The sequence below is a fragment of the Melospiza georgiana genome, chromosome 4 (assembly GCF_028018845.1).
Source record: "Melospiza georgiana isolate bMelGeo1 chromosome 4, bMelGeo1.pri, whole genome shotgun sequence".
In the NCBI taxonomy this organism is placed as follows: domain Eukaryota; kingdom Metazoa; phylum Chordata; class Aves; order Passeriformes; family Passerellidae; genus Melospiza; species Melospiza georgiana.
In genome coordinates this window covers 22,820,326-22,963,649 of record NC_080433.1, presented here as the reverse complement: position 1 = coordinate 22,963,649, position 143,324 = coordinate 22,820,326, and the positions used below count along the sequence as shown (strand labels likewise).

General features: G+C 43.3%; 7 protein-coding genes across 7 annotated transcripts; all 7 read right to left on the bottom strand.

The window, feature by feature from the left end:
* Nucleotides 1-1,687: 1,687 nt before the first annotated feature.
* Nucleotides 1,688-3,331, bottom strand: LOC131082992 (inositol 1,4,5-trisphosphate receptor-interacting protein-like 1). Its single transcript, XM_058023270.1, has one exon. It carries the CDS (start codon nt 3,263-3,265, stop codon nt 1,688-1,690), a length of 1,578 nt encoding a protein of 525 aa, XP_057879253.1. The 5' UTR covers nt 3,266-3,331.
* Nucleotides 3,332-6,922: 3,591 nt separating this feature from the next.
* On the bottom strand, nt 6,923-8,566 carry LOC131082990 (inositol 1,4,5-trisphosphate receptor-interacting protein-like 1). Its single transcript, XM_058023269.1, has one exon. It carries the CDS (start codon nt 8,498-8,500, stop codon nt 6,923-6,925), a length of 1,578 nt encoding a protein of 525 aa, XP_057879252.1. The 5' UTR covers nt 8,501-8,566.
* A 3,604-nt stretch (nt 8,567-12,170) lies between these two features.
* Nucleotides 12,171-13,814, bottom strand: LOC131082989 (inositol 1,4,5-trisphosphate receptor-interacting protein-like 1). The gene has a single exon (XM_058023268.1). It carries the CDS (start codon nt 13,746-13,748, stop codon nt 12,171-12,173), a length of 1,578 nt encoding a protein of 525 aa, XP_057879251.1. The 5' UTR covers nt 13,749-13,814.
* Nucleotides 13,815-28,390: 14,576 nt separating this feature from the next.
* PARVG (parvin gamma) lies at nt 28,391-49,646 on the bottom strand. The gene is made up of 13 exons (XM_058022852.1): nt 49,529-49,646; nt 44,630-44,731; nt 44,067-44,131; nt 41,179-41,281; nt 40,105-40,245; nt 39,595-39,710; nt 38,655-38,710; nt 37,754-37,776; nt 35,735-35,796; nt 35,555-35,623; nt 34,614-34,715; nt 31,072-31,144; nt 28,391-29,103 (listed from the first exon to the last, which is right to left on the bottom strand). Exons 2-13 carry the CDS (start codon nt 44,706-44,708, stop codon nt 29,024-29,026), a joined length of 969 nt encoding a protein of 322 aa, XP_057878835.1. The 5' UTR covers nt 44,709-44,731; nt 49,529-49,646; the 3' UTR covers nt 28,391-29,023.
* Nucleotides 49,647-50,880: 1,234 nt separating this feature from the next.
* Nucleotides 50,881-103,268, bottom strand: PARVB (parvin beta). Its single transcript, XM_058022915.1, has 13 exons — nt 103,133-103,268; nt 83,890-83,979; nt 81,927-81,997; nt 75,289-75,391; nt 71,885-72,025; nt 71,414-71,529; nt 66,180-66,238; nt 64,562-64,581; nt 63,303-63,364; nt 62,039-62,107; nt 61,041-61,142; nt 59,405-59,477; nt 50,881-53,934 (listed from the first exon to the last, which is right to left on the bottom strand). The coding sequence occupies exons 1-13, from the start codon at nt 103,245-103,247 to the stop codon at nt 53,858-53,860; spliced, it is 1,098 nt and encodes a 365-aa protein (XP_057878898.1). The 5' UTR covers nt 103,248-103,268; the 3' UTR covers nt 50,881-53,857.
* A 6,635-nt stretch (nt 103,269-109,903) lies between these two features.
* SAMM50 (SAMM50 sorting and assembly machinery component) lies at nt 109,904-124,762 on the bottom strand. The gene is made up of 15 exons (XM_058022448.1): nt 124,674-124,762; nt 122,863-122,973; nt 121,744-121,845; nt 121,206-121,293; nt 120,549-120,655; nt 118,506-118,636; nt 118,211-118,298; nt 117,593-117,721; nt 116,860-116,931; nt 115,696-115,782; nt 114,208-114,278; nt 113,731-113,798; nt 112,735-112,881; nt 111,500-111,641; nt 109,904-110,112 (listed from the first exon to the last, which is right to left on the bottom strand). The coding sequence occupies exons 1-15, from the start codon at nt 124,692-124,694 to the stop codon at nt 110,067-110,069; spliced, it is 1,410 nt and encodes a 469-aa protein (XP_057878431.1). The 5' UTR covers nt 124,695-124,762; the 3' UTR covers nt 109,904-110,066.
* A 1,215-nt stretch (nt 124,763-125,977) lies between these two features.
* Nucleotides 125,978-142,893, bottom strand: LOC131083137 (patatin-like phospholipase domain-containing protein 2). Its single transcript, XM_058023508.1, has 9 exons — nt 142,667-142,893; nt 137,737-137,969; nt 137,312-137,377; nt 134,429-134,638; nt 133,289-133,349; nt 130,988-131,206; nt 130,536-130,668; nt 129,246-129,362; nt 125,978-128,164 (listed from the first exon to the last, which is right to left on the bottom strand). Exons 1-9 carry the CDS (start codon nt 142,851-142,853, stop codon nt 127,873-127,875), a joined length of 1,518 nt encoding a protein of 505 aa, XP_057879491.1. The 5' UTR covers nt 142,854-142,893; the 3' UTR covers nt 125,978-127,872.
* Nucleotides 142,894-143,324: the final 431 nt, after the last annotated feature.

Here is a 143,324-nt window from a genome sequence, read left to right as displayed (position 1 = left end):
TCCCGCCCTGACAGCCACACCAGGCCCTGCTTGCTGTCCTCATGGTGGCACTCCTGGCCCCAGTGTTCTCCAAGGCCTTCTCCGGGGCCACCTTCCTGCGGCCTTTCACTCTCTGCACCAGGCCCAGCTGAGACCTGAGAGCGGCAGTGGACAAGGGCCTGCAGGGACAGCACCAGGCCCAGTGGCTTCCCGCTGACAGCGGGCCGGCTTGGGCTGGAGATGCACAAGAAATTCTTGCCTCTCAGGCTGCTCAGGCCCTGGCCTACACACACTGCCCACAGCAGCTGTGGCTGTCCCATCCCTGGCAGCGTTCCAGGCCAGGCTGGACAGGGCCTGAAACTACCGGGCCCAGGAGAAGGTGTCCCTGCCCTTGGCAGCAGGGTTGCAACAAGAGCATTTTCAAGCATCCTTCCAAGGGAGGCCCTTCTGGCCTTCTGTGGTCGCAGGGGCCGGGGTCAACTGGACTTAATTTCTGATTAGAACCAATTCACCACTGCAAGTTTGGCCAATTTCAAGGAGACTCTTCACAAGCTCAGATTCACAACTTGTCGCTTTTACCTGCACTACAGGTCGGGTTGAGTTCAATAAAGTCCAGCACGATCCAGGTTCTGGAATCTTGTCCTTTATTGAATCAAGAGCCACAAAATTTCCAGGTTGCTACTCATAAAAGCACTAACTATAGAACATAATTGTGTGTCCCCAGCAGACAGAGACACAATATATGTCTTTACTACTGCATAAAAAAAATTCTTGTATGCAATATATAAGATATAATTGGTATGTATGCTAAAAATGTATCAATTTCATGAAAACCTTATAATAATATGCTATATTATATATAAGATATAAGTGCCCTATGAGCATTAATATGTATCACAACTAAGAGTGACGCTAAATATTGGCTATATTGCATTCTTTAAACAAGATTACATATTTGACCCTTTAGAATAATTTCTTCTCATTATATAATAATTACATAATTCATGTAGTTGACAATATTATATTATTCTACTGGCTTTTATGATATTTTACTATTATATATGATAATTGATAAGCTTTCTAGCATATAATATGTGCACAGGGGATATATATACAGAAATTAAGAACTTAGATGTTTACGTATACAAAATATCAGGCCAGCTCCAACACAGTTGGTCCAATGCTGACCTGAAGGATTTCCATGCGGGAAGAAGGAGAAACACCGTCCATTCACCAATCCCAAACATTGCCCAGGTATTGTGGAGAGTTAAGAACCTCTATCCAAACACAATCCTTTGTAGTGTGGAGCAGGAAGAGCTGCCTGGAGCACCCCTGAACCAAATGATGCCACCAGGGGTCCTTTCAAACATTCCCTCATCTGAGATTCTGAGATTCGTGCCTCTGCACAAGATGAAGCCCTCAGAGGGAAAATGGACTCAAAGAAAGAGGTTGGGGAATAACAGCATTTCCTTGTGCACGTTCCTTGATCTTTGGAGCCAACCTGGTCATCACTGGATGCAGTGCTGGGGAGGCTCTTGAGACCACACTGCTGCTGCTGCTGCTGCTGATGGCATAGTGCTGCTACGCAGCATTTTCCCTTCCCTCTCTGAAACCCACCTTCTCCCTTCTCTTCCCGTCTCTCCTGAGAACTGCTCTCTGCCACCCGGTGTGAGCCTCACAAGCACAGCTCTGTGCAGGAGAACCTCTTTCACCGTTCATTTCTAAGGATCCGTTTCAACCAATGCTGCAGATCCATGTACTGATTCATTGCCTGAGAGTGGGCAACGGGATCCATCACCAGGTCATGGAAGAGATTGCGTGACCTGGCCATTAGGACCTCTGGGGGCAAGCGGATGCCCTCAGGAAGCCTCCGGTTGCCCACAATGAAGTGATTGAGGCGTCTGCTTTCCACACACGTGCGCAGGCTCTCGCTGATATCCATCAGCCGGCTCACAAAATGTCTCCTGCGCCACTGTGACGCAGGCAAGATGCTCAGGAGGTGCATGACAATGGTCTTGATGGTATAGGTGGAAAAGCCTAAGCCCAGCTGAAGACGAGTGAAGAACTGCAGGCATTTCAGGTGCAAGCTGTCAGGGGGAGCCCACCTGGCAATGTACCTGAAGAACTTCATCTCAGCCACAGCGTAGCTCTCTGGCCAGATTGTGCTGGAGGTGTGGGCTTGCCTAGGCTGGCTGCTCACAAAGACGTCTGAGTTGCCTTGCCGCACCCCAAAGAGTATCTCGATCCGGTAGCTTTCTCTGCCATTGGTCACCTTGAACTGGCAGGAGCGTCTGGGGGGCAGCAGCACTAAATGCCAACGGTGTGACTCAGGCAAAGCCGGCCAGATTGCTCTCACCAGCTGGTAGAACCAGCGGGCAGTTTTCTCCACGTCCAGGTAGGAGCCTGTGCACAGGGTATGAAGGAGGCTGGGATCCTGATGCCTCCTCAGCTCCTCCTCAGAGTGGTGCAGGAAGCACAGCATGTTCTCAGCCTGCTGCTCACTCGTGCAGGTGCACTCCTGCTGCACGCGGATGTGGAAGTTCCTCAAGCGCCTCTGCCGTGCAGTGTCCAGCTCTAGGTGGAAGCTGTGCCCTCGGGGAGGTGTCATGGGTATGAGCACCTGGTACACAACATCCTGCTCCCGGGGACTCCAACCTTCGAATGCACTGCCCACCCCAATGGCTCCTTGCAGCACCGGATAGAAACTGTTGGACAAGACCCGTCGAAAATAAATTGCAAAATGCTCCATCAGGGTTCTTGTCCACATGCATCCTCCCTGCAGGTCCTGCACAGGCCACTGTATGCGCTCCATTAATATTCTTCCAAAGTTGTCGGCACGATCACGGAATTCTTGCACTTGATTTCCAACGTCATTGACGTTCGCTGCATTGGCAGCCTCATTGCCAGCTTCATTCGCAGCAGCATTGTCGACATCCTCTGCATGGCCATCATCATTGTCGTCTTCCTCCACCTCCATTTCATTGTCTCCTTCATCTTCATTTCCAAAGTCTTCTTCATGTGCATGCACATTTTCAACCTCCTCTTCATTTACACCATCATGTCCTTCTCCTTGCTCCTCTGTCCTCAGGCTCCCTTTCCTCCACATACACCACAATGCCAAGAGAAGGAGCAGGAGCCCAGCAAGAGCCCAGACCTGCCAGTGCTGCCGGGCAGAGGAGAGCAGGTCTCCCCAGGCCAAGACACTCTGCTTCACCAGGACCAGATGCTCCACCTCCCACTGCAGACGAATCTTCTCTTCTTCCTGGAGCTTGGCACGCACCTCCATTCGCAGACGTGTCACCTCGTCCAAGCCATCACCCACGGGCTGTGGGTACTGGACTAAACTTTGCAAGAGCAAGAGCCACAATACCCAGGTATCCATGGTCTGCAGGAGGATGGAGAGAAGGCCTTGAGAGGGAGGGGCTGAGAGGAAGGCAGCTGGCAGCAGGGATTGTGAGGGGGCAGCAGGGACAGGAATCCCAGGGATCTGGGAGCAGGAAGCACAGGACCCCCGGGAAGCTGGCAAGCAGCCAGGCCCGTTCCGCTGCCCCAGCAGCAGCAGCAGCAGCAGCAGCAGCAGCAGCAGCAGCACGGTGTCCTGCCCAAGGCTGGGCCATGAGGGGCTGTTCCTGGATGCAGGGGGGAAAGCCAGCCCTTGATACTACGTTTCTGCCCCGGCCCTTATCCCCAGCCCAACCTCCCCACCATGTGTGCACTCACCGCTTGCCCAAGCAATACAGGGCCAGTGTTACCTGCTGGGGCCTTGTATAGCTGCCCCCATTTGTGACATGGTCCCGTGATGTCATGGACGTCACAGTACACCACAGCCAGCCCAGCCCCACCCTTTGTCAACACCCCAGCTCAGACTGTGGCAGGGGCCCTGGGGTACCGGTTAAGGCAGCCTTTGAGTGAATCTTCTTCAAAGAACCTCTCTTGGCCCTTCTCTTGTCTTTTTTCTCAGCTGCCCTCCACTGGCAATCTCATAGATATCCATGTTGGAAGGCACTCTTTTAGATCACGGAGTCAAAGCCTTGACTCCATGCTGATCTTCAGTTAAATCTCTGAGTCTATAAAAGCTGCACTTTGCTTTCAGCCTTGCTGCTTTTCTGAAGAATGAGCATGACAGCATCCTCCTGGCTTCCCCACACCACTTGTGGACCAGGCCTCTGGAGAGCACTCCTTTTTTCTACTCCAGAAATAATTTCCCAGCACAATTGTTCTGCATTAGAAAGATGTCTTTTTGGTGACGTGTTCCAGATAGATTGGTCTATCTTTCTGTGCATAAACAGGCACAGCTATACAGACTGCAGTGATGAACCGCCATCTAAGAGTCGCAGGCTGCTATTGTAGCTCTTCCCCCTGATTCCTACCCAAAAATGCTCAACCCCATCAGCACCATCATTAAGCTCTGGACAGGTGGAACCCCGCCTTACATAGAGGGTGACCCCAGCGCCCCCCCCTTCCCTGCCTGTGTCTTCTGCAGGGTTACAAAGATATAAACCAGAGGGAGCATAAAACAGAGGGTTATTGCGGTGGCCAACAGCTTGCCTGAAGGCCTCACGGTTTCATTTCATCCTAATTTTAGAACTGACACATAAGTAATTCTATAAGTACTTCAATGATGAAACTTAAACAGTGTGGACCGTTAGGGAGCAGGCCCAGACCGCTGGGGACACCAGCAGCTATTGGCTGTTTGACCGGGTGGCAACTGCTTCAACCAATGTGGACTGACCAGGCAGACATTCAGCTCTGCAAAGGAAGAGAGCACTCAATAAAAGTATTTGCTGTGCATGAAGCTTGGTGTGTGTGTATGGTCCCATTCCTGGCTCCACAATCAAAGTGACAGAGGGGTTCCATACAGTAGGAAACTGGAGAAGTCTTGTTCCTTCCGAGTACCTCAGGCAGTCGGGGAAGGAAGACGGTGATGCACCTGGGAATTAGGATAAAAAAGGAGGCTGCGCCCTTGTCCTGGGTCTCAAGAAATCGAGACACCCCCAGGGGAAATGTCCCTTGGCCTCTCCCTTTATTCCAATACTATTACAGGACTCCTCTGTGTCCTCCCTGGAGATAACCTCTGGCGTTGTGAAGTTTGTTCCCCACAGGGACACACCCTACTCTTTCAGTGCCCATTCTCCAGCTCTTCTCTGCTTTCTAACACATCTAGAAGCCCATGTCCTTGCTGCTGCACGGATCTCCCACGGCTCTCTGCCAGCAGCACTCCAGAGCTCCCAGCTCCAGCTGGCAGGGCCTCAGCGCCTGCCCTGTGCCCTCCCGCCCTGACAGCCACACCAGGCCCTGCTTGCTGTCCTCATGGTGGCACTCCTGGCCCCAGTGTTCTCCAAGGCCTTCTCCGGGGCCACCTTCCTGCGGCCTTTCACTCTCTGCACCAGGCCCAGCTGAGACCTGAGAGCGGCAGTGGACAAGGGCCTGCAGGGACAGCACCAGGCCCAGTGGCTTCCCGCTGACAGCGGGCCGGCTTGGGCTGGAGATGCACAAGAAATTCTTGCCTCTCAGGCTGCTCAGGCCCTGGCCTACACACACTGCCCACAGCAGCTGTGGCTGTCCCATCCCTGGCAGCGTTCCAGGCCAGGCTGGACAGGGCCTGAAACTACCGGGCCCAGGAGAAGGTGTCCCTGCCCTTGGCAGCAGGGTTGCAACAAGAGCATTTTCAAGCATCCTTCCAAGGGAGGCCTTTCTGGCCTTCTGTGGTCGCAGGGGCCGGGGTCAACTGGATTTAATTTCTGATTCGAACCAATTCACCACTGCAAGTTTGGCCAATTTCAAGGAGACTCTTCACAAGCTCAGATTCACAACTTGTCGCTTTTACCTGCACTACAGGTCGGGTTGAGTTCAATAAAGTCCAGCACGATCCAGGTTCTGGAATCTTGTCCTTTATTGAATCAAGAGCCACAAAATTTCCAGGTTGCTACTCATAAAAGCACTAACTATAGAACATAATTGTGTGTCCCCAGCAGACAGAGACACAATATATGTCTTTACTACTGCATAAAAAAAATTCTTGTATGCAATATATAAGATATAATTGGTATGTATGCTAAAAATGTATCAATTTCATGAAAACCTTATAATAATATGCTATATTATATATAAGATATAAGTGCCCTATGAGCATTAATATGTATCACAACTAAGAGTGACGCTAAATATTGGCTATATTGCATTCTTTAAACAAGATTACATATTTGACCCTTTAGAATAATTTCTTCTCATTATATAATAATTACATAATTCATGTAGTTGACAATATTATATTATTCTATTGGCTTTTATGATATTTTACTATTATATATGATAATTGATAAGCTTTCTAGCATATAATACAGGGGATATATATACAGAAATTAAGAACTTAGATGTTTACGTATACAAAATATCAGGCCAGCTCCAACACAGTTGGTCCAATGCTGACCTGAAGGATTTCCATGCGGGAACAAGATGAAACACCGTCCATTCACCAATCCCAAACATTGCCCAGGGATTGTGGAGTCTCTCTCCCCAGAGAAAGTTAAGAACCTCTATCCAAACACAATCCTTTGTAGTGGGGAGCGGGAAGAGCTGCCTGGAGCACCCCTGAACCAAATGATGCCACCAGTGGTCCTTTCAAACATTCCGTCGTCTGAGATTCTGAGATTCGTGCCTCTGCACAAGATGAAGCCCTCAGAGGGAAAATGGACTCAAAGAAAGAGGTGGGGGAATAACAGCATTTCCTTGTGCATGTTGCTTGATCTTTGGAGCCAACCTGGTCATCACTGGATGCAGTGCTGGGGAGGCTCTTGAGACCACACTGCTGCTGCTGCTGCTGCTGCTGATGGCATAGTGCTGCAAACCCACCTCCTCCCTTCTCTTCCTGTCTCTCCTGAGAACTGCTCTCTGCCACCCGGTGTGAGCCTCACAAGCACAGCTCTGTGCAGGAGAACCTCTTTCACCGTTCATTTCTAAGGATCCGTTTCAACCAATGCTGCAGATCCATGTACTGATTCATTGCCTGAGAGTGGGCAACGGGATCCATCACCAGGTCATGGAAGAGATTGCGTGACCTGGCCATTAGGACCTCTGGGGGCAAGCGGATGCCCTCAGGAAGCCTCCGGTTGCCCACAATGAAGTGATTGAGGCGTCTGCTTTCCACACACGTGCGCAGGCTCTCGCTGATATCCATCAGCCGGCTCACAAAATGTCTCCTGCGCCACTGTGACGCAGGCAAGATGCTCAGGAGGTGCATGACAATGGTCTTGATGGTATAGGTGGAAAAGCCTAAGCCCAGCTGAAGACGAGTGAAGAACTGCAGGCATTTCAGGTGCAAGCTGTCAGGGGGAGCCCACCTGGCAATGTACCTGAAGAACTTCATCTCAGCCACAGCGTAGCTCTCTGGCCAGATTGTGCTGGAGGTGTGGGCTTGCCTAGGCTGGCTGCTCACAAAGACGTCTGAGTTGCCTTGCCGCACCCCAAAGAGTATCTCGATCCGGTAGCTTTCTCTGCCATTGGTCACCTTGAACTGGCAGGAGCGTCTGGGGGGCAGCAGCACTAAATGCCAATGGTGTGACTCAGGCAAAGCCGGCCAGATTGCTCTCACCAGCTGGTAGAACCAGCGGGCAGTTTTCTCCACGTCCAGGTAGGAGCCCGTGCACAGGGTAAGAAGGAGGCTGGGATCCTGATGCCTCCTCAGCTCCTCCTCAGGGTGGTGCAGGAAGCACAGCATGTTCTCAGCCTGCTGCTCACTCGTGCAGGTGCACTCCTGCTGCACGCGGATGTGGAAGTTCCTCAAGCGCCTCTGCCGTGCAGTGTCCAGCTCTAGGTGGAAGCTGTGCCCTCGGGGAGGTGTCATGGGTATGAGCACCTGGTACACAACATCCTGCTCCCGGGGACTCCAACCTTCGAAGGCACTGCCCACCCCAATGGCTCCTTGCAGCACCGGATAGAAACTGTTGGACAAGACCCGTCGAAAATAAATTGCAAAATGCTCCATCAGGGTTCTTGTCCACATGCATCCTCCCTGCAGGTCCTGCACAGGCCACTGTATGCGCTCCATTAATATTCTTCCAAAGTTGTCGGCACGATCACGGAATTCTTGCACTTGATTTCCAACGTCATTGACGTTCGCTGCATTGGCAGCCTCATTGCCAGCTTCATTCGCAGCAGCATTGTCGACATCCTCTGCATGGCCATCATCATTGTCGTCTTCCTCCACCTCCATTTCATTGTCTCCTTCATCTTCATTTCCAAAGTCTTCTTCATGTGCATGCACATTTTCAACCTCCTCTTCATTTACACCATCATGTCCTTCTCCTTGCTCCTCTGTCCTCAGGCTCCCTTTCCTCCACATACACCACAGTGCCAAGAGAAGGAGCAGGAGCCAAGCAAGAGCCCAGACCTGCCAGTGCTGCCGGGCAGAGGAGAGCAGGTCTCCCCAGGCCAAGACACTCTGCTTCACCAGGACCAGATGCTCCACCTCCCACTGCAGACGAATCTTCTCCTCTTCCTGGAGCTTGGCACGCACCTCCATTCGCAGACGTGTCACCTCGTCCAAGCCATCACCCACGGGCTGTGGGTACTGGACTAAACTTTGCAAGAGCAAGAGCCACAGTACCCAGGTATCCATGGTCTGCAGGAGGATGGAGAGAAGGCCTTGAGAGGGAGGGGCTGAGAGGGAGGCAGCTGGCAGCAGGGATTGTGAGGGGGCAGCAGGGACAGGAATCCCAGGGATCTGGGAGCAGGAAGCACAGGACCCCCGGGGAGCTGGCAAGCAGCCAGGCCCGTTCCGCTGCCCCAGCAGCAGCAGCAGCAGCAGCACGGTGTCCTGCCCAAGGCTGGGCCATGAGGGGCTGTTCCTGGATGCAGGGGGAAAAGCCAGCCCCGGGTACTGCGTTTCTGCTCCGGCCCTTATCCCCAGTCCAACCTCCCCACCATGTGTGCACTCACCGCTTGCCCAAGCAATACAGGGCCAGTGTTACTTGCTGGGGCCTTGTATAGCTGCCCCCATTTGTGACATGGTCCCGTGATGTCATGGACGTCACAGTACACCACAGCCAGCCCAGCCCCACCCTTTGTCAACACCCCAGCTCAGACTGTGGCAGGGGCCCTGGGGTACCGGTTAAGGCAGCCTTTGATTGAATCTTCTTCAAAGAACCTCTCTTGGCCCTTCTCTTGTCTTTTTTCTCAGCTGCCCTCCACTGGCAATCTCATAGATATCCATGTTGGAAGGCACTCTTTTAGATCACGGAGTCAAAGCCTTGACTCCGTGCTGATCTTCAGTTAAATCTCTGAGTCTATAAAAGCTGCACTTTGCTTTCAGCCTTGCTGCTTTTCTGAAGAATGAGCATGACAGCATCCTCCGGGCTTCCCCACACCACTTGTGGACCAGGCCTCTGGAGAGCACTCCTTTTTTCTACTCCAGAAATAATTTCCCAGCACAATTGTTCTGCATTAGAAAGATGTCTTTTTGTTGACCTGTTCCAGATAGATTGGTCTATCTTTCTGTGCATAAACAGGCACAGCTACACAGACTGCAGTGATGAACCGCCATCTAAGAGTCGCAGGCTGCTATTGTAGCTCTTCCCCCTGATTCCTACCTAAAAATGCTCAACCCCATCAGCACCATCATTAAGCTCTGGACAGGTGGAACCCCGCCTTACATAGAGGGTGACCCCAGCGCCCCCCCCTTCCCTGCCTGTGTCTTCTGCAGGGTTACAAAGATATAAACCAGAGGGGGCATAAAACAGAGGGTTATTGCGGTGGCCAACAGCTTGCCTGAAGGCCTCACGGTTTCATTTCATCCTAATTTTAGAACTGAAGCATAAGTAATTCTATAAGTACTTCAATGATGAAACTTAAACAGTGTGGACCGTTAGGGAGCAGGCCCGGACCGTTGGGGACACCAGCAGCTATTGGCTGTTTGACCGGGTGGCAACTGCTTCAACCAGTGTGGACTGACCAGGCAGACATTCAGCTCTGCAAAGGAAGAGAGCACTCAATAAAAGTTGCTTGCTGTGCATGAAGCTTGGTGTGTGTGTATGGTCCCATTCCTGCCTCCACAATCAAAGTGACAGAGGGGTTCCATACAGTAGGAAACTGGAGAAGTCTTGTTCCTTCCGAGTACCTCAGGCAGTGGGGGAAGGAAGATGGTGATGCACCTGGGAATTAGGATAAAAAAGGAGGCTGCGCCCTTGTCCTGGGTCTCAAGAAATCGAGACACCCCCAGGGGAAATGTCCCTTGGCCTCTCCCTTTATTCCAATACTATTACAGGACTCCTCTGTGTCCTCCCTGGAGATAACCTCTGGCGTTGTGAAGTTTGTTCCCCACAGGGACACACCCTACTCTTTCAGTGCCCATGCTCCAGCTCTTCTCTGCTTTCTAACACATCTAGAAGCCCATGTCCTTGCTGCTGCATGGATCTCCCACGGCTCTCTGCCAGCAGCACTCCAGAGCTCCCAGCTCCAGCTGGCAGGGCCTCAGCGCCTGCCCTGTGCCCTCCCGCCCTGACAGCCACACCAGGCCCTGCTTGCTGTCCTCATGGTGGCACTCCTGGCCCCAGTGTTCTCCAAGGCCTTCTCCGGGGCCACCTTCCTGCGGCCTTTCACTCTCTGCACCAGGCCCAGCTGAGACCTGAGAGCGGCAGTGGACAGCACCAGGCCCAGTGGCTTCCCGCTGACAGCGGGCCGGCTTGGGCTGGAGATGCACAAGAAATTCTTGCCTCTCAGGCTGCTCAGGCCCTGGCCTACACACACTGCCCACAGCAGCTGTGGCTGTCCCATCCCTGGCAGCGTTCCAGGCCAGGCTGGACAGGGCCTGAAACTACCGGGCCCAGGAGAAGGTGTCCCTGCCCTTGGCAGCAGGGTTGCAACAAGAGCATTTTCAAGCATCCTTCCAAGGGAGGCCTTTCTGGCCTTCTGTGGTCGCAGGGGCCGGGGTCAACTGGATTTAATTTCTGATTCGAACCAATTCACCACTGCAAGTTTGGCCAATTTCAAGGAGACTCTTCACAAGCTCAGATTCACAACTTGTCGCTTTTACCTGCACTACAGGTCGGGTTGAGTTCAATAAAGTCCAGCACGATCCAGGTTCTGGAATCTTGTCCTTTATTGAATCAAGAGCAACAAAATTTCCAGGTTGCTACTCATAAAAGCACTAACTATAGAACATAATTGTGTGTCCCCAGCAGACAGAGACACAATATATGTCTTTACTACTACATTAAAAAGAACTTTTATATATTAAACTCTTTATATATACAATATAAAAGTTATAATTGGTATGTATGATATAAATGTATCAATTTTTTGGAAATCTCAAAATAATATGTTTTCAAACATATAAGTGCCCTATGAGCATTAATACGTATCACAACTTAGAGTGACGCTAAATATTGGCTACATTGCATTCTTTAAACAAAATTACATATTTGACCCTTTAGAATAATTTCTTCTCATTATATAATAGTTACATCGTTCATGTAGTTGACAATATTTATATTATTCTATTGGCTTTTATGATATTTTACTATTATATATGATAATTGATAACCTTTCTAGCATATAATATGTACACAGGGGATATATATACACAAATTAACAACCTAGATCTTTACATATACGAAGTATCAGGTCAGCTCCAACACAGTTGGTACAATGCTGACCTGAAGGATTCCCATGAGGGAAGAAGGAGAAACACCGTCCATTCACCAATCCCAAACATTGCCCAGGGATTGTGGAGTCTCTCTCCCCAGAGACAGTGTCAACAGCCTTGATCCGAATGCAATTCTTTGTAGTGTAGAGCCGGAAGACCTGCCGGGAGCACCCCTGAACCAAATGATGCCACCAGGGGTCCTTTCAAACATTCCCTCATCTGAGATTCTGAGATTCGTGCCTCTGCACAAGATGAAGCCCTCAGAGGGAAAATGGACTCAAAGAAAGAGGTGGAGGAATAACAGCATTTCCTTGTGCACGTTCCTTGATCTTTGGAGCCAACCAGGTCATCACTGGATGCAGTGCTGGGGAGGCTCTTGAGACCACACTGCTGCTGCTGCTGCTGCTGATGGCATAGTGCTGCTACGCAGCGTTTTCCCTTCCCTCTCCAAAGCCCACCTTCTCCCTTCTCTTCCCGTCTCTCCTGAGAACTGGTTCTCTGCCACCCAGTGTGAGCCTCAGAAGCACAGCTCTGTGCAGGAGAACCTCTTTCACCGTTCATTTCTAAGGATCCGTTTCAACCAATGCTGCAGATCCATGTACTGGTTCATTGCCTGAGAGTGGGCAACGGGATCCATCACCAGGTCATGGAAGAGATTACATGACCTGGCCATTAGGACCTCTCGGGGCAAGCGGATGCCCTCAGGAAGCCTCCGGTTGCCCACAATGAAGTGATTGAGGCGTCTGCTTTCCACACACGTGCGCAGGCTCTCTCTGATATCCATCAGCCGGCTCACAAAATGTCTCCTGCGCCACTGTGACGCAGGCAAGATGCTCAGGAGGTGCATGACAATGGTCTTGATGGTATAGGTGGAAAAGCCTAAGCCCAGCTGAAGACGAGTGAAGAACTGCAGGCATTTCAGGTGCAAGCTGTCAGGGGGAGCCCACCTGGCAATGTACCTGAAGAACTTCATCTCGGCCACAGCGTAGCTCTCTGGCCAGACTGTGCTGGAGGTGTGGGCTTGCCTAGGCTGGCTGCTCACAAAGACGTCTGAGTTGCCTTGCCGCACCCCAAAGAGTATCTCGATCCGGTAGCTTTCTCTGCCATTGGTCACCTTGAACTGGCAGGAGCGTCTGGGGGGCAGCAGCACTAAATGCCAACGGTGTGACTCAGGCAAAGCCGGCCAGATTGCTCTCACCAGCTGGTAGAACCAGCGGGCAGTTTTCTCCACGTCCAGGTAGGAGCCTGTGCACAGGGTATGAAGGAGGCTGGGATCCTGATGCCTCCTCAGCTCCTCCTCAGGGTGGTGCAGGAAGCACAGCATGTTCTCAGCCTGCTGCTCACTCGTGCAGGTGCACTCCTGCTGCACGCGGATGTGGAAGTTCCTCAAGTGCCTCTGCTGTGCAGTGTCCAGCTCTAGGTGGAAGCTGTGCCCTCGGGGAGGTGTCATGGGTATGAGCACCTGGTACACAACATCCTGCTCCCGGGGACTCCAACCTTCGAAGGCACTGCCCACCCCAATGGCTCCTTGCAGCACCGGATAGAAACTGTTGGACAAGACCCGTCGAAAATAAATTGCAAAATGCTCCATCAGGGTTCTTGTCCACATGCATCCTCCCTGCAGGTCCTGCACAGGCCACTGTATGCGCTCCATTAATATTCTTCCAAAGTTGTCGGCACGATCACGGAATTCTTGCACTTGATTTCCAACGTCATTGACGTTCGCTGCATTGGCAGCCTCATTGCCAGCTTCATTTGCAGCAGCATTGTCGACATCCTCTGCATGGCCATCATCATTGTCGTCTTCCTCCACCTCCATTTCATTGTCTCCTTCATCTTCATTTCCAAAGTCTTCTTCATGTGCATGCACATTTTCAACCTCCTCTTCATTTACACCATCATGTCCTTCTCCTTGCTCCTCTGTCCTCAGGCTCCCTTTCCTCCACATACACCACAGTGCCAAGAGAAGGAGCAGGAGCCAAGCAAGAGCCCAGACCTGCCAGTGCTGCCGGGCAGAGGAGAGCAGGTCTCCCCAGGCCAAGACACTCTGCTTCACCAGGACCAGATGCTCCACCTCCCACTGCAGACGAATCTTCTCTTCTTCCTGGAGCTTGGCACGCACCTCCATTCGCAGACGTGTCACCTCGTCCAAGCCATCACCCACGGGCTGTGGGTACTGGACTAAACTTTGCAAGAGCAAGAGCCACAATACCCAGGTATCCATGGTCTGCAGGAGGATGGAGAGAAGGCCTTGAGAGGGAGGGGCTGAGAGGGAGGCAGCTGGCAGCAGGGATTGTGAGGGGGCAGCAGGGACAGGAATCCCAGGGATCTGGGAGCAGGAAGCAGAGGAGCCCCGGGGAGCTGGCAAGCAGCCAGGCCCGTTCCACTGCCCCAGCAGCAGCAGCAGCAGCAGCAGCAGCAGCAGCAGCACGGTGTCCTGCCCAAGGCTGGGCCATGAGGGGCTGTTCCTGGATGCAGGGGGAAAAGCCAGCCCCGGGTACTGCGTTTCTGCTCCGGCCCTTATCCCCAGCCCAACCTCCCCACCATGTGTGCACTCACCGCTTGCCCAAGCAATACAGGGCCAGTGTTACCTGCTGGGGCCTTGTATAGCTGCCCCCATTTGTGACATGGCCCCGTGATGTCATGGACGTCACAGTACACCACAGCCAGCCCAGCCCCACCCTTTGTCCCCACCCCAGCTCAGACTGTGGCAGGGGCCCTGGGGTACCGGTTAAGGCAGTCTTTGAGTGAATCTTCTTCAAAGAACCTCTCTTGACCCTTCTCTTGTCTTTTTTCTCAGCTGCCCTCCACTGGCAATCTCATAGATATCCATGTTGGAAGGCACTCTTTTAGATCACGGAGTCAAAGCCTTGACTCCATGCTGAGCTTCAGTTACATCTCTGAGTCGTCATGGTTCGAAAATCCTGAAGTCTATCTAAAATTTAACACTATCCATTCCGCTAACCATCTAGGCCCCAAAATGTCCCATCCACATGGGTTTTTAATCTCTCTGAGTGTGGTGATCTAGTCATTTTCCTGGGCAACATGTTCTTAGGCCTGATGTTCTTTTTGTTGAAACGATCCAATCTGAAACTGCTTTTGCACAACTTGAGGTATTTTTCTCTGGTGATGTTATTTCCCTGTGCTGATATAATAACCCCACCCTGGTAACAACCTCTCTTCAAGTGCACTGAAGACAATTATAAGGTCTCCCTGAGGCACTTTTTCTCTGTTGGACACTTCCACTTCCCTCAGGCCTTCTTCATCACACTTGTGCTTCAGACTGTTCCTCAGTTCCATTTTGCTTCTGTGCATACACTCAAGCACATCCATATCTTTCCTGTCATGAGGGGACCAAAAGTGGATGCAGGATTTGTAGTATAGCCTCACCAGTTCCCTGTGGGGGAGAACAATCACTGCTCTGCTCCTGCCGGCCTCATTGCTTCTGGCAGAACCTGGGATGCCATTGGCTTCTTACCAATTTCACACATGCTTGCCCTATGACTAGAAATAGGTGAAGCAGCCCAGCAGGGCAGGAACTGAAGCGGTCCAGCAGGGAGAAGGGTTGTCCTTCTCAGACATCCTGGCAAGCTGGCCAGCACCACTTGCAGCACGGGGGGCACTATCTCACTCCATGTTATAGCAGTTGTGTTGCCTTGGTGAAAGGACGAGGCCAGCTCTGGCTACAACCAGCAGGAACGAGAGAGCGCTCTCCAGCTGGGGCAGATCCAGGTTTACTGCAATCCCAGGCAAGCCAACAACCGAATAGCCCAAGGGGGTGGGTACATCAGCCTATAAAGGGGAAGGGATACAGGGGAGGAGCCCGTCCTTGGGCGAATGAGGATCCAGCAGGGAGTGGGGTACAAAGGACTGACATAAGGAATATACCAATAGTAACAAACTGAAGGAGGGGCCCCGGCTCCCGAGCCAATCACTCAGTGCTCTAAGTAGACGTTTCTAGAGAAAAAAGTGGGAGCAGAGAGAGACTGGCAGGGCACCGGGGAGGGGTTTGGGAAAGGATACATTCGTCACCAGGACAACTGGGGAGGAGTTAGGATAACAGACAGCGGCAGGGAGGGGAGGGAGATCCATTACAAGACAAGGGGGAAACAGAACAATCCAAACTGTGCAAACACAACACAACAGATAGGGCTTAAAAAAAGCCAGTTCTTGCCAAACCACCTTTTGCTGACCCAAAGCAGAAATTGATGGCAAAATCTTAGGTCAGGTATAAGCATTTTAGGAGTTTTACAGATTTGGAATGAACATGCAACCAGCCAGTGTGGTATAACCCTCTCCTACACTGTGGTGACACGCTCATCTGAAGCTGTGGGCTGTCCCCTCCCTCATGCCATGCCAGCAGTGCCATAGGCTAGGGTTCTTGCACCTGGAGGATGAACACCAGACAGGGACAGCTTGGTTTTCTGTGGTCTCACCAAGACCCTTCCATGCACATCTGCAGGGTTTAATTCCAGCACCTGAGGTTCACCCTATGACCAATAAGGAGAGCAACACAACGGAGTTCTTCCATCAAATTATTTTATATAGCATTACACAAGGATTGTCACTTAAAATGCGGGCAGAAATTCTCAGGTAGTCGTTTCATGTCTTCATCGTGTCCTAGCACCTATATTGGCGTGTTATTATCTGCCAGGATGAGAGCAGAGGGACAGAACTCATTCTAGTCACACCACAGCACCTAGGGTTAGTATACTTGGAGGGAGGGATGATTCCTCCTTAAAAATACTGACAGAGGCATGAAGAAGGCACCTGCCTCTCTTCAGACCAACAAAAGCTGCGAGTGAAGTTCACAAGAGAAGCAATGTCAGAGGTGCCTCTTACGCATTTCTCTCTTCTCCTGCCCTAGCCTACCCAGAGCACCAGAGAGGGAAGGACAAGGCAGAGTGAGGCAAAATACAAAGATCTGCAGCCAGATTCTCCATCTTAGTGTATTTATTGACATGGTGTAGGATGAAGTGCAAAGTTTAATGGGGAGGGGGGAAGAAGCAAAGCCCAGAAGAAATTGAAGCGGTACGCAGAATAAATAAACTCTACAACTACATATAGCTATGAAGTGGGTATGTATGTCAGTGCTTAGCACAAGCGAGATAACTCTCGTGAAAACTTGTGCCCCATGCTTCAGTCTGACTCACATCTTTATTCACAAAGGTATTTCGTATGCAATACATTGTACAACTTTTCTATGCATATTTAAATCCTGGCCCTGCCTGTTCTCGCCTCATATGGCAATCAGATCTACACCCTTCTGGGCATGCGTTGTTTTCTGTGGTGGTTGCACGGGGGTCTCTGGTGGCCTCTGAGGCTGAAAATTGTGGTCGTCTTCATGACTGAACTTTTGAACTGTTCTCCTTTGCGCTTTTGGTCTCTTGGCACTTATCTGAGTATGTCTGTCAGCCTTGATTAGCTTGGAGACAGAGGAGTCTTTTTATCTGGGCTCTTTGCATCTCTTGGTCTTGTCTGGTGTTGTTCTTTATGCAAGAAACTTCAGAAATTTGCATTTTCTTATGCTTTTTATACCATGGCAGAGGTTTCTTAAATAAAAAAGTTAAAATTCAATACATAGTTATACAGGCTAAACTTTAAATGCTTAATTCATATTGCTAATTCAAATTAATTCCAAAAATCTCTATTTCAAAATGAGGAAAATTGCATACAAATAACTGATAATGGCATTAGAATCTGAATGGGAAAGAAAGGTTGGCAGCTCCACACCTCTTTTTTTTTGTTTCTTTGTTTAAATAGCAAAACAGTGGACTGCCCTTTTGAAAGCAGATAAGTCTGGATATTTTTGTTAGGAATTATAGAGAGCACGCCCTTAATAGTATTATTTTTCTAGACCCATTATCTGAGACTTGCTCTCACCTACTGTCTTGGTTTTGAAAAACTGGTATCTACTAAGGAAGGCAGGAGCCTCCCCCAAAATGGAAAATGTAAAACCCCTCCCTCCGAATTGCTGTAAATTTTAAATTAAGGGGGCTCTTGGGCAAAAAATATGGGAGCAGGAATAACAGTTCTTTACTAGGGAAGAAAAAAAAGATAAAATAAACAATGCAGTAATCCAAAACAATACTGACAGAGTCAGAACACAACCTGGCACCTTGTTGGTCAGGGGGTTGGTAGCAGTCCAATTGGAATTGTGGCTGCAGTCCTCCTGGAATGTCAGGTGTGGTTCCATTGGAGCAGGGATCCTGTAGAAGGCTGTAGTCTTCCATTGAAGATTCAGCTGTTCCTCTGGGAAAATCCAGTGGAGAAGAAGTGCTGTTGTTCCAGAATCTCATTATTATATCCAGCTAGGAATGCTTGGCTCCTCCCTCTGGGCTCACATCTCACAATGGGATGCTGTAGTTCTTATCAGCCATGCAGTGATATTCAATAGCCTGTTATCAGCAGATGTCTCCCTAGAGGGAGGAGTGGTTGTGGTAGAGATAAGGAAAACTGCCCACTTAACAGAAGACAACTGCCATACAGATAGCAAATGGAATACAATTTGCTTGGATATCCAGGACATCTACTTAAGGCAATCATTGAAGAATTTAAAAATACAACTCAGTCACTGCTTCAAAGACTGGGTTTTGGCTGTTTTTTCCACAAGAGAATACAAAGATACCACTATCACAAGGAGTCTTCCCATGGTAATTATCAGGAATATACTTCAGACACTGGAATCTGGGAAAAAAGGCTCTAAGTGTGACCATTGTGCCTTAAAAAAATAACCTTTGTAAGTATTGTTGCAGGGAGCCCCCTGAGCAGGCAATGACGAACCTTGACTCCATGATTGCAGAAGGCTGAACAAAAGCTTTATTAAGCTATACAATATTACACTACATACTACACCAATACTATACTACTTCTATACTAAAAGGAAAAACCCAGCGCCCTTGCTTGACAGTCTGATACATATGTGGCTCCCACCATTGGTCAAATGAAATCAAAACACCATCACCAGAGTCCAATTAAGAAACTACCTTTTGGTAAACAATCTCCATAACACAATCCTCATGTGCCAAGCAACCAGAGTAGCAAATAGAGAAAACAATTGTTTTTATTTTTTCTCTGAGCTTTCTCACAGGTTTCCTCAGGATTTTTCCTGGGAAAGTTGTGCCTGCTGCTCTCTCTGAAGAGAGCTACGGCCACACATAAGGTGGTCTCATGTCCCAGTGCACAGCCACTCCATCACAGCCAGGCAGGAGATTCTACCCAAGCAGAGCCATCCTCCAAGGTTCTAGCACAGAGAAGCTCAGTTAGAGGTGTTGGTTTACATCGGTGCTTTTTTCTTTCCCTTTGCAAATTAAAGGATATCTCTGCCTTGATTTGTAATCACAGAGAAATGCAGATTTGCATCTAACAATAGTCTTTCTGCCAAACCCTCACCTTCATGAAAAGTTCTTTAATTCAGCATGTGTTTGTTCAGATTTTCAGCTTCTCATATCATAAATTCTTGGAATTTCTCATTTACTGGATTCTTCACCATTTAGTCAGCATGTTCATTTGGGCACCTCAAAAGGGAATTTTATACATATTTTCTCATGCAGGAAGGCAGATGAGTAAACACACACACCCTCCATACAGTCAGAAGCTACAGAGAGGTGAGAAACAGCATTGTAAAATGAAAAGCAACAGGGCCTAAAAACACCTGGAAAACAGGTTATGCAGCAGCATCTCCCCAGAGTCCCTTTCCCTCTGCAGGAGCAGTGCCTGCCCCTGCCATGGATAGGTAGTGGGATGTTTTCCTGTGGAGACCACCCGTGGCCACCCCTGCCCTGCTTCCAGCATATGGCATGAGGAGCACCTCACCCTGGCTTTCCTTGTTTGCAAAGCACCCTCCTTTTATATTTTTTAAATAAATAATCTTCATTAGAAGTCAGCAAGCTAAAATAAGCATTAAAACACCTCCTCACAGAAAGATAAATATGAAATTAAACTCACAGCAATTGGATTACTAGAGCTGTCAAATCACAGAAAGAATAATTCCAGAGAAGAACATACCTCCAGCTATTAGTTAATTTTCCAGTACACTAATTCAGGCTATTTGCTGATGGATTTTGCCATGCCTGATTATCAATCAGTTAAAACCCAAAGCCCTTGCTTGGAAACTACTGGTTATCCACAGCATTTCTCCAAAGATAATGCAAGCAGGATTTCCATAAACTTGCTTTAGCTCCCTGATAGACAATTAATTCTTAAATCCCTCATGCTGGATTTGCTTCAATGCTTGGATGAGAGGAAATCAGAGATATTGGAAAGTAATAAGGTCCAATACTCTTTGCTACATGCAAATATAGCTAAGTATGCAGAGAGGCTATCACTGAACAGTCAGCACAATTATCTGCAGCTAATCCAAAATAGCTTATGAGCAAAACCAGAGTGAGCAGTTCATGCTGCTCCTAGGATTACAAAGGAGGCTTTCTTGATTGCACTGGCACTAAGCCAGCAACAAGTGGATTTTCTGGAGCCACCAAGTTTGTGATAGATTTTGTTTCAGAGGAAAGTTGTGATGAGGAGGAGGTGGGATCACCTCCCAGACATTTATCCATGGTTCTCCCCATAACGGGTCAGCACCCAGGTGCCCACACTCCTCCCACCCTGCCTTCCATTTGTGTCCCATGGGTGGAGTCCATCACTCTCACAAGCACTCTGTGACAATCCTGCTTGGTCTAGGAGTGGCCCTGGAAGACATCCATGCAGCATCCCCATGACGGCAGACTGTGTATTTTGAAAAGGATTTTCCAACATGCTCTAATTTGGTTTAACTCCCACTGAATTCACAGCTAAGTCAGTGGTGGGAGTCTTCAAAAAAGAACACCCACGGGCCAGAGAAAGCACCATTTTTGGACAGTATCAATGCCTCCTGTGGGTAGAGGAGGTAGGAGAGAAGGCACTACCTGCCTGGCACACATTCCACATCTCCTCGCACACAATCACCTCTGAGAGACCTTTATTCTTCTGTGTGGTCACTTCCACCCATTTATTACCACCAGTACTGGCAGCATTTCCTACCCAGCTTTGTAGGAATAACCTCACAAGAACAAGGCAGTGAGAAGTCAGAGAGCACTTTCCAGCATGCTCAGTAAGGTTGTTTGCTGATGGATTTTGATACACTTGATTACTGAGCCATTACAAAAATCTCTTTGGAAGTACTGTCTGCCCGCCAGCATTTCCCCAATGGATATTCTCCTGAGCATTTATGTGACAGCTTACATGCAGCTGGGCTTCAGCAAAGATTCAGGCCACCTGTCTCAGGCTCTGCACCATCAGAAGTAGCACAAGCTGGGACCTCAGAGCTGGCATTGAAGCACACCACACTCAGCCTGCAGGTCACTGAACCCTTTCCTCTAAGGGACACAGACCTGAAGGTTCCCAACCATCCATCAGGATTGTGTTTTCTCACCTGTGTTACTTTGTCCTTCTGCTGTCAGCATCTTCTTGGAAGGTTAGACAAGGAGAACTGTGAGGCTGTTGAGAAAATCTAAACTTTCCCTGTGTACCCTCCAGCTATCCCCCCCGTACCAGTCAAGTTTCTTCCTCCTCCAGGCTACCTGTGCCTGATTGCTCTCCTTCTCCAGGTAAAACTGAAATCCACTTCCTTCCTTGCCCTGCCACAACTCACAACTGTCATGGGGTCGACAACTGGCTGAACACGAGCCAGCAGTGTGCCCTGGTGGCCAAGAAGGCCAACGGTATCTTGGCCTGCATCAGGAATAGCGTGGCCAGCAGGAGCAGGGAGGTCATTCTTCCCCTGTACTGGTGAGGCCACACCTTGAGTGCTGTGTCCAGTCCTGGCCCCTCAGTTTAGGAAGGACGTTGAGAGGCTTGAGCACACCCAGAGAAGGCAACGGGGCTGGTGAGGGGCTTGGAACACAAGCCCTGTGAGGAACGACTGAGGGAGCTGGGGGTGTTTATCCTGGAGAAAAGGAGACTCAGTGGTGATCTTATCACTCTCTACAGCGACTTGAAAGGTGGCTGCAGTCAGGTGGGGTTGGTCTCTTTCTCCAGGCAGCAACTGACAGAACCAGAGGACACAGTCTTAGGCTGTGCCAAGGGAAATACAGGTTGGATATTAGGAAAAAGTTTTTTACAGAAAGAGTGATAAAGTACTGGAATGGTCTGCCCAGGGTGGTGGAGTCACCATCTCTGGATGAGTTTAAAAAAGACTGGATATGGCACTCGGTGCCATGGTTTACCTGAGATGTTAGGGCATGGGTTGGACTCAATGATCTTGAAGGTCTCTTCCAACCTAGTGACTTTTTGAATTCTGTGAGTTCTGTGAATTCTGTGAATTCTGCCCCTCCTCACAGGTCACTTCCTCAGAGATACTGTCACATCCCCTCATCCATGGAGCGGGAGACTCTGGGCAAGATTTGCTCTCCCCAGGAGATAGCAAATGACTGTGGAAAAGAGGTACAGAAAATGATAGTCCCCTCACCCCACTGGGGGCTCTGGCAGCTTGACTGCTGAGAAGGAGACAAGCTGAGCAATAGAAAACTGACAAACCCTGATTAATAATAAAGTCATAATGAAACTGTGCCAGCTGGCAACAGCGTGGTCTGTCAGCAAGACTGGATTAGTGTGGAGGGAGCCTGCTGTCATCTGGGTCTGGAAAGATGCACAGGAATTGTGGAGAGTGAGGGCGTCCCCCCACCCTCCTCCTTGTCAATAGAAGTCCCACCCTGCACCTACATACCAGTCACAGCATGTGACACACTGCTGGCCATGATGGCCACCCATTTGGACAAGGCAGTCACTGGAGTAATGGTCTGCAGAAGGGAAAAGACTGGGTTTTAGGGCTCACACTGAAGAAGTCACTGATCTTACTGACTCCCAGCCTGAGCTGGGCACAAATAGGTTCACCTTAGCAAAGGGATTTCACCTGCAAGATGTGCAATGCGGCGCTGACACGTAAAACACGGACAGTGATTCACGGCTACAGATACAATATTTATTAAAGGCCATTTTAAAGACATGGCCACCCCTTGGGATCACGTACAAGCACAGTCTGCAGGTCTTTATGCTCCTGTAAACACTGTCTCAGGCCAGGTCTTTGGGGTGCTCAATATATCAGCTCAGCTAAATATCAAGGAGGTAGCTGGACAGTAGTTTCACACTGTCACACATCAGATAAAGCTAAAAGAGCATTACCACAGAAAATCATTTGTGTGTAAAGCCTTGCCATGTCTGCTGAGCATTACAGACCAGTCTAGGTGAGACAGTTCAAATGGGGTACTTTTGCCTGTATTACACTACAATATTTTCAATAAACTGCTTCAAAGAAGTGAAAAATATGACTTTTACCTAAAGGGACCTGAAGAATCTAGTTCTTCCAAGGAAGTTTTCACAAGATGATCATCCTTAATATGATCAATCTGGTAGCTTTATCAGTGCTTTAACATTCATGTTTGTGTATGCTCACTTCTCATTGAACACTACTTGGGTTTCTTGAATCTGATGATAGTGGTACTACACTTAATAGCCTACTCTGTGCAGATGTTAAAAGTTGCAGAATCTATTTTTGTGGGTTTTTTGCAATAAAGCCTGAGACTTTTATGTTTTCCTGATTCTAAAATAAAGGGAGGAATTATTTCAAAGAGAAAATTAAAAGACAATGAAAAAAAAAAGAAAGTTGTACCAGCTGGAAGGAGATTGTGGCTTTGGAACATGAATCAATTTTCTGGATTTCATTTTCTACTCACACACTGGAGCTGCCTTTTCCTACCTCCTCTCAAGAGAACAAGTAGGGACACAACTTCTACTTTGTTTTTTTAAAATTATTTTAAAAACTTTTGGTATGGCAGATGACACAAAATGTGTTAGCTGCCCACTTCTGCAGAGATGCACAGTGAACTTCAGTAACACACTATGAGCTGAATTAAATTGTCTGCCAAAAGCAAGCAAACTTTTCTAGACAATCTGTTATTTGACACACTCCAACCAGTAAAGCCTGTTGGACCATCTGCTCTGCTTAAAGTCCAGGATACGTGTTTCACATGGTCCTAAACTTGGCAGTGAGCCAGAGTTAATATTTCCACAGTGGGGATCCCCTACAAGAAATTCTATCAACAGCTCTTGCCCTCTTGGTGTCCCAGATCCAGGAAAACCCCTTTCCCCAGCCCTACCTGTTCACTGCCAACCTGACACACCCAGGAGAAGCTACAGTGCTGCACACACAATTCCTACCCGTGGGCATCCAGAAATCCCCTATACAACCACAAAAAAACCCCAGGATACAACAACTGCACCAGAGGAGGGTGACCTGTTGGAGTTTTCAAACACTCCAAAAATTTCAAACCCTCCATATTCAACATTTTCCTGCCAAAAAAGAGAATACAGCCAGGAAAACTACGCACAGACAGACACACATATCTCAGCTGCCCTGCATCAAAAGGTAAAAGGGGGAAGGAAAATTAGCTCATTACTGGATCTGGCTGTACTTCTACATCCCTAAGATGCTGGCTCAGTCAAAATGTTATCTGATATCTTTGATATTATTTTAATGTTGGAGGAAGGATAAAGAAATTCTTCTTGCACCACTGAGAAATATTTTAAGTTCTTATGCACAGCAGCCAGCTGGTGTTTCCAGAGTTTTTACACAGCTTTTTTGCATTTCAAATACAGCTTCTCTACCAGATACCTTCCCAATGACATCCTGGCAGCTCAGAGTATGAAGAGGGGAAGGAGTTGTTGGACCACCTATGTCAGCACCACAAGGGGGGCACAAAAGGGAGGAAAATTGGGGTGGACGAGGAGTCAGAATGCCAAAATACTGAAATATGCAGGGGGAAGCACACATAGAAAAATTGGATGCTAGAATGAGGCTGTAAATTTAGGTTTATTAATTTTTTCTATAATTTTAGTTGGTGTGTCTGCAGAATAGCTGACAAAATACAAATATCTGACTCCACTAGGAGTCTTTATCTTACTATGACACTGGTATAATTAATGTGGCCCAAATTATCCAGACTTTTTCCTATTTTATAACAGAATTGTGTTCTTCAGCTGTGTTTAGGGTCAGATCACATTTTCATTACACCACTGCCATTTCAGATTGTATATTTCAACTTTCCATTTACCAACATGGGCACAACCCTGTAGCTGGGCTCTATTCCCCAAAGAAAGCTGAAGCACCCCACTGCCATGGGGTGTGTGCTCCCTGCAGCCCTAGGATAAGTTCAGTGCAGGCTGCAGCTCTCTGGAGCAGGTAAATCCCAAAGGCACCTGCAACAGAGTGCAGGGAACAGCATGAAGCACCCCAACTGCAATTCCCCAGCATTTCATGACAGCAGATTTGGGGAACTCCCATCTAAGAAACCAGTTACAGTTCTACAGATAAAACTAATCAGTTTATGACTAAGCTACTCCATTCTCCTCTAATATTTAGCTGCTATTCTCTATTATTTTATTGGCTCCTTGGTGAGAGGTGTGAAATGCATTATGTGCAGGCTGAGAGAGGGCACCAATAGAAAAAATCCTTAGTAACTTTCAGTGGCTAGAGCAGAATGATTTGGGGGACTCTGATAATAAAGGAATGACATAGGGGAAAAGGCTTAGAAAACTCAGGGGGGAAGTGAATGGCAAAGGTACCCTGATGCACTTTGTTGAAAACAAAATGCAAAAAACCCAGAAGTGATTAATTGTGTTTGGGGTTTTTTCCTCCTCATTTTTAAGTTCTAGAAAGTAGACTTGGTTAATGGAGAAGACGGGACAGCACAGATGTACCAGTCTGCAGTACTGCTGTCCTGATTTCATTTTCACTTGTCTCAAAACTCATCTCTCCATACCTCAGTCTTTACATCCTGTTCACAGTCTCACCATCCTAGAAAATTTTTAATGGCAGAGGAAATCCATCCATCTCCACAGTGAGCAGAAAGGCTCATATACACTCATTTGTTTCCTTCAAAGTAACACTTTCATCAAGTCATTATTAAAATATTAATTGACTAGAAAAAAAAAATCACTTGTGAAAAGCTAACAATGGCTTTTACTCTTTGGGGAAATTTTAGCAGCCTGTAAGAGAAAGAACAAGGTCCCTTCATACAGACACAAACACAGCTCCTGAAGAAGAAGAATTTGAATGAGCTACTTTCATGGTTTGAAAACGTAATTGCCAAAGAGACTTACAGCAGCCACTGTGAGCATGGCTCCCTGCAAGAAACAACATAATAGAAACCATTTGGAAAGAATAAAGGAAGGGGGAAAATGGAAAGGAAGGAAAGGGGAAAGGAAAACACTATTATTGGCACTCCCACCCATCAAGCAGGTGAAGGTTGCCAGAATTTTCTATCTGAAGTTCCCCTGCCCCATTGCAAGGCAGCAAGGGCCTCACTCCAGGGTGCAGCCACATGATGGGGGTGACAAAAATGTCAGTGTGATCCTGACAGGACCGTTCCCAAGGAGAAGAAGAAGTTTTGACAGCAGGGACAGCTCTTGAATTCCCTGTCTCAGGCTTTACAGGCAATACCAATCTCAGTCAGTGGCTTGATCCTGTTAATGAAAACTTCTGTGCATCCACATTCACCTAAAATCACCCTGGTAACTCTGCCCCTTCCACCTGCAGGTCTCTCTTCACAGCCCTGCCACTCCACCTCCAGAAATATGTATTTTTATGGATGAGTCTGGGTATTTTTGATTGGGTAGATGATGGAAAGATGACAGCAAGCAGGAGTTGGGAACCCTTCAGATCTGTCCCACTTTCCAGCTACTGCTGTGACCCAAAGCCACAGCACCACTGACCTGTGAGACAGGAAAAGCAACAGAAGCTCCTGTAGGGCTTTGGAAGGGACTTTAAAGATTGTCCAGTTCCCACACCCCTTCTGTGGGCAGGGACACCTTCCACTAAACCAGGTGTTGGCATATTTTTTTTGGCTCTGTCACTTTATATTTATTACTAAAATGGTGCCTAGACTGTGGCTACATCTCAAGTGTAAATGGTGCATTTGTACACTACACCAATTTATGGAGTGGGTGTCTGTATGATGGATTAGTAAAATTCCACAGCATGTTTTAGGAATCAAAGATAGATCCTTTATCAACGAGGTCATACACATCAAGTGTATTAGAAATTTGCTCTCAGCATAAAAAGCAGATTAAAACATTAATTTTTGGTCTCAGCATGTTTTTGATTCAAGCACATTAACTGTCTTTTCTCCCCTGTATGTTTTCAAAAGAATGACTTATTTATAACAGGTTTAGGCAAGCTGGTGTTGGAAAAGGAATATGATCCTTTCTTTCATTAAATATCAAGATCTAGACTTCCCCTGTTGGAAGTACAAGCACTGAATTTATTTATGCCAGAGGCATGGAACACAAAACTCAGAGCACACGGATTAAAATTTCCTTGTTTCCTTGAGCAGAACCATCTAACCAGGGCAGCACTAGCTAATCCTCCTAGCACTGGTGGCTTTTTCCTACCCCAGGTCATATGCCTGGAGTCACACCCTGGAACTGAATTCTGATCACCAGCACAGGGCAAGAGGTTTAGGACAGCTTCCCAGGAGGAAAAGGCCAGACTGCTACCAAATCACTGCCCAGGCCCTCCTGCCCCCTCACCCCTGCTCTCCACAAGCCACATCCTGGATTTATCTGCTCAATAGCATTTCATTCTACAATGAATGCATGTTCTGTGTGCAGTGTTACAAAATTCTGTGAAGCAAGTATGAACTTCTCAGGTTTCCCAGTTGATTCTTGGAAGCCCATTAAGGAGTCAAGCAAGGTGCCTGTGGGGACTTGCAAATGAAAGAACCAAGTATTCTTTACTTAAATTGCCCAGATCAGCACCACGACTAATATTTGCTGGGGAATCAAGTGATCTTGGTCGCTCATTGGCACCAAAGATTTTATTTTTCTCTGTAAAAATGTCACAAGCTAATTCTTGGTGGAGAAGGAATTGGTCTCAGGGCAGTTTGCAGTGTTACCATTTTCAAAAGACTTATCAGTATTGCTATCTAAGGATCTTCCATGGGCTGCATGATCCAGAGGTAGACACAACAAATTCTCCACTGTAAATGTCAGCACTCGCACCTGGTGAGCTCTGGTTTCCCATTAACACACAGATGGAGGATCAGACCAGAGATCAAATGTCAGAGTGACCCATGGCAGGAAATTTATTCAGTTTAGATGGAAGTGAAAAAAAATACTGAAACTTTTTTTTTTTTCTAATTATATCTCTAGTTTTATACAACATGACATAAATTTAAGGTCAAGAGAATACATGGAGGTTTTGAAAGGAGTTCTGATTTAAATCCCCCAAGAAAGACCGAGGGTGGTGATTAATAAATTGTGGCTACCTTGATGCACCCAGAGGAAACTGCTGGACAAATTCACCTAGAAGAGCCTGACGAGTTTGAGATGACTCAGCTGTCAGAGGCACTGTGAAGCTGAATTCACTGCTCCCACCTGTAGTGGCCTCTATCACCACCAGCTGCAGAGCTCAGCCAGCATCTGCCCACCTTTTACTGCAGATAAAGTGCAGATGTGACTCCCTCTCAAAGCATGCTAGACAGGGATTGGCATCCCTACTAGCTAGAGTTGGTGTCAGGGCTGCAATTGGAGCTGAACGTGATTTGGCACTGGCTTAGCAACGAAATAAGGGCATCCTTCTACAGCTGTGCAGCAGAACCCCCTGTTCCTGCAGTTTCACACCAGCATATTGTGCTGAGTGCCTTTTCCATATTCAAGCAAATGAGCACTGAAACATTTATAAAACACTTGGTAAGTTCACATTTCATTTTTGCTAACTATTCATTTGGCATCCCATCCATATCGTCTTGTCTGACAGCACTGGCCACCCCTCTGAAACAGGTTTTGAACTTGAGGTGTGTCTCAGCCCTCCCTCTCTGGTGGGTCTTTCTCATCTCTAGTTTTCCAAATGACTTCCCGAAGCAGGAAAATGGGGAGGGATGCAACAACTTTCAAAGTCACCTTCAGGAGCAAAGAATACAGGGCCCAGAATAAACACACATTTAATTTCTTTGCAGCATTGGGAGGGCTCAGAGAATACAGAAGGCAGGATCTAGAAGAAGAGCTACAGCCCTATAATAACACCAGCTGTGGAAACACATTTACAGTTGCTCAGGCTGTGTATGTGAAACCTTGCATGAACAACATATTTGCTATACAGTGTTAACACAGCAAGTGTCAAACACCAATGCATGCCCAGAAGCAGTGGCAAACAGAGCTGGGAATCCAAAAACCATACCATGGACTGCAAGGGAAAAAACAAAACAAAATAATAAAAAAAAAAAACTAAACCAAAACAAAAAAAAAAAAAAAAACCCCCAAAAAAAAAAAAAAAAAAAAAAACCAAACCACAAAACAAAACAAAAAAAAAAAAAAAAAAAAAAAAAAAAACAAAAAAAAAAAAAGGGCAGCTCAAGCTCTTGGCCTTGTTCTTCATGCTTCTTTGGTTCTGTATTTGGAATACAAGCAATACAGAACTCGCATTATAGCCTTCGTATCTCCGTTCACAATATCTGTGGATACACAAAACAGAGACAACAAAACCAGATGGGAAGTATTAGCAATCCCTGGAACAGGATGAGACTGCTCCTGCCAAAGACAGTCTCCCACATTTCCCCAATTATAATGTGAACTTGGACAATTGAATTGCAACAGGAAGCAAAATAGGAACTACAGAGGTAGAAACCAATAATTTATTAAATTAATATGAAGAAAAGGGACTTCTGCTGCTGGAAGACAAATAAGGGCAAATAATGCAGAGCAAGAAATTAATTAGCAAAGAGCAGAGTAGATAATTTAATAGGGCTTTATATCTTGAGGGTTTTATGATTATTCTGTGTTAGGAATCATTATTTTTTTGTTGTACACTTTTTTTGTTGACACTTTAATTTTGTTGTAGTGTTTCCATCATGTTTTGCTGCCATTTGATGCATTGTTTTTTATTGGTTTTGTTTTGTTTCTGTTGTATGGAATATTTTTTTTTTCATTTAGTTTTCAGCTTCTTTCTTCTTGGCTATATAAACTGCTCTTTTATTTAAAAATCTCAGTGGAAGAGGGTAATGGATTCAGAGGGGTTTCTGTTCTTCTTATGGTATTGTAAATCACTGGGAAAAAGACCAACAAAGAAATACTAGTAAGATTAGATCCTTTTAGAATCTAAATAGTGTAGCTCTAGCAATGACTGCTAAATAGTATTATATTCACTCACTAGCTGAGGATTTCCACAGTGAAGGTAAAGGACTTGAGGATGCTGGCACTAGTATTTCTTATACTGATCAGCTCTGTGTTTGAGGCAGTGCAGAAAAGCCATAGGGGAGGAAGGAAAGCCAAAGGGGAGGAAGGAAAAGATCTATTTCTTTTCACACTAAAGATGGATCTCAGCATGGAGACCTGAGCCCATACCCATTACTCTAGTAATGTTAATATAAGTAAAAGCTCTTTAGCTTTCCAGGCTCCTTGCTCTGTGCAGCACTGCAAAAAGCCTTCAGTTTGTGGATGCCCAGCATGCAAACTGCTGACATCACCAAAGCAGTAGTGGGAAGAGAGAACAAAAGGAAAAACAAAGGAAGCCCGAAATCCTCTCTTTCCCTCTCCATGATACCATGTATTATGTACCCAACACATGCACCCACTCACAAATAACTAACAGGGAGCTAGAACTGGAATACTACTTGTTACTTTTAATAAAGATTTGACTTCCTTTTTCAGCAACAAGCTTGTAGAGGAATGCAGGGATTATGTGCCCTGCAAGAAATCAGACTTCGCAACCACAGCACCACCCATTAATTAACCACATCCCTCCTCCCCTCAAGAGCTGTCACCAAATTTTTCTGTGGAGTATTTTAATTGGAAACTGGACTCATCCAAATGTAGTTTGTTTGCTTGTTTTTGTGGTGGAGAAAGAAAGAGGAGCATGCATGTACATTGATTCAGGGATGGAAGCATTCACTTGAATGAAGGAGATCAAGATTCAGCTCCCAAGTCTTAACCAAGCATAAAAGCCACTAAAAAAACTGTGACTTTCATATTCAGGAGACTGACCCACCACTCTTCTGAGTTTGAATAGAGTGATCAGTGTTTCTGATTTTACAGAGAAATTCTTCAAGGTATCTTCCCACAGAAACAAGTTTGCTTTTAATGCACTGAAAGCTTTTATAAGACAGGAAAATAGCTTTGCCTCCAGCTCAGCTGCTGTAATTTCCCTAGGAGCTGTCACTGGTTTAAATTTTAACAAATACTGAATTACTAAACAGTTTAAGTTTAGTGTAAAGTTACTAAACTTATAACAACCCAACTTTTTTTAGTATAGAAATAATGATTTTTTTTTTAAAAAAAAAAAGGTCTTTTGGAGCTGTAGGGCAGCCATATAAGGAAATGTGCCAGTGTCATTTCCAGAACCTGCTTCCTGCAATTACCTGAACATTTGCTAAGCTGGGATGTTAGCAGTTCTATTCCAGGTAAGTTTGCATGTCATGACTCACCTTCAGAGTTCACAGGAAAATTCAGAAGGCCTCCCTCTGCTAGCAACTCCAGTGCCAGGTTAACATTGTGGAGCTGTTGGAGAGAGATATTAATATAGCTGACAATATTTTCTAACCAACAAAAGGTTTTAAAAGTATTTCTCTAGTAGCTGAAGAACTGATTCATAAATATGTATTCGTATTCCTCTCCTTAGTTTTGATGAAGTGCTCTTCAGAATTTTTACCAATTATCATATAAAATTATATGTAAAAGCCATCTCCAGCAAAACATATCCCATGAGGTGGGCAGAAGAATCCATTTGTTTAAAAATAGACCTTGCATGTAAAAGACTTGTGTTAATGGGGAAAACAGGCTAGATCCCTAACTGGATCTAATGGATGCATGAAGTGTATTTCTGGGTATTTTTAAGCAATGCTCATATGCTTACCACATTTGGAACAAATGAAAAGGGAAAAGTTCTCTATATTTCCTTCAGAATTGCAAAGATCAGGTACAATTGTTAGCTACAAGTTTCTGCTGTACTTCTAAAATGTCTATTCACATTAATAGCAGTGATGATATCCTTAATAACACTCATCAGAAATTAAGCCCACGTCTATGAATGAAGGCTGAGGGGTTTTTCTCATTTTTCCTCACTGCTTTTTTCTCTCCCTTCCCACATAAAAGCAGCATCACACACATAAGCAGTAGTTATAAACGATTTTTTTAAAGTAATATCGCCTTCTAACAGCTTAAGGGTAATTGTATACTTGGCTGGTAATTACCAAATTCCCTTCCTCTAAAGGAGTAACAAGACCTGAATGAACTTCAGATTTTCTCTTCCTGCCTTCCCTGAGTTACTGGGCAATCTGGGCAATTTATCCTTTGGGAAGCTGCTGTTCCTTGTTATGTTGTGACAATAAGCACAGGAGTCCCCCATGCATAAGCCAGGCAAAACCCCTGTGCTCTGAAGTGAAGCAACAGATTTATGTTTCACCTGGTTCTCTGGTTTACAAGTAACTGAGGGTGCCTGTTTGGATTCAGGTTTGTTTCCTTCCTCTGATAGTCAGCAGACAGGAGAGCTTAAGACCATGCAGTTCTACACAATTTGCTGATTGGAATGAATAAATCAAACGTTTCCTTGGTGAACCAGCACAGGCAAAAAGGGCACATTTCCCTCTCTGTAATACATCAGAGATTTTCAAGGAATGGCAACATGTGCATTTCAAAAAGCATCTTTAGACAGAAATAACAGTAATTCCCCAAGAAAGGGAATCCTTGAAAATAAGGTGCTTTTTCCAGCTGTTCTTTCTGACTCAAAAGATTTGGACAGTTTTCTAGAATTTACAACTGGATAGCAGCCAGGACATCTGGGGTGTTTCAGCTCTGGGCCTGTTTTGGCAAAAGAACTAAATTCACACAGTTTTGACAAGCACACGAGCCCTCCATCGTCATCATAGTCTTCATCTCAGGACTGTACAGATATCACCCCTAGTTTCAGTCTGACCTATTTTGTGATGGTATTCTTTGTCTCAGAAAACACACACCTTTCTACACTCACGAGCACCCAGAGCTGCATTTCTGTACAGTTCCTTGTAAATGCCATTTTTAGCAATAAAGACCCAAAAAAAACCCTGCTGCAAACCTACCCACGTGCAGTGTTAGCTTCTTGCACCTCAAAATTGATCACCTCCTAAATTTCTGTCATGAAATTGTTTTGGTTAGAAGGAACTGTAAGGCGGATGCACCACACTGATCCCAACAGTGCATGTGGTTGTCACCATTCCAACAACAAATGAGATCTTTTAAATCCCAGCAGACGCTATGTCTTCATACTTTACTGCACCAATTAAGGTCTAAAATAACAGGGAGTTAGAAAGCACAGGGGAATTGAAAGACATGTTTTGTGTACAAATGACAGCTGGACTATGGCTGATCGATATTTTTAGTTGTCATCCCGCTTTTCATTTCGTAATGAGCATCAGAGGAGAAACAAATTGGAAATACCACTTTGGCAAACTGTTTGACAGCAAGTCCAGTCCTTAGGAGTAACTTTGCTAAAATGAAATTATTGTACTGAAGCAGTACCCAAGCCCATTCTATTCTTCTCTGATGCCAGTGATGGGCAGGGTAGGAACTAGGAAGTCTGAGCTTTGATTTGTACCAGAATTGTACCAGGGCTATCTCATTTCCAGAAAGACATCTGTGAGGCTAGAATAGGGCTGAACCAAAAGGAAAATAGTTATTTATGAATTTTTAAATAGGAAAATATTCAGTGACTTCTTCTGAATAAAGCTAATGGAAATGTTAAAAATTTCTGTCCAACTCAATGGGAACAGACCAAACAATTTTGAAAACTGAGTCGAAGAGAAAGGGAAGAAAAGCAACTCTAAGGAAATGCTTTGATTATGTCTAATTAGACGCTTCAAAATATATTTTCCCTGTTCTTGGATTTAATAAAACATAAAACATAAAATAACAAAAAAAATTTTCCTAATACTTTGAACAGTTACCCACTGACAGCAATAAAATTTTGACAACATTTGAACCTAGGTGTCAAACAATTGTGCTTTTAAACTTTCTGATTAAAAACTCCATGGGAATATTTATTTGTTAATATAGGACCTCTGAGAATTTTTGTTACAAATAAATATTGCCCAGGGGCATTAACTGTGCCAAGATTGGGGAAAAGATGAAAGCTTCATCTGTGCGGGGAAGCCGTACCAGAGGAGAGATTTTCTTCTCTGGCAGCTCTCAAGCAAAAAAGATCTGACACATTTCACTTCCAGAGATTTGAGCACAAAACAGGAAAAACAGCTACAGTTTCAAGATTTTCAGAGCTACTCAGAGACCCAAGTGAATAAAAGCCTACCCACACCAGAGACAATCTGAAAATACCTCAAATATCTTAAAATATATCAACATTCCAGACCTGTGGAGGAGGCAGCCCAGCACACACTTCCTTCTGGCTGGTGACAGCTTTTACTTTTAAAGCACAGATTAAATCTGCCTGGTAGAGGTGGAAAAAGGTGCCAAGCAGGTCTGGCTGAGTATGTTACAGCCCCCAGCCTTGGGGGAGGAAAGGATGTAAACTCTCAAGAGTTACCCAAACACAGAAGGGACCTTCAGAATGTTTTGGCCATGTCTTGATTGAGGCATATTTTTAGGGCAGCCTAAAGGAAGTCACAGAGAGCCATTTCTGCTATGCAAGACATGTCATCCTCTTCAAATCCTGTTTGCAGCACAGACTGGTAGAAGACAACGCACCCAATTTCCAGCACACAGAGCCCTGGATTTCACCAGAAGGCTGCAGAAGCATGGCCAATGCCAAACAAGTGCAAGTAACAGGTGTTTGCCTCCCATGAGAAGCTAATTTTGAAGAGGACACTGACCTATTCTGAGATGTTTTGACAGCACTGAGTGCCTGTGTTGGCACTGCCCCAAACCCCCCTCCTGCAAACACTGTGGGTGTGGGACTTCACACACAGCAGCAACAGTGCAAGCAAGAGGCAGAACACACAGTTTTATGGCTCAAGCTCTACATAATTACAGAACAACCTACCATTTCCATGGTGCTGGCCGGAGTCAGGAAGAAATTCCTTAAATTCAGAAAGTAGCCCTCTAGTTGTCCAATTAGGAGAAGTAAGACAACCCCATCTGAAAACTAGATAAGAATTGCCTGAAAATTATTGCTTTTAGTAAGCTATTCCAGTAAATGCCATTCTAGCAACAAAGGAATTTAGATGTTGCTCAGGCAAGCAGACAGTCTAATGACCCAGCTCCCTCAACCTCTTCCGCAGTGAACTTCGTATTTAGTTAGGTAAGGCTCCCAAATTCATATTTGTGAAAATGCAACCCTGTAAAGGGATAGCTGTTAAAACAAACAATTCCAAATAGGAAAACACTTCAGATGAGCACAAATGCATAACTATAAATAATAGAAAATTGTGCCTAGTTAGGTATGACAAAACACTTGAAAACCCTTTTTTCTTACAGTTGCCCACTGGAAAAATTCAGAAGAGCACCTGTTCACCAGAGCCCAGGATGCTCAGCCCAAATTCTTGTGCAATTTCATATTCTAAAGAAGCTCTACAGTCAAGGATGAGACTTTGAAATGTGATGAAAATAAGGCCTTCATACCATGAAGCAAATGCAACATCAACAATCACTAAATACAAAAATCAACTTGATTTCCATTTTAATTTCTGGAGACCTTTATTTCCATCCTGACAAAGAGAGCACCCTTAGGAGCTGGACAGACTCTGAGAATTACTCCCTGTAGCATTACAAAGGGCAGCATTCAATACAAAGGCAGTATTTTTGCATTAATTATTAGCTTCAGAAACTTCAGAGACCAAAGCTTGATATCTTAACCTAAACCTGGAAATCATTATGTTGCCAAATTTCAAATTTACTGTAATAAAAAGGAGAATTCCTAATGGTGAGAGGAAACACCCAGACAGCTGACAAAACATGGGTACCATGCAGCTTGGAGCACCCTACCTTAGTTTCTATGTCTTTCACATTTAATCCTAATTTTCCAACATGCTGGTCAACAAATTCCAAAAGTGCCTAAAGAAATAAAGGGAAGAAAGGGGGAAAGGAAAAAATAACTTTTCTAGACTTTTCTAGCATTTAAGCTCAGCCTAACAGATTTTGATGTCAACTAAAAAAGTAAATTACCTTTTTTACAGCATCCAGTTTATCTGGATCACAGCTAAATAATTCATCAAAGGCATCATCTTCTGTATCAAAACAACATTAATTGGTTTCATTTTTAATAACTGAGAGATCAGAGCTTTAATGCGGCTACAGAAGGAGAAAGGTATTTGCAACTTACAATCCAAGGAGGAAAAGAGTAGCAGGGAGGCAGAGAAAGATGCTGCTTTTATATTTATCAGAGGACAGGATGACAGGCTTCTCTTCAGCCTGACCACATCAGAGAAAACAATTTACTTCATTTAGCTCTGTAATTTTCATCTGCAGAGGTTCTCAGTTTGTGCTGCCACCAGTCTGAACACTGGCTAAGTTTCACAATACTGTGATTTATTTCTTTTCACTTGGGTGGTTTTTTTACCCTGAACTTCTGGGATAAAATGCAGGGAGCAGAAGAGCTGTATGTTTTACTGCTCTCCTCAAACAGAAATGTCAGTTACACCAAATTTGCAGAAAAATACCCATCCTCCTTCCTTCAAAAAACCACAAGCAAGATATGGAGACTCTACCCTTCCTCTGACAAGAGACCTCAAAAATGGCCAGTTCTGCCGCCCAGTTTAAAGTGGGTGAGGAGCTGGTGCCAGCAGAGCTGTGCCAGAGAACTAGAAGTAGTCTAAAACTTCCAAGGAAATGAGATCCATCCAAGTCCCACCCTCACCTCCCCTTTCTGCCCAGGTGCAGCAAAAGCAGGATCCATCTCCTCACCCAGCCGCAACCTAGCTCTGGTTCAAGCATGAGCGAAATATTTGAAACTCTCCGAGCAAGGAGAGGCGCTCTGGCAGCTCAGTTAAATGGAGAACCAGTTTCTCCAGCACAGGAAAGCAGAGGCAGCTTTGCTTAAGGGAAATTCCTCCCAAAAGACAGTGACAGAGCAGCCTCCTTGGTGAAAGGGATTCCTTCAGTTTCTCTGTTCTGCGGGTTGCTGCAGGAGCAATGCCAGGGAATAGGTGAATCCATCAAACAAATCAGAGAGAGCCCTCTTCTGGAGCCACGCTTTGGGATTTCTCTCTTTGCTAAGAAAGCCGTGTCAAAAATAGAGAGAGAGCATCTTGAAGAGTGAATTGCAGATTTCTCTTCCCAGCAGAATCAGCCCACAAGAAACACCTAATTATGGGTTGGGGTTTTTTCTTCCTTTTTTTTTTTTTCTAGTTTTATTTTCTTTTTTTTTTTCTTTTTTTTTTTTTTTTTGCTTAGGGCAGGGGGTGAGAGTTGGAGTTTTTTTCACAATTTCAGCCCACACTGTAGAAAACTCAGTGGAATAAGTGATAAATGGATATTAAATTATATCGGTTGCACCTCTGCAAAGGATGAAAATGCCAAAATAAAGGACACAGAAGAGAATTCAAACGGTTGCCTTGGTTCTCTAGGGGTGCAGTGTGATCCTTTGCATCAGGGAAGAGCAGCTCACACTGAACCTGGAGCAGCGCCCAGAGCTTCTGCAGGCTTTGCCCACGGGGACATTTTTCACCTCAAGTGTTTCCCAGCCCTCAAAATCCCTAAGGGTAAAATCTCTGGGGATGTTTGACTGAGCTGCCATCCACGACCCAGTACCAGTGGATTTCAAAATCTCATTTGCAAACTGTGGGAAGGAAAGTACAAAACCCAGTAGCAATGAGAAACACAGTTCTGAAGCCTTTATAAATAGTTCCAACAGTGAACATGGTCCATGCACAAATCCAAGCTGGCATTTTGCCTCCAGCCAGGTTTCTTTTTTGGGTCATCAACCCACTTTTGTGCCCTGTCTCCCCTCCCATCTGTTGCCTGTAGCCTACAGGCAAAGTGACCACCCATTTTCCAAGCTGTATTCTGTTGGTAAGAACAGGCAGTAACAGAAGACATTTGGAGAAAAACACGAGGAAAAAAATCCATGAATCTCTATTAACTTTAGTGGGAGCATACTGATTTTATCATGGGGTAAAAATGGATCAGGACATGGTGTCCAAAAACACATAACAAAACACTGAACTTGGCAATGCCAGCACTTACTTGACTGAGCTTCTATATTCTCTCTGGAAGTGCAATAAAAAGCAAGAATTAGAAAAATGATTCAGCAGATCTGATCTTGTTCATAAGCTTTGCTTATCTGCTCTCCTGTAAAGCAGGAGATAGAGTTTAAAGAGGCATTAACTTTATTCCAGAGTGACTTTCCAATAGATATTTTTAAGTAGATTGTATATCTGTGTAGGGTCTTGGAAATATATGAGATTTTAACTGGCCCACACACTAATGAACACTTATTTTACAAGCACAGTGCTCAATATCCTCTTCCAAAAAGCTGCTCATGATATTAGGGCTTGAAGATGTTTTGGCATATAAAAAATGACAGTAGGAAAATCTGTTTACAGTTCTTAGAATGATGCGCATGTTTTTTTTGGTATGTAAATGCTATCCTACTAAACTCCTTTAATAATGGCAGTACCTCGCACACTCAGCGAGCTAAAAATTTTCTTTCACAGTAACATAATAAAATAATTGCCTTCTTTCTCTTTATTTATAAAAAAACCAGCAAATTTAAAGTGGATTTATACCTTTGTAGCTTTAGAAAATTTCCAGTTTAGTGTGGCACAGGTAAATTTACAGGACTGAAAATTTATTACTATATTTGCTATGACATTCCATGGCAATAACAAATGCTAAGTTTAAGGAACAATCATACATATTGTTTTATATATATAGAATAAATAAAGGGATTGCACCATAATGCCAAACAGGAAGAGGGGAATAAAACAAAAGAGAAGAAATCAGAGAAACAGCTCACATGCATTTACCTGCCTGGGCTTACACCTTTGTCATCATCATGATCCCAGCTACTTTTTGCAAGGGGGAACATACCCACAATGTTTCTTTTCTGACTGACAGTGTAAAAAACAGCTATGTCCCCTCTTACTTGTTTTCTGTGATATATTCCACCGCATTTGATGTCTTTAATCCTCCAGAGATGGACTGTTGAAAGGACAGTAAACAGTGTTGGGTTTGTCACACAAAAATATTCCATAAACAAGCTTTCATGACCTGTTTGCTGCCTTAAATGATTATCAGAGGGCACTTAGTCAATAACTCCAGTACAATTAGCACAGATACTTTGAGAGATTTCTGCTTCCTTCTGCTCTCTTCAGTCTCAAACAGGAAATCTCTTACTTCCTCATCAGAGGAAGTCCTTGGTGTTTGCTGCTCTTCCCTTTCATGCAGTGAAAAACATTGTGGTTACATACACTGGTGGTGTAATTTTTGCAATTATAAATATTTAAATATATTATTGTAAATAAATATAAAATAAATATATATTATAGAATATAATAATAAAATAAGTAAAATAAATAAATCGTCTCCTATAGTCTCAGAACAGACTTTAAGAAACAAAATAGAGGAAGAAGACATGTAGATATCTGCTTGTAGAGAAAAATACCAAAATATTACCCTAACAGAAAGGGAGTAAAAACTCCCATCACCTAAAGAAAGAAATATTCAGCATCAAAAATACTTAATGATTTATGAATACAATCTTCTATTTTAAAATATTTAGAGACAGTAACAGTAGAATTTCTTCATTTTCTTCTTTACAGAGATCAACATCTGCTTTCAGTTTTGACCATTCCCTTGTTTGGCTGAGGAAGAAAAACAGCATAGTGCTTTTCCCCTTTTAAAGACAGAGTATCCAAACTGAATACTCAATCTAATCCAACAAACTCAGAAATTGAAAGGTGTAATTCACAGAAAATATGAGTATCTCTTTCACAGCTGCACACACATTTCTTCTAATTCTAAGCAGGTTAGCCTTGTGAAAGGACTCTAGGATCTACTTTAACAAACACTGAAACTACAAATACCTCGATGGTGATTGTCTCCACTTGAACATTTGGAGGCAGAGCCAGGGTGGGTTCAAAGTGCTTTGCTATTGCAACAAGAAGATGCAGTGTGCTCAGTAAGTCCTTTGCCAAGATAGCTATAAAGGAAGAAAACAATGCTTAGTGTGCAAAACATGTGAACTTCCCTCCAACATCATGAATTCTCCCTGTGCAGGGAACCTCAAAGTCATGGAGGACCATAACACCGGTGGGACACCAGATTGCAGTTTGTATAATATCAAAATTTAGCAATAGCACAGCTTAAAAGTGAGATATACAGGGATGCTGAGGACTCTTAAGTGATTCACAAGCCACACACTTAGAGGAGGCAGACCCAGGCAGGTCAGATATTTCTGTCTCTCTTTTGATTCAACTAGTAATTGAAAACAGGTTGTTTAATTACTGTTCTGGCAGCATGTTGCCTCACAGAAGCCTTATAGCACAAGAAGCCTGTGATGGATAATTTTTCTTCAATTTCACTTCTGCACCTACATTCCACACTCCATTTCAGCTGACTTTCTTCCAATTGCAAACACTTGGCCACAACTTCCAGAATCACTGAGAGTTTCTTTCGCTGTTTTTTTTCTGTTAATGCAATCTTGTCAACATCCAGCTGGAGAGATCCTAAATTTTCTTTTACAGATGATCCATAGGAAGAAGAAGGATGTATTTTAACATTATTGTAGGGAAAAAGAAAATAATTAGAAACATAAAATGACAGTGGAGCACACAAACTCTTGTTTTTAAAATTCAGTATCATTTAAGAGCTTTGCAAAAGGGACAGGACTCAAGTCACTCCTTGTAGCATCATCCCCCAACCCTAACTCTTTCCATTTCTTCTACAGAAATCCAAGGAGTGAATCTTTTCTGTAGATAATATACAAAGTCGATATCAATTCATATATAGAAGTTCATTGCTCAGGCAAGTAAACTACGAAAAATCAGCCAGTCCTGCTCATGCTGCTGCTCTCAGCCCTGGTGGAAAGGAGATTTAAAAGACAACCCCAAGGAGAGTAAAAGGGAAAGAAAAATATAGTAGGGACAGGAGAGATGGAGAAATAGGTAACAGGCTGCTCTAGGAGGCCACATCTTTATACAAGCACCACATAGTGCCAAAAGCCTCTTAGATTTTACAAGTTCCAGAACCAGAACAGTTCTTTGGACCTAGCCTTTAATTTTTTTAATTTTTTTTTTTTAATGCAGGAAAACATACATTGCCATGCTGATTCCATCCAATGTTTCTGGTAGCACCACAAGCCACCTTTGTGTCCCTGGTTTATGTTCCTTGTTTGTGATCCTCCTTCATTTCAGAAGTGCTGAATTTCACACTTCATAGTTAACCTTTTCATTATGTCAACTAGCAGGTATTAATAATTTCTTAGAAGTAAAATAACCATGTGAAACAATAGTGGGAATTTGTTCAGAATTGTGATTATCACAGCTGGCCCTCAGTGCAGTGAGAAGTGATGACAGGTCCCTGCTACTGTGATTCCTGAGGTTTATTCTCTGATTGGAAAGCTCCTCCATGAGATTTCTGCAAGAGCTAAACTCAAAGGACCAGCTCACCCAGGAGATGATGAAGTACCAGCCCATCATACAGATCTTCTTCTAGACTTTTAACTACTATGTGTTCCTCTTTCAGAGTTCTGTTGATCCACTCAGTCAAGAACTGCAGGGGAAAACAAAGCAATTATAATCCTGTTGTTCAGACAGCACAGCACTCGGTGCTATATTCTGTTTCACTTCTCTTCAGTCCCTTATCTCAGATCTTGGTTTGCTTTCAATCTCCACTTCCTTTGTGCTTTTTGGTAGTTTTCTAAAGGGTTCGTTTTTCCTAATTATCAAGTGAGACAGACATCTCGCTACTTATAGTCTGAGGAATTATGTTACACAGCTCAGGAAAGAGACACTCTTCCCACTTCCACCAGGGAAAAGGCTGCACAGTACACTTCCCATCCCCTGCCTTCATCCCACATCACAGAATTCACACAAATTCAACTGCCAGGCAGAAGTTTGTAGGAAAAGCATCTTGGCTCATTCTGTAGGTAGTTTCTTGTACTCATCCACACTATTAGCACTCCTTCCTCTCATCCCCTGGTTTTGTTTTCTTTTTCTTTCTGTAATATTGTACCACTCAATCCCCAAATACCTCCTTGGAACTTTCTTACATGGTAGTCCTCCCACTGGTCTTCCAATATCCTTCCTGCCTTTGCAAAGGGGAAGCTGCTCAGGAAGCCAAGGTCTGGCTACAAAAGGAAAGGAACCACATGTGCTTCTAGATGGAAGAACAAAGCAGTTCCTCAGTGCTTCTCCAAGCATGTGTTTTTTTCACTTGTGTTAAGGGAAAGGGAATATGACCTGGTGAAGCAGAACAGAAAAGCAGTAGCCCCAGCTGGCTGCCAACATGAGCATCCCTCTTGTAAGAGGGAAGGGTATTGCTTTTATTGCTGTGATTGTTATGAGTGAGTGTCTGGAGTGGATTATATCCTTCTCACATGCTGTAAACAGAGGAGAAAATTCGTACCAGATTCCTGTAAGCTCGCCAACATTAACAAAAATGTAAGAACGGTTTGAGAAATCTCTGAGAAGCTTGAAACTGCACAAGAAATAAAAAAGCCTGAACTGGGAAGCTGTCAAACTGTAAAAGGCATCCTCAGCTAAGAAATAACAAGAGCAGAAAGCTGTGCTCTTCAGCTGATGCTTGGTGACACTTTGGAGGTGTGAGGGGTAGAGCAGAACCCCGAACACAAGAGTCCAGCCAGAGGGAAGTCAGAAAAGCAGCAAGCACTGCCGAGCAGCCCTATGGCATCCCTCCTTTGCTCTCCCAGCCTGCAGCTCACACAGTTCTGCTCAGCTGTGGGGGCCCCAGTCAGCTGCAGAGCAGATCTTCCTGTCTACAAATGAGCAAACAAGGAAAGGAGAAAAGGAATACTTTGTGAAGTTTGCTGCTGGCTTCCAAATTTAACCATCTTCTATTTTGCATGCAGCTGGATATTTATAGCAACTACAGGGAGCCATTTTGTATTTCTCACTTCTCCAAAGCCACCTCAAAAGGAAAATGCAGTGAAAGTGTCTCTCCCCAGTGAGTTTCTTTGCTTCCCTTGTTCTTCCCTTGAAGATTCCTCCCTGTCCCTGTCTCCATCCCAAATGTTTCTGTAGAGAAGCCATCAAATCATTAGATTAGGAAGGCAATCAAGGGGCACTGATGGAAACCCAGAGGACTTTGTCTCCCTCAGGACACAATTTCCATCTCCTCATCACCCAAAGAAAAGACATTAGACAGTGATGAACATCATTTCAGGAATCTCTGACAGGAAATGGATTAAGCACTGAAGCTCACAGAAATTTTCATAACTGAGGAAAACTCTTCATTTTCGGCAATCTCAAAATAACAAATCCAGTCTTTCTGTAGACAACATAATTGCATTTTGCAGCACCACTTTTCAGACTTTCCCTTTGGTATAACAACATCATGAAAACCTGACACAAAATCAAAACTTGTTGATCAAATGTGCATGAATACCTAATATAGAAACACACCTACATATTTATAAATGCTACAAAATACAAACAACAGCACATATCTTAAGCTGCTTTTCATAATATTTATAACAATTTCAGCACCTCTGTAATGCAAGGAGTGCATAAGACACATGCCATTTTTCTTCCTGGAAGTTTTATTATGTGGACTGTGTCATTAGAGAAATTGAAACAGTGATTGAACTCACTGGGGAGACTTTCAAAATTAGATGGAAATAAAGTACTTGCCTGTGGAATAGGACTCATCTTTCACAGTTACCTCAAGAAGGTAATGCACCGTAGAAGGGCCTGAAAGCTTTCATCCTGAATTCCTGGTGACTTGCATACTCTTCATCCCATCCCCCTCTGCTCTCTGCTAACCTTGCCAGCTGAGCCAGCTGCTGGTGAAGGCTGCTGCAAATCAGTAGAGCACTCCTAAAAGTTACCATGGGATCAGTGCAGCAAACCTGCACCATATCTCTTTTTAGTCACAGCAAATGCTGACATTTCTGCTTGAGATCCCAAGATTCCCAAGAATCCCTGGATTCTTGTAGCTGCTACGTTACCCTCACAATGAAAGAGCGACTGGGTGCTTCTGGTGTGGCTCACCCACGCAGCCCAGGTTAGGAGAGGTGTCACATCAGAAGCCACTCAGGTTTGTATCTGCACTCCACACCCAGCAGTGCTCACTGCATTGGAAGCTGGATCCTGTATGGCCCCAGCCACCCTGATGCTGTCCTGGAACAAAAGTTTGGCATCCTTTGTGTGAAACTCAAATGCCAAAAGCAGAGTTCATTCCCATCTGTAGAGACTGGGGACTGAGGTCAGAGGGCTGGGCAATTTACAGAGCTGAAAGAGGTTAAAGAGCCAGGTTCTTTGTTTGCTTTAGCACAACTCGAGGTGAGGGTTAAACAGTGCAGTAAAAGAAGTGATACCAGTTTCAATTCTTCCAGTTTGGGGTTGTTGCTTGAGGTTGGTTTTATGAGTTTCCTCTTCTCGCCTGTGGCAGGAAGCAAACAAGATCCATCACAGTTATCAGATATGACTAAAGCAAGTGTAGCTAAATCTGCTATCACTTTGATATTCCCAGTATGGCTGATTGCCTGGTGTAGAAGCATTTATTTTTCACTTTAGCTAATTCCTTATGAGCAAAAAACTGGTATAGCGGCTACTAAACCTGCTGTTGGAAATTATGCTTCAGTGTACTTCAAATGAGTAAGATCTAGATGGACAATTCTAGAAAGAAGAAAACACACTTAGTCAGATATGTGGGAAACTTAAATTTCAGTTAAAGAACCAGCTGGACTTTGTTTTGCATCTTCATGATCTGCCCCCAAAGAGTCAGCAGCCAAATGACAAACACAAGGCTTACTCATTTCTGATACAGCCATGTGATCACTGTTGAAAAATATAGAATTCATTTGTATGGCACATTTTCTGTTTGGCCCTTCAGGTGATTCTTTGGCCTTTTTTCTGTCCTGGTTCATAAAGCACATACCTTTAGCAATGACATCTTCAGTTAGGAATCGATCAAGTGTAGAAGGCTGTGTAAATGCATTTAAAAAGTCTGGATCCATTGTCTTTAATCACTCCTGGTAAACTGGTAAAAAACATTGGGGGGAAGGGAACATGAGTAAAGAGACATAAAAATCCAAATCAGTGCTAAGAAAACAAACAAACTGAAGGGAGATTTTTTATCAGTTACTATTTCATCACTAGCTGCTTTTAAAAAAATCTGAAAATATACTTAAATGTGTGCAAAGAAAAAGAAGTTAAAAACAATTTTCATTTTTTTGTGTTAATCATCAAAACGTAGGAAAAAAAGACCTGAAGACCTAAACTAAAACTTGTTTTAATCACATCTAGTTGTATTTTCCCTGTATTAGATAAGTAAAATACTATTTCAACTGAAGTGAAAAACAAGCTTCCCTAGGTATTCATGGACATGAAATACCATGAATGCTCGAAAATATAAAAATTATCAGTACTTAAGGACTATTAAATCAAGAACTCAGTAGTTATATTACTGAACAAGTTACTAAATATAAGCAGCATCCTTTATTGGACCAGCTGGTACAGATGTGGGGAAACAAGGACAGCTATTGGCATCTGAATAGTCTCTTTTACAAATTCTAGTATAGAGTCATAGAATCAGTTAAATTGGAAAAAAGCCTCTGAGAACATTGAGTCCCAACTGTTCACCCACCACTAAATCGTGTTCCCAAGTGCCACATCTGCATTTCTTTTGTATCTTTCCAGGGATGGTGACTCCAGCATTTCCCTGGGCAGCCCCTTCCAATGCCTGAGAACCCTTTCGGTGCAAAAATTTTCCCTCCTGTCCAACCTGAACTTCCCCTGGCACAGCTTGAGACAATTTCCTCTCATCCTGTCCCCTGTTCCCTGGGAGCAGAGCCTGATCCCCCCTAGCTGTCCCCTCCTGTCAGGGAGTTGTGCAGAGCCAGAAGGGCCCCCTGAGCCTCCTTTTCTCCAGGCTGAGCCCCCCCAGCTCCCTCAGCCCCTCCTGCTGCTCCAGCCCCTTCCCCAGCTCCGTTCCCTTCTCTGGACACGCTCCAGCCCCTCCATGTCCATGTCTTGTCCTGAGGTTCCCAGAAGCGCCCCAGGATCTGAGGTGTGGCCCCAGCAGTGCCAGCCCAGGGGACAGTCACTGCCCTGGCCCTGCTGCCACACCATGGCTGGCACAGCCCAGGTGCCATTGGCCTCCTGCCCCCCTGGGCACGCCTGGCTCCTGTCCAGCCGCTGTCCCCAGCACCCCCAGGGCCTTTCCCATCTTTCCAGCCCCTCTGCCCCAGCCTGGAGCTGCAGGGGGTTGGTGTGACCCAAGGCAGGACTGGGTCCTTGGCCTTGTGGAATCTCAGAGCACTGGCCTGGGCCCATGGATCCAGCCTGTCCAGATCCCTCTGCAGAGCCTTCCTGCCCTCCAGCAGATCCACACTCCACCCAGCTGGGTGCTGTCCATGAACTGACTGGGTGTGCCCTTGATCCCCTTGTCCAGATCATCAATAAAGACATTAAACTGGCCCCAGAGCTGAGCCCTGGGGACTCCTTGGGACTGGTCACCATCTGGATTTGACTCCATTTCCCACTGCTTTCTGGGCCCAGCCTTCCAGACATGCAAGAAGCAAAATGATTCTTCATAAACTAAATGCACACTGATTTAAGTGCCAGAAATCAGAATTACAAACTGCAACTGTACTGTGGCCTGCAGAGGTGAAAGAAATTACAGGAGGATGAGGGCTCTGGACACTTAGAGCAGACTGTAGTTCTAGCATGAGTAAGAGAACTCATCCTTCCCAACAGTCCAAAAATCTTTGGAGGTCAGAGCAGAGCAGTTGTCATGACCAGTCTTTTACTGCTGGGCCACTGTAGGAGAGGGAGAGGGGATGCTGACTGGTTTTGTGCTTTTTTTAACAGAAAATGAGATGCTCCAGAGGTTCCTGCAGGAGAGTTCTTCACTCCCTACCCACGGTGCCCACATTGAGAGCCCTGTTTTCTAACTCTTCCTGTGAAATGAGTGGAAATGGGACTTTTAAAAAACAACCCAGAGCATTTAAATGAGTAGCTAATCCTAGTTTTAGGAAAAGAAACTTCCTAAAGTGCACTTCAGGCACCTGGCTGGTGCTGCAGGTGCCTGAAGTGAGGTGCTTCCACCACTCAGAGCAAGGCACCTGCTGAAAATGCTGTGGCACAGAACATCTCCAAAGTGGCCTTCCTCTGCTCGATAGCTTTATTCACCAAAGAGCACAGTGCTGCTCTGAAGGCTTTCACATATTTCTTACAAGGGTCAGTCAGTATGTTATGAACATGTGTTTTAACAAAGATTTGCCAAAGCTGACAGAATATGAGTAGAAAATAGTAATTGGATGCTTTTGCACATCAATCTGGTAAAACAAATTGGTACAAAATTGCCAGCAAGGCACTAGGAGAAAGGGTCACAAGAGAATTCATTTCATTATGGTGGTGGCAAAATTGAATGCCATCTGTAAAAAGGTGCTTGATTAAAAAAGATAGGAGAAATTGAGTGATGTAGTGCCTGAGGAACAACTGAGTTGTGTGAGATAAGACTGCCCAGATGAAATTAACTGAGAGAAGTTAATTAACAGAGAGCAACCCAAAGGACAACTTATTTTTAAATTAGGTTTCTGACAGCTGTGATGCCTTGGGGAGGTCCAGCTTATAACAGAAATGGCCTGTGTAAGCCACAACTTATTCTCACTCAGCTTTGCAATATTCCATTTGTGTATCTTTTACTTCCTTCAGCTATCAAAGTGGTGTGTTGCCTGCCACACCCCCCGGGCTCTTTTTGGCCAAGGAACCTGAACATCAGAAGCCACTCTAAAATTTGGAAACCTGCAAGGAAAGGCCTGAAATTCAGAATTTGCAATAAGGTGGCATAATACCCTCTAGGGCCTCAGTCCTGTGTGTCAATCAGTGTTAAAACTGCTACCCTGGGTAAGATTAACTTGCCTGGTTTCCCCCTTTCAGTACCTTAGGGAAAAAAAACAGAACCCCAAAATATGCAAGCAGTGCAAGGATATAGAGACACTTCTCCAAAACACTTTAACAGTCTGCAGTTCAGACTTCCTAAAGCAAAGCTGGGGGGCCTGGTCACTAGGAGGTGTCGGCACATTTGCTCCCCATGAACTCCCTGCTCACCCCTTGAACATGTGTCTGTCTCTCAGCCCTCAGCAGTGAGGAGGTGCAGTGTGGCCCTACACCACCTGAAGCCCTATCTCCTGTTTCTTGCTCTCCACCAGCTGTTCCTGCAGGCACCAGGCAAACACCAACTGATCCACATTTTTCACACCACTGTGTTAATGCTCCATGTCACTCCTGCCCTAGAAGCCCAAAGCCTCTGTGTCCATCTCTTTCCAAAACTGAGCAAAGACAGCCTACAGTTACCCTTCCCTGGAAAACCAGCTGCTCATCCTCAGGGGTCTTTTCTGAGCTTCCTCCAGCATGATCACAGCCTTTTGGAAGTGCTAGGAACCAGACCTGCCCAGATTTAGAAGGGTACACTGCAGCATGCACAGTGGTCTCTGCTCCTCTCCTCCTAAGTCCTGCTTGCTTTTTTCATCACTGCTGACCCTTTATTGGAAATTATCTATTAGATCTCCAAGATCTTATTCCTACATAGCAACACACCAATGAGAGCCCATCATTTATTGTATTTCAGCTCACATTGATCAGTATTGATTTCCCACAGGCATTTCAGAGCCTGCAGTTCTCCAGCATTTAATAGACCCATTGCTTATTACTCATAATTAGCATTCACAAGCAGCCCTTCATGTGGCTGTGCAGCATATTGGTGAGGCTTGGTCCCAGGCAACAGCCTTTCAGAGAATAACATACTGCAGGAACAACACAAAATGGAACATGCCAGGGTTGGGACACCTCCTTGGGTGAACTGTTTAATGAAAAACAGGAAAGGTCAGAAAAGTTGATTGTCACACACAAATTTCCGTTTTTGCTGCAACCAGCTCCTGCCTCCCACCAGCTAAATTTGCTGCTCAGAGCTGTGGCTGACATCCTGGTTTTCCAGCCCCCATCCTCCTGCACAGTATCAGTACTTGGAATACATTGTAAGAGACAACTGCTCGAATACTGACTGTGCAGGCATTTCATTACAGCATCTTTAAATAACATAGATGTTTAATTATGGACTATTCAAAGGAAATGGCATTCTCTGAAAGAAATGCTCATTCTCTGAGAATGCCCTGGATGTACAGGCTTTCCTTTAAACCCAAGGGGTGTTTGATTTCTTGTGTGCCACCTGCAGTGGCTGCCAAGAAGAGAACTGTTCTTAGGTCAGGAGTTAGGCTATTGCACAAACTTGCCATGTCACAATTTCTGATAACAAACTAATTCAAGTTGGGTCAGAGCTCACTTTTCCTCCATGAGCCTTCACAGGGTCTGGCTCCCAGACATCCCCAAAGCACCACACAAAGCACTAATGGGGGTCTCTGGCTTACAAATCAGCTGTAGAATATTCACAAGGCACTTTCCAATGCTACCAAACTCTTTCACTTGTTCCATTTCCTGTTTGAAAAGACAAAAGCTCCACTCTGCCTAGCTCAAACAAGTAGATCACACAAAGGAGGAGAAAAAAAACAAATTGGAATGTTAATATTTCAACCTTTGGGAAACCAGAATTAAAAAATAAATGAGGGGGGAAAAAGAATGCACATTGTGCACCCAGTTTAAAATTTATTTTCACTTCCCTGTGTAGTACCAGACTTCTCAGGAGCCATCTTTGCTCATAAGTATCAGAAGAGATGTTATCTTAGTAAGAACAATACACACAGACACAGAAAATCTCCCAGTTAAGAACATGAATTATGGGAAAAAGCACCAAAGGAGCCCCACTTTCCAGACTTACTATTCTCTCCTTCAGTAACTCTCCAGAAGCTCTTCCAAGACCTCGTCCCAGCAGTAAGGATGCAATTTCTGGGGGTGAGGGCTGAGCCCAGGCTTGGAGGTCTCCCATGCAGGGCAGCACAAAGCACACAAAGGGGAAGTTATGCCGCAGCGCTCTGCTCTTAAAAACGAAACCGTGGTCCCATCCGGAACTTAACTGTGTGTGCTGGTCCCTGCTGCAGAGACTGAAATAAACAGGAACACAAGTGCAGCAACATGCAGCCCTGCAACTCCTGAAGCACCAGAAAGTATTAAAAAGTTATGATTGTTCTTGGATGGCACTGCCCAGCATGACTGGGCCGATTTGCCTCTGGGGTGACTCAAAGAGCACTTCTGCTTTGTAAATAATAAAAAACTAGACAAAAGCAGACAACATCATGTTCCAATACACCTTTTCTTCATGCTCCTTCCAGTATTTTATAAAGCAGAACCTACCTGGCAGAAGGAGAAACCTACAAAATTAATTTATTTATCCTCAGAGAGGAAGTTAGCCACACCAGGGCCAAAACCCCTGATGTGAGATATGAGTTATCTCCAGCAGGCAGTGCTGCTGCTCTTCCTCCCCTTTCACATCAGTGATTAAAGAGGAAGAGCTCCCCACAGAAACCACTTTCCCTGGACATTTCCTCCAGCTGTGAGTTGCATTTATTAACACACCTATTTCCCTCCAAAACCTGATGTATGACCAGTGCATGGAGTATCCAGACTTACATAGCAGTAGTCAATCCTGTATGAGTTGCATTTGATGTCATGCCTATGATGCCTAAATATTTTTTGCTTTTTATACATTTTTCATGTATTTGTTGCTTTGCAGATGACTGTTAATACATGGTTATATAGCTCCTAGAGTTTTTGTAACCTTTCTCTTAGATTTTACAGTAATAAGCAATCCCTTTTAACATTCCTGAAATTCTGTTGAGTCTTAATCTCAAGAAGGGAGCCTCTAACAAGGACATTTTGTTTTGCAACCAGAATCTGAGGAGACATGACAAGAAAATAGGGCAAAGAAGTCCCTGGACAAGCTCCAAGGGGCTGACCCAGGGTGGGCGTTTCTGTAAGTTCTCAAAGCACATCTCATGCACACACCCCCACCACAAACACCTGGCCCCCACATGAAAATAGCCACTGAAGAACAATTCAAGGATTCAACAGCAATAACAAGTTCTGATAATGCATTTTCCTGCTCCTTCACACAGCCCTGCTGTATTTGAGAGCCACTCTACACTCTCTGCACACCAGAGCAATGGGAGGCTCATCATCCCTAAGTTCTTCCCACAGATATTTCCACTGAGAATAAAAAAAAAGTAGAAAACATAGTGATCATTATTTGTTTATTTGAATAAATAGTACAACTGTCAAAAACCATGCATAAACACTCCTGCTGTGAATTTTAGCAAACATAGCATTGCATTGTAACTTGCTTACAGTACACAACTCATCACTAAGATGGATATCTCCAACATATGACAAGTCCAGAATTTTATCTGCAAGGCTGGTTTTTAGTAGTTAGAAAATCCAGAGTAAACACTGTTAAAAACAGTAGAAAAGACTCTTAAAAAACACATTAATACTGACAGTACTGGGGTGTGGGGAAGAGGGGTAAGAAATCCTGGACAGTTTAAACTGATTTTAAAAAAATCTGCTACTGTCCATTTTTCATCTTGAAAAACAGAATGAAGCTGAGGACTATCTGAGCTTTTTCAGTGGTAATAGAGCTCACTGTAACTGAGTGTGTCAAGTAAATGCACCTAAAAGTCAAGTTGTATGGACAGGAAAAGACAGACATTCATTAAGCACTTACAAATGTGGGAGCTTTAATGCTGCAGAGCATTCAGCGTTCGAGATGAACTCAACAGGATTCAGACTGGTACCCATATGTAAAACCCCCAGTAACACAAAAAGATAATGAATAACATCTTTAACACTGACTCAGCTTTCTGAGAGGCAAAGAATTATGGTGCATGTGTCACAGAAAGGCAGGACAAAAGCAGGTGTTCAGAGAAGCTTTACCTACATGGCTTCTCCTGGAAATTGGGCTCACTGGGATGAAGCCACACTTCAGCTCAATCTGCCCTGCTCACAAATCTGGTTAAAAATAAATACAGTGTCTACAGAACAGTGAGCTGGCCAGACAGCCAGGAGCCAAGGAATGAAAAAAGTATTTTCCCTGTGCAACATCAACCAACAAACAAGACCATAACAGAACAGGCTGTGACTTCTGATCCAGGCGCAGTCCTGCTGACAGGGACATTAACAGAAGGAATGCTAAAGGAGACCTGTGGTTGTAGCAAGGGGACCAGAAACACAGGATTCAACAAAACACTCTTTCATAACCTGTCATAACCTGCTCACCTCTGCTTGTGCCCTGAAGATGCCAGCTCTATGATCCCAGCTCAGAAACAACCATTCCCCTTTCTAAAGCCAAATCACCCTCACTCATGTCTTCTTTTTATCTTCTGTTTGCTTTTGATATTAATACTGCTTGCAATTTCAAAAACTCCACTCTCTGGAGGTCTTTCCCAGAAACTCAGAGAATATAAACAGAGCTGGCACCTCCACCTGAAGGAAGGAGGATGGAATAGTAACTATTTAACAGACTTGCTTCCTGCAAATAACCCTGCATTCAACTAAAAGTTTGAGAGACTTTTCAGCTCAGTGACCTTCAAGCCTCATGATACCTTTATTTCTCAGCACAAAAGTTAGACCAATTTCCTTCACCTGCCAGGAGAGCTGTCCACTAGGCCTTAGCATTTCTCCTGGTGCAAGTCTCCTCTGTTGGTGTTGTGGTGGAGTTCAGTGGCCCCATATGAACTGCACATCCTTGTTCCAGGCTCAGTATAAACAGTGAGAGGTCAGCTCCTTCCTAAAGCACAGGCATGCAAAGATTCCCCAGAGAGCCTTGCAGAGCACAGGAGATCTGAATTTTTCATGCAAAAAAAGGGCAACTTCCTTCCATCTTTCTTTTTTTTAGAGGTGTGAGGGAAGGTGATCCAAGTAATCCAAATACTAGAACTGAGAACCCAAAAACACAAAGCAAAGAAGCAGAAGTTCATTTCTCTCCCTCTGAGATGAAAGTGTTTGAGAAGGGAAGGAGAAAATCCCAATTGTAAAATTATACTGTTCAAATAGCATGTTTTCTCTTGAATCTGAGCTCAAAGGCAAATAATATTTGGTGCAAAAAAATTGAAATTTAGGGAAAGAAGACGCTGACTTACAACAGGACTCAAGTGAGCCTATGGAGCAGAGCAATTGCACTTGCTCTCCTTCAGGGCACTCTGCCTAGTGTTTCAGCCCATAAACAGTGGATGCCCATAAAACAAAAGCTGCTGCTGTGATACATAAAAGCAGCAATCAAATCTCTCCTCTGTGTGCTCAAAGGAAAAGGGTGATACTGAATGCATATTCCACATATCATTTACTCTGAAATTGCCAATCCCATTTCCTCCACAAAGCTCTCCTCAAAAATCCATTCAGATAGCTCCTGCTCCAGCACATTCCATCTGTTAGTTTCAGGAAGGACAGGGGAAAATGCACTAACCCAGCCTGTGCCTGTGTGACCAGCTCTGGACCAACCTGACTGAAGCTGCCTAACAGGTGACAGTGGCCCTAGCAACCAAATTTTCTCCTAGAAGAGATTAAATAAAAAATAGACACCAAAGGATTAGTTGGTAATCCCATTGCAAGACTTATTCTGTGTAAACACTGAATGGAAATAACACTGAGTAGAAAGAGGTGAACACAAAAACTGAAGCTTTTGCCATTAGCTTCAGACAGTGCCTGTAATTCCCCTCAGCCAACCCACCCAACAGAACACACAAACCCTTTTTTAATAGAAAAGGCTCAGCTTCTAAATAAATTCCAAAGGTGATTTTCTACTGTTAACACTCTAAGCCTGGAAAATCATCAAATGCCAGTTGCAACCAAGGAGTATGCAAAAGAAAGTCTTCTGCATAAGTAAAGAATCTTGAGCCATGAGGAAAGTCTCATGTTCTCCCTGCTTATTAAAATAGTTAGTGGTGTATTTCCTTTCTCAAAAGAACATTTGTGGGTTACAACAGATCCATTTGGCAAAAGTGTGAAATACCTACACATTTTCAAGTGACCTGGAGAATATACATGCATCATTTTTAGTGGGATTGTCTTGCAAACAGCTACAGAAAGAACACATCAGCTGTAGGAAGAATGCAAGAAGTGCATAGCATAAGGCACAATGGGAGCATGCAGAGGGCGTGTTTATTGTAACTTCTGCCTGGGGAGGCTGAAGGATGAAGAGTCTCACAAGCTTCCAGGATCACTCAACGTTCTTGTACTTGGTGAAAAGGTTGTACAGAACCCTGAGGGTAGACTTCAGGTCCAAGTTGACAACATCTGTGGAAGAAAAGGAGAAATCCTTAATTTGCATTGTGTTTTCCCTCATTTGTCCTGACAGGAACAGAAGTCTGCACTTCTCTGAGCTGATGGAATTGTGAATAAAAAAAAATCCACAGATTTCTGATCTCCCCAAGCCTTTTAAATGTCCTGCACAATTTGCTTCAAAACAGCTTTACAATCACACAGTCACAGCTGACTTCTCCCTGGGAAACAGGAAGGTAAAACTGGCTACAGAGAAAGTCTGCTTCTGTCAGAGACCTGGGATAAAGGCTTTGGGAAATACTCCTAATGACTTCCCGGACCACAGAAGCAGTGAACAAGCAGTCATGCATATCCTGAGGTACTGAACCACATCCACAGCTCTGATATGGTCCATGAATTAACAAAGCCTGTATCCTTAGCAGACTCCAAGCTTTTTATTATTTAATAACTCTTCTGGCCATGGTAGGCCAGGGAACAGGTCAGGGACAGCTCTCAAGTAAAACCTTTCCTGTTAGCACCTCTCCACCTATACTACAATAAAATGCCAAGAATGCAGGGATTCTGAGGGGAGGCACAGGACAGAGAAGGCTGAAACGGTAGAAAGAAAGTTTGAATATAACATGAGAGAAATGAGTAGGAAGCAGCAAAAAATACACAGTGACCAATATATATGGAAGCAGAAGTGATGAAGAACAGATAATTTAAAAATCATCAGAAGTCCTAGGAAGACAGCAAACTGTTAAGAGACCAAGCACAATTAATGTGAGGTCCAAGGGAAACCCCCCCACTGTCTGCTTTGAAGACTCATTGCCAGAACCTCTCCATCCTTCCCTCCCACCTCACAATGGATACCACTCTTTATCCCCACACTTCATCTGGCATTTTCAATAATCTCTTAAATATTCTTTCTACCCTTTTTGCCTGTATTATTTTACATATTTCATTTACGATTTTCAGTTCACATTTGCAGAAGAATCTTCTCCTGCCCCAAAGAAAGATCCTAATTGCTGTGAAGTCATGCATCCAGAAAAAAAAATGTCTATCCAGAAAACTGAAATACAAAACTTCTAATTTTTCCAGGTATCACAGAAAGTTGATACCCAAATTAAAACAAGCCAACCCAAATTAAAACACAAGTTTAATGCTGAATGTTTTCTTATTTTTCTTTTTTTCTATCTTCCAGTAGTGAAAGTTCCATCTCCATTCCTTGATAATACAGACCGATGGTTAATAACAACTGCTGCAAAACTTATACTGTAATTCCAGTTTACCATTTCCCTAACTTTCAGACCTTGTTATGTCTTAGACTGCTGCATTAGACTACAGAGTGTGCAGTGCATCCTCCCTGGTAGGCAACTGCAGTGTTGCTTAATGATTAGTGTCTAACAGGTATTTCCAAGAATAACCATTCTTAGCCTCCTGCTTCTTATAATAAGATAAGATATGTTATGGTTTTGGCCTGGCAAAGCCAGAGCCCCCATGAGTACACCTTCTCCCCGGTGTCTGCTGTGAGATGTGACCAGGAATGAGCAAAGCAGGCTCCAGCTTAAACATAAAGAAAAGTTTATTAACTAAACTACACACAAACAATTACTAAACTACACACAAAAGAAAAAAAAAAGAAAACACGAGGAAAATGAAAACCTCACAAAAAACACTCTCCCCCTCCTCCCCCCTAAATTCCAAATACAATACATCCTCCAAAATCACCAGTTCTGGGTCCAACACCACCCTTTAGAATGCTCAAACTTTTAGTTCCTCAAGAGGAGAGGGAGTCCTTCCATGTGTCGTGGTGGCCTTTTCCGTCCTTGTTCCGGTGCTCTCACCACCGAACAGGGATCAGGACTACTTCCAGGGTTGTCTTTTTAAGGATGCTTTGTCCAGTTCCAGAAAAGCCCAGTATCTCACCTTCTCACCTTTGGGACATCTGTCCCCCCCATATTTTATATACCCCCTGGGGCCAAGGGGTACCCACACTGAATCTTCTTTGGCACTGGGACATTTCTCCCCCTGGACTCAGTCTCTGTATCACATGGAAACATGGCTCTGTCCATGGCTACACAAAAGAGTCCAGCATAAAATGCCACTCCATCTTCTCCATTCTTTCAACATCTCTCACTCACTCTCTCTCTCTCTCTGGTTCAGACCTCCATCACTCGTTCATTTCCTTCATCCTCCTCCACTCTTATCACTCGTCTAGGAAGGGTTAATGTTCTGTAAGGCTTTCATTGTCCAAAAAAGGGTTAAAAAACTCCTCCAGGCAGCTGGACTCCTGGCTGCACCCCCCCCCTCCCATCTCCTCAGCTGGGCTGCCTGCTACCAGCACATGAGTTCGAGATAAGGACACAGGCTGCACTCTCTCTCTCTCTCTCTCCAAGTGGGGGGGGGGGGGGGGGAATGGCTGCCCGATGTCTCTTGTTGCTCTCCACCCTTCCATCCTCCAAGGCCTCCTCACCTCCCATCTCTGTCCAGGCCCAGGCCTACCGCATGGCTGCCCCTCCCCCGCCCAGCAGCAGCGGCTGGACAGGGGAGAGCTCCGACCTGCGTCCCTCGAAGTCCCAAGAGACCCTCCCAGGGCCGAAGCTCTGCTTTTAACCCCTGGGTGTTCTCGGAGGTGTGTCCTAAAACCCACTGGCTATCCCAGGTGCCAATATCAAAATCGAAGCACCCATTGGTTTGACCACAACATCCCAGACTTCCCACTTCTTCCTGGTCAAACCACCACAAATGTGCACAGCTATATCATTACCAACAGCAACAACTAATAAAATGTTAACTGAAAGTGACCATACACTCTAAAATTACTTTAAAATAATCCATTAATTTAAAACCTCTCACAGTCCATAACAACCTCATTAGAGGATACTAAATTAATCTACCACAACATAGTTCTGCTGCAATAACTCAGCACCAAGTTCTGCTGCTGGCCCAATCCACTGAATTTGGCTGGAAGAACAGAGAAGAGGAGATGACCTGTATGGTCTCTTTCTGTTTACACCTGTACACAGACACATGCAAGATTTAACAGGACCTATTTCTTCCAAGCACTGCAGAAGCATGAGCTGTGGGGATAAAAACAATGTTCTGCTCTAGACAATGTTTTTCCTTAAATCCTACAAGTAATTAAACTGGTTGGACAGAAAGGCCCACTTTCACAGACATATTTTATGAAAAATCCTTTTGCCAGAGTCTTTTCTCCTGAGAAGATGAGAAGCTTCAGCTTCTCCATGTTTTGCTGCTTTGGAATGTGATTTGGAGAATTGTTTACCCAGCATGTGAAATTCTTTTCACTTGATTACCAATGACAGCCACTTGTGTTGAGGCTGTGAGCAGTCACAAGATTTTATTATCATTCCTTTCTATTCCTTTCAAGCCTTCTGATGTCTCCTTTCTCTTGTCTTTTAGCATAGTTTCAGTATATAATTTTCTTTTAATATAATATATATCATAAAATAATAAATCAGCCTTCTGAAACATGGAGTCAAGATTCTCATCTCTTCCCTCATCCTGGGACCCCTGTGAACATTGCCACAGCCCACTACCTCAAATCCTGGGGGCAGTTTTGGGAATCTCACATCAGAAATGACATTGAGAGGCTGGAGCGTGTCCAGAGAAGGGAACGGAGCTGGGGAAGGGGCTGGAGCAGCAGGAGGGGCTGAGGGAGCTGGGGGGGCTCAGCCTGGAGAAAAGGAGGCTCAGGGGGGCCCTTCTGGCTCTGCACAACTCCCTGACAGGAGGGGACAGCTGGGGGGGATCAGGCTCTGCTCCCAGGGGACAGGGGACAGGATGAGAGGAAATGGCCACAAGTTGTATCAGGGCAGGTTTCCCCAACTGAGTATTGGGAAAATTCCTTCAGCAAAAGGGTTGCCAAGCATCAAAACAGGCTGCCCAGGGAAGTGGTGCATCCCCCATCCCTGCAGGAATTTAGAAGCTGTGTAGATGTGCCCCTTGAATATGTGGCTTAGTGGTGAACATGATGGTTCTGAGTTAATGCTTGAATTCAATGGTCTTAGAGGTCTTTTCCAATTCTATGATTCTAATCCAAGAGGCATTTACTACCCAATTCATGCTAAAGAGCATGGATTCACCTGACAGGGTTCCCAGCCTATTGATGACCAACAACGGATCAGAGTGTGGCATTAACAGAGCATAACTATACACAGAATTCTTTGGCAGAACTTAAGATTCTCTGTCAAAATTAATTACTGTTCTGTGAAAGACATATTGCAATACATGATGAGATCCTACAAATGACACTACGGTGACAAGCCATTCCCAAGATGTGACTGTCCTCTCCAGGGGAGCAGTTTTTCAGGAGCCACAGTCAGTTTCACAGATACCACACGAGCACACTCACTCCAACAGCTGGGAACTGCTGCCAGGAATGGCCATACACAGAGAAGAGGAAGGAAAACATACAAGAGATGGTACATCTTGCAGCAGCAAAAAGCAAAAAAGGAATGTTGTATGAGCTAATTTGGCTCTCCAGCTTATATTAATTACATTTTCAACCAGTAAAACACTTAAAAGCATATTTTGCTCCTTATTGAATCTCCACAAGCAAGATCTGGTATAGTGTTTTACTATTCATGATAATGTAAGAAAGCCTCATGAAAATGTAACCTCTTGTGGTTTTCATCATTCTTTTCAGCATTCTTCAGGAGCACTTTTCATTCCCCAGTTTACAACAACGTACTGAGAGCATGTATAAGCCATTTAATACTGTCTTTTGCCTTTTCTCCCTTCTACAACCATCTCCACTCTTTGTTAATTTATTTACTATCACAATTTTTCCCATTTTAAGTCAGAACAAATGTTTCTTGCGGGGTCCTCATTCTCCTCTGTTATGCAGAAGCTTGTAACACAAAGTCTGTAACATCAGGAATAAAAATTGCTCATTTAGCAGTCATAAAGTTTTAATTCCTCTTTTTATCCCTAGTGCAAGGAACAATGCAGACCTCATCAATTATTAAAGTTATTAAATAATTTTGAAGTTCAGAGACTTAACGGGAAAACCTGGGTTTTACACTTTTTAGTTCCAACCCCTACATCCACATAAATGAAGAAGGTTTTTTGTACTGGTTCTCCTAAAAAAACCCTTAAAGCCTTCCAGTTATATGTCACTGAAATCCAATCACAGGAGTTCAGACTAGCACCAGCTGCAAGAATTACGAGAATTAGACCATGAAAAGCTTTCTGCTTGGATTGTTATTGAAAACACCAGCTGAATTTATCATGTAGCACAGAACAGCTCTTGAATGACTCACTAAAGCTCCACTTGGACACCTCAGTGAATCTGCTCCAGACAAGAAGCATGGGCAGGATATACCCCAGGCACAGACAGTGAATCCTTTGGAAAACCCTCAAGGGGCCCATTCATAGCTCCACTTTGTGGTACTATTACTACTTTGAATGGAATTGCACTTGAAATAAACATGCCCTGATGACTTTATATACAGTTTAAAGCCACGTGGCACATCCATACCTTCAGGTCGAGCTTTTGGCTTCTTCAGGCCTCCATCTTGCATCAGCTCAAAAGCAAAAGAAACATTGTGCACCTGAAAGATATAAAAGGTTTAGAATCTCAGAGTTATATAGGCATCAAAAGCCTTTAATCAAAAATTTTTAGAAGCTTTATTCTCTCTGTACTTCTATTTAAATAATAATTCTATTTAAATCAATATTAAACATTTACATGATTAAGCATAGCAGAACCATAAAGTGCTTGGTGACAGCAGCTCCTGGGTGGCAGAGAATCTGCAAAATAAGCTAAGCACAACTGTACATAAAGAGTTTCTGAACAAGCCCCTGGAGATCACACAGTTGCACAAATTCCAAGAAAAGAAAATGGACCAAAAGAGAAAGTGAAAGAAGGCAGGTGTCTTCATTTAATCTCTCCTTTGAGGAACAAAAATTACAATTTAAAGAGATCTGCACAGCAGATTTCTTGTCCACACTTACTGAAATTTAGGCAAGGTAATTAACATTATGAATTCTGTGCAGTTTTGTCACTGCACATGACAGTTCTGGAGAGACATAGTTTACTACTCAGGACTTTATTAATAATCTCTTTTACCTGCTGCAGTTCCTCCTTATTCATTGTGACAAAACCAATCACTTCCAACATGATATTTTTCCCCCCCCAAAACACAGAGTCTACCTCTCCTTCTTCAGTTTACAAATCCCCATTCCTCAAGGCTAAGTCTCCAAACAAAACCACACTTCTGTAATACTGGATAATCTTTATGAATTCCAACCATTAGTAATAAAATTGTAACCAAACAGATGCTGGCTGCAACTCAGCATCCTGCATTTCAACAAGAGCAAAAATTGAAGACAATGGGATAAAGAAGCAAGAAAAAGCACTAAGAGATGTGTGAGATGTAGTAGAGGACTATCCTTTCCAGAGATGCACCTTTGCTGAGGGGCTGACAGCAACAACGTGTGCAGGAGCCAATATGAAAACCCCATTTTAAAAACACTCACAAAGCATTCCATCTTTAAACTTTAGCCAATGTTTCCCTTTTTGACCTAGCCTCCTCCTGCTGCAGCTCAGCCAACATCTGTCCTCTGCCCTGCAGAACCTGGCACAATGAAAAGCAGGGGGCACCTGCAGGACTGCAGCAGGACCAGGCTCAGGGTATTCTGATACACCATCACCAAATATACACAGATGCATGTGCAGGTCTGGGACCAAGTGCAGACAGAGGCAAACTTTTGGTTGTGACATGAAAACACAGCCTAAATACTTTTCTCATTGTGAGCACAAGAAGCACATTTCAGGCAGTACTACAATCTAAAAAATTACTTTGGTTTTGCAAAGTACTATACAGTACAGAGCACTCATTACTGTAAGCATTCACCCTGGACTTTAGTAAGCTTTATGTGTTGTCTGATGCCAGGAACAGAGTATCTTTCTTCCTTAACTATGAGGAATTTACCCATTCATTTCATAATTTTTAGAGGTTTTAACCATCAAGTGCCACAGCCTATTTGCTAGATCTTCAGAAGAAAATATACCAGCTTCAGTTTCACCTGGCACAAGGAGAAAAGATAAAACAATTGGAAAAAAAACATGTGATAATAATGCAGAAGGAGCATAACCTGGAGTTTCTACCCACCTTTTGATCAAAACTTTCAGGTGTTAAGTAGAAGTTGTGAAGAGGAACAAAATAGTCCTCAAGGAGACCCATGAGCAAAACCAAGTAAACACCATCTGCAAACTAAAGAGAAATATGAGGAGAAAGCATCTGTTTGTAAATCACCATTCATAAACAAGAAGAAAGAATGCTTGGCCCAAATTATGTATTTAGATGATTTTTTTTTTTTTGCTAGCACAGAAGTGTGAGATGGTTCAGGAGTCTTTTCTTGCTTTCCTCATGTTCATTTAATTTGCTTGAGGAATCCTGCCAACTTCACAGCAGTAGTTAAAAAAACCCCAAACTTCCTGGGGCACATTATATACTCCCAGTCCTACTGCTACAGTATCAGGTAATTTCAACCACAATCCCTCTTAAATTGTGTGTGTTAGACATTCAAATCTTTGCCCTTAATCAAATCTTGAAAATAAGTCTCCCCTGTCACAGGTACGAAGTTGAATTTAATAAAAGAATTTTTTCCCCAAAGTCAAAATAGATTGTTTATGGTTTCAGAAAATACTGAATAAAATCCTACATATTTTCAGCCACCCTATTCAGTGTTCCTACCAGACCAGATGGCTACTGAGTGGCTAAGGGGGATAATGTTATGCAGTTCTAAGACTTCCCACTTGTGATCATGATATGGCACATGCGACATCCTCTAAAAATCAAATTCTTGGGTATGGCTGAGGCAACAATTTCTTGTGACAGATCAAATCCAGTTGCCCATTTATTTCAGCAAAGCTGTAAAATAGCAGTGAATGAATGACTGGTATTACACCAAGCCAGGCTCAAATGAATTACCCATACTCCTGGTATAATTCTCTGGATACTGTGCTTATCATTTTGCTGGGACAGTAAGATAACCATCTCTCATGGCTCAGTAAACTCTGGAAAGAAGATCTGCTTCTTCTTAGCCAAGCCATGTTTGAAAATCTGCAATTTACACAGACTACATCCAAGAAGACAAAGCTTCCTACCTGGGTTTCCAACTCTGTTACTTCCAAATTGAGTTTATTCAAGTGTTTGTTCACAAAGGTGATCAGAGACTATTAAAAAAAACAGCAGAAACAGTGATGTCAGACACTACACTCAGTGCTGAGGTGAAAGAGCTAACATAATCTTTGAAGACATTTTTAAAAACACAATAGGCATGTTTGCTGCCTGCTTTTGCACATATAAGTATGCAGGACTTATTTGTTTGCACCAGATGCCAGAACTCAGCAGATGGTGCTGTTACATGCAGCTTTCCCAGCACATCAGGCAAACTTTAGTGGCCTGGGAAAGTGTTGTGATGACATCAGAGCCTGAAGATGAAGTGGGCACTAGGTGCATTTACTGTCCCCAGTAATTTATTAAGGTTCTTGAAGGTGCCAACAGCACAGTGGTGTGCACACAACTCTGTTCCTGGAGGGATGTGTGCAATCAGCACATGGATTACAGCCAGGATGTAGCCCAGGTCTGGGATTCCTATTCCTGATGCAAATCCTGCCATTACAAACCAGACCTGTGCCAATGGATTGAAGCACAGAGATCTGTCAGCCCACTTACACCACTTACAGAAGGGACACATAGCACAGTGTTACCACTTTTATTGTGTGCAAAGAGTTAAGTTAGTTCTTTATCCACTTAAAAGGACTTTTCTAAAAGACATTTCAGGCTGGAAAGATAAAAATCTTCCTGAGACTTCAAAGCATTATTTTAAAAGCACACATCCTTTATTTCACACAAGGGGAAGGGACATTTTACAACACTGATCTTCACATACTGCTCTCCCAATAAGCAACTTAACAGCCAGGCTGCAACTATCTGATGGAACTACATGGAGTCTCTTATATATTCCCCCAAAGCAGCAAGAGCTGGCAGAGAGAGATAAACAGCTACATTACCCCTCTGCTCTAACACAAAGCCATGCCAAAAATATGGATGGACATGCTGTGCAATGATGCTCAGCCTTAAAGGACAAACCAAGGGACCGTAGGAATAAGTGCTTAGCACCTGGGCAAAAGCAGCTCTTTTGTAAAAGCTTTATATTCAGCAAACTTCTTTATGGGTGAATCACATTTTTACATTTGGAAAACATCACCTGGCTTTGACACAGTGATCCTTGGGGATAAACACCCCTTTCACTACTTCAAATTCTTCTTCTGTTATTTGCTGGATGCTTCTGAATATCTTTCCAAAAGCACAAAAACATTGCAATAAATAAATTGTGGAAAATAAAGCTAGGATTTTACTTTTTACCTTTTTGACTACGCTGAGCTTGTCTGGTGCATGATCAAAAAGAGTGTCAAAGGCATCACGCTCTGGTTTGGGGGAAAAAAATTAAAATCAGAACACCTCCAGTAGCACAAGTGTGGAAAGCAGGTTTCCTGTCCAAAACCTAAAGGTTTTTCTCCTCAGAAAGTCACGTAACAGAGACCCAAGCTAAAGGCACCCTATTTTGGTGTCTGGCTATATGCAAGAGCAAACTGCCCTGGGAATTTCAGAAGTAACTGAAAATATATTCACTGATTTCTAACTGAATTCACTAACTAAAAAATATTCACCGATTTCACTTTTCTGCCTTTCAAAATTGGTACACAAAATATGTGGATGAAAGAAAAATTAAAATGAAACACAAATTCTGACTATATCCCAATCCTAACTTAAACAACCATGGTTGCATCCACATTCAGTGTCAAATTCAGACATTAATTAGGTTAATTTAAAATTACTGGTAGTATCCCTGACATCAATAAAGCCTAGAACTGAACTCAAGGGAATTCTGTTTCAGCAGTGTATGAAGAGCAAAGTCTACAGACAGCATAAAGATTCAAATTATGTTTCTACCTTCAAAGCACTGTCTATCAATATCTAATCAATTCTGTTTTCAACATAGTTTTTAACAGTTTTTCCATGATCAAATACTTTTTATTTACAGAACACATTTTAATAGTTTTCTACTGTCAAATAAACAAACATTCATTATCTAAATTCTTTTGGTATCTGAAGTTACATTATTTAGCCCCTGACATTACTTATTTTCCAGTGCCTTTTTAATATTTAATGTAGATATGCTGCAAGAAAAGAAATGATAGTTTTGACATAATAGGCAAATAAAGAAAATAAATTACTTCTTTTCATCCCTTACAGGAGCATACTTCTTAACATGAGAAATTACTTAATGCTTCTAAAAAAAAAAAGAAACTCAAAAAAGGAAATCTCTTAGCAGCAACAGCAAAAGAAATGGGTTTTGTTTAGAAGACCAGACATACAGCTGGTAAGGCCTAAACTTCAAAATCTAGAAACTACAAAGGAGATAAGATCCTCCATGCAAAGGAATGGTCCTGGTCCTACCCATTATGCTCCATATCTGCATGGAGTAACAAAACCTGCCCCCACAACACATTCCAGTGGAATTGCTCAACCCATTGTCTTGGTCTGCTGAAAGAAAAAAATTACCAGATTTCTGTGCCTGACACAAATCAAACAAAAAAAAAAAATTCAGAGTTGTTACTTACCAAATCTTCCCATCATCATCCTGCAAGTCAGAGAATTCAAAAACATGAAGTTAGTTCATGAATAATCAGTCTGGGAAGAGAATGGCCCTAAAAGGAGTTGTCCTTTAATATGCAGAGGGCCAACAACTTGTACAGACTCAGGGGTCTGAGCACATCACAGAGCAGACCCAATGTGCTGCAGGAATGCCCCCAGCAGAGCACCAGGGAAGTCAGGGAAATCCATTTGAAATTAATGGAAATACTTAATTACATTTTGCACACAATTATGACTTCTTATCCATACTTTTTATGATGAAGGGTGAGTGACTAAAAGTGCTTGTATGTGTATTTCCACAAATATAATCTAAACCACACAGCTTACAAGAACAAAGCCATCTATCTCACTCTAACCTGTTTTCTCTGAAGAAAACACATTCTATGTGAACATTATGTAAATAAAACTGCCATGTATGAAATACATACATAGCCAGTGACATCACCAGACATGCAGATGTTTATCAGCTGAGAATCAGGCCCTGATTTGCACAGAGGAATTGGAAAGTATTCAGTGAATGTTGGATTCTGCTGATCACTGCATTTTCCATAGGTGTACTTGTGTCTGGATATGCAACACATTAAGCAGTAACCTCCTAACACTGCGTAATATTAATTAGCTCCATAAAATATATGTATAAAAAACACACAGGCAAATCTGCAAACATCTTTCTTGCTAAAAAATGTCCAAGCCCCAGCCTGCAGATCACATCTTGCAAAGCACATCTGGAGAAGAGCACAAGCTCACTGCGTTGTTCAAGGGCATAGGAGAGAGAAGAGGAATTTTGGCCCACAAACCTGAGCCAGAGCTCTGATCCTACAAAAACCACTATGAGATCTTTAATGTCCACACAGAGATGTTATGATCTCATTTCTGTGTGTTTCCATCTGAAAGATCTTCCCCACTAAGCACCACATGGTGCTTCATTTTATCTTCAAAGCCATGGGAAGCTGAGCCAACTCTACAGGGAGCCAATACACGGATACACTGAGGGAGGGTTCATGTAAGCCCCTCTTAGAAAAGCTGCCTTCAGGCCATGTGAAGGAAAACCTCAGCTTTCAGTTGAAGCCAAAATGTATGTCTAGCCTTCTCTTTACAAAAAGGACTGTAAAAACATACAGCAAAGTAAGCTGGTACAAAAACTGGAGAGGGAAGAGGGTTATTTATTTATTTTTGCTGAGCTCTTCTCTCCTTACAGTTCTAACTGCATCACTTCAGTTCAGAGAGCTATGTCAAAGAATTGCCTTTTTTCAAACTAATTCTCCCCGAAAATATCTACATTAGCCCTTCATTTCATAGAGAAAATAGCACTAAGCAGAAAGCATATATATAGCTACATCCAGTAGGCAGGGGGGGAAAAAGACTCACATAAGTCACTTTCAGTTAAAAGCTTCTAGGAGACAAGAATTTCCAGAGGACACTTCTCCATTGTAGCATATTTTCAGAGACCAAGTCATCTTCATGTAGTTAAAAAAACACCACATGAAAGGATTTCATTAATTTAGCAAGAATGGGGGATGATTAAACTTCTCCCTCATGCTTAGAAATGGTCTCACATCCTGCACAGAAGCGTTTTGTGCTTACTCTGTCGTGGTCGTCAGCTCCTCTGAAACATGAGTGGTCTGAAGGAGGCCTTCACGTTTCTGGAAAGGAAGATGGAATTAGCAAAGAAGCTTATCAGAGGCTCATTCAGCATCTTTCAGAGCACCAGAGGACAGAACTGGACGAATTCACTAAGTTTCACAAAGGCAGAGGTGAAACAGCTGACACAGGAGAATTCATGCCCAGAACAGTGGCATTGATCAGGCTGACAGCCACAGGGATGTTTGAGAAATGTGTGTTTGCACCTCTATTTGCAGCTAACCGCCTCACTGGCAATCCTCCTCCTCAGACCACAGTGAACATCATGCCTAGAATACAGTTTGGAGTTTGTCAGCCCCACTTTAGATCCCTGCAGGGCAGCTGGTCGTGTCACAGTGCCTGCCAGCAGCTCAGCACATCTGGCAGCCTGACTCTTCTGGGACTGAAATGACACAGATGGCTGTGCCCAGGCCAGGGCTCCAGAGTGCTGCACAGCTCTCCAAGAGCAGGCATGGCACTTGGGGCCACTGCCACACACCTGACACGGACACACACATCCTCCAAGGAAACACAGGGAGCACAAAAAGCTCAGCTAATGATTTCAGCACTTCCCTGATACCAGGTTGTCTCTCCTTCGCATAATTTTCTGCATGAATAAGGAGTCGCTACCCAAGAGAAATAGCATGTGTTGAGACAGTTTCAAAATACCTCAGAGGGTGGAAGTGCTTTCACCTGAGTGAAAAAACTCGCTTAGCATCTCCACGGGTTCCTTTCAAAACTATGCCTGAATAGAGGAATTTCTTTCCTCCCTTCTGCGTGCTCAAAAAGCTGACAGAAAGAGCTCAAATCTCAGCAGCCATCTCGGAACCAGCTCTGTCAGAATGACTTAGGGGAGGGCTAAGGGAAACAACTCCCCCAGGCACAAGCTCTGCACATCTTTACCATCTCAGTCAAACCTCAAGCAAGAACTTATTAGGGAGAACAGCTTTGAGGAGAAACACATCCTTCCCCAGAAGCAGTTTGAGAAATGAGAATTGAAATCTAAAAACCTGTAAGAAGAGCTCCTGCCCCTCCACTCCCTACTGAAGTAATGAAGGCAGGCAGAGCTGCTGGAAGGGAGGGAGCTGTAACAGCTCCATGCCTGCCGGGGCTTTGTGCTGCCAGCTGGCCACGTCTGCACAGCCCTCACTTCCCTATCACACTCCTATCTCATCCTGCTCTCCCGAGGGAGCCATGGGAACAGCGCCAGGAGCTTTGGGGGAAAAGCCAGCATGACAGCATGGATGGAAAAATGAGGAGGCATCTGACAGGGCAGTGTTTTCCTGCATACAAAACAATGCTGCCTTTATTCCATCCCACCACGTCTCTGCTTTATTAACACAGGGCTCAGGACCTTCCAGGCACCCTGAACCCCAGGGAGAAGATGGTGTAACCTGTGAACAAAACCTCAGTAAGTGATGACTCGTGAGTAATGCCTCCAAGTGCCTGATAAGAAAGAGGAATGGTTTCCAGCACTGGCTGCCCAGCTGGTAGAAAAGGAAGCACTGTTCCCCCTCCCAGGCAGCCCAGCATGTTTCTCTCACAGCAAGCCTAGGTCTCCTGACCTTGCAATCCAAAAGCAAATGTCATTCCTTGATAAAATGTTGATTCCTTCCACCACTGGCACCAGACACATTTATTCTTCATCCTGCCTTGGCTCTGACCTTTCAGTCTGCAACTCACACTAAAAGGGAATTACTGTAAAAATAACCCAGATCTCCCAGCAGCACCAAGCTGGGACATGCTGCAATTTTAAGAATGAGGCTGACGTGAGTTAAGCATAAAGGATGACAATTCCTGAGCCTTGCAAAAATAACCAATACAGTGAGCCTTTAGCACATTTTTTCCACTTAATTCTGAGAACTTTTTTTTGTTTTCCTGAATTAGGGCATTTCTTCATCATGCAAGCTTTCATTTAGAAAAACAGGCAGTCGAGTCAGCTAGAAAATCTCAGTATTTTCAGTCCTCACTGGAAGCACCACCAAAACCAACAGTTTCTCTCCTCCCTGCCCTCACTGAGGAGGGCTGGAATGAACAGGCATGTGTTGAGTGACACCAGCATTAAAGCATGTATCACCCTAGACTCTCAACTCAGCACTTAGAGTAGCTGCTCACAGAATTTAACTAGAAGGCCCACCTGAACCCTTGCTCTGCCAGGACGCTTCTTGAATAACTTGGGTATACATTGCCATGATTCCCCAGTTTCCTACTTCACACAAAGAAACCAGCAAGAAAACTAGTTCTGGAGGTTGATTTCAAAGAGGTTTTCAAGTTACTTCCAAGTAACTATTTCAGGAACTCTGCTCTTGAGAGGGGCTATTATGAAATAGCCCCTCACAGAGGCCATTATGAAGTAATAAAAAGTGGTTTTCTGCTGGGCTGGTCTTGTAGTTGTTCAGCAAAATATGGAAAAATGGATAGCTAGCTAAAGGTTCTTCCTGCCAAGGAAGGTAAAACAGAAAGTCATCTCCAAAACGCTTGTGGGTTTCTGAGCAAACTAACAGTGCAGAACAAAAAAGGATAGTGCATTGTTTGACAGACCTAGATTGAGCTACAGATATTTCTCAGACTCTAAATCAATTATTTTTAATTAAAAAAAACATATGCAGCACCTTAAGAAAGTCTCAGTCTGCCACTGCAAGATGGTAAAGGAAGAGAAGGATTTAATGGAAGGGCAGAATTACCATGGAACTGTGGAGATCTGGATAAACACCTCCCATGTGCTGTATAATATTATCTCACTTTGTGCATTAGGACACTGAAAGTAAGAGGAAAAAAGAGCCCATAGCACTTACACAAGCTCATAAGGTGCTCTGCATTGCTCTGGGATGGGCTGTGGAAATGCACACATCTTGGCTGAGCAGTCACTTGCTAAACCACTTTATTTTCATGGTGTAAGCACAGTCCTTTTGGGGAAGAAGCACCTCAGGAATCTGCACAGTGTGAGGACAGCTCAACAAGTGGATAAAAATAATCAAAGTCACCCATGAAAATGAGACTTAGCTAGTTTTGAAAATTTCATGTGGGTGTGTTCCTGCACCATACTCCCACAGCACCTTGCATGGCTGTCTTGCTGCAGGGTCAGTTCTGAAAGATTTGCACAGAAGTCACTTAAACTGTTTATTTACCCCCTCAAATGTATATCCAAGCAAAAAGAGGCATTTAAATGAAAACCTCTCAGTTAACACCTTATGTTAACTGTGATGTAGTTTGACAGAACCCTGTTCATTGTTGGGATATGTAACAAGAGATCACTTCAAAACAAATTGGTAATAGCGGCAATAATTTTCTTAATAGTAGTTTTCTTGTTCGGATTAGGAACAATATTCACCTCATCACCATTCTGTTTGTCATTAGAATATCAGAGACCAAACAAAGTTCATTTAAAGAGAACTGTGTTACTGAACCAGCATGTATTTTTAGACTAGATTATGGATGCTGAACTACAAAAATTCAGTTTACCAAACTAGAAGGCAGAAGGTTTTTTTTCCAGAATGAACACGCTCTGTTTCATACCACCCTTTGCTTTCCATTTAAATAAACAAAGATGAAGAGTTGCAAGCTTTTCCTAGCATTGGGTTAGGGGCTGAGAGAAGCCTCCTCTTGCACAGGGCCAGCTGTGTCCATGCCCATTGCAAGCACTCCAGGCTCTAGATCCAAGAGCAAGAGCCTCTAGGATTTGACTTAACCCCCACTATACCTGACTCCTTGGGGACACAGGTGTTGCTCTCTCTCCTGCCTAGCTTGTCAGCCTTTATGTCACCCTGTCATCTAGTCTCAAGATCCAGGGACTCTGGTGAGCCAGATGGAGTCTCCTCTATATCCCTCCAACAGGAAAAGAAGTGAAAACCTTCTCCACAGCCTTCTTTCTGCTGTAGAGGTGGATGGTTCTGTAGCTTGAACTAAGGACAAGGAAAGGGAGGCTTTATCTCTCTACCTCATATTTTTTTCTGCCTTAGCAGTTATAGAAGACACTTGACTGTACTGGGCAGAAGGAGGTTTTTCACATCAGGGTGTGAGAGAGCTGCTGACCAGCTTATATTTATATATTCCTCCTTATCTTTCCAAGACAGACAAAAGAAATCTAAAAATAAATCTGTCTCCTATTTACATTCATGTTACTTTATAACTAACTCACTGTTCTTAAATTCAAAACCACCTCCTATAGATAATACACACATTTATTATGAACCAGGGAACATCCATCAATTTCTCATTTACATCACACCCTGCACGTCTAGTGCATCCAGGCAGGCAACCTGGAAACACCATTATTAAATATAAGGCAAAATGAAGCTCATCTAATCAACCACCCTGCATCTTGTAAGGGGATCCAGGTTTGCAAAACAGGGCATGGGATCACTTTATCCTCTTCATTCTTGAAAGGAAACTCACAGATGGAACAGTAAATTGCAGAGTGAGTGCCACAGCAAACAGGCATTAACAGAGCAGAGTGCCAGCTGGAACACATCTGCCTGGGGTTCAGCAGCTGGGAGAAAAACTGGGTTCCCATGGGAAGCTTTCCCTGGGATAGAAGGCAAGGAAAAAGAAGAGGTACAGGTGCTTGAAAGTAGAGCCTTTGTAGAAGGAACGGTCAACACAAAGCAGAGAAAGGAATAACCAGAGCAGTATCTAGGGCAGGGGGGAAGCAGTCAGGGTTCCTTAGATCAGATCTCTCTCCCATATCTAAGGAAAGCTAACAAAAACATAGGACTGTGAAAGAAATGATGAAAGTCTATCAGGCTTGCCAAGGAAAACAACATGTCTAAGTCTGCACATGAAGTCATTGGGGAAAAACCACACTGCTAACAGGCATTCCAGACTGGGGAGATTTTATGAGCTGAGACTCCTTGCTGTGTTGTTTAGGTTTCAATGGCTTCTCTGCAAAAAATGCATGGCAAAAAAAACTGTACCAGAGTGACAGAAATTACAAGCCCAATGCTCCCTTATACAAAATCCCACTGGTCATGTTTGAGCTTGCTATTGCAATAGCAAAGGGTGGCCCCAAACCTACTAAAGATGTGCTGTCCTTGGAGTCTCATTTAAGCATGTGCAACCCAAAAATGCATTCCCAAGCACGGGACTCACCAAACAAGTGGGACACATATTTTCTGAATGACAAAAAGATGGGAGGCAGTGGGTGGGGGCAGCCCAGCCGTGCAGAATGCCCTCTGCTCCTGCCAGGAGCTGGTACTCACCCGTACAACCACCACCTGCACAGACACGTGCTCAGGCAGCCGGATGGGAGCTCGGAAATGCATGGCCAAAGCCACCAGAAGGTGCAGGATGGAAATCAAATTCTTGCCATGGATGGCTGCAGGGAACAAGGGAAAGGAAGCCAGTGAAAGGACACTGAGGTGTTATTTTAAACAAACAGCTCTGGGGGAAAAGGCAGTGAAAAATGCTTTTGGTCAACATAGTCTTTTTATCCTTCTTCCTCTTTTTCATCAATTAGTAAGGCCTACAATGTAACTTCACAGGTAGCAAAGCCTACATTCAGCCCTTCCTTTAAGCATAACTTACAAGTCCCAACCCCCTCTGATCACAGACAGGCAAACCCAACCACTTGCTTTCCACTGCACTGGAGGATACTGGGGAAGGATGATCTTAGCAGACTTCCTAAGTGATAACACACTTACTGAGACAGAAAATATAGTAAAAGTTCTTACAGTCAACATTCCACTTGATTGTCCAGCCATGGGGTCGGAGTAAATCATGGACAGCTTCCAAGACTGTCTGCAGCTTCTGCTTCTGACCAATTTCAGATTGTGTCACCTCTGCCACATTCAGTTTACGGTCAGCCAGTTTTTCTGCATTTGAAAAACAAACAAAATAAATAAATAAAAAGGGCAGACAAAACCAGATTAAACTGTGTGGAGATAAGCACAGACCACTGGAGTCTACTAGAACTTTTCTAAGATAATTATTTTCCTTGGATGGAAAAATAGCTGAAAGTAAAACTTTTACCAAAATATGTCAGTTCCAATAAAAATGTGACAAAACTGGTGAAGTCTGGCTGAACATGCTCATCAATCAGATATCAAAATATGTAACAACTTTCAGCTAGGCATCAAGCTAACAGCAATATTAATTATACCTCCCACTTTCTTTCGCTGCAGAAAAGCATTTGGCACAACACAGCCTTCACTGCATAAGGAATATGCACAGGTACAAAGGACTTTTTTAAAGCTAGTTTAGGACAATAAGTGGGAAATATTTTGTATGAACATTTACTTCAGCTTGACAAGCTTAATTTCAAGTCAGCTGAAGGTATGAATTTAAGCTAAAGCACATTTTGCAACCTCAAACCCTCAAGACTCATACCAGGATTAGCTCAGTGGAACTAATTTAAAACGTAAGTTGGTACAATCTTGTCATGTTGTTGACATTGTCACATCATAGTTGATTACTTCCAAAATGAAATAAAACAGGAAAATATGTAAAATTCCATTACTAAAATTTCAGTTCTGCTGATGTAATATAACTATTTGTGGCCAAAGTCACAGACAACTTGTTCTTCTCTTTCTCTGTGTTGTGGCCCTTGCAAAAGAGACAGAAGCCAACATTCTAAAAAAAAGAAAAACCAGGCAGCTGAGGAAGGTGGGTTTGAGTCCTCCAGCCATCAGAGCAATGGGAACAGCTCATCCCTGTTCTTGTTCCACACCCATAAAAAAATGTGGCCAAACTCACTGTGCTGATCTGTCCACGATGTCAGGACTGGTTGGCCATATTCTAATTATATACTATTCCACTCTCTAAAACAAAAAAACATACTGCACCAAAACTGTTTTCACAAAATGAGATTCTAAAGACTCTGATGACTCTTTCAGAAATGTTTCAGAGTCGTCAAAATTCCTCTTTTTCCAATAATGGAGATATTTCTGCTCTCAAGAGCATGCTTCTTCTGGATGTTTTATCTAGCTAAAGATATCTTTTTTCTTTTGTTTTTAAAGTGGCAGCAATACAAAAAGCACTCGAGTAACCCAAAGAGAAAAGACTTGGAGGTTATCAACTAACAAATACTTTGAACGTTTTGAATGTTTCTAGCAATCTAAAGTACGGATTTTTTTAATCAATATTTTTTTATCAAGATTATGAAAACAATCAAAATAATTTTTCGGTCACATGTTAGAGCTTCTACCTATTCTCAGCCCAGGTTACCTATCAGTCAGCAATCAAATTTATTTCCTTTCACACCAATATCATGTGTACTAGGCCATTCCAGCTTCTCTGAGTGGCACTGCTTGCGCCTTGATAAAATTAACTAAACAAGGAGCTCCACCTCCATCAGTCATTTACTAATATCTTACTTCAAATCCCTTCAGCATAAGCCCAGTGACAAGCTGTTGTCTTTCATCCTTTTTTGGGGGCCTGGCTATCAAGACAAAACACCTCTCACTCAAAAGGAATGGTTAACTACTACTTGAAGTTTAATGACCACACCTTGTTAGTTTTTCCAGGAAAGTGAGGGAAGGAACAAAGACACTGCTGAAGAACAGCACAAGACTGGGGCTGAGCTGTGGTAGCTCCAGGTCGGAGGAGATGCATCTGCTCCCCAGTCAGGGGCCCAAAATGCAGGAAATGAGTAAAAGCTGGTGCAGTGAAAGATCTCAGGCTGCAAGATGTCCAAGTCCATTTTTCCTGACTGATCTACACAAAGAACCATAGAACCATTTGGAAGGCTGGAAAAAACCTTCAGATCACTGAGTCCCAGCACTGCCAAGACCACCACTAAACCACATCCCCAAGTGCAAGACCTGCATGATTTCTGAACACCTCCAGGGATGGTGACTCCAACACCATCCTGGGTAGCCTGTGCCAAGGCTTAACCACTCTTTCAGTGGAAAAATTTTCCCAATATCCAACCTGGACCTCCCCTGGCACAGCTTGAGACTGTTTCATCCTGTTCCCTGGGAGCAGAACCCAACCCTCCCTGGCTGTCCCCTCCTGTCAGGGCGTTGTGCAGAGCCAGAAGGGCCCCTCTGAGCCTCCTTTTCTCCAGGCTGAGCCCCCCCAGCTCCCTCAGCCCCTCCTGGTGCTCCAGCCCCTTCCCCAGCTCCACAGAGTGACGAAGAACAACTGGATTCAAGCAAATACTCCCCAGTTAAAATTGCCTGTACATTGCTGATCCATACAACATTTGGAGGCTCCTGGCTGCAGGCTAACCCAGAAGTGTTGAAAGTATTCTTGCTTCATTCCTCAAGTTATTGTTTTTGAGGAGTTTCAACTGCACACAAAGGTAATTGTCATTAACTAATTTTAAAAGCTTGTGGATGTACATCAAAACACCTCTCATTTAAGGGGCCTGTGCAGAAAATCCAGCAGCCAGTGGAACCAGCAGCACTAGGTCCTCCTGCCCCACTGTGACACACACACATCCCACAGCCCAGCCCACTCCTGAAAACACATCAGAAGTGAGCTGAGAGCAGTCTGGCAAAGAAAAAGTGTGTATTTATTATACAGTACTGGAAGCCTCAAGCCTTTTTGTTTTCTAAAAGCATTCTCATAAATCACTGGATAATCCTGAGTCTTCTCCACTGTGCTTCCTGCATCAACACACACATTGCAAAGATGGAAGGGGGCTGCAAAATCCCAAATTCTCAATAGATTGTATCCCCTCATGTGTCATTCACACAGAGGTGCACATTTTGAGCACATGTCTGCTGTCACTCATTCTCTTTTTCTTTGTTCCCCTCAAAAAGTAATACTTTTAATCAGGACCTCAAAACATCTCTCAGCCCAAAAGCTTTCAAAAGCAAAATACACTGACAAAATTTTGGACCACATGGCTTCTGCTTGGCCCCACAAACACAAACCTCTTCACTCCTTTTCTACCCCACATTTCAGCTGCCTGGACTACAGTCAGTCCATGAAACAGATACCTAGGGATTACCTGGATTGCCTCCCCTCTCAGCAGACAGCCTGAGCAGAACAGATGGAGAAGCTGAGGCAGCTTTCAGTGACATCAACCATCTCCCTGAGATGTTGAGTTACTGCACAGTCTGCAGCTTTGGGAGAGGTTAATTTTGGGCCCTCCCAGTCTTTGGTGTCCCCTTCTCTGACAGGGACTCACCCAGCAGCTTTTGCAGCACCTGCCCATCGTACAGGTCCTCTTCAAGTTGTTTGACAATGATTCTCTCCTCCACCAGCACATCATTAATCCAGTCAATTAGAACCTGCAAGCATAGAAAAAGGAGGCAAATGTTTAAAACCAAAAAAATGCATTCCTTCCATTCAAGGCAGTAATCAGGACTATAAAACAGATGAACTGCAAGCATATTTATGTATTTCCAATTTGCAGAGATGAGATCTGAATTTTAAGAAAATAGAAAAAAAGCACCTGATTTTCCCTTATTGTTTTAAATTCAGGTCTTGACAACAGGACAAAGCATTTTATCCTCAGCTATTGCAGAATACAAAAATCCAGAATTAAAATCTTGGTCAAATGGGTCTGATAATTTTACCATTTTAACAGTTCCCATATGCTGACTACCATAACTATGAAAATAATTCAGTCACCTGTAAAACTGGAATGAGCATAAAGAATCTTTAAAAAGAAAAGGAACTGAGCTAGATCTCCCAGGTGCCAAAAACAATTATTTCTGAACAGTTACAGGAAAACAAACTTTGACTGTTTGAAGCTGGTAGTATCATTCTCCTCCAATTTACTACTCGGAAATTTAAATTATTTTCACAAAAATAACACAGTTCTGTGGGAAGAGACACAATGTTAACTCCTGCTACTTCCTAGGTTCCATAAGATAAGAGTATTGCCAATCACAGATGTGAAAAATCCATTGACTAGAGCCACCCAAAACAATAAGCTTAATTTAAAGATTCTGTAATCTTTAGTTTGCATTCATACAAAGTTGCAGATTCTTTTAATTCACTTCTGATTAGACCCCATATTTCTGCCTCTTCTTGGCAGTTGTGATGGCTAAGAAGGTTCTGGGGTTTTATTACACAAGAGGTTGTGAAACAAAAGCAAATAAACAAAATATATGCAGGCTTGCAGTGGAAAACAGCCACCCTGGGACTCCTAGGGAACAAGAGCATTTGAATGTGTTGGGCACAAGGACATTCAGCCTGGCTGCTGATGTTCATTCAACCTAAGAAACTCAAATCTGGCTAGGCTTAGTGACCATGAAAAGGTTTACAACCCAAACATGAAATACTAATGCTTCATGTGCCTCTAGTCCATGTCTCTAGTGCTTCCAAAGCATGCTGAAAATGCAGAGTGAAAATCAGCTCTAAAAATAGGGGCAGTGTAATTGGCAAGGAAGCTTTGGCTGAGAGATTTGGCAAGTGCTCATTCCATAGCAAACAAGGATCAGCATCAATCTCACCCCGGTAAATCACCTTTGCCCTCTAAACTGTCCAGAAGGATTAGAACCTCAACAATAAAAATTATTCTTCCAAAGATCTGCCTTTGAAAATAAAGGTTTTCTGTTAAGTTATTCACTATTCAATATCGTCATCTTGTGTCAGAAGAGGTCTTCTGTCACACAGGTACAAGAGGGGAGGTGAGTGAGGACATATGGATACACAAGGATGAACTCTGCAGCAGCAACATCATCACCCCATTGCTCCCCCAGGACAAGTCAGCAAAAGATCACCAATGAGAAGCACAATGCTATCTTTCACCTCAAAAACTTCCCCAGTTATACAGAAAAATCAGTCCTAGATAACAAGACATCAACTAGAAAGAGATTTTTTTTAAAGGTGACTGCCTAATTCCATAATTATACAAGCTTGAAACACTGACATTCATAAAAAATCAGCTGAAGAAATCAAAATCATAAAAGGTTTAGGTCTTCTGTGAGATTTACAGAACAGGCTTTCAAAAATTATCTGAAGTTCAGCAGAAGATATTTAATATACTCAGATCCCATTACAGACCCGAGGTTGGATTTCAAGAAGTCCTCAAAAGCTTTGTTAAAGGAAGACTCAAGATGCTAAACTATTTGAAACCATTAATAAACATTTTATTTTGTTTGCCCTGTGCTGAATGGTATTGAAGTCAGAATCTAGAAAATGACAAGGAATTATAAATAAAAGACTAAAATGTAAGATCCAATATCCCATTTCCAAGAGTGCAGATACACAGTACAGGGTCTTAAAAAAGGAAAATATATGCACTATGTGCTAATTAAATGTTCCACAAAAATTTAGAACTGAAAAACTTTAAGTAAAAAACTACAAAAAAGACAAATTAAACGGGTCTAGTCACAATTATTTTATTATTTTCAGAGTTTAGTACCCAAATCAAAGAAAAATATCCCAAAAAACATTCTAACTTCTCTACTATTCAGACTACAACTTTAGCTCCACTAAAAAAAAATGAGTTTGCAAAGAAAAAAAAATCCAGGTGTTTTTTTCCAGCAGCTGTTGAAGACTGTAAAGTACTGCAATGAAAAAAATCCCAAGCCTTTCTTGATTCCTTGATTATGTCTTAATTAGAAACCTGGAAAAGCTTTCAGCACAGATTTTTTTCTTTTTAACTTTTACAGAGGAAACACCACATTGCCCATTGAAACGATGAAGGTGCATAAATAGTTTCTGATTATGCTCACAGAACATCAGCTCTCTCCAGTTCTTCGTGATTTCTCCTTCATAAAAATGCAGAAGCAGGAAATATTCAATAACCTGAATGTCTCAAAATTTTAACAGCCTGACACAGGCACACTGATGCTTGGTGGGAAGCAGACAAGAGCATCTCCTGTGCATGAAAAGATGCTTAACATCGATGTGTCTGGTCTCACACTCTACCCATTCCTTCCTTCCTGTGCTTGCACTTCATACAGCTCAATATTACATTTTGGGCTCATGAAAAGCTGCTTTGCTATAGCCTTCTATAATATTTGGGGCTAGTAGCATGGTTTTAAAAATTTAATATGATATTTTGATGTCCTCACAACTGTGCCTGACATTTCCTGCACGTTTGCACTCATCTAAGGCACTTCTGAACTGGGCCAAATTCTCAGACACATGCACTTGTAGCTGCAAAAATTCAGAGTTCAAGGGCATAAGGACCCCACAGTCACCACTGTACAGTAGTGGAGAAAATGCACAACAACTCAAAATACATGAACACATCTGGCACAGTGGGAAAACAGGAAGCCCAGCCACCAAAAACAGCCCAGAAAGAAAACCCTGGCTTCAATGACCCACTTCCCCTCTGCTTCTGGGGAAATCAGGAAGCAGAGATCAAAGGTATGAAACTGGCTGAGCATGAAAATTAATAGCAAAAATTCACATTCAGGCCTCGTGGCTAAGCACAAAGCATTGGCATCCTGTAAGCAAGGGGAAGGCCTCCTGTTGCCAAATGCAGATCACAGAGCATTTCAGGAGCTCTGTTTCATCTGGTCACAAGTGACAAACCACACGTCAAAGGACAGTGGCCTCATTTTGGTTTTCTCTTTACCTCAGTAAATCTAAAAAAAGCCATAAAACCAGAGATGGGAAAGGTTGGTATCTTCCAGGACAGTGAGTGTTTTACTACAAATGAGAACATTTACTCTTTTCAGGCAGTGTCCAGAGCAGCAGTGTTTGGACCTGTGTAAAGTTTAGATGAGTCTTTAAAGGCTAGAAGTTGTTGCAGTTCTAAGTCAATCTTACAGAAAGCTTTGCAGGGAGGAAAACCACCTTACAACTGTGGTTTGCTACCTGTGGTCAAGGCACTTTCAGACAGGACCCAACTCTTGCAAGCTGATGTTCTGAAATTTTGCATTCAATTAGCCAAAACTCTTTCTCATATTTTTCCTAATGAAATACAGAAAATGAGCAAATATTGGACAAGAAGTAAAAGAAGCTGACATATTTCAGACACTAAAAATAGAGCATTTTGTGAATGCAATATTTATACACACATACAAATAATAGCAGCAACTTATCTCTTTCCCTGATCTGAATTTTCAGTTTTAGGTCTATTCAACCATCTACCAAATTTTCATTACACACTAGGCCAATTAAGTGAGTTTAAAAAAGCTGCTGGCCAGAGAGGGAACTTTGCTGAACACTTCATACTTACAAATTGTGACTATTTTTAGTAAACTGTCCATGGTGATAGCATACAACACTTACAGGCATAATGGTTTTCATATGTTCAAGAAGACTTAAAGCAGGTATTTTCACATCCCCAACTAAGCAGCCTTCAACAAGGAGATTCTCTGTATATTTGCTTTACTATGAGAGAGGAATGAGGTTTTTTCTTGTGTTTTTCATCTGCTGGTCTCTGTATGACCACAATGCTGTACAGTCTGTCCCTCTAGAGTTACAAAGACTATCAAAATCACTTCCAAATGCCCAATCCACAATGCATATAATTCCTATGGCACGGAGTTAGCAGAAATTAAACCAACATTTGGTGGAGACAAAGAGGTACTAAAGCAGTGTCAGCAGCAGAGATCTCTGCTGCTTCTTTGCACTGAGATCCATTTACCCCACTGCATTCAACTGGCAGGACAGAAAGACTCAGCATCAGTAATGGCAAGCTGTTGGCATGTCTAACTCTGGTGCTGAAAGAGACCTGGGCTGGCCCCAATGAAATTAAGTTCCACTGCCAGCTTTGAAAAGACACCAGGATCTGCTGCTGCTATTGGCACACTCCTGTCTGAGGGGAAAGAGAGAGAAGGAACCACTTGGAACTATAAAAACCTCCATCTATTCCAAGTTCCCACTCCTCACTAGTCCATGGAGAGCTTTCCTTTCAGGCTCTGCAGGGCAGACACTTTTCTGCTGGCTGGGTTTATAAAGCACAGCAATTCTCATCCAGCACTGGAGCCCTGGAAAATGCCATTACCACCAAGGAACAGAAAACAAAGAATAAATTACTTTTTTTTTTTTTCATTATCCAAACTCTGTAGTAAAAAGCAAGTTTTGCCAGCATAATTTAAACCTCCCCTTGGCTTACAGACTGACACCAACACAGTGTGAATTCACACCAACACCGCTGAATCTCTGTAAAAAACTCTAACTGCAGAGAGGTATGCAAGTTATTAGCAATTACCCAAATTACACAGGCACTCTACAGAACACATCTCTCCTTCGGGGATGATCCCAAGGAAACAATCTCCAGTTCCATGCCGCTCCCTGCACCAGCTGATCCCATTCCATTGGAACCTCTCTCCTTGTGCAAGTGTGAACTGGCATAGTGACCCTGAACCTGACTCTGCAATACACTCAAACATTATCCTCAAGCATTGTTCTGGCCCTGGTTTTCATTCCTCCTGGAGGCTTTCAGGTTTTTAAATTGAAAAAAACCCCAAACCTTGCTGGAATACACCATCCAGGGAAGACTCAAACTTGTATTAAACTCAGCAGGAAAATTCACAATTTAAAAGCAATTGCAGTCTCCATATCAAGTTTCCTGAATCTCAGAGTACATCTGGTTCCTCCACTGCAATGACTCTTGTTCAGATGATAATATCACTGCTCCACTAGAAGAGAAACCACATTACATTCTGAGAGGGTGATGCAAGACCACTGCACCTTTCAGAGAATTAATGGATTTAGGTACTAACATAGAAAGAATGTGCAGTCGCTTAATTTAAAACCGCAATGTACTCCCGGTGAATTAGAATAACAGAAATTTGAGCACAGTTCCTTGCTGAGCTCAGTCTGATGTGGTTTTGTGATGCTAAACACATTATTGCAGTGGTAATAACAGATCACTGGGCTTGTTTTAAAGATGTACTAGGTGAGCAGTTTGCTGAGGCATTTGCTGAAGCAGTTGGCTTTGGGGAAGCAGCCAGGGTGTGTGCAGCCAGGGTGCATCAGGTTTTCAGCAGGGAATATACTCAGCCCCCTCTCAGGAAATAATATACACTATCCAAAAAAAGTTTTCATAGCCACACAGATATAGCCAGATTGTCATTTCCAACAAAATTATTTTTAGAATTACTTTAAAGAAATGAAGCAAAAGTGCAGTGGGAGGTGTAACACCAGCACAATACTTTTTTGAAAGAGATCCCACTTGTTCAGGCCGTCATCCCTTCCCTTCATGCTCAAGCTTGCACTACATTAACCCAAACAACTTTCTGCATAGAAAAGGCTCTCTCCTAAACACAAATCCTTCAGGAGCAAGCCCTCTGTCATGCCAGGCAGGAACTATGGGCACTGCTGAGTCAGGAATTCTCATGTAACATCAGCACATCTGGGCACACCATACCAACACCTAGGGCAGTTGTGTCCAGCAACGAGACAGACTCAGAACCACCTGTCCCTGACCCAGCACACAGGTAAACTGAGGACAGAATGTAGGGCAAGAAGAAACTCAGTTCCAACTTTCCCAGAACACAAGAGGTTCCTTCCTCATTCCCTAACATTTCAGTCCTACTCTTTCTTCTCCTGAAACCTCACTAATGCTTTGCAGAGCTCCTTCCCAGCTTTCAGAAACAGAAGGTACCTACATTTTATGTGCAGGGACTCAAACCAAGCACTGATCCTTGCTGTCATCATCACAAGGATAGAAATGGACAATGGAGCTTAACTCCATAACTCTATGGGCACCCTGACATTCAGCCTTTCCTTGCCCCTCTCACTGTTTCTTTTAGCCTTACCTTGTTGTTGACCTTGCTCTCAGTTTCCACAGCTACATTCCAGTAACAAGTTGCCATTCCTCAACTACATTCTTGGGTGACCAGCTTGCAAATTACTCCAGCTCACTAGTTAAAGGTTTGAAGAAGGAAGGACCAAAGATTGATTTCCTACCTTGATCAGCTCCTTGAACTTGGGGTCTTCTTTTGAGTTAGGATCGATCATAGTGCGTTCCTCATTCTCCTCTGTTCAAGTAAGAGGGGAAACCTTAGTGAGATCCACTTCAAATGTGCACTGCTGAAACTGCAACAACTCCACACCATTAAGGGGCTCGTCAGCTGACTGAGAAATGGCAGGGGATGTCCCATGACCCCAGTGTCAGGCAGTTTTAGAGACACACAGAATGACAGCACAGCTCCACTTCCCTAAACCAGGACTGTCCCCCCTGACCCTCCCCTGTTCTAGCCCTGCCCTACACAGAATGCTTCAGGAAAATCCCTGTCCTGATGTGGGTCACATTCATAGTAACAAACCAAAAACCACAGTGAACTACTTTTCTGCTTCTCCTCAGTTTGAATTTAAGTTCTAATTGAAAACACCTGTCCCAAATTGCAGCACCTGCAAGAAAAAAGTGAGCTTAATGCACTACATTCACTGCAGTTGCTGAGATTTGGGCTGAGAGTTTGTGCCTCCACCCTCTGGTTCCCCAAAACTTGGTCACACATGTGCTCCTGAGTGCAGGAACTCCTCAACCATTGATTAAGCTTATGAAATAAAATTACCCCACTTTCTATCAGCTGTGCTGGTGCATGGGGGAAGAACATAAAATAGATTTCACTGGTGTAAAGTCTTCCATTTCTTCTGCTGCTGAGATGTGTGAGAAGTGCTAATGGCCAGAAGGCAGGCCATATACAATCCAATTTTCCTATTGATTTTTCAATTCTTTCTTCCTATCAGGACAACGAAGTTTTGGTATCACCCTTGGTCAGGCCATTGTCACACTGCTCAGTGAATCCCAAAACCTGGCAGTGACCAGCCTACAGTGACTTCCCACTGCAGAGCTAGACCTCACTGCTGTCAGATGGGAAACATGACACATCCTGGTCATGAGACTGACTACACAGTGTTTAGTAACCAGCGTCTGACTGGTTACCTTAGACCTCACCCACACATTTTGGGGTCAAGATTTTCCAGGGCTCTTCATTTTTATAAAAAAAAAATACGACTGTGCTACCTAAACACGCTTGAAAAATTTTCACAAACCAATGAATAAAACATGAATTCTTTTGCTGCCTTTTTTCCCACCCTGTTCCTTTACTTCCTCATTACTGCCTAGGGTGAGTTCAGGCAGTCATCATAAGGAAGTGACACCCACTACACACCCGAAACACTAACCCTGAACTGGACTTGACCCATAACAGAACATGATTTACCACAAAACTCGTGGTGATCACATCTTTGGAGGACAGGCCTTCAGCAGAAGTTCTGCATCTTCTAAAGACATACCCAGCTTTAGTGGTATCCAGAAGAAATGACTGGAGACACTCCTGGTCCAGACATATCAACACAGAGCAACCAACACTTCACCCACATCTTAGGAAAAAGTACTTTGCATTTCCTGCTACTCTCCTAATCAGAAAATCCAAATGAATAACACCTTCTCATTTTAATTTACTATTTTATCATTTATCCTGATATCTGATTTACTCTTTCAGTTCTCAGTTTAATTTACTATTTTATTATTTATCCTGATGTCTGATTTACTCTTTCATAATTAGCTTGCTTCAACTAATTGCATAGATTAAGAGATATGTGGCCAGGAGAGACCAAAGTGGTTTATTTCAACAAGATTTAACACTTTTTGCTATTAAATTATGCTATTTCTTTTGTAGGGACTCAGAGTGCGGGAATGGGGATGGACATGGGAGAGAGTCCATAAACTACCTCGCTTGGCATTGCTCTTCAAACTCCATTTAGCCTTTTTAATTTCTAGTCTACAAGTAATATGCAACTTTTTTCAATTGTCACTTCCAATCCTCTCAGCTCCAACTGGACAATCTACATTCAGCACTGAAGCAATGACGTGGGGGCCACAGTGGCCCCCTTCACAAACCATCCCTGCAGCACAAAACTTTACCTAATAGTGTGTCTTCTGGATGGATGTCCACAGTGCTTGGGTTCATTGGTGCATTGATGGCATTTTTACCTTCTTCTTGGAGGTCACTCACTGGATAGAAGAAAAACAAACAACAGAAAGAGTGTAATAAATGCAGAATTGGTGTATATGTAGGGGTTGGGGACGGTGTTCATAGTAACAGACAACATCTGGTAGATCCGTTTTAGAACAGGACCACAGTTTATGGCATGAAGAACTGCAGCCACAGTGGAAAATAAAATCCAAGTAACATCCTTTTATAGCTTCCTATTAAACACAGCTACTACAGAAGTGGCTGGAAACTTTTAAAAAGAAAACCAATTCTGTGGTAAGAACAAGCTCGGAGTGCTTGTTTCTCCAGAAGGAAGGGGTGTGAGCTTTGTCTGCAGGACAGGCCCAGCCTAGAGCAGACATCAAACTGTAGAAACAAACCCCTTTTCTTACAGCACAACCACTCACCACCACCCTTTCCAGCTACAGAACATGCAACTTGCTAGTGCCCTTGTTAAATCCTCAGAGAATCCCAGGCAGACCCACTAAATAAAGATGAAAATGTATTTAATTCCAGTGTTGCCACTTGATAAAACAGATGTGCCATGATCTGCTGAACACAAATAGGAATTTTTCTACTTCAAGCTGTCCTAAACTTACAACTCTCATTGGCAAGCTCAGTAAAGCACATTTTATAAATAAAATGGATGTTAAAATACTTCCATGCATCCTGCCACGAGGAAGGAACTAAACTTGAGGGCAAACACTGAATAGTTCTTCAGTATTTTCCCAGAGCTTCTCAGTAAGAAAAGCAACAGCATTGCTGTAACACGTTCACATTCTCCAAGGCACATCTCCCCTTAAGCTCAGATGACATTGATTACAAGGCATGAAACCACAGCAGCCCTGTACTTTCAGTGACAGTTCTGTGCAAGCACGAAATAAAATGACTTGTGGCAGCACTTGTGGTAGTGCAGTCTCCTTTGGGAGGGGTCGCACACTCTTTTCAGGAAAAAGCAAGGACTTTGAGATAAATAAGGTTTGCTAGACAAAATTTTCTCAGGAAAGAAAAGGAGGAACAGTTAAATAATGGTCACAGTGTCCCTGCAAGCTCTCCCCTTAAAGAGCAGCCATTATTCCCCTTTCCCACTGGAAAAACATTCCACAGGCTTGACATTAGCATGCAGTCTGTGAAGGTTACAAAACCCTGTATCAGGACTTGCTGTTTTTCTGCCCCATACAAGTGGAAAAGACAGAGATCCTACTGCCACAGGGGAGGACAGGAAAGAAGAATACACTGCAGTCCCCACTCCTTCCCTCACAGAAAATTGAAACAGGTGCTTTAAACAAGTTCTCACATTTCTTAATTGAAGTCTCAAGAGGTTACTTAATTCTGGTTCACAGCATGGTACTGATCACCACTAACATCCTCATTATGGAGTGCAAGCAATAAACCCCAGTCTTGTATTTTGAGACCTGAGGGTTTATGCCCCATGGTTCCCCACTGCAAACAGAACACAGGGTCCTCAGGCCGAGATTTTTCCTCCCGAATAAAGATGCTGGTACAGAAATTCTGAGGTTCCCCTTTTCAGCATTCTTTCTCATTTTGTTGAAAAGGTCCACAAACAAAAAAGTCAGGGAGCAAGAAGGCATCATACGACAGATCAAACCAGCTCTAACAACGTGCTTTACCCAGCCCTGTTTGCATTATTCCCAACTGGAACTTTCTCACTCCAAAAACTCCTACATTGTGATGCTGCCAGGAGGGCATAAGACAATTCACATGAAAACTGAGGTTTGATTTTTAAAACCCTGCTAGGACTAGAAATGTTTCAATTAAGTCAGATTTATTTAGGAACTACCAGCCTTATTTCTAGATGTAGCACTCTTCATTATCACAGCAGTGCTGTCATTCTGGGAATGCCAAGTGTTCAGTGAGTTCAGGGCATCATTGTTCCCAGTGCCTTTGCCAATGCAGAGAGCTGCTAAGTTCCTCTGGGCAGTGAATGCATGGCACAGTGTATGTATATGAAAAAAAATTATGCATACATTTCAAGCCAGAATACTTCTAAATGCAACTAAACTAGATTTATTCCCAGAAGTTCAAGTAAGGTGATGCACTTACTCTTTTATTTTAAAATAAAAGTTATCTCTACTCTTCCTAACAAAAATACCTAGTTTCTGAGCAATTTACTAAAATGGAAGAAAACATCAATGCAAATTTGTGTATTAAGCCCCCATCCCTCAAGACATGAAGAACCACACAAAACCTTCATACTTGTCTTCAGACCTTGCGCAGCTGTGCCACATCCCATGGGACCAAAACATCTCTCTCACCTCTGCCAGCTGAAAGCTTCCCAAAGCTGCTTCCCAGGAAGAGCCCACCAGGTCCTCATTAAGAGATTCCTGCCACAGAGGAAGCATTTCCTACCTCCTTTTTTGCGCCTCCTGCACAGCAGTCCGGCCATCCCGGCCCCAGCAGCAAGGACAGGTCACAGACAGAGCCCATGGGGTGTCTGAACGCTGACGGAGCGGCAGCAACTGGATACGGCCCTGCCACCTCCAGACTGCCAAAGCCCTAATTTGGGCACGGTGACACGGGAGCAGGCACCAGGATCAGCTCCCAGCTGCCGGGAACAGGGGCCAGGAGGGCGGACACAGCACTGGGCTGTGGTCCCAGCCAGGAATCCCTCCCTGTCCCAAGAGAGCCCAGCACCTGCCTTGGCCAGCCTGGCTGCCTACGGGCAGGCACCTAGGGATGCTGTTTGCTGTGCACGGAGCTTCCCAAGCAAGCCACCTGCACCTTCTGGTGAGGGCACAGCTGGGTGTCCACAGCTGGCCCCCAGGGACACACAGTTCCCAGAGGCAGTGTGCAGACAGGCACCTGCACTCAGGAACATGAATTTTCCAGGGCACTCCCCACACCTGCAGCACTCCAGAAGCCTTTCACGCTGTGCTGGAACAATGCTGAGGACTTTTTCCCTGCTCGCTGCCCCCAGTATTCACTTATCACTGCTGAGCAAAGAAACAGAAGCAGGAAAGGAAACAGAGCCACAATGCTGGAAAGAAAAGAGAACCCACAAATGAGCAAGCCAAGGCAGTTATAATCAGGATGGAGCAATGGGTACATTTCTGAGAACCCAACAGGTATTTTAATGCAAATGTACAACAAAGAATGGCTTTCAGCCCATGCCTTCACAAACCCAAAGGTACTGTAGAAGATTATGGATATTAAAAGATTGGCAAGTGCCAGCAGCAGTGACTTTGCTGTGAGGCTTATACCAGAGCTGTCCATGCAAGAGGCAGTGACTGGAGAGCAGAGCTGTGCTTGCACAAGTTATAGTCATGACAATTCCCACATGAGGTATTACTGCTCCCTGCCTGCCCAGTCACAGGGCTCCTTTTCCCTTTCCCTTCCCCACAGGGAACAGCCTCCCCTGTGGTGATGGCACAGGTGTTTTGCTCTCTACCCAGTGCTGGTGTAAAACACCTTTCTCTAAAGCCTGGTCATTCCATTTCAGAGACCAGTCACAGCAAACATGCAGCATGAAGGGGTAGGACATTGAGAGGAGGCTGAAGGAGCACAGCTTAATCCAGACCGGCTTTCAGCAAAAACCCTGTGCGTTTTCCCCTAAACTAGAAATTTAAATTCACATGAAAAGTTCACTGCTCTACTGGTCCCCAGGAAAGCAGCAAGGGTTCCTGGCAGCGCTGCAATATTTTTACAATCTCCTGGCAGTGTCAGCAGTCAACATGATTAAGTCACATTGGAAGCTGTGCTGGCCTTTCAAACAAATAAATAGAATGATCAGATCACACACACAGACACTCAGAACAGAGCACTAGATCTGCAAGCCAGGTAGGCTGTCTCAGACATGGGATTACAGGCAAGCTGCACACAGCAAAAACAATTAGCTACAGAAAGCTGGAAGTGCCACCAGAGCTGTCAAGGATTTCTCAGAAGCCAGGAGATGGCCTTTAAAGTTAGCAGGAGCACTATAAAAAGATGTCCCAGCTTTCTCCTTTTTAAAAGAAAGAGTCAACTGATATCAACCGCTTTCTACCTTCACTCTTAATTTGAGTGTAATTTTAATAGGTATCAGCAACAGCACAGGTCACTTCAGTCTTTGCCATTCACAGCCTTGTTATAAAAAATCTGACCACAAGCCTCTTCATCTTACAAAAACAGATGGAAAATACTACTTAATTTTAGCTCTGGTTATTTCTGACTGCGAGGCTGAATCCCACCCTGCAGAAAGCAGCAGCTGTTATGACACTGATCCCAGAGTTCCTGTGCTTCTCTTTGCATTCAGTCAGTGCCCAGCTGGCTCAGCACAACTTTTACATGATGCACTTCCATCTCATGATTCAGTCCTAACTTTGGAAGATATCAGGCTGCTCTGAGGTCCTTGGATGATGGTGGTCCTTGCAAATGATCTGTCCAGGTAACTTTGTTCTCCTCTCTGGTGGGAGCAGCACACAGACAGCAAACTTGCAATGCCCCAGTAACTCAAACTGCACAGGAAGCTCCCTTCCTGCCCCCAAGTTCTTAACGCTTCCCAAGTTTCCTCCTCCTCACCAGAGACAAAACTGACCAGCTGCACTTTTTCAGACAGCAACTCACCTGCCTGCATTTATATCCTTACAGTCCAGATCAGCATGTGCAAAATAGAAAGCCCGTATTCAGGACCATGCTTGGCCCTTTCACTCACATCTCAGAGGAGAATCCCCCTGGTTAAGCAGCAAACCCTTGCATAAAAGATCAGGTATCAGCTGGAGCTCCTGCTTTCCATGGGGGAGGTCAGACCAGAAGGTAACAAGTCCCTGAACACTCTGCAGTGCCAACCTCTTAACTTGCTCCCCTGTCTGTCACAGACTAACACAGGCAGCCATGCCCACAACTACATTTCCACCTGACAGCTAAACCTCTTACAAAAAGTTGTCTTGAAACCTGCAAGCTTTCTAAGCCGATTTAACAAAAGGCAGTTTTGCTAAATCTCACATTTTCTGAGAAAAACTGATAAACTGAACGGTTTCAGAACCAGGCCCAAACATGCTGCTACACTGCACTTTTTTTCTAGAGACAAACCACACACAGCTCAGACTACTGATCACTGCACATTTACAAAAGGCTCTGAGATCTTTTCATAGAGGCTGCAGGAGAAAGACAAAGCAGCCATTAACTATAACAGAGAATTAATAATCCCAGGCAGATCAAAGGCAAAGACTTGACCAAATCCACATGAAGGCACTGTATCAAGGGACTGCATTCACAGCAGAACTGTGGTAAAAAAGCTGATTATTTAAATGCCTCAGCAGGCAAGGCATTTGCAATGGCCAGACTGGTACGTAAAGAAATGGAAAGGCATAAAACAAAAGGGAAAAGCAAAAGCCAAAAGCAACTTTTAGGAAAGGGCTGTAATAATGCTTTTGGTTTAGTTGCAAAGATCAGGCCACACTTGCTTAAGCGGATGTGTTAAAATTTACACAGGTAAGTGTAAGTCTTTCTGCCAAATGAAAGATCTCCCCTTTATTTCTGCCAAAGGTAAAACATGAATCTGCCATGGTAAAAGCATATTCAACACTTGAGCCCGCTGGGAACATTTATAAGAAATTTGGGCTTTCTTTTGTTTGCGAGGGTGAAATACTGCTTTTGTATTTTCAAATACAAACAAGAAGGTTCCTTTCTTTCTAGGGAGTTGTCTGAGGGGTGTCTGTGGAAAGAGGAATTCCATTTTTTGGTGGTGTTATGTTGCTGTCTTCATCAGGCAGGGATCCCTTATGGCAAAGAGGCACTCAGGCTTCATCCTGAGCCCCACCTGCCACTCACCCCTTCCTTTTGCAGGCATTACTGGTTCCAGAAGCCACAGAACGTCACACAGCGGGGAAACTGTGTGTCTGAAAACTAGCCAGATAAGAAAGAGGAAAAAAATATAAAGTTAATTTTCACTGTGTAGACACACAAACATTAATGCTGGGCAAAATTAATTAAAAGAGCCAACCAAAAAACCAACCAAACAAAAAAATTACCAAAACCAACCAAAAAACAAACAAACAAACAACCCACTCCACCCCCAGACAGCAGAAATACCAGTGTGGACAAGAATGGTGTTTTAAAGTATTTGTAAAGTTACACTTAAAAAGATAATAATAGATGGATACCCTCAAGGATGCACAGCAGATGCCTTCCACACTCCAGGACATGCACTTACTTTGTCCTGAATAGATTGCTTCAATACCAAAGCTTTTTGACTGGGAAAAGCCAGGTAAAAACTAAAGCTGAAGAAAACCCCAAAAACAGCCAGGGAAAGCTACATTCCTCCCCCTGCACCCAAGTTCTCCTTGAAAATGGGAAAAATGTACTTTTTCAGCCTCTCCCAGCTATAATTCCCTCCCTCCACAGAAAGGGTCATTTCTCCTCTCAAAATAATGGTGAATGGTTATGTTCTCCCAAGGACACTGCATGAGCACCAGAACAACTTCCAGCAGAAGGGGAGATATGGAGCCAAATCTGACATAGGAGAGCAGAGGGAAAGACAAAGTCTGGTAAGAAAAAAAAGGACTGAAAGAGATTTTGGTCTTGTGTCCACTCCCAGTAGAAAACCATCAAGGCATTTTCAATTTACTGCCATCCATTTTCCATGAAAAGCTGTGCTCTCCTAGAAAGTCCTTAGCACTCTCTCAGGCTTTGGTGTACTCCTACAACCAAAGCTGAAGGAACAGCCCCCTCATGTCTAGGAACTCAGTCCAAGATCCCAAATGAAGTAGGTTGATTTCCACAAGATGCCAAGCAACAACAAGCCTCTTTTAGCCAAAAGCAACTTTAGAAACCAAAATCAACTCACTGCTTAAGGCATCCACATTTAATGGGTCCAGTGAAAGCAAACCACCAAGGGAGAGACAGCAGAAGCTGTCAGAAGCAGAGCTAACAGGACTACTCTGGAATAGACACGCAACCCATTCATTCAGCCCTTGTCTTCTGCAAGAAGAAATCTGACGAAATCTGGGAGAAAAGGGCACTTCAGTTTACAGCCTCCTACAAGCTGTACCTCTGGATCCCACATCCACATCCAACCCTGCAAACTTTATCAAGCAGAGCACTCAGCTTCAAAAAAAGTAATTACCGCAGCTCAGGCTAGCATGTTTTACAAGTGACCAGCTCATGTTTTACAAGTGACCAGCTTTCCATTCCTCCACCTCCTCCACGTGGTTTGGCACTATGTTTGTAGGCAGGTAAGCGAGTGAACCCCCCCTTAGTTATCTGCCAAAGCAGTGTCACCTGCCATATCTTCTTGCTCTCCCCAAATCCTTTGCACAGAGGAATGAAAAGGTCACCACCACCACCACAAGTAATCTGCTATGCAAATATGAGAACGTTTTAGGCTGTTTGTTCTTCTGGACATGCCAAGAGAAGTACAGAGTAACAGACTCACTTCTAAAGGCACTGATGGCAGCAGGATGGTGAGCAGCAGCAAGGCTCTGTCTTCCACAGCTGACAGGACAGAGCTCAACAGCCAAACTCCAGGGGAATGGAAAGGAGGCTGCAGATATGACTTGCACTTCAAAAAAAACCAACTATTTTGCTCGTGGAACATGATTCTACAGGAAGAACAAGCCAAGATAAATAGTTCTGCAGACCACAAAAAGTGCACATGCCTCATTGCTGCAGTTGCCCAAATGTCACCCAGAAAGACAAGGAAAACCCTGAAAAACACTTCCATGCAGCAACTCCACTTGCAACACACACATTGAGAGTTTGCTAGCAAATACCAGAGGACCAGTGGAGGGACAGGCCATACTCCAAACTAGAAGCTTTACACTAAACACTCAACACAGTTTTCAGTGTACCATATCCCAAGGTTGCTCATGTCCAGCTGCATTTTCCTGTGTCCTCCCTGCACTCAGGGCAGTAAAGCAGTGTGTTAGAACTGAGATGAAAGATCTGTGTAAGTAAAAGCTACAAAATATAAGGGAGTTTTCTCACTTTTTTTCCAGATATGTCATATGAGGGAAATTATTTTACTTCTTGCTTTGAGCAGCAGAGGAGCCTGTCAAGACAAGCACTTCAGTGAAAAGCACTTCAGATCTCACAGTAAAAGCCTGGAACTCAGAGCCCACAACCAGATAAAAGCCAGTCCATGAAGGGAAGGTACAGTGGAGATGGTGGCTGCCATAAAAGCATTTAGATGATTTACTCTGCTGGGTTTAAGTCAGAAATAGCCCCAGAATTTCCTAATGGAGCTGCTGAAGACTACATAGAAAGAGTGGAGCCTTTCAACTGACTTTGCAGTCCAGTCTCCCAAGCACAGCCCTCTAGGGATATCAAAATGCAATCATGAAACAAGAGCCAGCCAAAGAATCAAATCAAAACAAGTCCAAAGCACAAGAAAACATCACATTTCACAAAGTAGCAAAAAGACCTGCCGCTATTTTTATTCATTTACTTAGTAAGCACAGCAAAGTTTCATGGGATTTGCAGTTAGAGCTTTCTGTGGTCCCTTTCAAAGCCTTTGCACTGGTACACCAGGCCCCGTGAGCTAGAAAAGGTGGTGCTTCAGTGGTGCTGGACATCTTAAAGACTTTGAAGCTTATTTACAGGTCAGTCCCAAATCAGGGAACAGGACACATCCCAAAACATGAGACAAAGAGCTCACACAGCATAGGTGTAGCCCAGAGGATCTTCTCCCTCGTCTTCTGCATCTCTTCTTACTCTGTCCATGATTGCAATGGATGTGGAATCTTACACATTCCCCACAGAGAATCACCTGGCCAGCTATGCTGCAGCGTGCTAAACCACCCAACCCCCTGAAACAACAGTGCCCATCTCCTGTGCATTCAGCACAAGAGGGAAATTCCCCAGCTCAGACAGTTTCAAATTGTGTCTGCAGTCTTGGAGAAACTTCTTACCAACCACTGGATCAACAGCAAATGAAGCACTCCACTGAAGATGCCTGCCATCAAGTTTCTGGGTAGCATGGCATCTATCCCTAATGCCATTCACAGCAAGAAAAGTCCCTCACTAAAATTTCTTTTATCAGACGGAAACAATTGTATAAATTTTTCCCTCAACCATACAGCAAAGAGTGGAGGCCAGTCCCTCTCATCTTCCATTACCATCTGTCTCTTTCCTAAAATGGGACCCTCAAAAAACTCAGAAACAGAGAGAAACTCAGAAAATAGGAGACCATAATCAGAGAAACTTTCCTTGGAAGGACCACAGTCTGTGTGGTAGACAGCATCAGATCTGCTTCACAGGCAGCACATCTGGTTTGCTCCTGGCACGGCAGGGCCATTTTGCAGCATGACATCCTGGATGCAATTAAAATCCAGTTTCCCAATGATATGGCTTCATTACACAAGCTTATTTAATTACCTAATTTCATTACCTGTGCTTCCAGTTGCAGAGAACTATGAGAGCCAGCAGATCAATACCTGGCTTCAAGTCTGGTTAGGGTCTTGAATTTTGGATTTTTTTTATCATGGATCAGTTTGCGTGACACAAAGCCTGATGGTGGCACATGGGATACATCTGTCTCAAAGGGGGATAGAGTCTCTTGGGAGGCAGCTCTGAAGGGAAAATGGGTCCAGGAAGGCTGGACATTCTTCAGGAAAATGGTTTATCACCTTGGAAGGAGGGTAGGCAACTCAGGACGACTACAAGGATGGCGTGAGGTTATGCAGGGAGAAAATTAAGGGGGTTAAGGCCCAACCAGAACATAATCTGGTAAAGGACAATAAAAAATGTTTCTACAAATGCATCTGCAGCAAAAGGAGTGCTAAGGAAAATCCCACCTTTTACTGCTTGCAATGGGGACACATAATGAAAAAGGCTGAGGAAAAGGCAGAGGTACAAATGCCTTCTCTGCCTCACTCTTTAACAATCAGACTGGTTGTTCTCCTCGTACCCAGCCCCTGAGCTGGAAGACAGGGCCAGGGAGCAGATCCAATCCTGGAATCACTTTTGGGCCCCTCATGGCAGAAAAGACACTGAGCATGTCCAGAGATGGGAAAGGAGCTGGGGAAGGGTCTCAAGCACCAGGAGGGGCTGAGTGGGGGGCCCAGCCTGGAGAAAAGGAGGCTCAGGGGGGCCCTTCTGGCTCTGCACAACTCCCTGACAGGAGGGGACAGCAGGGCGGGATTGGGCTCTGCTCCCAGGGAACAAATGATGAAGCAAAGAGGAAATGGCCTTAGGTTGTGCCAGAGGAGGTTCAGGTTGGATATGAGGAAAAATGTTTTCACTGAAAGGGCTGTCAAGTACTGGAACAGGCTCCCTAGGAAGTGTTGGGGTTATCATTGCTGGAGGTACCTACAAGATTTGTAGGCACTTGGGGACATGATGGGGACTTGGCAGTGCTGTGGGAACAATTGGACTTGATGATCTTATGCAACTTAACTCCAGAATTCGAAGTAGAGCATCAAGATTCCTGTCAGACCAAATTCTGCAGAGTTACCATGCCTTCTTTTCCAGTGGAACCAATTCACTGCAACAATACTGGGAGCCACACATGGGGAAGAAGGCAAACAGGAATCCTGAAGTACAATTTCATAACCCCGCTCCTGTGGGAGAATGCTAAGTGGGAAGTGCTAGTGGTTACTTTTTCCAATCATTTTTGAAGAAAATCCTGTCAGTTTTGCAAAGCCTCCAGATCCATCTGCTGGACTAGGCAAGCCAGAGAGTAAACAACACTATTCTATTTTAAAATGACAGAAGTGTCTACATCTGTTTAATGGCACCAATGCATGCATCTGCCAAACAGACTAGTGGAACAACACTTTCTGAGGATTACACATTCTTCTATTTAAAGACACTCAAAGAGACACGATACCATGCCTCTATACAGACATCTCCTCATCCAGTTCTGTCTCCTTCCCTACTCCAAATAAACTGTGTATGCAACCTTCCCACAGCTAATTAAAAATTAGCAGTAAGGCCATATGGCAGCTATAATGGAAAATACACTATTTTTTTCAGTGGATTTCATTATTATTCAACCACACAATGAAAGAAGTACTAAAGAAGGAACTGGGATTCCAGGAGCCAGAACAGTTTGCTTGTTTTATGACCAACATGCAGCATACATTGAAAAGAGTTTTCATAAAAGTCTGTATCTGATTGCCAGACAGGGGATTATAAAGAAACCTTAGAAACCTGGAGAAACAATCATTGAGAGGCAGAACTGAATTCCCAGTTTTCTCACCACCAGAAAAGCCAAAATGAGATTCTCATCCCATGGTCTCCCCTCTCAGCCTAAGGGCTCTGGAGAGGTCTGCAGAGAGTGCAAGGAAACAAATCAGTGTACAGGGTTTATAATTAGGAGCCCCATTGTTCCTCCAGGAGGAAGTGACAGTGATTTAAGGGCCTGGAGCCTACAGACCCACTGCTCCCAGTACGTGCTGCCAGGTGTGCCTGTTCTCTCCACATCTGGTTTTCAGAGCAAGGCTTCACTGGATTCAAATTACAGAAGGCTGACACCACGTGTTTCCTATCATCCTGTTCCAGCCAAACCAGACATACACAACAGAAGTCACGAACTTCAGGTTGCAGCTTTCTACTTGGCCATCAGAAGAGTATAAATTAGGGAATCTGCACCTGAGCACAATATGCTTCACCCTGGAGAGATCACTTGGCCGCTGGCCTATTAGCTGTACAACACAGAGGTTTCTGTTCCCCCTTTCCATCAGTGCTGTGCCCACTCCCAAAGGTAAACAGGGTTTGCTTACACACAGCTGCTGGTTTAGACCCCTGCCCACAGGCACCGAGCAGCCTGTCCTGAGCAGAACTCCAGCACCCAGGTTCAGGAACCCCTCCTGAAGGCAGCCTGGCAGAAGCCCTGGAGAAGCAACGCTCTCCTACTGGTCACACTCTCCTTCATTCCCTTCCACTTCCATCCTCCTCACAACAATTCTCACCTCCCTCAGCAGGGCACCACTGCTGATGCAGCCTATGACACAAACCAGAGACAGGTATGCTACAGCCACCACAGAATCACAGAATCCCCTGAGATGGAAGGGACCCACAAAGCATCAAAGTCTAACTCTGGCCCTGCACAGACCCCCCAACAATCCCACCCTGTGTTTCAGGGCGTTGTCCAAGCCCTCCTGGAGCTCTGGCAGCCTTGGGGCCGTGACCATTCCTGGGGAGCCTGTTCAGTGCCCCAGCACTCTCTGGAGGAAGAAAATTTCCTAAACTCTAACCTCATCCCTCCCTGACCCAGCTCCAGCTGTTCTCTGGGTCCTGTCCCTGGTCACACAGAGCAGAGATCAGGGCCTGCCCCTCTGCCGCCCCCAAAGAGGAGCTGCAGGCCCTGGTGAGCTCTGCCCTCAGTCTCCTCCATTTGACAAGACCCAGTGCCCTCAGCTGCTCCTCATGTGCTTCCCCTCAAGGCCCTGCAACATATTAGCCTACTCTGGATGCTTGTAGCCCTCCTCTAGACACAAGGCCTCCACCAGGCAAAGCAAGAGCCAGTCCACACCATCCCGAGTGAGTGAGTGAGTGAGTGAGTGAGTGAGTAGTGAGTGAGTGAGTGAGTGAGTGAGTGAGTGAGTGAGTGAACAACTCAGTTGGTTGGGCTGTGCCCTGAGCAGAAAAGCTGAGCTTGATCAGTGACAGTGCACACCCACAGCACATCCCACAGAGCACGCAGCGGCTCTACGAGGGTGGGATAAGCAACTACCAAGGTCACCATGAGAAGAGCTCAAGGCTGGGCAGAGTAAGGCATGTGGATATTGTGAGAGCTGAGCAGAACAGAACCCGTGCCATCAGCCTCATCCTGACACTGGCACAGGTCAGATCATTCTCTGGAACCACCTCCATGACCCTCAGGTAGTTGGCTTCTCTAACAAGAGAAGCCTGTTAGTTCAAAGAATCTGGAAGTGTGCTGAAGTTACAATTTCTCTAATGCTCAGAGGTCAGCACAAGGAGGAGCCTTTGAGAAACATGGTCAATTTCCTTTCCTTCTTCCTTGCTGACCTCCAGATCTCCTAAAAGGGCTGAGAGAGCTGGAGGGCTGAAAAGAGAACAAGACTCCAGGGCTGAAAAGGCACATACAGTCCCTCCCGCACTGCAGGAGTGACAAGGATCACAAACCAGTAATGGTACAGGTGAGGCAGAAAACTCCTTCTCCTTGTGATACAGACCAGTGTCTCTGTATGGTCACGTTCCCCTTAGAGACATCATATCCCAGAAACACTGACAGAGACAACTGCAGGAATCTTGCAGGCTGAGATTTCTAGTGATGCCCGAGAGATCTGTGCACTTGACTGGCTGCATTTGAAAGCTGAAAGCAATTTGGCATCCAAATCCCACGTGGGCAGCTCTGAAGTAGCAGCTCTGCTGGACTTCCACAGCTACAAACCTGAATCTCCTCAACTGTGACTGTGAAACTTGTGCGCACAAGGCACACACACCAAAGCTCCTTCCAGCTGAACAGCAGGGCTGTGGCTGCTGAAACACCAATTCCTGCAACCAGCAGACTCTGTCTTGCCCTGGGTTAGCCTCAGACCACATAAGCCTGGATCCCTTAGCAGCAAGTTGTTCTGACATGCTTTTGCAAAGAAAAAAGCTTGCCAGCTAATCTCCCAAATCTCCTAACATCAAAGGACAATCCAAAGCTCAGAGCAGTGCATTAGAAGACTCCACCAGCTCCATCTGTTCTCAGATCCACTGGCCTGTAACACTCCTTGAAGTACATAAAAAGGCATTCAGCACTGTCATGCATGACTATACTCTCTCTTCTGCACTGCCCTGTTTCCAGTGTGCACATCAGCAGGATGCATGTATGTTAATGAAGTGATCTAAGTGTCCCAACGCTTACCAACACGAGCACACAATCAGTAGATTCATGTATTGATGATAATGCACTGCAGAAGACAGCCTGATGTCCCTGCACAGATTCACCACAAGATCAGGAGTCCCCCTTCACACAGACTTTCCGTGAGTTGTGACTTTGCAGCTCCCCCCATTCCCATCAAGTCCATGTGCAGCTCTGCACTACATCAGTCTCACCCATAAACACCTTGGACACAGCCAGATGCCTCCTTCTAAAAGTCTCTCCCTCCAGCGTCATAATTAATAAATCCTTTAGAAGAAATTAAAACAGGTATCATTGAAAAAAATGCTCTGAAATAAGGGTAGACTTTAGGGAGAAAAGGATTGGAATTCTGGTTTTGGAAACATGGAAGTGTTGATAACCACCCTGCTAAGGTTTTACAATGAAGGTTAACAGTATTCTTACAACGAATCTTATTTGAAAGACTGAAACTCTGGAAATAAAATGACTTTTGAATGCCTGTTTTCCTCAAAGGAAGGCAAGGCATTCCTTTAACACTACTGAAGAGCTACAGAGCTATTTTGTGTGTCTTGCTGCATCCCATCTGGAAGAAAACTGGGAGCTGTAATTCCTAGCTCACTTGTCTCACCAGGAGATTGTGCCTGAGGGTGAACTGGGTGAACCATCCTAGCCTAAGTGCAGCAACAGGAGAAAAATGTGGGGGTTATGATACTGTTAAAAGCATAATTCTTGTGCATGTAAAGTTCATTTCAGTTGAGATATTAACACAAAATATATTCCCAGTACAGCTTTTGCCAGAATAGAACAGAGAATCAAACCAGCACCACTCTACCAAGATTGCAACCAGACCTGGTCAGGCCTGAGCTCTACAGGAGAAACAGCAATCAGGCTACACAGGTTCCAACTGCAAATTTAGGTCTTTCTAAATCAGTGGTAGAAAGGATAATAAATCGAGGTTGAAATATGAATCTATCTACATGTGTTTGCACAGACTTTCTATATATACACACATATCTGGAACAGTGTGTAGCTTCAACATAACTACTACTACTGCAGAAAGGAACTGCAAATTCCTTTCTTAAAGAGCAAGTCCCTCTACTTAACCAGCACTCTTCTCATCTTCTGTGGGGGTATTTCAGCAGCAGTAGCACATCACAATGCACAGACACACTTCTGCAGCCAAGCATCCTCTCAGTCTGCAGCTAATGTACTCGTGTGAAGCAAGACAACAGAATTAGACCCCACTCCTTTTGTATTTATCTCTGCATCTGCCTAAAATTTCACTGCCACATCCTGTGAGTGCAGAAAGTAAATTAAGAAGGGGGTGAGACACCATCAGGACATCTCACCGTAACACCAAGACAGGGATCCCAAGAACAGCGTTTCAGCCCCCCTTGAAATGCACAAAACTTTCCCCAGATTCAGCTCCTGTTGCAATAATCCTGCCCTCTGCAGTGCTATCCTCTCTTTCACTCCCCTCTCCACCTGATTTCATCAGGCACAAATGAATGGCACTTTTCCAGAACAGATTCCTCAGCCCTGTGCCCACCCTCCATCATGTCACTGGGACACAGCACTAAGCAATTGATTCTGTTTTATTTCTCTCTCTGTGCATATTGGCTATGCACACACACAGATACAATAACAGAAAGCTTATTCAGCCAAACACCTGCTGCCCAGATCTTCCATACAGCGTGTCATGAGGAAAAGAAAATCAAGCTTTGCAACAACAAGGCTGGGAGTGAAGCTTGCAGCAAAACCCCCTCCTTTATTTCAGTACAGCAGCATCACTCTGACAAACACGGAAGGGCAGATTTTTCAATTTCCTTTTGCAGATGAAGTTGAAATGCAGTACTACCTGAAACCTACAAAATCTGAAAAGAAGCTAAGGAATCATCTGGTTTAAAAACCATATCCTCTATGGGCCCTGCCAGCACCCCAACATTTTTCTAAGGTATTTAAAGCAGATTTTGGAGCTCTTGAACAGGTAGCACATTTTGAAAGACCAAAATCACAGAATCATAGAATGGTCTGGGTTGCAAGGGACCTTAAAGCCCATCTCATTCCTGCCATGGGCAGGGACACCTTCCACCAGCCCAGGTTGCTCAGAGCCCCATCCAGCCTGGCCTTGGACACTGCCAGGGATGGAGCAGCCGCAGCTGCTCTGGGCACCCTGTGCCAGGGCCTCAGCACCCTCAAGGTGAAAAATATCTTCCTAATACCTAATGTAAATCTCAGATACACCAAGACAGAGATGTGGAACAGTAAACATCAGACAAACAGATATTTGCAGATGTCCATGTAGCCTAAACAGGGAACAGGGAGAGAAGTAAAAACCAAAGAGGTCGCAGAGCACTGGAACTGACACATCCCACTTTTCTAAGGATGTGCATCATGACTGACTGTAAGATAAGGAACACAGATCTCCCTCCATGCTATCCCCATGGCCTTTCCTGTCCTTTCCTGGCCAAGTCCCTCCCCAGTGGGCTCTCAGTACTGTCACGGTGTGGTTGAGTTCATCTGCTGGTTTTCCTACTGCAGAGCTCCTCCAACGTGTTCCTATACTCACTGGTGACCCATTCTGACATAGCCTGCAGGCATTAATAATCAGCAAGACTTTTCTCCCTGGGACATTTTTACCCAAACTAGGGGTTAAAAATATTTCTGGGAAGGAAGAGGAAGGGAGGAGCCAAACAGACACCGAGATCACTCACCAGCCTTCCATAGGAAACCAGGGTAAAAACAGCTTCCCCACGAGCTGCTCTTTCTCTCAAGTCAAGGCTGCCTAAAAACTCTCCCCAAAAATGCATTGCAATAAGTTATGGAGTAATTAGAAAAAAAAAAAAAAATTTAGATGCTCATTGTTAGCAGCCACACATTATGATTATTTACAACCTGTGATTAAAGAAACGAAAACCACAAATGAGAACTTTTCCAGTATCATTACAAGGAGCTTTGAGCTGCATGGCTCAGAAGTTGTGCACAAAATGATATAAGTGCATTTTAGCTCTCACAAAGACCCCATCAGAGGTCACTATATGAGCACAGCTGGGACAGTAACAGCTGCAATACATAGACAGGCAGTGAAAGCAAGCAGAAGGTACAAAGAGCCCTCGGGCTGGAGCTTTTGGAGCTGATGGAGGCAGAGGAGGAAAGGATCATTTCAGGCTGTGGCAGCCTCAGCATTCTCATTTGCCATGGACAGGATTTACTCTGGGAAGATCGTTCTGACCTCTGCTGGTCCCCTCAGGCAAACCCAGCAGAAACCTGGAGGCAGGCCAGGAATTCCCAAGGGCTGAGCACATGGGGAAATGCTGAACACATCTGCTTCTACCAACTCTTTCAAGGAACACCACTCAGATGATCTTCCAGTTTACTTCTGCTCCACACTCACAAAAAAAAATTTAGTTTCTAGCCCTGAAATTTGCTCTTGAGGCTGCCCAGGTCCTTCCACAAGACATGTTCCAGCCTCTCTCTCCCTGGTGCAGACCCTGCAGCTCATCACTCTCACCCCTTGGCCCACTCCCATTGCACAGGCATGGCTGGCACAGCCTCCACTGGAGAGCTGCTCTGCAAAGGGAAAAGGCCATATCCCTTCTCAACAAAGGGCTGAGCCCCTGCAGCACCAGGGAGTGTCACACCAGTGGCTCCTCAGGCTTGCAGACAGTGGCATTTCAGACTGGAAGGAATGCTCTCATGAAAAGCTGCCCCTTGTGTTGCAGATTCCTCCCCATCACACCAACAGAAGCAGGGCTGGGAGGCTGTGGTGTGGCTCCCCACCAAATACCAGGCACAATGACCAAAAGAGGCCCTTCCATTGCCACGAGGAGCTGTGGCCACACAACTAGGTAAAACCACAGGCAAAGTCAGCAAAACCAGCAGCTGGCCCCTGCTGTAAGTGGCCACCTCGAGAACATGGCCTAGTGAGGCTGAAATGCCTAAGAAGGGAAGCTGCCAACCTGTTTCAGCTTTGAAGACACCTTTGACATGCACTTTTTTGGAGCACGTGCTTGGCCTCCTTACCAGAGATGAGTTTTTTACACCATCTTCCTGAAAAGCAAATGAGATCATCTCAGGAAGACACAACTGCTTGTGCTGCTCCTCAGTAGAACCACGTCAGGGAAACTTGATTAAAAATAGATAACAAAGGAAACACCAGTAAGCCACACCAAAACAGGCAGCAGAAGGAAAGGGAAGCAATTTCCTTGAACCAGGTTTCAAGGCCGAATATTGTGTTTTTTAAGATTAAAAAGCTGTCTTCTGAATGCTGCTGGCAATTCATAGACTCAATACAGGCAAAACATGCTCAACAGTCTGATGAAAGGAGGCTGAAACTTGAATTACATCCCGACCCTACACACAGCAGACACTAGGACAAACCAAGGCCAGTTTTAACCAGCCATCAAGTCACAGTTGTGTTAAGCCATAGGGCAAGGACACACATATTTCTTTGGCAGATGCCGGGAGCCTGGGGATAACACAGACACATCTTCTCCACAGAAACCAGCACTGGTGAGTTGGGGCAGCTGGGGAGAACACCAGACACCATCCCCAGAGGACGGGCACACTTTGAGCATTCAGAACTGGGCCAGCTTTATCAAGTCCAGCAAGGAGACACCTCCCTTTTCTAACAGCAACAACGCTGCTATCTGCACAGCCCTGGCGAGGGCCTCACTGATGTGCCCACGCCCCAGGTCAGAGTGTGCAACAGGCTGAGCCCCCAGTGAAGGTGCTGGTCCATTGGGCTCGGGCTGGGGAGCTTCTCTGTGCTCTCTGGAGCGAAGGGAAGGCTCCTGCCTCCCTGCCTAGGTAGCACGAGCAGCGACATCCCACACGGACACACTGGTACAGCCTGGGCGATGTGTGCCCCTGCGGAACCCTTCACAGTGAGGTGGGTGGGATGGGTGTGTCTCTGAGCACTGTGCCTACACCAACATAAAGCCTATGGATGAAGCGGACCTGGAACGAAACAGGGGTGGACTTAACCATTCCCTCTAGGGTCCTCAGCTCTCAGACCACAAGAAAACGACAGCCACAGTCTCGCTGGTCACTAGGACTTTATTTTATAGCACAAAAAGGGTTCTGGGCTTACCTTCCCGGACACGAGACATGAGCTGATGTCCCGCCCTCCATCGCTTCAGTCTCCCCCATCGCTGCCAGCCTTCCCCCCACTGCTATCAGCCTCTCCCCATCGCTGCCATCCATCTCCCATGATTCCAGTCTTCCCCCATCGCTCCAGCCGCCCCCCACGCCCGTGCCCGGCCGCGTTGTGGCTCTCGGGGGCGGGCACGGCCCCTCCGGGGGCCGCCGAACAAAGCGCGGCTCGGGGGCTCCGCCGCTGCTCCCGCGGAGGAACGGGACGGGACGGGCCGGGACGGCGGAGCGGCCGCGAGTCACGCCGGCCCCGAGCACGTTCCTTCCTTCCCCCGCGCCGGCGAACTCACCCTCTTTGGCTTTCTTCTTCCTGGCCAGGGTCCCGCCGAGCTTGCCCAGGAACGACTCCTCTTTCTTCATCCTGTGCGGCCGCAGCGTCGGGGAGCGGACGGGCGCGGCGGACATCGGCTCTGCCGGGGCTCGCCGGGGGAGCCCGCCCGGCCCGATCCCGCCCGGCGGCTGCGGGGCCCGCGGAGCCGAACCGCGTCCGGCAGCAGCAGGGAATCAGTGGCCCGAGCGAGCGGGGCGAGCCCGCGGTGTGCGCTCGCAGCACGGGAGGCGGGCTGGGAGCCGCCGCGGCCACAGCGCCCTGCCACGGCCGGGAAGTCCGAGGGAGGCGGGGGCGGGACGAGCCTCGGACACCCCCGGGTGCCGGGGGCGGGCACCGAGCCCACCCGAGCATCACCTGCGGGGCGGGTCCCTCCCCGCTCCCCCAGAGCACCTGGTGCGCCGGACCCACGCGGGTGCGAGGAAAAATGGATAAAAAGCATTGCGGCAAAACAAGAGCCCCGCTCCCACCACAGCCGGACCAGAGTGGTGTTAGGCTTGAAAGTACACAAAGATCAAATTTGAAATGACATCCTGTCTTAGGAACCGTTTTATATAGTCCACATTCTACAACAATTGGACACAACTGGAAGCAAACGCTCAGCATGTGCCATTTGTCAGGGCACCGCAATTCCTTGCTGGCTCTATTCAGGTGTGCCGCCTAATTTTGCGGCCATGCGCCCCTTCTGGCAGACCAGCCTGCTTTCTCCTCCTGGCATGTGGCCGGTCAGGTCTGACATCTCCTTTGTGGGAGGATGGAGGAGAAGGGGCCGTGGGCTCTGTGTTTGCCAAGCCACCCACCTCCCAGGTGTCCCCGCACTGCTGCTGCCATCGGCACGGTGTGTGCACAGAAACGCCCCAAACCAGACACTCGGTTGGGACCCCACAGAGAGAGTTTGTTATTCCTCATCATTTCACAGCAGCGTGATAAGGGGGCTGTGAAATACACATTAAAAACAGGGCCTGAGGAGTTTCTAGTGTTAGGGTTTGGTCCTGTTTAAGCCCCTGAAGTGATCCCACTGATTTTAACGGGACTGCTGGGTCCCCAAAGTCACACACAACCTTTGTCTGTGCTCCTGCGAGCAGTGTCCGTGTTGGCAGCCCTTGCCCCAACAAAGGAGTGCATTCAAATCAACACAGCTTGGGGCTCAGGAGCTGCACACCCAGCTTATATGGGACAGATTTGCAGGCTTGACCTGACACAGAGGCAGGACACATCCAGAGCAGAATGTAGCAGAGACAATTTTCTGAGTTTCATTCGAGATTTAACCCCAGCTAATCCCCTCTGTCACCCAGACCCACTCTTGTCCCTCACCTCCAGCTGCTTTTCCACAGTCACTTTGGCAACTAAAACAAAAGCCCAACAAACAAAAACCAAAATCACCCAGGCCAAGCTTTCCAGTGTGACTGAGCATGAAGTCACCCAAGGGCAAGTGCCAGCAGAAGGGAAGTGGAGGGCACACATGACCAGGCTGGAAAGGCTCTTTTGAATGGCAGTGCACACTTCTGTGAACTTTATTGAAACTCTCCTTTGGAACAATAAATAAATTTCATTTCCTGCTACAACAGTGCGTTGCCTGTAGCAGAGGCTTTTAGACTGCAAATGAGAATTTACCAGGGGTGGGATTAATACCAGTTACAAAACCACTTTGCAAAACTAAATAATTAGCGAGGATGTCAACTGCATTCTCCTGGCATAAGCCACATGAGACCTTTTACAAGTTCAAGCTCCATTTTCAGTTCATCAATAACCTGAATTCATACAAAACCCACACATTAATGTTAATCTCCAACAGGACTAGTAGAGTGGATATTTTCATTTCATAAAATACCTACTGAAATCTTAGATTACACTTAGCATTAAGGCAGTGTGGAAAAAGCATTTTATCCAGTCTCTGGGGGAAAAAAGCCCAATCAGTTCTCATACCAGATTTTTTTTAAATGAAATTACAATCAGAAAATGTACTAGTACCAACTTTGAGCAAGAAAGCAAACTGGTTAATTTACACATATGGAACAAATGGTAAATAAAACTTCACTGACTCCAGTGCAGCACTCAAGATGTAACCCCTTAAAAGAAAGCGTCTTTTAATAATTGAAATAAAGCCACACAGATAGATCCATTCACCTCTGACTTTGATGTCCTATTTATTTATAAAATGCTTCAATCTATAGCTAAGTAGAAAAAGCATTCAGCCTATTGCAAAGAAAAAAGGAGGTGGAGTTTTTGAGACAGGAGAGCCCATGGCAACAAAAAGTCAAATCACACTTCAGAAACACCAAAACAAAACCTGGAGCCTTTTAAAGACTCATCAAACAAATAGGGCTTTTCCAAGTAGGAAATGGAGAGCTTCCACGACTGCTTTGATCAGTGTTAGTGTGCAGTGATTTAACTGGCTAATGGCCACTAACAGGGACACAGCTGCTGCTGTGCCAGGTCAGTGGCCTGCAGCTCAGAGCAAGCCCAGCTACGTGGTTTAAACTCGCCATAATGAATGAAATATCAGCCCTCTGCAGCCAGAAAATTCTCTCTGGTACCTTCCTCTCATTAGGGATGAAGTTCCTATGTATTTCTATAAGAATATATTCAATATTCCAATAATGAGTGTATTCTCATTTTAAAAATTGCCAGAGCATAAACATGTAATATGAGAGAATTACACTAAAAAAACTAAGCCTTGTTTAAAATCTGTTTTTATTTTCAGCACTAAACTGCTACTTTAATATTTAGCTGAACATTTAAAAGTCTGAATCCACATCTGCTCATTTTAACATTGCTCACCTTTTTGATAGAGGTGTTGCTTCCTTTATTTGAACCTCATAGCACTTTATACTGCTTTCAAAATTTTAGACCACCTGAGGTTACTGTTATTAAATATATCACAGAATAACAGCGACATTGAATATATGGTCTCTCTTCATCAGATATTGAAGCAAGGCAAACCCAGCCACTTCTTAAACCAGCAAATCATTGGTCTTGTTCTATTATAACACCACTTGTACTGACTTTGGATATAAACTTTAAAGATAGAAGACACAGTTAATTTTTCCTCCTGGTCTGCCAGACAAATGAATTGTGTTGGGAGTGTGACTGCTGGTGTTTGGGTTTGGTTTGTTGTTTGGGGTTTTTCTCGGCTGGGGGAGTGGGGGGTAGGGTTAATAATGTTATTTATTAAATACCGAGGCAGGAATGTACCACCTAACTGATGCCACTGATTTGCTTCAGAGTGCCTTCTATTATGAATTCTATTTAACTGAACAGCTTGTACAAAGACCATTTATCCCATGCAGATGTTGGCTCTGGGTTGTGTTTTTTGCTTAACAAGCACAGGATACGCTCAGCACAGCGTCACATCCCTATTACAGTAAAACCATCCAACAGCATTGCAGTTGCTAACAGCAGTTTAGCATTGCTCTCACAAAACACACATCCACTATCTCAACAAGTTTGCTACGGTTGAGAAGCTGTGCAAAAATTCTCCTGGAAAAGATTCCTACTGAAGCTGTGGCTGCAAGTTCCAGCCCTCTTGAAAACAAGACAAGAATAGCAGAACAAACTATAGTGTACGCTCAAATTCCATAATTTTGGGATTCTTGTGCTCTCCCATACAAAGTTTTGGATAATCTTCAAGATACCTGACCAGCTCCTTAATAGTCCCACAAAGCACTCATGGGGTTTTCTTTCCCTGTAACACCACAGTAAAAATTCACACCTTTTCATGTGAGTGCTCACCCAGCCCAGAAGGGAGAGCCGATGTGACCTCCCCTCACTTTTCCGTGTTTGATCACACATGGGAAAGTCTTGGGAAACTTCCCTCAAAGGGCACAACAGGGACAGCTGTTTCTACACAAATACCTGACAAAACCAGCAGGTATTTTGCAAAGGTAGACGTCCTAGACCTTAGTTGCTACACCTCTGCAAAGACTGGCAGCCAGATCTGTGTGAAAAAAGGCACAGAGTGACAGCAAAGGCACTTATGTTGAAGTACACTTCTGCATTATTGAGGTCAACATTGGAATTTATTTTTAAAGCTTTATTTTCAAATCAAATACATTTATGGCCTTAATATGGCAGCAAACCTGCCCCTTACCTTCTCACAACCTCCCAGTTTCCTCTTCAACTCTCACCTAAGCCCCCTAGAAACTCACTCATTAACAGCACCTGAGAACACCAGATCTTCCAAATATAAAGAGCAATTTCAACTTTTTTATATAAGCTAGAAATGACCCCTGTCTTAGAAGAGGTGATGGAAATATTTGCCATACTTCTGACATGCTACTGCCACCTTCTCCCAGGCTCATGGGTGCCCTGACACATCACTGAGACCCTTGAAACCTTTTCCCAAAACAATCCTCTCCTCCCCACGTCTCCCTCAGCCCCCAGAAAGGGCTGCAAGCAGTGAATTAAGACCACAGCTGAAGGGACTCTGCCAGCCTGGTGGGCCCTACAGCCTCAGCACTGCTCACATGAAATCAGGAGACCACGAGCACATTCCAGGTGTGCTGTCTGGGGACACTCTTTGCCCCCTTGGTGTCCCTAACAGTGGCATGCCTGAAAAGCAAGAGCATCTTCACTACTCCACAGGTAAACTGATATCCAAAAATGTCTATTTAAACAAGCACCAAGATTTTGAATCATAGTTCTGACTGCAGGCCTTACTCCATTTATCCTTTCAACTCTGGCCAGAAACAACAACGAAGAACAAGGATTCAGATCTGCCCAAAGCTCTCCCACTGAACACTATGGCAGCTTTTACTGGAATTCTGATTTCTACCTTATCCACTTAAAGTATCTGGGCCTCTGCAGCAAAATTTAAATGGAAATATATTAATCATACAGTATTCCATAGAAGCAACCGCATACAGATGCTTCTTCCAGAGGAATTCAGACATACTTTCTGTACTGGATAGCTTTTGTGCACTTGTGTTATGCCATAAGAAAATGTAACTTTTCAACCTAGTGCAATGCCAGTAGGAAAACAGTGATGCAGGTGGAGCCTCATGGAACGTGATTTTGCCCTTGTTATCCTACTGGACAATTCTCTGCTGAGTGGCAAAGTGAGAAGATGTGCTCAAAAGTTCTCTTCAGCCTTCAGCAGTTTCTTCCATTCCTCCCTTGATGCTCACAGAGTCTCTCAAAGCTTCATTGTGGCCTGGCTGGTGTGTGGTGAGCACACTGAGTTCAGGGCTCTCCCTAGGCCTGCTCAACTCAGAACACTGCTGAGCCCTCTCAAACAGCCAGCTGAGCTTAGGGTATTGTGTCATGATAGAGGATGGCACTTGAGCAGCCTTGAGTAAACACAGTGTGCACAAAAGAGAGCTCTCAAGGCAGCAGAATGCAGCTAACTTTGAACTACTACGAGAAAAGCCTAAGAGTATTTCAGTATCTAAACATTCACATTAAAAATATTTTATATGTCAAAATGTCGATAGTGCTGGAAAAACTATTAACATTTGTTGACATTCTTGACATAGTTTCATATTTTATCTCATGACAACAAAAGAATCATCAAAAATGCTAGGTTAAATATGTACTTGCTGCAGTATCTGTTAGATAAACACACTGAAAAAGTTTTTTATATCAAATTTTGCTATTTGAAACAGCTGACTTCTGTCATTCACACCATTTTCAATATCTGTAAGCCTGGTGCTGATACTTTTTAAGAGGGGAAGGATGTTTAATTAAGCAGAGCTCTGCAAATCCAGTCCAGTTTGTAGCCTTCATATTTTAGAGAATTATCAACTAAACCAGATTTAGTTAGTGTATTACACCCACAGCAATACATAAAATGCTAAACCAATGTATAAAACTATGTTCTCTAAAATGGTAGAGTTTGAGTGCTGACTTGATTTGGAATGAGCTTTCATGGCAGTCCTGGCATATTCAGCAAAGTCAAGGAGAGCACCAGCATATCCAAAGCTGTCTTTAGCTGAGCACAAAAGAAACCAGGAGCTTAACAGCTCATGTATTTCTGTTCTTTGTATTGTGATTTTAAACCTGACAACACTTAACAACAACAAAAAGTGATACAGGGAAAGGGCACTCCAAGTTCATATTCTCTCAGCATGACCACACAGGGTTGATGCTCATAAAAAAAATCAGTATGCAACTACCTCCAAAGATGTTAGGACCAAAGTAGTGAATAAGTTCATTCTTATAAACTGAATTATACCCCAAGTGATAAAGTCAGAGGTGACTTGGAGATGAAATTAGCATCTCAACAAGTCAGAAGAAAGACACAGAGACACCAGGCAGTTCCACGTGTTTGTATGTCTGGAGTCACTTTTTGCAACTGCTTTTGCAAGACAAATCAACAGCTTTGCTGAGAGCATTAAAACACTCCAAGTTCAGAGCCCTGAACCTTTCAAAATCATAATTTTAGTATTTACTATGCTAGAGAGATGACTTGAATTTTTACAGTATGCCATTCAGATTTTAGAAATTTAAACAGAGGTGATTTACAACTGAAATATATTCAAATCAGAACATTTTGATTCATTTAGAACCATTAAAATGGTATCATTTTTGACTTGTAACAGCTTTTTCAAGGACTTGTGGTTGGAGGAGGGAAGGCTGTGCAGACCAATAGAACTCTAATGATATGAGCCACATCCAAGAACCAATATCTGACACAACTCTAATACTTCAAGTAAAAGCCAACAACTAAAAGCTGCAAGATAGACTCCTACAAACACTCTCCCATCTTTGATAAGAATCAGAGGTACAATGAACCTTTAGAGCATAATTATTTAATGTAGTTTCTTGTGGAGTCCAAGAGGTAAATCACTCAGCTATATATCTGCATTTCAAGGAAAAAGGACCATTTTGAATTATGTTATAGTCTTGATTTCATCTCCAAATTACAATTTCATTCCGTGATGTAAAATATCTCTGTATTATAGAAATCTTATTCCTGCTCCAAACTGAACACCATCACATATCCTGAAAAGAAACAAACAATAAACAATGTAAGTGATCCATAAATCACTAATGAAATGAAAATCAATTCTCCCTATCCCCAAATTCCAAAGGTTTTAGCTGACATTAGTTTTTTAAAATAAATGCTTTGACACTCTGCCATCCATATGGAGCATTTACATTTCCAAATAAAGCCCATAATTTTGAAATTACTATTATATATTCACATTGACCACAGAAACAATCCTCCTGTATGAAAGACTGGTTATCTCACACAATATTCACAAACAAGAACAGGCCTCCTGAAGATTTTTATTGCATATTATAATGTAGGGGGATAGAATATAAGAAAATAAAATAAAGATAGTGTTGTCATTTATTGCAAGAGTTCTATTATCATTATATTGCAAGGGTTCCATATTGCTAGAGTTTCATAACTCCTTGATGTTTCTCATAGGCAGCTCCTCCAGGCACTGACTCTTCCTTGTCCTCACAACAGCCAACTGACTCCAGTTCCCCTCAGCCAACCAATCCATTCTTTTATAACACTTTTCTGATTGGCTACAGGTGGGGCCTGTTAAAATCAAGCCTGCTCCTAATCTTTAATAATTACCTCACAGCAACTCTTTAGGGGGTAAGATTACTTTCTATATTAACTTTATTTACTTATATTCTATCCCCCTACAGAGTAGAAAGTAATCTTACCGCTAAGGAGTTGCAGCTGGGTTAATTATTAAAGATTAGGAACAGGCTTGACTTTAACAGGCCACAGCTGTAACCAATGAGAAGAAGAGTGCTATAAAAGAGTGGGGTGGCTGGTTGAGAAGGGAACTGGAATCAGTTGGCTGCTTTGTGAAGAAGAGTCAGTGCTCAGAGGAGCAGACCATGAGAAAACACCAAGACAGTATGAAACTTTGGTGGTAGGAGAAAACAGTATGGAACTTCTGCAGTAAGATGACAACATTATAATATTTGCTTGATGCAGGATAATTGGTTGCTAACAAATGAATTTGTTCTTCTTTCCTCTTTATAAACTCGTTTTCATTTTTCAAGCAAAGACGCTAAACTAGGTATTTATTAAAGACAGCAAATGAGGTATTTATCCAATCATTTGGGTTTAGAAGGCTTAAGAACACCCCACAAGCTATTTGAGTGATCACTTCCCCACAAGAAATGAAGCTGCTGCACAGCTATTTGCACATATCAACAGCTGCTCTCAAGATAAATGAACTGTGGCACTTGGGAAGCGAAGTCTTCACCCAACTGTGCAACCAAGGTGAATAAAACAGGCTGGGAAAGCAGCAAGATGTCTCTGTTGGTATGGACTAAACAAACCCACGAATCACAACTCTCTCTGAGAAAGCAGACTGGAGTGCAGGAGCCTCTGCAGAAGCTGGTGTAGCAAACCAACCTGTCTCCAGGCTGTACTCCCATGGGGAAGCAGTAGTTGAGCTCGAGCCTGGCGATGTTTCCCAGGCGCAGCACTATTCCCAAGCCGTAGGACCAGCGGATGCACTCTGCCAGCCTCTGCAGGTGTGCCCTGGGACCGTCACCTGCAGTCAAACACCAACAAATGAGCAGCACAGCAAGAGAGCAGAACTAGAATTAAAATACTGTGATTTCAGTTGGATTGTTGGCTGCTCTCCATGTCCCACTATAGGGCATCTACTAGCAAGAAGGAGGAAATGAGTATTAAAGACTTCAATGTTGTTACTGCTCTCTTCCAGTACCTGAAGGGAACCCACAGGAAAAATAGAGAGAGACCAAGTGACAAGAGCCTGGAGTGACAGAATAAGGGGGAATGGCTTCACACTGACAGAGAGGAGGGTTAGATTGGATATGAGACAGAAATTGTTCCCTGTGAGGGTGCTGAGGCTCTGCACAGGTTGCCCAGAGAAGCTGTGGCTGCCCCATCCCTAGAACTGTGCAAGGCCTGGCTGGATGTGGCTTGCAGGAACCTGGGATAGTGGAAGGTGCCCCTGCCCAGGGCAGGCAGAAGAGCAAGATGAGCTTTAAGGTCCCTTTTAACCCAAACCATTCTGGGACCGTATTCTATGATTTAGTGGGTCTCTACTATTTTTAAGTTGATTGAATTATCTCCCTCCTGTATGGATGTCACCTTTCTTACATCAAATGAGGCAGACATCAAGTATCACTATATTCTAAAACTGAATGAAATCATATTGAAAAGTCATACATTAATACACTGAAATGTGTCCTGAATAGAGATAGGGATGGGAGGAAAAAGAGTCCCATCAGATACCACACCCTCTTCTAATGCTACCACTTTTTCTTTAGTTCATCCCAGTAAACACCAGAACGCCACTAAAACATCATCTTTCATTCTCCCTTCAGAATGGTGTAAGATAGCAAGTGTTAGTTACACACTGATCTGCAAACATCACCTGTTCGTAGACAGTACCATTACCCTCCTGGCTCTCTTTCCTACAAGTTTTGCTGGAAATTATGGAGAGAGCTAAATAAACTACTGGCAATCTGTCAAATATATAAGTTAAAAGCAGCAGGTTTTAGACAAACACCAAAATATATGCAGTACACAAAGTGCCTCTGAGTGAACAGACACAGAACTCTCCTTTTTGCTCTTATGTGAAGAGAAGAGGGGGTTTTTATTCTGTTGAGTCTTACCATAGTTGAGATTGCAGAGATTTCCAGCATTAAGGAAGAAATGTGTTCGGAAAAGGTCTCCAAACCCTCCACGGCCAGGCCGGAAAGGGAGAGGGGTGTAGAGATGCAACCCTCCAGCCCAGTAGGCTTCTCCTCCCAAATAATCGCCTGCTTGGAAAAAATGTTGGAATAAACATTTTAATTTTAATTTACTGTGGAACATATTAAAAGAATCACTTGTTAAAGGCACAAAAAATCATCCATAAGTTGTTTTACATTCCATGAGTTTATATTCCACTTCTACCCTTTACAACTCTTCCCATTTGCTTCCAACTCACTCCAAACTCACCACTATTAGTTTGAAAAATTAGAACTTCCACATTTCTTTAAACCTTCCAAGGGAAGTACATTTTTCTTCCTTCCCTCACCAGAACAGCCTGAGGCATGACAGTTCATCAGAATTACGTCCTGGCCAACTTTGCAATACTTCCCTTTGTAATAAAAATGGGCAATTGATACAACTGAATTATTAATTTCAAAATAGACTGGATATTAAATCCACTGATAACAGCAGAGTAAGGAAAAAAACTGAGGAAGCTCCTGGCCCTCCAAACACCTCTGCTGAGCAGATTATCTTTCTCCCTAAGCTACCTGAACATAGGCTGTATCAAACAAACTGTTGCTATAACCATGTTTTGGGAACTTTTCCAGCTTGAAGGTTGCTTACTAATTAAAATGACACACTGGAAGTGTGCAAGTTTGAACACATACATGGTTGATAACATTAGTAATTAATCACAGCTTAACTAAGAACTACCTGGCTTTATCCCATTGTGAACTGATCTGTAAACAACATATTTTGATATATTGATATTTTGATATTTGAGAAGCCATAACACTTCTCAAAAGTAGAGAATGAGTGTAACTATTTTCAGGCTATACAAAGTTTAAGGATTCTCTGTGACACACTAATATTTACAGTATTGTTCAGAGGAGGGGGACTTAAAAGTGTCAGACCTTCACTCTGGGGTCCAATGCTGTACATACTGAATCCACGCACACTTGTTGGTCCACCAAGGTAAAACCTAGTGAATAGAGATAAATTTACTTTAATGCTTCACCTAAAGGTGACTTTGCAACAGCTTTAGTAATGTGATCTTTAAACACCAGCAGCAGAAGGCAAAATTTGCTACAGAGTGAACAGAGTCAAAATATGGCTTTGTGTCTGAATAAACCTATGCTTGTTACAGAATTTTGCAGGTGGTAAATACCATTTTGCAACCAGAAATATGGGCAGGCAGAGCTACTACACAGCCATTTTTAAATTTTTACCAGCCCAATATGAAAATGGCTTGAGTAGGAACATGCAATTACAGCTAACTGCAAACATTTTATTCTCCTCAAAATTACTACCGTTTTTATCTTGTGCAGAGTTTTCTATATACAACACCTCTGTTGACTGGGGAAAAAACCCAAAACATTTAAAAAACTTGCCTGTCAGCTATGCTGGATGGCTTGTCTCCAATAGGTACCAGCATTCCACCCCATAATGATGCTGAAACAACCTTTGGAGAGAAAAACAAGTTGCTTATTAGTACCTATTCCTCAGGCAGAGCTCCCATCAATCTCCCAGAGTTACAGCTGCTCACATCCTTTGGACATCACAGCCTGTATGTCAGATTTGCAACAGGATTTTCAAGAAATTCATGATGGCTGCTGCCCTCTTTCTTTTATGCAGAGTTGTGCCTTGAAAATGTTAATATAGCACAATTGAACCAAATGCTACTTCCACAACACCTTAAGGGAGCACTCAACCTCATTGTCTTGAGAACCTCATTGTCAACCTCTTGTCTTGAGAATTTTCATGTCCTGAATTAAGACAACACTGCTGCCATCAATTATTCCTGGCAATTTGAAACTCACAGGAGACTGAGTCCAACAAGCAGCTGCCAAAAATGTACAATTATAACTTGTCTGTAAATTACCCTTATAATTACATGAAACCACCTTCTGCGACTCACTATAATGACATCAAATAAACTACAGAGTTATTCTTTATCTATAAAAAGTAATTTCTGCAATTCAAGTCACTGAAATAAACAGATTTAATAATTTCCTTGCTGCCTGTGTGCTAGGTGTCACTGATAAACAGTGACATCTATTGACAGTACCTTTGGGATGGAAATTATTGTAACCCCTGACTTTAAAATCTTCATGATGGAAGTTGCTGTTTAATTCCCCATTCAGCTCTGAGAAGAATTTACTGCACTATCTCCATGTGATAAAAAACTTATTTCTAAATTCAGTTAGAAATACTCCTGAGATATGTTGAAATTCTTATTACAGTTTTTCAGCATTTCAATTCAACATCCTACTTCCACCTAATACTAAATCAATGCTGTTGAAATCAGCCTTCCAATTTTTTCCCAATAATCTTATACACAAGAAACAATTACATGCTATCACACGAAGATGAACAGTTATATATTCAGCATTTCAATTAAAAAGGAAATTAAACCAAGATTATACAGAATATTCATGAAGGTTTAAAACTTCTAAGTTTTTCAAAAACTTCCAAGATTTTTGAAAAATCCCTTCTAAGGAAGACCACAAAGAACAGACACAACCAACATCACTTCTGGAAGGAAAAACATTCTTAAGGTTAACTGTGAAACAAGTTCTCTCCAAAATTCCCACTTTTCAAGTGATTCAGTATTCAAGTGATTGTGCAGAGCAGGAACATAAAGTTAAAAATACAGATAGTCCATTTTCCAGAAAACAGAATCAAGTTATCTACTCCAGCCATTTTTCACAATCTTTTTCCTAATAGTCCATTTTCCAGAAAACAGAATCAAGTTATCTACTCCAGCCATTTTTCACAATCTTTTTCCTAATCCATAGTAGAAAATAATCGTAAGACATAGGTTTAATAGCTCCAGAAAAACCTCAGGTCAATTACTCAAATATCTTTAAAAAGTTTACCGAATCCCAGAGAAGTTGCTTATTCAACTGAAATTCAAAGTCCTCTTTCAGAAAGCTCACATCTCCACCTGTATAGCCAGCCAATTCCTGCAAAGACATAAATTTATGGAAGTTGCAACAGATATATGTTTCTTTCCTCTAAAAGCCCAGCATGTCTGCATCAGCACAGGAAGTATTTTTCTTTACAAGAAATACAGAAACACTGGCATGGTGAGGCTGCTGATTTTTGGACTGAGCCATGCATGAAGCTCTGAGCCTCAGAAAAATGAGCTGCATTTTTTTCTGTTCCAAATATTAAACCAAACTATTGCTTTCCAAGCCATTTTTTAAATGAAGGCAAGACAGAATGGAGCTGGAAAATCAAGAAATCAAGACTGTATTTTCCTAGATCTGAGAAGATTTCATCTGCTGAAGAAGGCATGATACAATTTGTTATGTTCAGCTCTCATGAAGTGACTGAACTAACTCAGTATTAAGAGGCAGAATCTAACAAATTACACAGTACCTGAACCCTGAATTACAACCACTTTTCTCACTCACAACAGTCCACTGCTGCTTACTTTTAGTTCCAGCAGCATTTTAAATCTGCCTCTTAAGCACTAGAGAAATTAATGCTTCTGAAGTATTACCCACACAGCAGAAAAGCCTACTTTTAGAAAGGCTCTGACTGTAACAAGAGGGAAAAGCATTTTCTCAGCCACAATGTTACATGCATATGCCTTGGAAAGTTATTTTTACCCAGTCTTTCATTTTTAACTCTCAGACTTAGAAATTATGTAAGGAGCAACAGGACTTCAGCCTAGCAGTCTCTGCATGACAATGTTAAAAAAAAAGAAGGGCTAATTATAACCCACTGAAAGTGTAGTGCAAATACTGTCAGGGGTAGTGTCTCTCAGCTAATAAATAATTTAAGGCTGATGGAGAGGCTGTGCTCTTTGACTAATGGCATACAAATGAAAATTTTCCACCATAAAAATACTTTCATGATTTTAAAAGGCACACTGGGTAAACAGAAAAGGTAATTAGTAGTCTGCATTGTCCCCTAGTCAATTTTAGATTAATTTCTAACTTTAGACTTTTGAACATGAACATTAATTAGATAAATTAAGACTTATTTGAAAACACAGATTAACCCCAATAATAGCACAAGTGATTTAAAGCTACCTGATTAATTTTCAGCAAAGCACCTCGTTTTGGCAAGATTGTGGAGTTCCGGGAATCAATTACCATGGCATGCTGAAAACAAGAAAAAAAATTGGGGTTAGGTTCTCGTATCTGTTGAATGCCTCAGAGCAACACCATTATTTTCCTTCCAAAACTGTGCAAACAGTGGAAGACAAGCACAGCTCCAGCTAAGATTAGTACAGCTACATGGATTTGGGAACAATATCCCTGTAGACTGGCTTTGTTTGACATTTACAGGCCACATGAAATGCATACATTTGTATTTTCTGCCATGGCACACACCAGAAACAGAGCAGCAGCCCAACTGCAACCCACCAATCTGCAAAGAGTTTATCTCCTACAGTTTGTAAGCTGTAAGTGAAAGATGGCAAGTGACCAGAAGCTGGCATCAGGGAGAATGTTTACAAAAGGCTGAGGATAAGGAAATTTACTCTTCCTGTCTGCTACACAACAAAGCAATTCTGCAAAAAGAAATGGCAGGTGAGACAGAGGGAGAACAAGCCAAAGCCTAACAGTCAACTATAATTCTCTTAATTCCCTGTTTTCCCTTTGGGCCTCCTGGATTCTCCATGCCAATGACCGGACACAGCAAAAGATGTCTGAAGGAAAATACATTCCCTCCAAAGACAAAAAGCTCCTTTGGTATCACTCCTAAGTATGAGATGACTCAAAGTTATGTGTTTTTTAAAATATTATAATGAAAAAGCCTTACAGAGAGAGAAGATTTTAGAGAGTGCCCACTTTCCTCTCGAACAGAAAAGGATGCTGTTCTAGCAAGGCAGCCAAGCTCTCTCCACACAACTTCCCACTTCACTGTGTGATTGGTCTTCCAGATGGGAAACTACAATAAAGGATTGAGAAAGTCATTAAAACAATTGTTACAAAATTAAAATATATATTTTTTATATTTGAGTCTAAAATTCTTCCCAAACTTCTTGAAACAGAGAGAAACCCTTCTCCATTTCAGAGTTATGCTAATTCTGCTCCAGCAAAGAGAGTCAGATGCACACTAATGAATCCATTCCAAAGAAAAATACCTTGAATTGGGCTGATACAGTAAACTAGGCAGTCAGCTACCTTTCTGAAATGATAATTTAAAAAAATTGAAGAAAAACATACTGGCATTTTTATATGGCCAAAATGAGAATGAATTGTAACAAAAAATCCAAGATGCACAACCTCTGTCCTTTTCAAATCACTGACCTCTTTCAAATAAAGACAAGTCAGCCCTGTGCATGAGTGATTCAATTATTCAAAAAGTAAAACAAGTATTTCCAAGAGCCCAACTGAAATCCAAATGAAGCATGTGTTACACTTGTGCTACACTCACATTATATTCTGTTGATATTCCTCTGTCTGTTTCTCGAAGAGAGCTCCAAGGGAACTGTCCAGTTACTTTGTATACATTAGCTGAAAAACTGAAACACAACATTACTGGCAGGTTTGAAAGAGAAACTATTTAAGGTACAGCTCTGAGCAACTACAAAAATTTAAGAAACTAGCTCTGCTACATCATTACCAGACCCTCAGAAAAGAATAGATGTAAGTCTTACTCGAGGAAAGATCTTTTAATTGCTTTATATTCCTTCACTAAAAAAAGAAGTAGCAAAAACCACATCCCCTACTTTTTCTCAAAGTTTCCAGGCCGTGGTTTGAAGAAGGACAGGCCGTATGAAGTCTCTTTTGTTCCATAGGAGAACTGGAAGGTCACCTTTTCTGCACGTCCAAGGAGATTTGGGAACTTCAGCCCAAGTACCTACAGAAAATAAACAAAAAAAACCCCAAAACACTAGACAAACAAACAAAAACCTCCACACACCATAACATTTTATATTGTCTGCTGCCTTGCATCTAAATCATATGCTGAAGACAGGGACATCATGAGAATTAGGAATTAAGATCTTTAAAAATACACATAACTGAATGTGGTTTTTTTCTGTTAGTTTTCTCTCTGCACTGGCAGCAAAAGCCAACAGTGCAAATTACAATTAAACATCCAACTTCTATTGCTGTTTAGTAGCTGCTTACTTAATCTGCACTCTCACTGAGACATCAGTACTGGTATTACTTCCAGCAAAACCTCCAAGCCTGTCTCAAAGCCCTGGAGAACAAATCTTTGGCACAACAAGCAGCTGCCCTGCAACTGCAGACCCTCCCAGTGACCCTCAGGAGAAACCCATGTCAGGGAGGGTTCATCAGAACCAAAGCAAGGGAAAATTATCACTATGGAGCCACTTCCCTGTAGTTTTGTTTTGAGCACCAGGATCCTTTTGCAACTGGACCTGGTGGCACAACACAATTCTATAATTCTCCTGAAACTACTGAAACAGTTTTGCCAATTCTGACACAAATTCCTTGCATCCTTCAGCCAGCTCTTGGCCCTCTGACAGAAAAGATGGAGCAGCTTTCCTACCAACACAGACACTACCACTGTACTATTGTTGTGTGTTCTGTTGGAAAAGAATACTAAAAAACTCCCAAATCCTGACTGCCTTTGTCTGACAGCTGTTGGAAGCAAACCAGTAACCTGAGCTTTGTAATGATGGTTATTATGCCATAAAAAGGAAAAGGCTTTTAGTATGAAGTACTAGATGTATAAACTTCAGCTGAATTTATGGGATTAGAATATATAAATCTATGCAACTGTTAAGGAAACATAATCTGGGTTGCCAGTATCAGTGTATACAAGTCATGCTTTTAGAGCATTCACAAGTTTTACTTCTCTGTGATAAATTAAAATCAAACAGAAGAGGAAGCTGAGCACAAAAAGAGAAACCCAAGCAGCTTTCAGTCAGTTCTGAGCAGCACTGGAAGCAACAGGTAGGATTCCCTGCTGGCTTCCTTCAGGCCACAACACCATGGACTTGGCTCCTGGCAGTGGAGCTGCATAAGCAGCTCTCAACTCACCCAGTTCCAACTCTCCTTGCACATGCAAAACACCATCACCTGAGTCATGTGGGATCATACTCAGGTTAAAAATATCCCTAAGAGGAAAAGGATGAGCCCCTTGATCTGGGTTATCCATCAGCCCCAGGCACAGCTGCCCTATGAAGTGAGAAGGCAAAAAGGATGCAGGATGAGCACCTGAAAGCACAACCTGCTCACAGCAGCACCTCTGGTAAAAGCACATTCACAGACCAGCAGTACAGCTGGTGCTTCCTGGGGCAATTGGCAAATATTGTTCATACAAGACTTTAATCTGATGCATCCTTAATTGAGTCATATGAAAACAAGTTCCAAAGTCTGTAGAATTCATGAAAACCTACAGCCCAGAATAATTCATACCACACTAAAAGAAAAAAACAAGAAAAATTTCTAAGTTAAATATAAAGCATTTTGACTGAGAAGAAAAATACTTCAAGTATATCTCATAGAAACAAAATGGCAAATTCCTTGCTAATCTCTCCAGGAGATGAAACATCTTAAATAGTAGCAAGAAATTATTCAAGAAGTTTCAAGAATTAAAAAACTAACATGCTGAGCTGGAATCTACAGCATTGTCCCTCAGCTCAAAATAGGCTCTTGCTGAATGAAAGCCTGGCACAAAGGCCTGACAAAGTCTTAGTAAGGCTGGATCAAGACTGGATCACCAAATTCCTAGCTAGGCTTGAAACTGAAGGTAAGAGGAATATCAAAAGGCATTAGTAATAATCTGAAATAATCCATACCATGCTGCCTTCATTGTTGCCAACCATGGTGTTATAGCTCCCAGTTAACCTTCTCAGTTCGGTTACCTCAAACGTCACATCTAAACCATTTGGAAGGGCATCATCTCCTAAAGAAATAAATGAAGTGCATGTTATCTCTAAAGAGATATTTTTAAAATTGCAGACAGAAGGTTACTTGAATTATTTGAAAACTGAGTTAAGGCATAATAAAAGTCCATGCTACAAAGGGAAATGGCTTGAGAAAAGGATGTTGGATGTGAGTGCAGAATTTGACTCAATCATAGGATTACTGGCTTTAATAATTTCATGTGCATGTGATGTGCAATACAAGTACAGGACACATTTTCAAGCTTTCCCTCACATGTTCCTTGAAACTGTGGATTAAGAAAAGCTTACTGTAATCATTGTAAGTGCTGAAAATTCACTCATTGACATACACATATATTCAAACACATGCAAATAGATTTCCTTCATAGGATAACTGATGTTGATACATTTGTACCCACAGCACACCCACCTATTCTTCTAAAATACATACGAAGTTATACAAGACTAAGTTATACACACAAAAAACACCCAACCTATTACACAGGGAAATATATATTACAGTTATGAACATAAGAGAATAAAGGTGAGGATAAGTGAGGGAATACACACCTTGGCAGGTATCAATCAGAACATCCACCTGTCTAAAGATTCCAAGACGAAGCAACTTCTCACGAGCTTCATGTGATTTCCTCATCACCTACAGCATGAGAAAAGTTGCTCAGTCACAGAATCAGAGGATATTTGGGATGGAAGGGACTTTCAAGATAATTTGGTCCCTTCGAGTCTTTCAGGTTAACAAAAAATAATGAGGATAAATTAGTTAAAATGCAGCTAAGTTGTAAAATATTCACAGATGTGCATCTTCAAAACAGAACACAACCACTTTAACACTTGCATCTGCAGAAACAATTTAAATCTAGAGCATCTGGCTCAACACCTTCATACCTTTTGTTAGTTTGCTTCCTAATTACTTTAATAGTTAGAACAGTTATTCAAATAGGTTCCAGCAGTTACAACTTATTTAGGGGGCCCCTGTTCTTGACAGAGGTGCCCCATGTCTGAAGGGAGCTGCCCAAAGCAGGAAAAAGAGAGAAAAAATTTAAATTAATTTCTAAACAGCAAGTCTGTTATTTGTTGCAGCACTTACATCAATGAGATTTTTTGCCTTGAAAACATCACAGATTTCATACATGATGATGTCATCTTTGGTCCTTCCAAGTCCTTCGAAGTGCACATGCTGAACCACCACCTAAACACAACAAATCTTTACACACAAGTACTGGATTTGCATCTAATAACGAGGATCAAGGTCACTAATGCACAAAAATTATTGTGAGAAACCCTGATGATTCCTAGGGCTAATTCCTGCTAACCTACATCATCAGAAATGACTGCTTTCTGAGATTCTGGGACATTGTTCCCATAACAGAAAAACAAAAGAAAAGAGATTTCTGACACCAAAGTTAACACTGGATGTAGCAGAAGAAACACTGATGGACTGCAGCTGCTGGGGTTGTGGTTATAAATGTTGTTTGGACAAAGAAGCAACTGCAGAAATCACACAAGTAATAAGTACATAAGCCAGAATTATGTAGTTAGTTGTAGTTATTTGCTACTTCTTTTATCAGCTATACATAAGCAAAGAATTAAAAGAAGAAAATCAAGCAAGTGTACAAGCCACAAATATTTAAACTCTGTTAAAACCATCACTACCCCAGAAGCAGTGCAGTTTGAAATGCAGCTGAAAATCACTCCCATTATGAGGTACTATACTTTCATTTTGATACATAATCACCTGAGACAATTTTACTGTAAAAATCACAGCACCTTCCACACTACCCAGTACAAACGGAGTCCAGTGATGGCATTTCCCTTATTTTTCCAATCTTTTCAGTGAATTATAATTTTAGGGGTAAATGTCAAAAAAAATCTGCTTCAAATAGTTGTCAAGGATTGGAACAGGCTGCCCAGGGCAGACACTACCCCTGGGGAGATTAAAAACCAAGAGGATGTGGCACTTGGGACATGGTTTAGTGCTGGGTTAACAGTTAAGACTCTGTGATCTTAGAGGTCTTTTCCAACCTAAACAATTCTATCCAGAGTTTGTAAAAGAGGCTATGCATATTATAATAACTCGATCAGAAATATTTGTATGACTCTGTGTATTATGTATAATACAACAGCAAAATAACAGCAACCTTCTATTACTGCCAATTGCTGAAAAAACTGCTCTCCAAAAAATTCAGGATGTTGCTCAGGCACTTACATCTTTGTTTTCAAGAATTTCCTGCTTGCTCTCAGGTTCAACTTCAACCAGTTCAGCTTCCTCTCCCAAGGAACCAAAGTCTGGCCCAGCCATTGGAAGAGGCTCCAAACTCTGAAAGCATAAAAGAAAACAGCATTTAATAGGGTACACAGATTTGTGATTGGTGCCTTTTGTAAATGAGAAATATCCATGGTTCTCAACAGTGAGCTCATCCAATCCTAAGGGGAAAAAGCAAAAGAGAACTAAAATGAAAGGAATTTACCAAAACACGACACCTACCTGCTTGCTGAAATTTTTAATGAAAGCTAAATAGCTTCCACATTGAATGATTTCTGAAAAATAATCTGCATTCTTCCAAAAAATAGTCTTAAGACAGGCTTGTTGTGTAAAAAGACAATTTCAGAATTCCAAATTCTTAAAAAATCCCTAAAAGCTCATGCTGTCACTTCTCTAGTTTGGGTTTTAGGAGGCAGAAGACTAGGAATGTCAAACAATAAAATAAAAAGGGTGTTGTCAGAATGTTAGTTTGCTTTGCATGTATTTATTTGCCTTCATATTTCAGTATTTCTTTTATTTTTAGCCTTATTCTTTTCAAATACAGCTCAAGAACCTCGGGTTCTGACCATCAGAGCCAAACACTTTAATGAAACACAGCATGGCTTTATTTATTATACCTGAAAGAGGCCTAAAAGAAGACTTATCAGAATAGCCACTTTCCTGAATAGTAAACTGCTGTTGCATATCAAAATCCAGTCAAAGGAAGACAGAAGCTTCTACTACTGCCACAAATTTCAGACAAGTGTGAAACACTTTGTATCCACATAATATTGTCTAGCAGTTCACACGATAGACGGACACAAAACACAGAATGCAAGCAAAAAATCTTGAAACAGAAATTACATTAGTCATGGTATTTACATACTCTAGAGCCTTAATTGGAGGCAGCTCTCTGCAGCTGTTCGTCAGCCTCAAAACTGACCACTTAGACCTCTGTGTTTCTTCTTTAAGCACTGGTAGATGGATTTAGAGATTTGTGCATATATTCACGATGATTTCAGGCATGAGCCCCTCAGCCCTCTCCAAGCAATGCAAGGCTCCAGCCTCCAAGTCTCACCAAGGGCGCTTCTCTTTGCACTGTGTTTTGTCAGCTGCTTGGTTTTGGCTTTTGTTTGGTTTTGGTCGTTTTTATTCTCTTTTCATTTCCCCAGCCTCGTTCCTGCCAGCCCACCCCCTGGGTAGGTCAGCTTTGGGAAAGCCTCAGGAAAGACCTGGAAAAGACCCAGGTATTCTATAGGGAGAAAAGTAGTAAGAAATTTATCTCCTTTGGGAGGGTGGTGAGACCCTGGCACAGGCTGGTCAGAGAAGCTGTGGCTGCTCCTTACATGGAAGTCCAGGTTGGATGGGGCTTGGAGCAGCCTGAGACAGTGGAAGGTGTCCCTGCCCATGGCAGCGGGGACGTGTCACCACACGACCATAGAAGTCGCTCCCAAGCCGTCAGTATCACTGATTCTATAAAATCCCCAGAAATGAGCAGGGAAGAGAAGGCGCCTCCGGGCACTGGCACAGGCTCCGACCCCTTCTTTCTGCCCCGACTGTGCCACAACCGGCGGGCTCGGAGGCGCGGAGCGGCTGAGGCGGGACACGGCCCCCGCTCGCAGCCCCAGCCCCGCTCCCGCCCGCGCCGTGCCCGGCCCGAAGGTCGCGGCGGGAAGCGCGGGGCCCTGCGACCTTCGGGCGGCCCCGGGGCGGCTGCCCGGGTCCCACCCCCGGCGGGTCCCGCCCCGGCCGACCCCCAGGGCCCCGGCGCTCACCCGGGCGTGCACGGTGCCCATGGCGGCGGCGGCGCGGGCGCGGCCTCGGCGGCTCCGGCGGACTCGGGGCGCTCAGGGCCGCAGCGCGGGGGCGGCCATGACAGGCGGCCCCGCCCGGCGCCCATTGGTCGGGACGGCGGAAGGGGCGGGGCCAGGGGAGCGCTTCCTTCGGCCGGGGGTCACCGAAACCGGGAAATTCACCCTAAACCCGAGGAATTCACCCTAAACCCGGGGGTTAATCCCAAACCCGGGAAATTCACCCTAAACCCGGGGGTTAATCCCAAACCCAGGGAATTCACCCTAAAACCCGCGGGATTCAGCCTAAACCCGTGGGATTCACCCTAGACCCGGGTAATTCACCCCAAACTCGCGGGATTCAACCCAAACACGGAGAATTCAGCCCAAATCCGGGGGGGTTAATCCCAAACCCGGGGAATTCACCGCAAACCCCCTAGATGCAGCCAAAACCGGGGAATTCAGCCCAAGCGCAGGGGATTCACCCAAACCCACGTGTTCGTTTCACCCTGAACCCATGAATTCACCCCAAACGCACGTGTTACATCCCAAACCCATGTGATTTGTCCCAGCCCCCGGAGATTCACCCCAAACCCGGGGAATTCACACACGTGTTACATCCCAAACCCGTGGGATTTGCCCCAAACCCGGGAAAGAAGATTGGGCACTTGAAACTGAAAGCTCATGTTGTAAATTACTTTAAATTGTTGGCATTGTAATTATCATTATTATTATTACTACTACTATTTATTTTACATTCCATGAAATTGTTATATCTAGCTATTTCTGTATGTCATTTTTATATTTGTATTATGTATTTATAGATAATATAGTTATTATATATTTATGTTTAAAAATATATAATATCTATATTAAATATAAATAAATATTTTAGCACATCTATTATCAATGGAACAAATTATTTAATAGTTTTTTATTATCTTATTTATATTTAGTTATCTTCTAAGTTAGTTTTAGCTCAGAAACAACACACCCTTTTTTTCTCCTTTCACACCCAACTTTCTCTGGTTTTTAATTCTTTGTTTAAATGCAACAAGGTATTTGTAAAATAACTGGTTGCAGAAAGCAAAAAAATCCCATCAAAACCCCAGAAAAGACAAAAAACCCCACAAAACTTTAAGGTGAGGTGACATTCAGGTCCAGCCAGAGTATGCACAAGCATCTCTCAAACTTCAGAGTAGTACTCTTAAAAAAAACACCTCAGAGCCATCAATGACATTTAACTTGCACTAGGGTGAATTACACTCAAGAAAGCTCAGAGACCATAGTAACAGAGATTGTGTTTTTATTTTAGAAAAAGGAGACAAAATGGGAGCCGTGCCCAACAGTAGAAGTGGTTGATTTAAATGTAGTTAATAGAAGTATTCCAACAAAGAACAGAAGCAAAACTTGGCATTCCTGATTTAATTCTAAAACAAACTGGTAAACTAATGAATGAAGACAATATAAAACAGATCTTATATATTTTAATTGTAGTTAGAGTAACAATTCCAACATTTTTTCTTGCAAGTCCAAAAAATGAACAGAAGAGTCGAAGTAAAGTAGCACCAGCCTTGTAGAGTACAGAAATAGAGAGCTCAGCACTTCATCTCCAACCTAAAATCCATCTGAATATTGTAAAATGCAGCACTCCAAGCTTAGGGAAATGACAACTGAGACACTGTTTGAAAGGTAGCCCCAATTCAAGTGCTACATTTTGCCCAAAGCTCACACTCCCATATCCCAGCTCCTGAGCATCACAATCCAACCCCTTTCTCTGAACAAGAGGTCCTCAAGCAGCTCTTCCCTGGGTTGTACAGAATTCCCTCTCAATTGAAAGGCTCCCCCAAACACATGTGCAAATCAACTTTAAAGCCATTATTGTTTCCTTCTACTCAAAAATTGTACAAGACCTGATAAGCCATGAGAACAGCAATTAATCCTAACATTACTTTCCTTCCCAGATGCTCTCATCCACTAATGCATTGTCTTTGTTAAAATCATGCAGAACCTTTGTAGTGGAAATGGTTTAAGCTGCCATTTCTCAATAGAGGTATGATTTGGCTAAATTTTCTACCTATTATTTGAGACCTCTGCAGAGCTCCCTGAATATTGATACTTCCACCAAGCCTTACACTTTTGCTGTGCCTGACAGTCTTGGGAAACTTCCTTTGGGTCATCTTACCTACCTGAGATAGGAGGGACACCTTTCTTTTTCTTCCTTTAGCAACAGGTAAGTGAAAGAAGGAAAGAAAAATCTCTGAAACTGGAGGGGAAAAATACCCCCAAAATAATGGGGCAACAATTAGAGAGACAACCTAAACATGATTCACCACTTGCTATAAATTGATTTTTGTTAAGATCTCCTGTAAAGTTTAACATATTCTCCACATACTGCTTGCTACTAACCACAGTTACTATTTTACCTACTTTTCAATACTTGATCAAGTATTAAGCCTTTATGTTAAGTTCCAAAAAAAAAAAAAAAAAAAGTCCTCTGAAGTCACTGAAAGTGTACTTGTTTATACTTCAGGGGAAGGTGTCTGATTTCTCATGCCATTTTTGCCTGAAGTATTTCAGGAGAGAAAGAGACACAGAGAAAAGGTAATAGGAACTGCAGAGTACATACAACAACCTAGAATAATATTGTTCCTACAGTATCCTCTGCAGACAACTTTCCATAAACACAACAGTATGTTTAAATATAAGGCAAATGGACACTGGAGGCCACTAAGAAACTCACTTGTGTATTCCTCTTCAGGGAGTAAAAATCCAGTTCCATTTAAGTGCTATAAAAGTAATCCTAACACACAATATTGTTCCATTTTAAAAAACGTTCTGTTATATATGCCTGTTTGTCTAACAATCTGTTTACAGAATTTACATTTTTATGCTGGAAGGAACTTTTAAAAATATTTATTTCCAGAGAGACACTGTTTAACTACAAGTCTTAGTAGAGCTGATTGAGCTGGTGCTTCGACAGAGCTATAATCTGTTACTTAGTATAGCAGCCACTGTTTTTATAATCCTTAAAACAGTAAGAGTCCCAAGGCAGATTTGTCAGGAAGGCTGTAAACAAGTAATTTCCCAAGACTTATTGGCAACAAACAAAGTGATCCCTAGTCTAGGTTTTAATTTTCTCTCCCCAATTTCAATTTTGGAAACTGTGGGATGTACTTCCCTATTAATACTCTGGAGCAGTTTGGAAACTTGTCTCTGAGGAAGAGTCAACATCTATTTCCAATGCAGATTCATCAGGATTTGGGAGGAAATTAGGATAGGACTTTAAGTCAGACTGATCCTGGATATCAGCAGGAGCATTTTTCATAGCTGACTGCATGAAGCATGAAGATTCCCACAGCCAGCTCTCAATGTGTGCAGCAGAGTGAGGCATTTTAAGGTGGCAGTATGAAGAACGAAATTCCACAGTAGATGGGACAGTCTGACATTTTCTTAGTGATGCATAATTGTCTTTCCTGTTTAAAAAATAAGGAAGGAAAAGGAGATTATTAGTGTTTCAATGGCATTTTTGTCATGTTTACAAATAGCAAATACAGTCATTTACCTTCCCAAAGGCTATCTCTGCATTGCACTTAACAATCAGCTTGTTATCACTAACCTGAACAATTGGAACAAACTTATCTACACTAAACCAGCACTTGAATCACCAGGTTAGCCTTTTCCAATTTGAGAAACAGGAAACTGAAGTTTTAGCCAAGAACACCCTATTTTATTTTAAAGTTTTCTCTTCTCTCTTGCAGTGCTTTTGGGAAAAAAAAAAAAAACTCCAAACAACAAAAACCCAACAAAACAACATGCCACAATCCCTCTCACAAACAAAAATACCTCAACTTGCCATACACAGACACTTCAACACTGCTTGAGCTGCTTTTCCACAAGGAAAACCACGTTTCTGTTTATTCGTGATGCAGTGAGCAAAGAACCCCTCTTAGAAGTTATTTCTGAGACAAACTTGTGATTCTGTGTCTTCCCAAAGCCTGTCTCAGATTAAGAGATTCAGGATTGGTAAAACTGGAATATGAGAGACTGCTAAATAAGGGTAAAAGCAGGAAGGTGACAATCTCCAAATTTATTCACAGAATGACTAGGTTGGAAGAGACCTTCAAGATCACTGAGTCGAATCCATGCCCTAACACCTCAACTAAAACATGGCACCAAGTGCCACATCCAGTCTTTTATTAAACACATCCAGGGATGGGGACTCCACCACCTCCCCAGGCAGACCATTCCAGAACTTTATGACTCTTTCCATGAAATTTTTTTTCCTAATATCCAATCTGTAGATATTGTGGAAAGGAACCAGAAATATCACTAAGAAGGAAGAAAAGACACTGGATTACATGTGCTATCAAGTAACTGAGTAGAGGAAAGTAGGATGAATAGCAAATATATACCAAGAGCTACATTTTGCTTGGTGAGATGCCTCAAAAGCCAACTAGTGTTGGATTTTCTTATTCAAGAAAAGACTTTAACTGATTTCAAAAATAGAGAATTTCTAAAACTGCATCATTTGCATGCAGCAGCACTGCACTTTACCTGGCTGTACAGAACAGCTTGCTTTTAGCCTGGGCATAAACTGTGGCAGCAATCCGAAAAAGCTGCTCCTGCATCCATCGAACGTCAGCGGGCATGTCAGGAAACCAGTTCACCAACCTGCAGGCAAAACCAAAACACAGCTTTTGTAAGCAGGAGATGCAATCTCAGTTATGTTTTTATACACCCTGTCCCACATCCAGAACAGCTTTTTTCTCCCCAAACCAACTCCCCTAAGCAAGGTTTCTATTTCTTCTCCCTGAATTCCCTCCTAACCCTTTTAGCTCTCTTCTACAACCTAAGAAAAGGGGCACCACAAATCACTGCACCTCTCAGTGGCTGACCAGTGTGTGCATTCCACACCCTGTGACTAGCACAGGAATCCTGCATAATATTCCTGTCTCCAAGGCCTTTGTGGTAGGAACTTTCTGCTCACTTTACAGCAAGGTAGAAGAGGAAGAACAAAAGAAAAGCATAATGGAAGAACAAAGAGAAGGCAGAACAAGAATAATGTACCAATTGTACTTTTTTCTTTATGATACCCCTTAACAGGAGTCAGGAACATCAGCGTGGGACAAGGAGGAAAACCCCACAGAGACACCTGGAGAAACTTGCTGCCTCCCCATCCACCAAAAATGGCATGGAAGTGCCACATTCAGTGGCACAGAAACAATATACTTCACTGGAGTTCTATATGATTTAATTACCAGAACTATTTTTTCAAGATTCTCTAAAGATAGTCATGACATCTGCTGCTCAAGGACTGAAATTCCCTTAAGCAAGCACAAAGATTAGAATTCACAGTGAATTGAGCATAACTTCTCCTTGACAAGAATTGAAACTTATCAAATTAAGCCCTACTTCAAGAGCACAACTTTCAGTCAACCTAAACAAAACTGGTAAGAGAATTTATATGGTGAGTAAACAGTGGATTTCACTCCAGACTTCAGAAAGAAGCACAAGAGAGATGTGGAGAGAGTTCAGATACCCCTGCAGAATATAGTAAAGAATGTATTCCTGGAAAGCACAACTAAGGCTGCTTCTTTTGAGCAATTACAAGGTAGCTATTAGTAATATGAGTATATAATTTAAGAAGCTTCTTAATATGTTTATTTATCTAGTCTTGGATTATATAGGCTTTAGGATGCATGACATAGGTAGAAATAATAGGTATTTTGACAGTTACCATTTGAATTATTGCATCCCAGAATGCCTCCAACACTGAACAAGCTCTCAATGAGCACATTTCCAAAATGATGATAATTCTAGAAGAGCTCTTCACAAGTTCCTTACCGTAAAGCGACCGAGTAAGCAGACTCCACTGGGAGCGTGTAGGGCAGCATCAGGTAGGATATCACCCGCATGGGGAACAGCTTAGAGAACTGAGCACAGAACCCATTCTGTTCTTTACAAGCTTCCTGAAGTGCTTAAGAACAATTATTAGGGAAAAGATGTTACTTACTATCTAAAACAGTTTCAATAATTTTCACAGAATTTTGTAATATCCAGTCAACATTATCAAGTGTTACTGAATAAAGTTCAGTTAGATAATGAAAGAATTAATCTCTGACCATAAACTTTGTCTATGATATTTTAAAATATGGGAACACAGACTCATGGCACAGGGACAAAACACACTATCCAGAACTTCTAAACAATAAATCTAGGAATTAATGTAAAAAAAGAAAAAAAAAAAAGTCAAAGTTTGCCACTCAGAGTTAGAGGAAACAGCCTGAAGCATGCACCTTTACGAAGTCTGGGAGGTAGACTCTCAAATATGCTCTTCTCTAAAGGCCATGGGTTTTGCTTTAGCTGGTCGTTTAAGCTGGTCATTTTCAAAGTTTCTACTCCGTTATTTTCTGTCAATTTTCTTCTCTTCACATGGTCAAGGTGTTGTTGTGCAGCCTCATGGGGGTTTTTTTTTGTGAAGGACAAGTGGATATAAATTGAGTCATTCAGAATACCTGAAAGAGTCAAGAGCTTTCACTTAGGTTTGATCCACAGTCTCCTGAGTACCTGTACAGCACCTGAAGTCTGTGTGTCTGAGCAAAGATCTATCCTGAGGGAACACCATCATCTACCCCATGTCAAATGCATCTGGCTCTTAGGATCCCACAAATGTTTAATCACAGTGATGGCTCTTCTGAAGGTTTAGATCTTACTTTAAAACAGGTTCTAAAGAGAAGGAAAAAAGTGGCCAATTAAGTGAAACTGCCCTGGAAACACACAGTCATTTACCAAAATTGTGTTCCTGAAAGAAAGCAAAGGATTTAAAGGAGAGGAAGAAAGCTGATTTAATATGTATTTGAAAGAAAACACCTAAAACACATAATATATTTGGGAAATTTGACATGCCAAGTATCACATGAGTACTTTGAGGCATTGCTACAAAAGGGTTGAAAAGGAAAGCAACTAGGTTACAATATTTTTTCCAGTTGTATCCAAAGAACAGATCTAAATCAACATGGGTTGCATTGCAAAACTGGTGCCAATTAAGAAATAGCACTGATAACTACCTTAGAAACAAGCACTGGATCACGAATACAAAGAGAAAAACACAAGAATTTTATTTACACTTGATTTCCAGAAAACAATTTTAAAATTCCATATGAAATGAGATTACTAAATTTGAATAGAATCTACGCCTGCATACAACAGAACCTATATCCTAACTGCAAGTACTAGTAAAAGACAAGTGTCAAAAGAATATACAGTAAATTTAGCAAAGGAAAATATCTGAAGTGTCACAGATGGGGAGGGGGGAATTAATTCCTACAGCTGAAATAATAAGAAAGGTGATGCATAATGAATGACCTTGGAAGGGTTATAATTATCATTGATTAAGCTCAACGCAAAACAACCCTGTGACAGAATAAAAACAAAGTTGATCACAGGATTAGCAGTGTGAAAAGGAGGACAATAGTGCAATACAGAGAGAACATGGGGCAGAGAGACCAAGGAAGAACTGCAAAGAACATCAGATATTAGTGTCAAATGGAAACCTGCCTACAGGAAACCTGTGGGTGCAGGACAGCAACAGAACCCAGCTCAGCACAGACAACCTCAAACCAGAGGCTCTTTGTAGAGTTTGTGCTTTTAATCATGTTGTAAAAGCTACAATGCAAGACTTTCTCATTAAATAATAATAACACATAATAATAACATTATAGAAAATCAAGCTCTTAAGCAGAACTGTGAGGTTCTTCAGTGAAGAGAACTGTTTCAAGACAACTTGAATATTCAGTAACCAGGTATCAGCAGAGTACATCAATGACTGCTCACATCCTGCAGCTGTGATCTGACCCAGTACCAATTTCCTTCTGCATCCAAAGACTACAGGGCCCAGGCACATTTAACACATGGCTAACTTCATCCTAATATCAAGTTACTGTTTTCAACTTGTTTGTCTCAAAGCTTGCAGAGCAACAATATTTATCAATATAAAACATGTTATTAGAATTCTAGGAGTAGAGTAGCAGAACTCGTAATTCTTCTTCCTAAACTTATCTGGGTGTCAACAACTGCTCCATTATAAGTTGTCATCTTCTAAAGTCTTGTCTCACCCAGAGGGTTTGTCTGTAACTGAGTTTTTATTGTTGTTAGCCAGCTCCCACTTCTGGACTACCAGAAAATCACTTGGATGACAGCAGAGTGGAGGTAATAGAAGGTACAGGCTTCAGAGGAGTGGGAAGCAGTAGCCTATACCCATCCTGCACAATTAAGATAAAGCCAAGTAATAATATGATTTGCCTAGAACTGGAATTCTTTGGAAATTTCACTTAACATTTACTTCACACAGATTTGTCAGAACTCTGAAAGTTCAATTTTTGTGTGGCACAGTTCACCTCAGGTGAACTATAACTGTTGCATTTCTACAAGAATAAAACTATCAAGTTCCTTCTAAAATTCTCAAAGACCAATCCCCTTCTTAGCTACACACAACCCTCTCACTCTTTTTGTTTGTTTTGATCTGGGGTTTTTTTTGTTTGTTTTTTAAACTTAGGTTAAGACCATATAATCAGTAATTATCTGAAAGTTTAACATACCATTCTCCTTCAAGAATTTAAGAGCATCCAAATATCCCTGCTCACAGATCTCTCCGAGCACCTGGAAATATAGAGTAAATGAGTCAGACAAATAAAAAGAAATTTCAACTTCAGATCAACAGTTTGCAGAATAAAGAGCCACTTTCCTCCACCTTCCACTATTGTAAGAAAAAAGCTACCTTAACAATTGCTGGAATCCAGCAGATTCAGGTTAATATGGCTACTGTGATGATGAATAAGTGATCATGTACATTAACTTAACTTTCAGCTGTTAAAGATGCACGGAATGATGGCATTCCCACAGTTTGGAAGACTTCCCTCTCGTTTCCTTGATTAGCTCTTCAGAAGCTGCTAGCAGCAGTGAAACAGGGTATTTGAAGTGTGTCAATTCCCCTCATTCCCTCCCAGTGCTTCTTACTTCCCAAAGCTTTGAAAAATTAGCTGTGCAATTCTGATGCTCAGGCTCAGACTTATCTTTGCTATGAAAATATCTTTTACCAAATGCAATACCAGCTCACATACACAAGGGTACTAGTAGAAGAAAAAAAAATGAAGCCTGCATAAGTAGAATTTAGAATTTGTCTTGAAGTGGTCAAAAAGCCTGCAGTTTAAATATATCTGCAGCAGTCAGAAAAATTGCTTCTTTGCTGTACTATATCCCAAGCCAGCTGAAAAGGTCTGGTTTTATTTTGTAATTTTTCCAATTTTCACAACAGCAATTCAAGAGCATTTCCCTCTTCAGCTCTGCAACTAACAGCAATAAGCAAAGTTTAAAGGCAACTTGCCTGTGACAAGTATTATTTAAGATCTTTACAAAACCATGAAACTTTAGAACTTCTTCTAATTTCTTAGCAGGCAAACATTTAAGGACTACAAACTGACAGTAGTTCATTTCCCAGTCTTGATTTTATGATAGAATCCTGTGACAATTCCCAAATAAATACTGAAAGCCAGTAGCTGGATATGCATTTTTAGTCTGAGAGAGACTAAAACCAAGGAGGACATAGACAAAACATGAAATAATAGAAACAAGATACATCCACAGAGAAGTTTATGTGACTGGATGAAAAGCTAAGACGCTGCAACTTTCTGCAAAAGCTTTCATGTGGAGAGATGAAGCAAAGGAAGGCAGGGGCTGACCTTGGGCTCAGGTGGAAAGAGTGCCTGTGTTAAGCGGTAAAGGTTGCCCAGGCTGAACTGGATGCTGGTGTTGGTCACGTTCATCTCATGGAAGTTGGCTGACTTGCCCTTGGGACAGATGTCACACTCCCCAGCAAAAGGGGACACTGTGATGGTGTTCTTACACTCATAGTGAGGCAAGTTGTCACTGATTCCGCCGTCCACGTAGCGCTACAAAAAGGAGCAGAAACAACACATCTCAAGGGCTGGCAATGTCAGAGCATCAGTCCCCCATGCAACAATGAAACAGCACTTAAGGCTCTAGCTTCAGCCTGGTGCTCCCAAGCTAAACATTTTGAGTGGCATGATCTGTTCTCTAAAGCAAATAAACATTCCTACCTATAGTTCCATAGGCAGTGCAAGCATATTCCCTTTGGGATTTTTCAGTATGTTTTTTAAAGATGATAATCCTACACAACTCGCAGAGAGAAGCAGCTCCATGCTTCAAAGTTCAAGTTCCAAGATACTAGACCATTCTGACTTGAAAGTACTCTTCATAATTAGAATTTGATAGAAAAGCATCAAAAAAGATTTGGACATAAGGAAAGTGTGAGTAAAAATGGGACAGTGCTTCAGAAACATTGCCAAGTCACAGACACCTGTTGTGCTTCGTGTGCAAGTTTCAGGTTATGCTTTTGTCTCCTTCACACTGAATCACTCATTTCTGTAGTTTTAATACATCACCACCTCAGACATTTTAAGATCCAAGCCCCAAAGTGCTCTGTTTTGGGGTAACTACTGTCTAGTGCAGCAGCTGCAGTGGTACAGACAGCCCCCTCCACTCACTCGCAGCAGCCAGGTTCCAGTGGGCCACAGGGAACTGGTTTGCTCCCACACCACCAGCTTTGCTGGTTCAGAGGCTGCACTGTCCTCCTTCCTAAAAGGGCAGCAACCCAAAACTATAGGTCCTTGTCAAACATAAATGTAACAGAGCACTGATTTGCAGGAGCAACCTGCATTATCAGTTTCAGCTCCCCTGATACTCAGGCCCTGACCATTCTGAGAAACACATTAGGAATTTCTGAGAAACACATGAGGAATGAGGAAGAGGGGAGCTCATGTCCTGTCAGCTTCCCAGGATACCCTCTGGACCCAGCAGCATGCAGCTACTGCCAAACTTTAGGTGTGTAATGCAATCACTAAAGTACAAGTGAAATCCCCAAGTCCTTTGTGACATAAATAAAATACAACAGGTCTGGCAAAGGAGGACCCTTCTCATGAAAATTATTAAAAGGTGGAAGTAGGAAGTACATATCTGAGTCACTGTTCTACTGATCTAAATGATTTTCATGATTTGGAGTACCTGCTCAGCTGTTTCCTCCAAGTAGTTTTTTAAATCTAAAACCACTGCTGTGTTTGAAAGAGTAAAAAAACGAATGAAAGCCACCACACACAAAAGCTTTTGAATTGGCAGTTAGATACCCCTTTTAAATGTTATCCTTAAGCCTTTGTTTTACAGTATATAGGCAGGAATCCCAAGCAGTAAACAGCAAAATGCCCCAAAGTTTACATTTTTGACATTCTGTTGTGCTTAAGCCTATAGGAGTCATGCCAAGCACAGGTAACTGTGGTATTCTTACCAAGTTACATCAAAAAATGCCTCCTAAGCATTAAAATAGTCTAAAAAGAATTGCAAAGATTAAAATAATAGAATTATGCCTTCCTTTCCTCAAAATATGGCCAAATAAAGCATCCCTTGTATGTTTTTGTACTCTGAACCAAGCCTTTTAAAATAACATTGTTGTCTGGTGACAAGAACTGAACAGCCAGATTAGCCTGGATCCACCTAAACCTTGGATGTAGTCCAACGTCCTGTTTTCATAACACCTTTAATCTGGAAGAGTTTAAGGAGACATACAAGGTTTAGAAGTACAGATAAAGAAAATCCCTATACAGTTCTAATCACTTTTGCTTAAATTTCAGCATGAAGGAAAAAAAAACCCACAAAAACATTTTACATCCATTATTGACCTTTTAATACTTGCAAATTGCCTTGAGAACAGTGTGTAATCAAAGACATTTAAAGTTTTCTTTCTTCCTTCACTTCTCCATGTGGAAAGAGCACCAGAGTTGGAGAGAAAGCAAATGTAAGGGAATAGAACAGGGTAACAAAAAGGCACCGATGTCACTGCCTTGATTTGAAATGCAGATCTGCTTCCAGACCTGTAATTATAACACCTACAACAAACCATGCCAACTTTCCTGCAGATTTTGTCTCTTAAACAAGGGGACTGTAGAGAGCCCAGTACAGCCATGAAGTATTAAGAGGCTTTGGAACCAGCAGTTCCTGGGAAGCAATAGAACATACTAATATACTGATATTTTGCCTCTAAAAAGTAAGCTTTCTTACACTGAATACAAATGCCAGAAGGCAATGGAAAGCTTTGTCTGCACCTAACTGAACACAGAACTTTTATTCCAGTAGTAAGGCAGATATCCCTACAGGCAGAACAGGAAGATACACAATAAACTATATTACGAGACATTTTTTTCAAAAGTTTTAGGTGACTCTTCCTGTAAATTTGTGCAGGTGAAAGAGCATCACTTCCTTCAATAAATATTGATCCATAGGTTACATATTCGTTATATTATATCTTTTTCTTTTATTAATGAATTTTACGGGGCAGAGGAGGGACAGAGAGACAATAAGTGTGTTAAAATACATGTAATATCTTCCACACATTCAGTTTTCCTGTCTTTTTTTGGAAAGTTGTTACAGCTACAAAACTAGAAGCAATGATGAAGTTATTTACTTTACAGTAGGATAACAAAAAGCCCCACATGCATTCTTAATATTTTTAGAATAGCTAGAACTATTTTTAGATCTTAACAATAGAGACTTACCACACCTCTAAACGATGGTGGAATGAGACCACAATAAATAGGGACAAATGAACTACAGATTAAAGCCTGTAAGAAAATGAGACCATAAAAATTAAATGTTAACTGTTCCATTACTGACACAAACATTTATCTTTATAAAATAAGTTCTTATTCGCTAAGACTATAGTTTCATTAGATCCACTACACTTTTAAGGCATTTTTCCTTTTTTATGACTGATCCCTTGCACCTCCTCCCTAAAACAGTTCACAGACACAATGACTGGGAAAAGCAGTACATGAATCTGGTTTAAAAATGGTTGAATTCCTCTTTAAAACACTGTCAGAGTAAGAATATCTAAAATGCTTAAAGCAGAAAGAAGTTTCTAAAGCAAGTATAGAATTAAATAAGTATAGAAGTTTCTAAAAGTTGCCAAAAAGAAACATACCTGTATAACTTCTTCTTTAGAGTTAAAATTAGATATCAAGGCATTCTTGCCATCTGATACTCTGGTTAGTGAAATACACAGTCTGCCTGATGACAACTGGTGCGTGTTTTCTGGAAGATTTCTCATCAGCCCATCTCTTATTATCTTTATCACATTAAAGGAAGGATGAAGAGGACCCAGATTTCGCTTTCTAGCTTCTTTGGCTAATGCCAGAACATCTGCACAAGCCTGAGCTGGAAAGAAAATACATTGCATTTAACAGCAGAAACACAACCCACATTTGGCCTAATAAAGCATATCTAGAGCTCCAACTTATCTCTCTTAGTACTAGAATGAAAATGCAAGAGCTTTTTAACAGATTAAGTAACTCCTCAACATGGTTAATGAGTTTAGGAGTTTTCTGAGAGACAAAAAAAAAAATTAAACTTTCAAAAAGATCTCTTGGTGAAGATTAAGCTACTAATATGTCATTAAGATGTAGATTCTAAGTGTAAAATACCCATATGAGACACCTGCATTAGGAATTAATCATTCCAGTAACGCATCTTTTGAGGGGAAAAAAAAAAAAAAAAGATGAACCAAAATAAAGGTTTCAGGGCATAATTTTTCCTCATTGATACATAAACACACTAATGGGAGCATGAAGTGTGATCTGGTAGGAATGCCAGGTAGGTGCATTTTTACAGTAACAGACACATAATCTTTTCTCCAATTAAATCTATGTTTGGGAACTTCAAACCACTACAGAAGACAGGACCGTCCCTGATGAACACTAAAATCTTCTCAACATTTAGTCACAGGAGGAAGATCAGCTCATCCACCTGAAATGGTTTGTTTGAACTTAGAATGTCACATTTCTCCAGGACACACTTTGAGGAAATTGCTTGTCAGTTTGGTGAAGGAAAGGGTGGGAAGCTCAAAGTAACACCTTATCAGCCTGAGTGATAGGCTTCTAAAAATATTTTCAGAACTTACATGCTTGAGTTTGCTAGAACAGATAAATTAAATTTATCAGTTCAAATGTGAGCACTGCACTGGCAACAACTCTGCTTAAGCCTTTGAGCACAGATTAATTTCCAGAAATATTACATTTCTACAATGTTATTCCCCTCTCAAACAGCATTAACTAAACATTTATCATTCTCAACTAAGAGTCTATGTCCAAAAGAGCATCTCCACAAAATCTTAGGTATCAGACACACTTTGTTTTTACCACTTCAATTGTTTCATTCCATCCTCACAGAGGGAAATCCTGGGCCACAGATCCACTGACACAGGTAGCCTGACACCAACCCCGCCCCAGAAGACAGAAAACAATTTAGACACAGCTCACTGTTCATGGTTAAATATATGTTTATCTTAGTAAAACACATTTTACACACAAATTAAAAAACTGCACAAGTCATATTCTGACCAGTGACAAACTTGCTTCCAAAAGCAGAATCAGGCAGTTCTAGCAGTTCTAATTTTCCCTGCATCCAGATAGTCATTACCAACTCCTTTTTTTTTTTTTTATTTAGCAATGCCCAGTCTTCTAAACTTTCTAAAAATAGCCACATTGTAGGAGCCTGAGATACTGAACTACCAGAACTCTGGCCAGGAAGAGCAGTCTTGGAGCATATGCAATAATTACCATTTCCAAAATAAATACTTTGGAAAGCTTATACACCAAGCAAGTCACTTGCTTTTTCTAAAATACAAACCAACACATGCAATTTGATTTAGCAGTTACCCATTGTCTTCAAATACAAGAATTTCTACGCTCAAAGTAGCTCATAAGGAAAAAAAAACCAAAAAACCAAAAAAAGCTGACATTTTGTTTATTGAAACCTATTTTAAACCCTGGAAGGGCTCCAAATCAAGGAAAAAAAGAAAGAAAAAACAAAAAAGGAGAAGTTCTATCTAAGAGTATGTGATATTAAACACTGAAAATTTAGAAAGCTTTTTGTTAATAATTCAACAAAATAGTAGTAGTCCAACTTCTTTTCCTTCTCCCTTCCTTTCCAACAGGACTAAAATACAGTTACCTCTTAGGCTGGTGTATTCCAAAACAGGAACTTCTCCAAAAGGGACTAAGGGCTAGAGCTCAAGTCAAACTGGGATTTTAGACAGGTCTTGGTCCATCTGTTTTATTTTTGAAACACAGGAGAGCTAAAGAAATTAATATTCCTAATAAATGGAACTGTTTCCTGTTATAGTTCTGCATTTTGATTTTTAATTGTTTGTTAACTGTTCATTCATTTCACTGAGTAAAAGCTGCCATTGTATTTGCAGCCTGCACTAAACCTGCTCTCTCTAAGTGCCTCACTGGAATGGATGATCACAGCACCATCAAAATATCAGATCTCCAGGAGATCCAAGCAGTGCAACTTTAACATTCCAGTTTGGAATAGCCTGGAATGCACTTCATTCTCAAAACAACAGTCATGGCTAAGCTTCCCAACCTCCCCCAAATTTAATGAGACAAATCTCATTAGTCCATAAAAGTACACTTTTCTTCTCCATTCATGAGAGAATGTTTGTATTTATCCACTTTTGAAGTTCCACAGACTCCCCACCTACCCAGCAGGCAATCTGAGTCAAAGAGAAAACCCTTCACTTAAAACATCTGGCTGCAAGGCTGTAAGAAATTAAATCAGCACTTAGATTTCAGCCACAACCCCTGCTCACAGATTTGCACCCCCTGTTTTGTGTGCACTAGCACACAGACCAGCTCAGGGCTGGGTCCCGGCAAACCCCAAACATCTCCAAGTGTGGAGATCCCACAACTTCTCTGGGAAGCTGTTCTACTATTTTACCACTCTCACAGCAATTTTCTTTTCCTTACACCTCATCTGAATGTACCAGGTTCCAGCTTGTGCCTGCTGCCTCTCATTGTTCCTCTCACCTCTAGGAAGAGCTGGGCTCTGTGTACCCACAGGAAAATGCAGCTGTGATAAAAAAACCACAGGACTTGCTAACACCTCCAGCTGCAGGAACCACAAACACTGCACATTAATGTACATCAGAGTAAGAGAGGCATACGATACAAACTCACAAAATATATCTTATTATCACTGTAAAACAGAGTTTCTTTACAGCTTATTTACCATCTTCTGCTTCCACACAAGCTAACAAAACACAGCAGCTAGAAACTCAGAGAATAAGCATGGGAGTACCTTATCAGTTTTGTCATTTTACAGCAATTCACAGATTTTAGCATGCAGGTTGTTTTGAGTTATTTTGCAAGTGATGCCTTTGTTTGGGTTTTTTTCCCCCAGTAGAAAAACACTTGCCCATGGAATCTGCTACCTTGGACAGTGACCACACACAAATTCTATTAGTTTGAGAAAATCAGGTATCTCAGTTGACATATGAGATTGGTAATAACTGGGAAAGGTAATAGTTTGAAATCTACAACTCTTAATTATTAAAGTGCTAAACCATTTAAAAGCTGTTATTAACTCATACTGCTAAATAAACAATATACATTTTCTGGGCTCAAGAGTGCTTCAAATATTTAAGACAGCTTCCTTCTCAAATCATTTACAATGACTTAAGACTTAAAACTTGGTACGTTCTAAAAATACCAGCTATTGGGGAAAAATACTATTTGTTTCAAAAGCTAATAGCAGGTTCATAATAACTCAAGTGTGTCATCTTTGGATATTACAGCAAAATGAAATTAAGCACCACAAGTTTACTGCTAAAGCTTTGAAGAAATTAAGCTTATGTGCTAGAGCTCAGGAGCTAAAGCAGCAGGGACAAGCACTGCTCTCCTGTACTTACAGAGAATTTCTGCTTGTTTCTGTCAGTGGATTTTTTCCTTGGAAATTTAACAGCAAAACCCACAAACCTCTCCAAATTCAAAAGAGGTACGTACTCATTGTTCTCCTCCTAAGATGAAATCTGAATTGGCAAAATCCTCTAGTTCTAAACTAGTCAAGGTTGCTGCTAGCAAAAAGCAATCAGTATGGAGTAATGAACTAGACAAGCGTTACTCAGTGGATTCCTTTAGTTTAGAAAGAAAACCATTTCAGATATTTCATATATTTTCTTAAACTGAAATCCTTCTGCTTTTCCTAAACACCTCGATATATTGATAGCTTTTATCAATTTCAATTAATTAGAAAAATGTATATTCATGAGCCCTAAGTACGCAAAAGTAAGGTGTATTTTTCATACTGCTAGAAAATAGGTGTGTATTTCACAAAGCACATTACATTCTCTTTCAAACTAACATCTTTAATCCGGCATAAATACAACAAAAGATTACCTCTATTGTTTAAATGACAATTAAAATCAGTGAATTTAATCAATCTACTGTTTCTAACCATACACCTAAGCGACCTTTGCAACATATACCGTGTCCAGATTAGAGAGAAAAGCACGTTAAAGCTAACCTAAGCCCTGACCTTAACTCCCTTAGCCTTACCCCAGAAAGGAGCAGCTTTGGAGGAAGCCAGATAAAGCTGCCCGGCACTTCACGTGCAGGGAGACAGATGCTCCATTTCCCAACAACGCTAACACTTTGTTTACAGCTTTACTTTGCTTACAGGGGCTGGCCGCTGGCTCTGAGGGTGTGAGGGCTCGGCCGCCTCCCCCTCTCCCAGGTAACTCCCGTACTTTGGACAGCGCGGCGATAGCAGCCCCTCAGGGGGACGCGCACGGGAGGAGCTCCGACCTTCAGGCTGCGCGAGTGTGCGATCGGACCGGGCATCGCCAGCACCATTCCCTGCGCCACGGACCCCGCTCGGATGTAATTCCACCCACGGGCACACGTTTTAGGGGTAAAGAGAAGCAGAGAATCGGAGCCGGCCCGGCCCGGCGAACCCCGCGGCCCGACCCCGGCGCGGCGCCCGCCTTCCCGCGCCGCACCGGGCCCTGTCCGCCGCACCTGGCCCTCCCCTGCCGCCCGCCTCACCCCGCTCCCCCCGGCCCCGCCGCTGACCCAGAGAGCCGCCTCCGACGAGGACGGCGCCGGCGAGCGCCCCGGCGCTGGCGCCGTAGATGTGCCGCGCGTCGCGGATGACGTGCGGGGCGCGCTCCTGCAGGCAGGTGGCGGCGCCGATGTGGTAGACGCCCAGGAAGCCGCAGCCGGCGAAGGACACGCTCCAGCCGCCCTCACGGTCCAGCATCGTCGCCGGCGGGACGCGCGCTGGGGCCGGCGCGGATGGAGCACTCCGGTGGCGGTGGCCGCTGCCCGGCGACTGAGCGCACCCGGCACGGCCGCCCCTAGCGTTGCACGGCGGCCGCGCCCCCGCCGCCGGCCGCGCCGCAGCCAATCCCGAGCCGCCGCTCGGTGGCACAAGGCGACCTCAGCCAACCAGAGGGCAGATGCAAATTAGGCCCCGCCTCCTCGCGCCCCTGTCCTGTGTAGGCGCGGTGCGATCCGCGGTGTGATCCCTGGGCCCCCCCCGTCGCCCGTTGCGCCCGTTCTCCGCCGAGCCGTCGGTCCCCTCAGACCCTTCGGGCCCCTTGCCTCGGGTAGCCTCCGCCGGTACCCTAGCCCTGCCTGCCTCCCAGTCCCGCCCCGAGCGAAGCGGTCCGGAGGGGCGCTGCCCGCCCACCGCCCTTCTAAAGCTGCACGGCGCCCGGTGGGCTCCGGG

Bases quoted from the DNA above. Each gene is read 5' to 3' on its own strand.
- LOC131082992 (XM_058023270.1), bottom strand. From the start codon at position 3,265: ATGGAGGTGCGTGCCAAGCTCCAGGAAGAAGAGAAGATTCGTCTGCAG.
- LOC131082990 (XM_058023269.1), bottom strand. From the start codon at position 8,500: ATGGAGGTGCGTGCCAAGCTCCAGGAAGAGGAGAAGATTCGTCTGCAG.
- LOC131082989 (XM_058023268.1), bottom strand. From the start codon at position 13,748: ATGGAGGTGCGTGCCAAGCTCCAGGAAGAAGAGAAGATTCGTCTGCAG.
- PARVG (XM_058022852.1), bottom strand. From the start codon at position 44,708: ATGGATCCAGACTTTTTAAATGCATTTACACAGCCTTCTACACTTGAT. The intron at 44,132-44,629 runs GTATGTGCTTTA...TTCCTGCCACAG, and splicing joins TGAAGATGTCATTGCTAAAG to GCGAGAAGAGGAAACTCATA. The intron at 37,777-38,654 runs GTAAGAGGGGAC...TTGCACTTCCAG, and splicing joins GAATATATCACAGAAAACAA to AGAGAATATAGAAGCTCAGT.
- PARVB (XM_058022915.1), bottom strand. From the start codon at position 103,247: ATGTCCGCCGCGCCCGTCCGCTCCCCGACGCTGCGGCCGCACAGGATG. The intron at 63,365-64,561 runs GTAAGTAACAAC...CCCCCAAACCAG, and splicing joins GATGATGATGGGAAGATTTG to AGCGTGATGCCTTTGACACT. The intron at 61,143-62,038 runs GTAGGAAGCTTT...ATTTCTCTTTAG, and splicing joins TAACAGAGTTGGAAACCCAG to TTTGCAGATGGTGTTTACTT.
- SAMM50 (XM_058022448.1), bottom strand. From the start codon at position 124,694: ATGGGCACCGTGCACGCCCGG. The intron at 120,656-121,205 runs GTGTGTATTCCC...TTATTTCTTTAG, and splicing joins TCTGATTGATACCTGCCAAG to GAGATGATGCCCTTCCAAAT. The intron at 115,783-116,859 runs GTAGCTTTAAAT...ATGTCTTTGCAG, and splicing joins CTTTGCTGAAAATTAATCAG to GAATTGGCTGGCTATACAGG.
- LOC131083137 (XM_058023508.1), bottom strand. From the start codon at position 142,853: ATGCTGGACCGTGAGGGCGGCTGGAGCGTGTCCTTCGCCGGCTGCGGC. The intron at 137,970-142,666 runs GTCAGCGGCGGG...TTTTCTTTCCAG, and splicing joins CGTCGGAGGCGGCTCTCTGG to CTCAGGCTTGTGCAGATGTT. The intron at 131,207-133,288 runs GTATGTTAAACT...TGACTCTTTCAG, and splicing joins TAAATTCTTGAAGGAGAATG to GTATTCTGAATGACTCAATT.